Genomic DNA, 128,256 nt, shown 5'->3' with positions numbered 1-128,256 from the left:
ACCAATTTTCTGTTAGTCCATTCTCGAATTGCTATAAAGAAATACCTGAGACTAGGCAATTTCTAAGTAAAGAGGTTTAATTGGCTCACCATTCTGCAGGCTGTACAGGAAGTATAATGGCACCTGCTTCTGGGGAGGCCTCAGGAAGTTTCCAGTCATAGTGGAAGGCAGAGGGGGAGTAGGCATGTCATATGTCGAAAGCAGGAGCAAGAGAGTGAGGGGGAGGGGCTATACACTTTTAAACAACCAGATCTCATGAGAACTCACTATTGGGAGGATGGTACTAAGAGGGATGGTGCTAAATCATTCATGAGAACTCCACCCTCATGATCCAATCACCTCCCACCAGGCCCCACCTCCAACATTGGGGATTACATTTCAATATGAGATTTGGGCAGGGACACACATTTAAAGTATATCAATATCCAAAGGAAATAAAATCAATATGTTTAAGAGATATCTATGCTCCCATGTTTAATGCAGCGCTATTCACAATAGCCAAGATGTGGAAGCAATCTAAGTGTTCATCAAAGGACGAATGGAGAAAGGAAATGGGATATATATAATGGAATAGTATTCAGACTTTAAAAAGGAGGAAATCATGTTGTTTGCAACAAGGATGAACCTGGAGGACATTATGTTAAGTGAAGTAAGCCAGGCATAGAAACACAAATACTGTGTAATCTCACTTATATGTGGAATCCAAAAAAGTTGAACTCATAGAAGTAGAGCGTAGAATTGTGGTTACCAGGGCCTGGCAGGGGTGGTGGTGGTTGGAGAGATGTTGGTCAAAGGATATACAGTTTCAATTAGGAGGAATTAAAAAAAAGTGTGTGTCGAAATTTGAGTCAGTTCTGAGTGAGACTAGAATGTCCATAAGAAACTGGATGTGACGGAGGCTCAATAATTTAGCAAAATTTTGACAAAGAGACAGGGGTGATAAGGTGAATTATATGCCAACAAACTTCTCTCTTGCACCAAGCACTGCCTATGATATTCAGAGCCCATATGGGATGTGGTTAGAGTTCTATGAGTTTCATGTACAAGTGTGTATTTTATTTATATATATATATGTGTGTGTGTGTGTGTGTGTATATGTGTGTATATACATACACACACCAAGGTATGTATGTACAGTATTTAAACAAGTCACATGTGACCTAGAGGTTTTGCTGTTATTCATACAACATGAACTGCTCAAGAAGAAAGTGGATTAGCAAAGAGCTCCATCTCTTCTTTTGTGAGGGATATAGGAGGATGCATAACAAGGACAAGGCACAGAGAAAGCCATGCCCTGCGAGGAGACAGTATAAGACTGTCCACAACAAAGTCTCAATGCCTCAAAAGTGAGGCAAAAGTGCACTTTGGAATAATCAATCAGTTCTGACACTCTGCCACCCCTTGGCCTCCTTTAGCCCTGATGTAGGAAAACACAGGGCCAGGATGACTGCCAGATGGATTAAGCATTGTATTGCTAGTGGTACTCTTATACCCCTTGGTAAGCATGCACCTCCAAAGGGTGCATGGGGGTGGGAGCATACTGGATGCTGGTGTAAGGGAAGTCCCAGTGAACAGTGTTCTGCATTGGGCCAGTAATAGCCTCTACTCCAGATGCCATCTTCTCATGAGTCATTCCAGTGGTTTCTCCTCTAAGAGCCTCTGCTCAATATGTTTCTCCCCTTGTTCAGAATATGCCATGATTCCAGGGGTCCCAGGAGAAGTAAGACTTTTTATTTCTTCCTGATTCCATCTTGGAAAGTTGTATGTTTCTAGGAATTTATCTATTTCTCCTATATCTGGGTCCACAACCCCCAGACCATGGACCAGTACTAGTCTGTGGCCTGTTAGGAACTGGGCTGCACAGCAGGAGGACAGCAGACATTACTGCCTGAGCTCCACTTCCTGTCCACTTCCTGTCAGATCAGTGGCAGCATTAAATTCTCAGGAGCACGAACCCTATTGTGAACTCTGCATGCAAGGGATCTAGGTTGCCTGCTCCTTATGAGAATCTGATGATCTGAGGTGGAACAGTTTCATCCTGAAACCATCCTCCCCTGTCCTCTCATCACCCTGGTCTGTGGAAAAACTGTCTTCCATGAAACCAGTCCCTGGTGCCAAAAAGGTTGGGGACCACTGTACTGTATTTTCTAATTTGTTGATGTATACTTGTTTATAATAGTCACTTATGATCATTTGTATTTCTTTGTCATTCAAGGTAATGTCTCCTATTTCATTTCTGATTTTCTTTGAGTCTTCTCTTATTTTTTTCTTAGTCTATATAAGGGATTGTTGATTTTGCTTATCTTTAACAAAAACACAACTGTTAGTTTTGTTGATTTTTCTCTATTGTTTTTCTGTTCTCTAATCGATTTCTTTTCCTGTTTTTGAGATGGAGTCTTGCTCTATCACTCAGGCTGGAGTGCAGTGGTGAGACTGGCTCACTGCAACCTCCGCCTCCTGGGTTCAAGCAATTCTGCCTCAGCCTCCTGAGTAGCTGGGATTACAGGCGCCCGCCACCACACCCAGCTAATTTTTGTATTTTTAGTAAATACAGAGTTTCACCGTGTTGGCCAGGCTGGTCTTGAACTCCTGACCTCAAGTGATCTGCCCACCTTGGCCTCCCAAAGTGTCGGGATTACAGGAGTGAGCCACCTTGCCCAGCCTATTCCATTTATTTCCATTCTAATCTTTATTATTTTTTTCATTCTGCTAGCTTTGCTTTTAGTTCTTTTTTTTTTTTTCTACTTTCTCGAGTTGTAAACTTAGGTTGTTTGAGATATTTCTTCTTTTTAAATGTAGACATTTATCCCTATAAACTTTTCTCTTAGGGCTGCTTTTGCTGCATCCCATAAATTTTGGTGTGTTGTATTTTTGTTTTCATTTGTCTCAAGGTATTTTTAAAATTCCTTTTTGATTTCCTCTTTCACCCAACTGGTGTTCAAGAGTGTATTGTTTAGTTACTACATGTTTGTGGATTTTCCTTATTTATTGCTGTTATTCTAGTTTGATTCCACATGGTCTGAGGAGATAATTGGTACGATTTCAATCTTCTTAAATTCTTAAGACTTGTTTTGTGACCCACCATGTGATCTGTCCTGGAGGATATTCCAAGTGTGTTTGAAAAGAATTTGTTGCATGGGCTAATTCTTCTTCTGCTGGGTGGAAAGTTATAGATATGTTTGTGGGGTCCATTAGGCTAGAGTGCACAAGTTGGGTTTTTTAAAAATTGATTTACTGCTTGAGTGCTCTATTCATTATTGAAATTGAGGCGTTAAAGTTTCCTCCTATGATAGCATTGCTGTCAATTTCTCCCTTTAGCTCTGTCAATATTTGTTTTATATATTTCAGTGCTCTGATGTTGGGTGCATATGTATTTACAATCTTTATATCTTCCTGTTGAATAGACCCTTTTACTATTATATAATGACCTTTTCTGTCTCTAATAACAGTTTCAACATAAAGTCTATTTTGTCTGATATAATTATAGCCACGCTGCTCTCTTTGGTTACCAGTTGCATGGAATAATTTCTTCCATCCCTTCACTTTTAGCCTATGTGTCTTTAAAATTTTTTTAAATATTTTTATATTGATACATAATGTTTATACATATTCATGGGGAACATGTGATATTTTCTTTTTTAAAAAATGTAAATAGAGACGGGGGTCTCATTTTGTTGCCCAGGCTGGTCTCAAACTCCTGGGCTCAAGTGATCCTCCCCGCTCAGCCTCCCAAAGTGTTGGGATTACAGGCATGAGCCACCGCATCCAGCCAGATGTGACATTTTCTTACATTCATAGAATGTGGGAAGATCAAGTCCGGGTATTTGGGGTATCCATCACCTCGAGTATTTATCATTTCTGTGTGTTGGGAACATTTCAAGTCCTCTCTTCTAGCTCTTTTGAAATATACATTGTTAATTGTGATCTCTCTACTCTGCTATTGAACATTAGAGCTTATTCCTTCTAACTGTGTTCTGTACGCAGTCTTTCTTCATCCCCTCACAAACACCCCTCCCAGCATCTAGTATATTGCTCTACTGTATACCTCCACGAGTGACTTTTTTTTTTACGTCTCCCAAATGTGAGTGAGAATATGTGATATGTGTCTTTCTGTGCCTGGCTTATTTCACTTAATGACCTCCAGTTCCGTCCATGTTGCTGCAAATAACATTATTTCATTCTTTTTTATGGTCAAATAGTATTCCATTGTGTATATATATCACATTTTATTTATTTATTTATTTATTTATTTATTTATTTATTTATGAGACAGAGTCTCCCTCTGTTACCCAGGCTGGAGTACAGTGGTGGCTCACTGCAACCTCTGCCCCCCAGGTTCAAGTGATTCTCCTGCCTCAGCCTCCTGAGTAGCTAGGATTACAGGCACCTGCCACTGTGCCCGGCTGAGTTTTGTAATTTTAGTAGAGATGGGGTTTCAACATATTGGTCAGGCTGGTCGTGAACTCCCGACCTTGTGATCCACCCGCCTCGGCCTCCCAAAGTGCTGGGATTACAGGTGTGAGCCGCTGCGCCCAGCTATCACATTTCATTTATCCATTCATCTATTGATGGATGCAGGGTGATTCCATATTTTGCTATTGTGAATAGGGCTGCAATAAACATGGGATTTAAGGTATCCCTTTAATATACTGATTCTTTTTTCCTTTGAATAGATACCCAGTAGTGGTATTGCTGGATCATATGGTAGTTTTTAGTTTTTTGAAAAACTTCCACATTCTTTTCCACAGGAGATGTACTAATTTAAACCTCCACCAAGAGTGTGTAAGAGTGGTGAAACCCTGTCTCTACTAAAAATACAAAAATTAGCCGGGCGTGGTGGTGTGCGCCTGTAGTCCTAGCTACTGGAGAGACTGATACAGGAGAATTGCTTGAAATGGGAGACAGAGGTTGCAGTGAGCTGAGATCGTGCCACTGAACTCCAGCATGGGCCACAGAGCGAGACTCCATCTCAAAAAAAAAAAAAAATTCCCTCTTCTCTGCATCCTCACCAGCATCTATTATTTTTCATCTCTTTAGTAATGGCCATTCTAACTGAGCTAAGATGATATCTCATTCTGGTTTTGATTTGCATTTTCCTGATGATTATTAATGTTGAGCTTTTTTTTTCTATTCCCATTGGCCATTTTTATGTCTTCTTTTGAGAAATGTCTGTTCATGTACTTTGCCTGCTTTTTAATAGGATTTTTTTGGTTGGGTTGTTTTGTTTTGTTTTACTGTTGTGTAAGTTCCTTTTTTATTCTGGATATCAGTCCCTTGTCAGATTAATAGTTTGCAAATATTTTCTCCCATTCAACAGGTTATCTCTTTACTCTGTTGTCTCCTTTGTGATGCACAAGCTTTTTACCATAATATAGTCCCATTTGTGTAGTTTTGTTTTTGTTGCCTATGCTTTTGAGTTCTAAGCCATAAAATTTTTGCCTAGACCAATGTCCTGAAGTATTTCCCTTGTTTTCTCTTCATAGTTTTATAGTTTGGGTCTGCCATTTAAGTTTTTAATCCATTTAACCCATTTTCAGTTGATTTTTGTATATGGTAGGAGACAGGGGTCCAATTTCATTCTTCTGCATGTGCATATCCAATATTCCTAGCACCATGTATTCAGGAGGGCATCCTTTCCCCTGTATATGTTCTTGGTGCCCTTGTTGCAAATCAGTTGGTAGTAAATGCACAGATTCATTTCTGGGTTCTCTATTCTGTACCACTGGTCTGTGTGTCTGGTTTTATACCAACACCATACTGTTTTGGTTATCATAGCCTTGTAATATATTTTGAAGTCAGGTAGTGTGATGCCTTCAGCTTTGTTGTTTTTGTTCAGGATTGCTTTCCTATTGGTTTTTGGCTACATCAGATCTAAGAGTTTTTTGTGGAGTCTTTAGTTTTTCCTAGAAATAAGAGCATATCATTGGTAAAGAGGGACAGTTTGACTTCCTCCTTTCCAATTTGGATGTGTTTTATTTACTTATCTTGCCTGATTAATCTGGCTAGGACTTCCAGTACTGTGCTGAATAGGAGTGGTAAAAGTGGGCATCCTTGTCTTGTTCCAATTCTTAGAGGAAAGCCTTTCGGCTTTTCCTCATTCAGTATATTAGCTGTCAGTTTGTCATATATGGCCCTTACTTTGTTGAGGTTTGTTCCTTCTATGCCTAATTTGATGAGAGTTTTTATCTTGAAAGGATGTTTATTTTCATCAAGTGCTTTAAAATCTATTGAGGTGATCATATGGCTTTTTTCCTTCATTCTGTTATGTGATGTATCACATTTATTGATTTGAATATGTTGAACTATCCTTGCATTCCTGGGATAAATTCCATTTGGTCATGGTGTATTACCTTTCTGATGTGCCGTTGGATTTGGCTAGTATTTTGTTGATAATTTTTGCATCTATGTTCATCAGGGATATTGGCCTCTAGTTTTTTGTAGTTGTTGCATCCTTGTCTGGTTTTGGCCTCAAGGTAATGCTGGCCTCTTAGAATGAGCTAGGGAGAATCCCTTCTCTTCAATTTTTGGGAATAGTTTGAGAATTGGTGTTAGTTCTTCAAAAGTTTGGTAGAATTTGCAGTGAAGCACCAAGTCCTGGACTTTTCTTTTTTGGGAGACTTTTAATTACTGATTCAATATATTTGAATCATTATTGGTCTTACTCATTATTGGTCTGTTTAGGTTTTGTATTTCTCCCTGATTTAATCTGGGTAAATTATATGTATCCAGGAATTTATCCATTTCCTCTAGGTTTTCCAGTTTGTTAGTGCATAGTTATTCATTGTAGTCTCTGATGATCTTTGGTATTTCTGTGGTATCAGTTGTAATACACTTCTGGTTTTGTTTATTTGGTTCTTTTATTTTTTCTTGGTTAGTCTAGCTAGTGGTTTTTTAATTCTATTTATCTTTTCCAAGAACCAACTTTTCATTTTGTTAATCCTTTGTATTTTTTGAGTCTCTATTTTGTTTAGTAATTCTCTGATCTTTATTATGTCTTTCTTTATACTAATTTGGGTGTGGTTTGTTCTTGCTTTGTAGTTCCTTAAGGTGCATGATTTGATAGTTTAAAATTTTCTACTTTTTTGATGTAAGCATTTATTTCTATAAACTTTCTTCTTAGCACTGCTTTTCCTGTATCCCACACATTTTGGTATGTTGTGTTTCTATTTTCATTTGTTTCAAGAAATTTACTTCCTCCTTTATTTCTTCCTTGACCCAGTGGTCATTGAGGAGCTTAATTTCCATGTACTTATACAGTTTCCAAAGTTCTGCTTCTTACTGATTTTTAGGGGTTTTTTTTCTATTGTGATCTCAGAAGATAGTTGATATGATTTCAATTTTTAAAAATGAAACTGTTCTTCCTGCCCCTTGTGTTGGTTATTCTAGGTGTTTTGCTCCACTGTGTTGCTGCAGCTTCTTAACTGGATTCCAGAGCTCTCCTACAGCTATTTTTATTCATGGATAGCTAATTGTCCACTCTTGTGGGAGGAAGGGCGGAAGAATCCCCTACTCTGATATCATGTGATATTACTACCCTTTCTTTGTTTCTTATGACAACATTTTTGAAGAAAAAAGTTGTTACTTTATATAATGTCTCTCAATTTTGTAGTTTGATGTATTCCCATAATGAGATTCAGGTCATGGATTTTTAGTGGAATACTGGAATTACTGCATAATTTATGTGTGGCAAAGGCCATAGTGCAAATTAAATGACATGATCTTTGAATAAGATCAAGACTCCTTTTGAAAGGCTGTTTGATCAGGGAACCTGCATTGCTCTACCACCTTATTTCATGGCTATGAGCATCAAATTTTAGGGAGTTGATTCTAACCTATAACAAATTTAGTGCCTTAGCTATGCACTGATACCTTTACCTCCAGTTTAACCACTACTTATTTGGTATTCCAAGAACTACCTGTTTGTCTTTTTTACAATTTTGAAATTTTCTTACAAAAGTAATACAATACTGGAAATTTTGGGCCCATGAAGTCCAAGAGGACTTTATTAACATTAAAACCTAGGGGTTTGCTGCAACTTGGCCTGGTTTTCTAGACTGTACAAAACACCACCTATCTTACGATTTATATTGAGAGACAAGTCTTGTGTTTCTGCATGGGCCAGGTCCTTTGAGTGGAGATATTTACAACCAAGTTAAAACTGTTTGTTTAAGAATGTGTGGCTGGGCACGGTGGCTAATGCCTGTAATCCCAGCACTTCGGAAGGCTGAGGCAGGTGAATCACCTGAGATTGGGAGCTGGAGACAGGCCTGACCAACATGGAGAAACCCTCTCTCTACTAAAAATACAAAATTAGTTGGGCATGGTGGCACCTGCCTGTAAATCCCAGCTACTCAGGAGGTTGAGGCAAATAACTTGAACCCAGGAGGCGGAGGTTGTAGTGAGCCGAGATCGTGCCATTACACTCCAGCCTGGGCAATAAGAGTGAAACTCAGTCTTTAAAAAAAAAAAAAAAAAAAAAAAAAAGAATGTGTGCCACCGGCCGGGTGCAGTGGCTTATGCCTGTAATCCCAGCACTTTGGGAGGCCAAGGCAGTCGGATCATGATGTCAGGAGTTCAAGACCAGCCTGGCCAACATGGTGAAACCCCATCTCTACTAAAAATACAAAAATTAGCTGGGTGTGGTAGCACGTGCCAGTTATCCCAGCTACTTAGGAGGCTGAGGCAGGAGAATTGCTTGAACCTGGGAGGCGGAGGTTGCAGTGAGCCGAGACTGCACCACTGCACTCCAGCCTGGGCGACAGAGCGAGACTGTTTCAAAAACAAACAAACAAAAAAACTATTTAAAAAAATGATTAATATTGCCAAACCAAAGGTCATGAAGCTATCCTTCTATGTAATTATTTGAAACTTTTTTTACCTTTTACATTCACAATTAGATTGTAGGGGTCCAAATGAGGCAGGAGGATAGGGTCTGGAGACAGGGAACCTAAGGCCAACCCCTGCTGACTTCTTGGAATTGGACTAAGAGGAAAACTCCACCTCTCCATGACCAAATAAGGAGGCCAAAGGCCCTCCTTCTCTGAACCTCCCCTCCCCTATGTCACAAATGGGAATGTCTGTGATTGGTTCATTCTGAATCCCTCATTTGCAGGGTGCCTCTGATTGGTCCTGGGCAGAATTCTTCATTCCTGTAGAGTATGACCTATTAGAGGCTTCTGAAGGATGTTTAGGCGTGTTACTATGCTCTTTTAGTTTAATAAAATCCCCAAGGAACATTATAATCTGGACTCTTGAGCCACTTGTTTGAGCCTTCTCTAACTCTGTGGAGTGTACTTTCACTTCAATAAATCTCTGCTTTTGTTGCTTTTTGTCTGTGCATTTTGTTCAGTTCTTTGTTCAACATGGCAATAACCTGAACAACCCAATTAAAAACTCTTCATCTGGTAACACAGATTTATTTTATCTACATGGAGTTGACAAGGCAACATTTAATAAAAGATCACTCATGCTCCAGTGCACCACAGGATTAACTTTGTAAGAAATCAAGTGAGTATATAAGTATGATTTTCTTTTTGGACTCTGTATTTTATTCCATTGATTTGTCCATTGGTAAGGCCATACCACACTGTATTAGTTACAACAGCTTTACCATCAGTCTGGATATTTGGCATTGTAAGTCTTCCAGCTTTGCTTTTTTCTTCAAATATTCTCTTAGCTATTTCTGAGCCTTTCATTTACTTATATATATTTCAGAATCAGTTTGTCAATTTCTAGCAGAACAAAACTGCTGGGATTCTGATTGGCACTGCGTTGTTTATAGATCAATTTGTGGAGAATTAATATTTTTACTCATAACCTTCCAATACATTAACATGCTGTATCCCAACATTTATTTGTCTTGATTTCTGTCAATATTTTGTAATTTTAACTATTTATATCCATATATATTTTAAATTTATTCTTGGCACTTAAGAATTTATTTGATAAATGTTATAATTTAAAATTGAATTTCCTATTTATTGCTGATATATTTGATTTTTTTTCAGACAGTGGGTCTTGCTGCATTGCCCAGGCTGGACTTGAACTCCTGGGCTCAAGCAATTCTCCTGCCTCCACCTCCTGAGTAGCTGGGACTGTGGATGCATGTCACCATGCCTGGCTTATATTTGATATTTTATATTGACCTATTTTTAACCACATTGCTAAATTCACTATTTAATTTTAATAGGTTTTGTGTAGACTTAGATTTTCCATATATGCAATCATGACATTTGTGAATAATGAAGAGTTTCATTTCTTTTCCAGTCCCATGCCTTAACTTTTTTTCTAACCTTATTGTGCTAGGTGGAACTTCAAGTACATTTATGTATATAACTATTAGTTTTATTGAGGTATCAATAAAACTACAATAAATTAGGTACAATTTGATAAGTTTTGACATACACACTTGAAAAACCATTACCACAGTAAAAACAAACAAACAAGCAAAAAAACTAAGTATGTCTATCACCTCCTACTTTTTTCTCTATAATCCGTCCCACTCGTCCCAAGCCCCAGATACCATTGGTATGCTTTGTCACTTAAGATTAGTTTGGAGTTTCTAAAACTTTATGTAAATAGAATAATACAGTATGTATTATTTGTTGTCTGGATTCTGTCACTCACCATAATTATTTTGAATTTCATGTTTTTGCATGTATCAGTAGTTCATTTTCATATTACTGAGTGGTGTTATATTGCATACAAATATTACAATTTGTTTATCCATTCACTTGCTGATGGATATTTGGGTTGTTTCCAGTTTTAGCTATTTCAAATAAAAATAATGAGAACATTTATTTACAAGTCTTCATATGGATGTATGCCTTATTTTTTCTTAAGTAAATACCTAGAAGTGGCTAAATCATCTGATAGGTGTGTATTTAGCATAAGAAATTGTCAAACTGTTTTCCAAAGTGGCTTACCATTTCACATTCCCACCAGCAGTGTGTAAGAGTTCCATTTCTTGACCAGGCACAGTGGCTCACGCCTGTAATCCCAACACTTAGGGAGGCCAAGGCAGGCAGATCATTTGAGGTCAGGAGTTCGAGACCAGCCTAGCCAATATAGTGAAACCCTGTCTCTACTAGAAATACAAAATTTAGCCGGGTGTGGTGGCAGGTGCCTGTGGTCCCAGCTACTCGGGAAGCTGAGGCAGGAGAATCACTTGAACCCGGGAGGCAGAGGCTGCAGTGAGCCGAGATCTCACCACTGCACTCCAGCCTGGGTGACAAAGCAAGACTCCATCTCAAAAAAAAAAAAAAAAAAAGTTCAGTTTCTCAGTCATGCTAGCCATATTTCAGGTACTTATTAGCCACATGTGGTGAGCAGCTACCATATTGGAGAACATAGAACATATCCATCATTGTGGAAAGTTCTATTGGACAGCACTGGACATCTCCTTCCTATGAACTCCCAAGGCCTGTGACCTGAATTTCTTTACTGTCTTTTACCTGTAGGAAATGAGGGAGATGCACAGGGCTTTATCCCGTTATTAAGGACTACCATCTCAGGTTCATTTTCTATCCCTTTCCCCACATTTCGGAAGTCATCTGGTTTGAATTCTTTGGTTCTCTCAAGCTGCAACCCAGGCCATGCACCTCATCTGCTCATCTGTCAGATTAAGAGGGACCCAGAGGATCCTATTCAAGGCCCACATTCTCCAAAGGAGTTAAACTTCTAAGAAGAAATTAAATGGATTCGATCTTATCTATTTATTGAAGAAACCAATCTTGGGTAAAGAAAAAAGGGATTGAGGTTTTGGGACAGAGGTGCTGGCGGGGGCGAAAGAAGCCCCAGCCCGACTGGTGTGGTGGAGGGAAGGGAGGGGTCACTTGTAAAACTCATGCTCCTGTTCGTCCTTCTTGATGACAGTCTTGTATGCTTTCTCGAAGTCCTTGGCCAGGACAATGTAGCGGTTTTCACGGACAGCCAACATTCCACTCTGTTGAAGGATGAGAGTTAAAATCTACTTCCTGTGGCAGGGCACAGTGGCTCACGCCTGTAATCCCGACACTTTGGGAGGCTGGGGTATACAGATCACTTGAGCCCAGGAGTTCGAGACCAGCCTGGGCAACATGGTGAAACCCTGTCTCTACAAAAAATACAAAAATTAGCCAGACGTGGTGGTGGGCGCCTGTAATCCCAGCTACTTGGGAGGCTGAGGTGGGAGGATCGCCTGTAATCCCAGCTACTTGGGAGGCTGAGGTGGGAGGATCACTGCAGTGAGTCATGATTGCCCCACTGCACTCCAGCCTGGGCGACAGAGTGAGTCCCTGTCTCAAAGTAAAATACAAAAAACACTACCCCTGTACTATCCACCCCTAGTGATGGTAGAGGAAGAGAGAAATGGCGCCCATGACCCAGGGCAGCCATGAGGGGACAGGACTGCAGCAGTGGTTCAGAGAAGAAGGGTCCTCACACACCCGCTGCCTGGATCCAGAGAGAAACCACCACTTACCTCCTGACAGATGGAGTTGATATCAGCTCCCGAAATCTTATCTGGCCGGGCCACATCTGCAGTGAGTTAAGGAAACTATTCCTTGTGTGATGGGGTAAATGCCTGGGGCTGGAAGTCATCTTTGGCCATCTCTGTCACCTCCCTTCCTCCCTGGACCTTGGTCCCACCTGCACAGTCTGGGCTGTGGTGATGGCAGAAGTGGAGCTGAAGATCTAATCCCCATTCCCAACTAGGGCCCCTCCCTGACTTCTGGAGCAGGATACAATCTTCCAAGTCAACCTCCTCAGAGAGGTTCATCTTGCTAGTGATAGTGGAGAAAATCAATCTCTTCTGGCGGCGGTCAGGAAGTGGAAATTCAATTTTACGGTCCAGCCGTCCTGGCCGTAGCAGGGCCGGATCCAGGGTGTCTGCTCTGTTTGTGGCCATGATTACCTGACATTGGGGGGCAGGCCAGCTCAGATCTCTGCACTCCTACCTCCTTCCTGTCATGATAACCGCCCCTTAGGTGCCAGCCCCCACCTTTCCCCAGTTCCTACACCACACCTCCCCTTGTCCATCCCAAACCCCAAACCTTGACATTGACATTCTGATCAAATCCATCCATCTGATTCAGCAGCTCCAGCAGGATCCTCTGAACCTCCCTGTCGGCTGAGGGTGCACAGCATGGTCAGTCCCAGGCATCCCATGTGACAAGCTTGTCCAAGAATCTGGGCCTTGTTTTGGCATCACTTACCCCCCGTCTGAGCATCGAATCTCTTGGTGGCGATGGCATCAATCTCGTCTATGAAGATGATGGCAGGTGCATTCTCCTTGGCCAGGCGGAACACATCCCGGACCATGCGGGGGCCCTCACCCAGATACTTCTGTACAAACTCCGAGCCCACGACCCGGATGAATGCAGCTGATGACAGGATGACAAGGGTTAGGTGGGAATGAGCCTCCTGAGGGGCCCATTCTGCTTTAACAGAAACTGCGAATTCCTTGAAGACATCCTTTTCCTTGGATACCCATACCTAGTAGTTGTGTCATTCTCTCATGCCCAAGGGTGGGTCCCACATCCAGCCCTGAGGAATAGCCATCTACTTGTACCCCACAGTGACCCAGTGGCCTAAATCATGAATTCTCCTCACAAACATGTCACTTTTTTTTTTTTTTTTGAGACACAGTCTTGCTCTGTCGCCCAGGCTGGAGTGCAGTAGCACAATCTCGGCTCACTGCAACTTCTGCCTTCAGGGTTCAAGTGATTCTCCTGCTTCAGCCTCCCGGGTAGCTGGAATTACAGGCGTGCACTGCCATGCCAAGCTAATTTTTGTATTTTTAGTAGAGACGAGGTTTCACCATGTTGGCCAAGCTGGTCTTGAACTCTTGACCTCAAGTGATCCACCCGCCTTGACCTCCCAAAGTTCTGGGATTACAGGCATGAGCCGCCATGCCTAGCCAGATGTGTCATTTTTTTGGCCCAACATTTAAAAATCAGGATATGAAATACTAAAAAAAGAAAGAAAAAAGACAGTCTAGATTTCTGGAGCACTTGCAAAATCAGCAAGAAAACAGACATGCTGCCCATACACTAAGACATTATACTGCCTCGCCAAGAGCTCTGAGTTCCTGTTTGCTATAAGGACCAGCTTTTTAATTTCCTGAAAAAGATCAGGGACCACGGGCATGTTCTGATATAACTGACAATTGGCAATGAGGTTGAAGACAGATTTGTTCTGGGCCCTCCCTTTGGACTTGGAGTACAGTGGTATGATCATAGCTTACTGCAGCCTCAATCTCCTGGGCTCAAGCAATCCTCCCTCTTCAGCCTCCCGAGTAGCTAGGACTATAGGCATGTACCCACACCTAGCTTTTTAAAAATTTTTGAGGAGATGGGGTCTTGCTATATTGCCCAGGCTGGTCTCAAACCCCTGGCCTCAAGCGATTCCCCTGGCTTAGCCTTCCAAAGTGCTGGGATTATAGGCATGAGCCACCCTATGCTTGACCCTGGCCTTGTTTCTTAAAGTTACGCTTGTTTCTTAAGGATCAGATGCTTTGTGTTGTACGAAGCATACCCCCAGGACTCTCCTTCCAGCCACCAGAGAAGGGAGACATGCAGTCCATAGATAGACTGAGTGGTTTTATGTCATAAACTAGGAACTGTTCAAAGCTTCAGCCCTGCCCTGTTCACTCCCTAAGATCCAGACTTTATACCTGGCTCAAGGGGTCCCTCTTTCTTGGTACTTGCATCAGCTGGGGGCTCATTCAGCATCCTAACCTCAAGATTTCTGACTTTTTCTGCTCTAAACACACCTTGACCACCTGACTTTGGCCACACATTTACTTGGCTGTTCTGCAAATGTTCAACCAGTTCTACATGAAACCCCCATCCCTGGAATTGCCTTATCTGACCCAGCCTGTCTGTCAGCCTTTCCTACTCAATCACTACAGTCCCCTTCCTACCCCGACCTTCCCTGTCCTCCCAATCTCTCAGCCCCCTGTGGGCTCTACTACTCCTTCCACCTACCCTGGAATGGGCTCCTGCTTCAGTTACTCACTCTTAGTAAGCTGTGCTGTCACCGGAACAAATAGATGAATTCCCCCAGAAAAACGAGAGGGAAAAAAGGCTCACACCTGTGATCCCAACACTTTGGGAAGCTGAGGCAGGAGGATGGCTTGAGCCCAGGAGTTCAAGACCAGCCTGGGCAACATAGCAAGACCCTGCCTCTACTGAAAATGAAGATACAATAAAGACACAAAAATTAGTTGGGCATGGTGGCACAGCTACTTAGGAGAGACCGAGATGGAGAGGATTGCTTGAGCCCAGGAGATTGAGGTTGCAGTGGGCTATGATCACACCACTGCACTCCAGCCTGGGTGACAGAACAAGAACCTGTCTTTTTTTTTTTTGGAAACGGAATCTCGCACTATTGCCCGGCCTGGAATGCAATGGTGTGATCTTGGCTCACTGCAACCTCGGCCTCCCGGGTTCAAGCGATTCTCCTGCCTCAGCCTCCCGAGTAGCTGGGATTACAGGCGCCCACCACCATGCCTGGCTAATTTTTTTGTATTTTTAGTAGAGATGGGGTTTCACTATGTTTGCCAGGCTGGTCTCGAACTCCTGACCTCGTGATCCGCCCACCTCGGCCTCCCGAAGTGCTGAGATTATAGACGTGAGCCACTGCGCCTGGCCAGACATAACCCTGTCTCTAGAAAACAAAACAAAACTCAACCCCAGTCAGCAGCTTTTCCCATTCCTACATCCGTTCTACACCTTCTCTCTTCCCTTCCTCTGCCAGTGACAAACCACCCCAATTCACTCAGAAAAATGACAGAACCTGAAGTGAGGGTCTCTAGTGGGAAAAGCTGGTAAAATTTGAAGGAGGTCTAAACTTTAGTTCATTGTATTGTGGCATTGTTAATTTCCTGGTTTTCCTAATTGTACTGTGGTTACATAAGATAATAACATTAGGGAATCTGGGTGAAGGGTACACAGGGCCACACTGGAAGAATTGTCTTGGGCCACACATAAAATACACTAACACTAATGATAGGTAATGAGCTTAAAAAAAAAATCACAGCCGGGTGCGGTGGCTTACGCCTGTAATCCCAGAATTTTGGGAGGCCAAGGTGGTTGGATCACCTGAGGCCAGGAGTTCAAGACCAGCCTGGGCAACATGGTGCAACCCCATTTCTACCAAAAGTACAAAAAAAATTAGCCAGGCATGGTGGCATGTACCTGTAATTCCAGCCACTCGGGAGGCTGAGGTAGGAGAATCGCTTGAATCCAGAAGGTGGAGGTTGCAGTGAACCAAGATAGCACCACTGCACTCCAGCCTGGGCTACAGAGTGAGACTCTTGTCTCAAAAAAAAAAAAAAAAATCACACAAAAACATCTCATAATGTTTTAAGAAAGTTTATGGGCTGGGCGCGGTGGCTCACACCTGTAATCCCAGCACTTTGGAAGGCCGAGGCGGGTGGATCATGAGGTCAGGAGATCTAGACCATCCTGGCTAACACCGTGAAACCCCGTCTCTACTAAAAAATACAAAAAATTAGCTAGGCATGGTGGCGGGCACCTGTAGTCCCAGCTACTCGGGAGGCTGAGGCAGGAGAATGGTGTGAACCTCGGAGGCAGAGCTTGCAGTGAGCCGAGATCGCGCCACTGCACTCCGGCCTGGACGACAGAGCAAGACTCCGTCTCAAAAAAAAAAAAAAACAAAAAAAAAAAAGAAACTTGACGAATCTGTGTTGGGCCACATTATCTGCCTGTTTTTCCAACTAAGACATCACCTCCATAAGGAGGTGTTCTGTTTACTGCCACGTCTCTATCCTTTTTTTTTTTTTTTTTAAGACGGAGTCTCACTCTGTCACCCAGGCTGGAGTGCAGTGGCGCCATCTCGGCTCACTACAAGCTCCGCCTTCCGAGTTCACGCCATTCTGCCTCAGCCTCCCAAGTAGCTAGGACTACAGGCGCCCGCCACCACACCTGGCTAATTTTTTTTTTTTTTTTGAGATGGAGTCTCGCCCTGTCACCCAGGCTAGAGTACAGTGGCGTGATCTGGGCTCACTGCAAGCTCCGCCTCCCGGGTTCACGCCATTCTCCTGCCTCAGCCTCCCAAGTAGCTGGGACTACAGGCACCCGCAACCACGCCTGGGGAATTTTTTCGTATTTTTAGTAGAGACGGGGTTTCACCGTGGTCTCGATCTCCTGACCTCGTGATCCTCCTGCCTCGGCCTCCCAAAGTGCTGGGATCACAGGCGTGAGCCACTGTGCCTGGCCCACGTCTCTAGCATCTACAACACATCCTGGCACATAGTAGGTGTTCAATAAACAGTCACTGAATGACTGAGTTCTAGGTGTCTGTTTCTTTTTTCCCAGTCAAGGCAAGGGACATCTCTGATTGTCATCTTTGCATTCCAGCACAAGGCTTGGTACAGAGTAAAAGTTCAATAAAGTGCCAAGCAAATGAGTAACAATGACAACAGCTAACATTTATTGCCCATTCCAGATGCTTTGTATCAATTTGCTCTTCTGAACACCCCCAGAAAAATAGGTACTATGATTGTTTCCATCTGACAGTTAAGGAAACTGAGTCACAGAGAGGTTAACTTACTCAGGATCACAAAAGAAGTTGGTGGGGGAGTAAGATTTCAAAGCCAGGCAGTCTAGCCCCGAAAACATACTGCTTAACTACTACCTCCTACTGCTCCCTGGCTCACATGTATTAAGATCTGAACATATGCTTAAGATTTTAGGGCTTTAAAAAAAAAAAAAAGAGTTACAGAGTGAGTGACTTTCAGACATTTTTGTCTGGCACCTACAATAAGAAATACATTTTTGGGGCCAGGCACATGGTTCATGCCTGTAATCCCAGCACTTTGGGAGGCAGAGGTGGGAGGATCCCTTGAGCCCAGGAGTTCAAGACCAGCCTGGGCAACAGAGACCCTATCTCTATGAAAAAATCTAAGAAAAAAATATATATACATTTTTGAAGAACCACAAGTATACATGAGTGTGCACATGTGTATGAAACAAGTGTCATGAAACAGACGAACTTGCACCATATATACTTGTACCATGGTATAAATACCATGTGGATGTTCTCTGGCGCTTTCTATTTCATGTTTCAAAATACTGGCTGCAACCCACAAATTGAAATTCATAATTACTAATACGTCACAACCCATTGTAGGAAAACACTGCATTACTTCATTAACTGCTCACGATCACTGGGTGAAATGAGTCTTTTACTACTAGGAAAGGCCCAAGGAGGTGAAGTCACTACAGCCAGTAACATGCACACGTGGGCTGTGACCCCAGAGTCTATGTTTCTAATCACTGTGCAGTGCCAGTGAGCGAGCAGGGAGCAAGGCGGAAAGGCCAGAAGATGAGAGTTCGGGGCAAGGGCAGAAGGGCTCACCTGTGGTGTGATGTGCCACCGCCTTTGCCAACATGGTTTTCCCGCAGCCAGGAGGGCCATACATGAGGACGCCTCTGGGGGGATCAATGCCGATCTGAAACCCAGAAGAAGGAAGAGAAGTGGGAGTCAGGGGTTCCACCTCCAACCCCAGACCCAATGGGGCCTCTCCCTTCCCTGCCACCTGTACCGCCTCACCTGCTTGTAGAGCTCGAAATGCGTGAGCGGGAGCTCCACGGCCTCCCGCACCTCCTGCTTCTGGATGTCCATGCCTCCAATGTCTGCGTACATCACATCTGGCTTCTGGTCTGGTGGGAGAGCAGAGCTGGGGCCCCTGGCCGGGTCCTCAAGGTCCCCATGGGGCCCTCCCAGCTGCAGGCTCCCCCGTTACCTGAGGTGAGCATCATGATGCTGCTGTCGGCTTCGGGGGGCAGCACATCCACCAGTGCATTGCTGTGCTTGTGGAGGGCCACCGAGGCGTTGGGCTTGAGCAGCTCCCGATCAATGGTGCTCAGGATGCGCACATAATAGTTGGAGCCTGCGAGAAGGGAGAGAGGAAAACAAGAAGTGTCAGCCTGGAAACTGCCCCTTCCCCACTTCCTTCCTCCTAATCTCCATGCTGCCAACATCTCTGGCTCAGATCCTGAGGGGTCCCCTCTCGGCCTCCAGCCTTCCCTCCTGCTGTCCGTCCCCAACATTCACACGAACTCCTTGTCTACCGCCCTGATTCTCTCTTGAGCTCCAGCCCTGGCTGTCCAGTAGGCCTCCCCCTGCATCTCATACTAGTGAGGCACACTTCTCTTTCCAGGCTCAGTCTCTCTTCTGACTGTCAGACCTGGATGCCCAGCAGCCTCCTGGACACCTTCCATGATGCTCTGGACTGCCCTCCCTGCCTTCCCACGAACCTACTCCTCTACCCGTGGTGCGATCTCAGGGAAAGCCACACTATCCCAACTCCTACAGGTCAAAGATAGAGGCCTCATCCTGGATACCACCCTCCCCTCACTTTCTCATAGCCCACCAGTCCAATTCTAGGCACAGTCGCACACCTTTCTCCAGAACCTTTACAAGAACATGGCTTCGTCCAGAGGAACAGAGCCCAGAAACGAAAAAACAGATAAGATGCCAGTGACAATGACTATCAAGAGGGCAAGGCCTGGACCTATATAAACAGCAGCAGCTACAATATACTCTGATAAGGACTCTGAGTCCCTATCAGGGACCAGTATTTTTTTTTTTTTTTTTAGACAGAGTGTTGCTCTGTCGCCCCAGGCTGTAGTACAGTGTCACGATCTCAGCTCACTGCAACCCCCACCTCCCGGGTTCAACAGATTCCTGTGCCTCAACCACCCAAGTAGCTGGGATGGCAAGTGTGTGCCACCACACCCGGCTAATTTTTATATTTTTACTAGCGATGGGGTTTCACCTTGTTGCCCAGCCTGGTCTCAAATTTCTGGCCTCAAGTGATCTGCCCACCTGAGTCTCCCAAAGTGCTGGGATTATACGTGAGGCACCATGCCTGGCCTCAGAGCCCAATCTCTTAACGCTCCTACTCATTGTTTCAAACTGCAGGCCCCAAGCCAGTAGTAGTTGTGATATCAGTTTGGAAGGTCATGACCAGAACTGTGTTTAAAGCAAAACAGACTAGAATAGGATAGAAAACATCAGCATATACCACACCTAGTAAGGCTAAATATTTCATGCTGAAACTTATGTTTTATACATCTGTCTAAAAAGTTAAGAGACAGAGACAGATATTCACAATGTAAAATATATTTCTGGCCGGGCACAGTGGGGCTCACGCCTGTAATCCCAGCACCTTCAGAGGGTGAGGCGGGTGGATCACCTGAGGTCAGGAGTTCAAGACCAGACTGGCCAACATGGTGAAACCCTGTCTCTACTAATAATACAAAGATTAGCCAGGCGTGGTGGTCCATGCCTGTAATCCCAGCTACTTGGGAGGCTGAGACAGGAGAATCGCGTGAACCTGGGAGGCAGAGGTTGCAGTGAGCCGAGATCGTGCCACTGCACTCCAGCCTGGATGACAAGAGCAAAACTCTGTCTCAAAAAAAAAAAAAAAAAAAAAAAAAAAATATATATATATATATATATATATATATGTATGTATGTATGTATGTATTTCTACCTTTTGATCAGTCAAAATACTCTGAAGAACACCGCACTGCCCTGCCTTGTTTGCTGCTGCCTAGCACATGGTAGGAAATAGTTGTGAAGTGGACAAATGAATGAATGAGGTGTCCTTAGCACACCTGTGGTAGAGCCCACAATGGCTGTATTCTGATCCACAGCCTCCAGAAATTGTCCGATGACCAGCGGGATGCTTTGGATTCGCTTCACCTCCTCCTGGGCATGGAGAAATTCCTTTTTCAGGTTCTTTTGCTCATCCTTGATGTATTCCTCCTGCACCTCCAGGAACTCCAGCTCTTGCTGCAGCTTCTGTGAGCAGAGAGGGACAGAAGGGGATGGCTCCAGCCCTTGCTGATCCAGAGAGTGGTGGAAAGTGGGGAGAGTATGAGATGCCAGGTCCTGTGCAAGTTCTGGGTTAGGGGTTGAATGTACCTTGTAGCGGCTGTACAGGTCCTCCAGGTCCTCAGGCTCAGGGCCCAGGAAGGACAGGCCGGTTTGGGGCCGGGACACGGACAGTGCTGGGATCTCATCCTAGACCAAAGGGGATAACTTACATTGGAAGAAGACGGTCCTCTCGTGAAAGCATTTCAACTTCACTAATGTTTGTTCCCCTCCACACTTCACCCTGAAGTCACTTAGCCCCTAACAGACCCCTGATATCATAAGACCCTCTAAATAGATCCTGGAAACCTTTTGGCCCCCTAAACAAGCTCTTTATGTCAACTTGCCCCTCAAACAGATCTTACGTTATCATATAGCACTCATAACATGTCCCCAGTGTCACACAACCCCCAACTAGGATCTAAATATCACATCAACTCCTTATCAGACCCAAATGCCAACCAATCCCCTTCAAGAGGTTCCTAATGTCACAAGGCTCTTCTAGATAGGCTGTTAAAGTGCCTGCGTCTTCAACGAGTCCCAACATTCCCCAGTTTCCCCTCAAAGATCCCTTATGTCACAGTCTCCTAACTCACCTTAGACCTAAACATCACTCAGCCAAGCCACAGATAATACTTAACCACCCGCCCCATTACCCCCATCAGCAAAGCCCTGAACATCAGTCAGCCCCGCAGCCTAGCCCCGGGGATCACTCGGCCGCATGGCGGAATCCTATACATCACTCACCGCCTGACCCAATCCCAACGCCGGGCCACCGACGTCACTAAGCACTACCGGCCAGGGTTCGAAATCAATCCGTCTCAAAGACCCACTAACGTCACTCAATCCCCCTGCCCCGCTTTCTGAGTCTTACCTGCTACCATCACTCGGCCACCCAGACAGGCCTTCGAACGGCACAAAGCTCTCCAAGGAGGCCTCTGAAATCACCCCAACCTGGGCTGAGGTCCTGGAAGCCATTCATCCCCCGCTCAGGTCTGGCTTCACCCTCTCCCCGCGAGCCTGGCCCGGACTAAAAAGCCCAAGTCCCCACTGTACCTGAGCCTTCTCCACCAAGATGCCTATCTCCTCCATAGTGACCAAGCCGGCCTCTGTGTAGCCTGGGATGATCTGTCACCGCTTCCGCTGACGACAACGGAAGTCCCTGGCTGAGGAGGCTTCTGGGAAGCGTAGTTTAAGTTACCGCTGAGAGGGGTTGGAAGGGCAGGATAGGATGAAGGGCTGGTCTGGGTTCCGCCCGCAACATAAGCTCAGGCGCTGTCAGTACCCGCAGGCGCGAGGGCGGGACCGGAGCTGTGCGCGTGCCCAGTATCACGCGACGGCGCCATCTCTCCCTGCAGTGCAGGGCTGGGGGTTCTCTCCGGGAGGTGGCGCAGCCCCGTTGCTCTTTCAATGGAGTAAGTTCGCCGAGCTCTGGCACGGACAGTCTGGCGGCCAACTGCTCTTCGCTTTCTAGTGTCTGGGCTGTTGGGTCCTTGAGCTGGGTTCCACAGAAGGGATCGTACGGGCAGGTAGGGTCTCCACGTGGGGCTGATCCCAAGATTGTGCGCCGCGCGGGCGTGGGAAGATCCGAGCTGCCCGTGAAGGTGACCCTTCATACCGGGCTTTACCCCGGGAGTGAGGAGCCCCGAGCCCGCAGTGAGCAACAAATCAAGTAGAACCCACGCGTCTGGGCTGGGAAAAGGAGGCAGCGAGTGCCCAGAAGTTGGGTTGCACAGGAGATCCATAGACCTTAATTGTGTATCCCAGGTTTCCGCCTTACAGATCTATGCCAGGTCCTGTGCTTAAGCTTTACAGGCATCATCGTAGCAGGTATTATGTTTCCTCATTTATAGAGAAGGAAATGAGGAAAAGCAAACCTACCTCAGAGCCACGAAGCCACCAGCCACAGTCACAACGTGCCGAAGGGACAAAGCATAGATTGGGACCCAGGTCTGTCTGTCCCCAAAGCCTGTACTCTTGGCCCCAGGGATACACTGCTACCCTTCACACCAGCTACAATTTTTGTTAAGTAAACCTTTTACTGAAGTTAAATAAAAAGAGCACAAATCATTACAGCTCGACGAAATCACACAAAGTGAACATGCCCATACAACCTGAATCCAGATCGCAAAACCAAACAGTAGAAGCCTCATGTGCTCCTTTTTCCCGCATCCCTTCTTCTCCCCCCCTCCACCCCCCGCCTCGAGACGGAGTCTCACTCTGTAGCCCAGGCTAATATTTGTATTTTTAGTAGAGACAGGGTTTCACCATGTTGGCCAGGCCGATCACAAACTCCCGACCTCAAGTGATCCTTGGCCTCCCAAAGTGCCGGGATTATAGGCGTGAGCCACCACACCCGGCCTCCCCGATCCCTTCTAAAGGTTATCACTCATCTGTTTTTTTTTTTTTTTTTTTTTAAGAGATAGAGTCTCTGTCGCCCAGGCTGGAGTGCAGTGGCACGATCATAGCTCACTAGAGTCTCCAACTCCTGGCCTCAAGCTATCCTCTCTCCTAAGCCTCTGAAAGCACTGGGATTACAGGCATGACCCACCCCATGTAGCCTTTAAAAATATATCTTTTGAAACAGGTTCTTGCTCTTGTTGCCCAGGCTGGAGTGCAGTGGTGAGATCACTACTCACTCCAGGTTCAACCTCCCAGACTCAAGCGATCCTATACCTCAGCCTCCCAAGCACCTGGGACTACAGGCGTGTGCCACCACGCCTCGCTAATTTTAAAATGTTTTTTGTAGAGATAGGGTTTCGCTATGTTGCCCAGGCTGGTCATGAACTCCTGGACTCAGATGATCCTCCCACTTCAGCCTTCCAAAGTGCTGGGATTACAGACATGAGCCACTGTGCCTGGCTGGACTCACCCTGACTTGTAACAGCTGGGTTACTTTTGTTTGTTTTGAATTCTCTTTCTCTCTAGACCAGTACTCTGTGTACTGTGTTTGGCTTCTTTTAGTTAATGTTATTTTTGTGAGATTCATGCATACCATGTGTAGAAATAGTTCTTTCATTTTCATTCTGGATGGTTTCCATTTTATGACTATGCCCTATACCTCAGACTGGATATTTTCCAGTTTAGGGCTGTTATGGTGCTATTGTTACCGGGGGTCCTTGTTCTTAGAGCTCCCAAGATGGTCGTGGGCCGCTTCCAAGATGGCGGCAAGTCTCTTGTCCTCTGACCTGGGGTTCTTGGCCTCAGGGATTCCAAGGAATGGAATCTTGGGCCATGCGGTGAGTGTTATAGCTCTATTCAGCTTGATTAGGAGGAACCCCGGGCACTTAGCCCGCGCAAGAAAAATGGCGAGCCTCTAGCCCAACTGGGAGCGGCAATGGGTGCCGCCTCGCTGGATCAGAAGTGCAGTGGACACCCGGATCCGGAGGGGTGGAAGTCAGCGGCAGGTCTGCCACGGCTGCCATGGCAGCAGACAGCAGCCGTGGACAGTGAGCGAAAGCTCAGCTCGAGCCGTAACAATCACGGACCAGAAGAGTGTGCAGTTGCAAAATTTAAGAGTGAAAACAGAGCTCCCACAAAATAGGCGGAGACTCAAAGGGGATTGCCGTTGCGGGTTCCAGTGCCTGGGTTATATCCCAATCGTTGTCCCTCCCCTTGTGCTCTCAGGCGTTAGATGATTGGCGGCTATTTCTTTACCTTCTGTTTTTGCCTAATTCGCATTTTAGTGAGCTCTCTTTACTACCTGATTTACTACCTGATTGGTCGGGTTGTTTAAAGGTGGATGCGGTCACCTTCCCAGTTGGCTTAGGGATTCTTAGTCGGCCTAGGGAATCCAGCTAGTCCTGTCTCTCACGATGAATATTCTAGTACATTTCTTTGGGCAAACTTATGTATTCATTTCTTCTGAAAATAGATCCCCCCCCACCAAAGAAAAACAAAAACAAAATAGACCCAAGTGTGGAATTGCTGGTCATAGGGCAGGTATGTGTTTAGCTTTAGTAGACACTGTCAGACTATATTAACTTACACTCCCACCATTTGTATGTATACTTTTGATATTTTGTGTGTTTGAACATTGTTTTCTATTTGGTGGATGGATCATGGGTTGTCACGCTAGACACCACTTGTGCATTTACTTTTGGCCAGGAAAATTCCAAACCATGATCTCATAACAGCCCTCAGAGGTAGGTTTGCTTTTCCTCATTTTACAAATGAAACTGAGGTGCAGACGGGGAAAGCCACTTCCCTTAAATTACAAAGAGAATTGGTGGCTCCTGCTCAGTGGAGATCACTGAGTAGGGAGGATCACTCTGCTGGGAGAACCCAGAGATTCATTAGATCTGGCTCCTGCCTTTCTTAAGGTCCTAGTGTCTGTGTTTCCACAAAAAAAAGGAAAACGACAATGACAATAAATCTTTTTTTTCCTCTGCATGAGCAACTCTTAATTCTGTAAGTTTTTTTGTTTGTTTGTTTGTTTGTTTGTTTTTTGAGACAGAGCCTTGCTCTGGCGCCCAGGCTGGAGTGCAGTGGCACAGTCTTGGCTCCCTGCAACCTCTGCCTCCCAGGTTCAAGTGATTCTCATGCCTCAGTGTCTGGAGCAGCTGGGACTACAGGCGTGGGCCACCACACCTGGGTAATTTTTTGTATTTTTAGTAGAGACGGAGTTTCGCCATGCTGGCCAGGCTAGTCTCAAACTCCTAACCTCAAGTGATCTACCCTCCCAAGCCTCCCAAAGTGATGGGATTACAGGCGTGAGCCACCGTGCCTAACTTGGGCAACTCTTAATTCTGTATCCCAGGTTCCTACCTTACACCCAAAAGGCAACCTGGATTTTTACTTGAGACTTAGAATCTGTTACTTAAAATGGAATCCATCATCTTGCCCCTGGCCTCCTGTCCTCCCTGTTTCCAGGCTTCAGACTGAAACTCATCTGAGAGCTTTGCCTTTATTCCCCTAAGCCCAAATAATTGCCAGGTTCTCTCTGGCCCCTTTCGTAATGACAAATCCGTGTATCCCTTTGGAATTTTTATGGATAATAATCATAAATAACTATTTCCTGAACACTGACTATTGTCAACTAAAACAAAAATCAGGCCAAGTGCTCATTCCTGCTCCCATAATCTCAGCACTTTGGGAGGTGCAGGCAGGAGGGCTCCTTGAGCCCAGGAGCTCAAGACCACCCTCGGCAACATAGTGAGACCAAAAAGTGTTTAAAAATTAACCCAGCATGGTCGTGCGCCCGTAGTTCCAGCTACTCAGGAAGCTCAGGTGGAGAATCACTTGAGCCCAAGAGGTCAAGGCTGCAGTGAGCCAAGATTGTGCCACTGCACTCCAGCATGGGCGACAGAGTGAGACCCTATCTCAAAAAAAAAAAAAAAAAAAGGAAAGAGAAAAACGTACTTTTAGATAATTAAAGTTAGTTTTATTCAGAAGTCTTACTGAGGATCACAACCTGGGAGAGTCTTTCAGAGTAACCACTGGACTGCTCCGAAGGGTTTCAGCCTGCAGTTTTTGTACAGGTGGCTGCAGCTCATGTGCTCAGAAGTTACATTAGATGTTCTCAGAAGTTACATGAGAGCAAAATCTCATCAAGGTTTGGGTGTGACAGATAATCATTAATCCTGTTCAATATTTTCATACGCACAGGCAGAGGCAAGGGCTAGGATCAATGAACTTTTCTTTTCTTTTTTTTTGAGACTGAGTCTCCCTCTGTCACCCAGGCTGGAGGGCAATACGCAATCTCGGCTCACTGCAACCTCCGCCTCCTGGGTTCCAGTGATTATCCTGCCTCAGCCTCCCAAGTAGCTGGGATTACAGGTGTCTGACACAACGCCCGGCTAATTTTTGAACTTATCTTTCCCAAAATACAGTGATTTGGGCCAGGTGCGGTGGCTCACTCTTGTAATCCCAGCATTTTAGGAGGCCTAGGTGAGTGGATCACCTGCAGTCAGGAGTTCGAGACCAGTCTGGCCAGCATGGTAAAACACTGTCTGTACTAAAAAATACAAAAAATTAGCCAGGCGTGGTGGCTTGTGCCTGTAATCCCAGCTACTCGGGAGGCTGAGGCAGAAGAATCGCTGGAACCTGGGAGGCGGAGGTTACAGTGAGCCAAGATGGCGCCATTGCACTCCAGCCTGGAGACAGAGCGAGACTCCTGTCTCAAAAAAAAAAAAAAAATCTCTTTTCTTAGAAATTGGAAAAAAAAAAAAAGGCCAGGTGTAATGGCTCACGTCTGTAATCCCAGTACTTTGGGAGGCTGAGGCAGGTGGTTCACTTGAGGTCTGGAGTTCGAGACCAGCCCGGCCAACATGGTGAAACCCCGTCTCTATTAAAAATACAAAAATTGGCCGGGCGCGGTGGCTCACGCCTGTAATCCCAGCACTTTGGGAGGCTGAAGCGGGCGGATCACGAGGTCAGGAGATCGAGACCGTCCTGGCTAACACAGTGAAACCCCGTCTCTACCAAAGATACAAAAAAGTAGCCGGGCCAGGTGGCGGGCGCCTGTAGTCCCAGTTACTCGGGAGGCTGAGGCAGGAGAATGGCGTGAACCCTGGGGGGCGGAGCCTGCAGTGAGCCGGGATCGCGCCATTGCACTCCAGCCTGGGCGACAGCAAGACTCTGTCTCAAAAAAAAAAAAAAAAAAAAAAATACAAAAATTAGCCTGACATGGTGGCATGTACCACTGTGGATTCTAAGTCCAATTTATCAATATTTTCTTTTATGAGTCATGCTGTTGGTGTTGTATTTTTAAAAACCTTAGCCCGGTGAAAACTCACAAAGTTTTTTTTTTTTTTTTTTTTTGAGACAGAGTCTCGCTTTGTCACCCAGGCTGGAGTGCAGTGGCGCGATCTCGGCTCACTGCAAGCACCGCCTCCCGAGTTCACGCCATTCTCCTGCCTCAGCCTCTCCGAGTAGTTGGGACTACAGGCGCCCGCCACCATGCCCAGCTAATTTTTTTTTTTGTATTTTTAGTAGAGATGGGGTTTCACCGTGGTCTCGATCTCCTGACCTCGTGATCCGCCCGCCTCGGCCTCCCAAAGTGCTGGGATTACAAGCGTGAGCCACCGCGCCCGGCCTCACAAAGTTTTTTTAAATGTTTCTTCAGAAGTTTGTTAGTTCAATTGGCTGGGTGTGGTGGCTCACATCTGTATTCCCAGCACATTGAGGGGGGGGAAAAAGAAGTTCTATAGCTTGATATTTCACATTTAGATCTATGTTCCATTTCGAGTTTGTTGTTGTTTTTGAGACAGAGTCTCATTTGACCGCCCAGGCTGGAGTGCAGTGATGTGATCTCGGCCCACTGCACCTCTGCCTCCAAGGTTCAAGCAATTCTCCTGCCTCAGCCTCTGGAGTAGCTGGGATTACAGGTGCCTGCCACCACACTCGGCTAATTTTTGTATTTTTAGTAGAGATGGAGTTTCACCATGTTGGCCAGGCTGGTCTCGAACACCTGACTTCAGGTGATCCACCTACCTGCCTCGGCTTCCCAAAGTGCTGGGATTATAGGTATGAACCACTGCGCCCGGCCGAAGTTTCATCTTTTTGCATGTGAATACCCTGTCACTCCAGTACCATTTACTGAAAATATTATCTTTTCCCACTGAAATGCCCTGCAGCTTTGTCAAAAATCAGTTGACTATGCATGTGTACATCTATCTGTGGACTCTTGATTCTGTTCTGTTGATCTAATTTTCTTTCTTTTTTCTTTTTTTTTTTTTTAAGATGGAGTCTCACTCTGTCGTCAGGCTGGAGTGCAGTGGCGCAATCTCGGCTCACTGCAACCTCTGCCTCCCAGGTTCGATTCTCCTGTCTCAGCCTCCCGAGTAGCTGAGACTACAGGCACGCGCCACCACACCTGGCTAATTTTGGTATTTTTAATAGAGATGGGGTTTCACCATGCTGGCTAGGCCTGTTGGCTAGGATGATCTTGATCTCCTGACCTCGTGATCCCTGCACCTGAGCCTCCCAAAGTGCTGGGATTACAGGTGTGAGCCAGTGCACCTGGCCCTGTTAATCTAATTTTCTATCTGGACACCAATACCACATTATCTTTATTACCATAGCTTTATAATAAGTCTTAAAGTTAGGTAGTGGAAATCCTCCAATTTTATTCTTTTTCAAAGTTATTTTGACTATTCTAGGTACTTAACATTTCCATAAGAATTTTGGAATCAGCTTTACAATGTTTTCCAAAAAAAAAAAAAAAAAAAAGCCTGACAGGATTATAGTTAGGAATACATTAGACTTACAGATTAATTTGGGGAAATTGATACTTTAACAGCATTAAATCTTATAATCTGTGAACCTGGTATATCTCCCAATTTACTTAGTCATTCCTTAACTTCTACCAGCAATGTTTTTTAGTTTTCAATGTATAGGTCTTGTACATCTTTTGTCAGGTTATCCCAATGTATTTCATATTTTATGATATTATAAATGTTAAAAATTTTTAAATTTCTGATTTTTGTTTCCTTATGCTTAAAAATATGATTGACTTTTGCACATTATTCTGTGATCTTGTAAAAATCATTTATTAGTTTTAGGAGTTTCTGTAGATTTCCTGGACTTTTTTTTGTGACAACTATGTCATTAGTGAATAAAGACAGTTTTATTTTTCTTCCTTTTCAATCGACATTACTTTTGTTTCCTCTACCTACCTATTACATCGTCCAGGACTTTCAGTACAATATCGACTAGGAGTGGTGAATGCAAACATTCTTTTCTTTGTTCTCAATCTTTGGTGGAAAGCATTTAGACTTTTAACATTGTGTCTTTCAAAATGCCCTTTTAGCAGATTAAGGAAGTTTCTTTCTATTCTTAGTTTGCTGAGTTGGTTGTTTTTTTTTTAAACCCTGAATGGATGTTCACTTTTTTTTTTTTGAAATGAACCCTTGCTCTGTCACCTAGGATGGAGTACAGTGGTGCAATCTTGGCTCACTGCAACCTTCGCCTCCTGGGTTCAAGCAATTCTCCTGCCTCAGCCTTCTGAGTAGCTGGGATTACAGGCGCCTCCTACCACACCCGGCTAGTTTTGTATTTTTAGTAGAGACAGGGTTACACAATGTTAGCCAGGCTGGTCTCAAACTCCTGACCTCAGGTGATCTGCCTGCCTCAGCCTCCGAAAGTGCTGGGATTACAGGTGTGTGCCACCATGCCCTGCCAGATGTTCACTTTTGTCAAGAAAATTTTGAACAGACCTTGTATTCCCAGGATAAGCCCTGCTTGGCCATGATGAATTGTCCTTTTTATATTGCTAGATTCAATTTGCTAATATGAGGGATACTGATTTATAGTGTTCTTTCATTGTAATGTCTTTGGCTTCTGGTAGCAAGGTAATGCTAGCCTCATAAAACAAATTGGAAAGTATTTCTCCTCTTATATTTTCTGAAAGAGAATTTTTTAGAATTCATGTTATTTCTTTCAATAATACTTGATAACATTCTCCAATAAAACTGTGCCTGGAGATTTTCGGGGGAAGATATTTAACTATAAATTTAATTTCTTTAATAGTTGTAAGACCTCTTTATCTTGTTCATCTTTGGTGATTTGTGGTAGTTTGTATCTTTCAAGGAACTGATCTGTTACATGTAAGTTGTAAAATTTATAGATACTGTAGTGATATCTCTTCTATCATTCCTAATATAGGTAATTTTTGTCTTCTCTGTTTTTTTCTTGGTTAATCTGCTTAGAGGTTTATTAGTTGTATTGACCTTTCATAAGGACAATTTTTTATTTCATTTATTTTTCCTTTTTTTGTTGTTTTTAATTTCATTGATTTCTGCTCTTCATTTTTTTTTTCCTTCAGTGCTTTGGATTTCATTTACTTTTCTTTCTTTACAATGTTAATGTGGAGGGTTAGATTTGAGATTTTCTTTCATGACATATATGTTTGCTAATATAAATTTACCCCCTAAAAACTGCCTTAATTGCTTACATACATTTTGTTATATTTTATTTTCATTAAGTGAAAAATATTTTCTATTTCTTCTTAATATTTCTTCGTTGACTCATGGATTATTTAGAAGTGAGTGATTAATTTCCAAATATTTGGGGATCTCCTAGACATCTTTCTGTTATTGGTTTCTACTTTAATTCTATTATGGTCAGAGAAGAGTAGCATTGTTTTGTTGCATTTTTGCAAATCTCTTTAATGGCCAGCTTGATGGAAAACAACTGGATCTTAATGCCTGCTTTTTTTTCTGCTTTTTTTTTTTTTTTGAGACAGTCTCACTCTGTCCCCCAGGCTGGAGTGCAATGGCACAATCTTGGCTTGCTGCAACCTCTGCTTCTCGGGTTCAAGTGATTCTCCTGCCTCAGCCTCCCGAGTAGCTGCAATTACCGGCGCAAGCCACTGCGCCCGGCTAGTGTTTTGTATTTTTAGTGGAGAAGGAGTTTCGCCATCTTGGCCGGGCTGGTCTTGAACTCCTGACTTCAGGTAGTCCTCCTGCCTCAGCCTCCCGAAGTGCTGGGATTACAGGCGTGAGCCACTGCGCCTGGCCAGTGTCTGCTTTTGCATTCAACGTGCTGTGATAGTTTGTTTCGGTTAATATATACCAAAAAAAATGTAGCCACACATATATAAGTAGTAGTAATATGGAGGTATATTTAATCTGCCACCATGAGCTTGACAGCTTCCCAAACACTTATTGCCTTTCAGATTGGAATAATGTGGATATCTATGACTATAATTTTTCAGTATTTTATAACAAATGTTTCAACATTTGGAAAGCTGTATAACTCACTGCACCAATATTTTCCAAATTCCTGTTGCATGATGCTATAAAACTATGAATGGGTAAAAGATCCATGCAAAGTGCAATATAGACCAAAGGATTTTACTGTAATAGCATGGAAATAATTCACTGATATGGTTTCAGATGCCGTATTGCAACTAACCTTTAAGATACTTCCACTTGTAGAGTTTTGGTGTAATATTAAAACAAGAAGATTCCATTAATCTGATGACTATTAGCTAAATTGATTTGGGGCAAGGGCCAGTAGTCTTACTTACCATTGTTTTTGCACTATCAGTGCAAATATTAAGAGTGAAAAATTTGAATAACATCTTAGTATTATTATAAAAATAATTTTGACCTCAGGGACCCTCTGAAGGGATCAGGGACATGCAGGCGTCTGCAGTCCCACTTTGAAAACTTCTCTACTAAGGAAAAAGAGAAAAGTCCAGTGTTTTCCTGCAGGAATTAGAAAGGTAGAGCATTGATCCCGCCAGGAGGTTAGAGCCAAGGTGAGACCTGAAGGACAAGTAGTAATTAGCTAAGAAAGGTGAGGAGAGCCAGGCGCAGTGGCTCATGCCTGTAATACCAGCATTTTGGGAGGCTGAGGTGAGCGGATTACAAGACCATTCTGGCCAGCATGGTAAAACCCCCGTCTCTACTAAAAATTCAAAAAATTAGCTGGGCATGCTGGCGTGCCCCTGTAATCCCAGCTTCGCAGGAGGCTGAAGCAGAAGAATTGCTTGAACCCAGGAGGCAGAGGTTGCAGTGAGCTGAGATTGTGCCACTGCACTCCAGCCTGGGCGACAGAGTGAGACTCCGACTCAAAAAAAAAAAAAAAAAAAAAGAAAGGGGAGGAGAAAGACATTCCAGACTTTAAAAAAGCAACGCAAGTGGGAGTATGTGTGGGAGACATGTAGGGTGAGAACAGGAGTTTTGGGTTGAGATAGGAGAGGAAGGCTTGAATTACAGAAGTCTTGAATGTCAGCTAAGGAGCTTACAATTTATCCTGAGGGCAAGGGACAACCCCTGAAGGGTTTTAAGTTTCAGGGAGTGGTAGGTTGGGGGAATGACTTGACAAGGTTTGTGTTTGTTTAGGATGATCGTGCTTACTGTAGTGTAGATAGGGACTCAAAAGGATAAGACTCAGCAAAAAACCTAGAAAGCTGTTGGAATAATCCAGTTGAGAGGTGATTGCCAGAATCACTGGTAAAATGGTTGTGGATTTAGAAATAATTAGATTGTTTTGAGAGATATAAAGAACATATAAGCAGTGAGATTAAGAGAGTAATTAGAGCCGGGTGCAGTGGCTCACGTCTGTAATCCCAGCACTTTGGGAGGCCGAGGCAGGCAGATCACCTGAGGTAGGGAGTTTGAGACCAGCCTGACCAACATGGAGAAATCCCGTCTCTACTAAAAATACAAAATTAGCTGGGCATGGTGGTGAATGCCTGTAATCCTAGCTACTCTGGAGGCTGAGGCAGGAGAATCACTTGAACTCAGGAGGCAGAGGTTGTGGCGAGCCAAGATCGTGCCATTACACTCCAGCCTGTGCAACAAGAGCGAAACTCTGTCTCAAAAAAAAAAAAAAAAAAAAAAATTAGAAAGAGGTTGTGAAAGGAAAAAAGAGGAACCCAGGATGACACTCCTAGCTTGGACTGCTGGATGATGGCATAGTGTTTGACTAGAATCTAGACATAGGAGGAGGGGCATATTGGAAGGAGAGCAATGAGGTTGAGTTAAGGTACCTGTGGGACATTTGAGTGGAAATTTTCCATAGTCAAATGGGTACATGAGACTGGAGGTGACATACTTTCTGATTCCATTTGTGTGACATTCTTGAAAACACAAGATTAAAGGAACAGAGAAGAGGTCACTGGTTTCCAGGGGTTGGCCGGGAGGGTTACTACAAAAGGATAGCATGAGAGACGTTTTGGGGTGATGAAACTGTGTCTTGATTGTGGAGGTGGTTACACAAATCTATACATATCAATTTTACTGTTTTTTTTTTTTTTTTGAGACAGGATGTCACTCTGTCGCCCAGACTGGCGTGCAGTGGCACAATCTCAGCTCACTGCAACCTCCACCTCCCAGGCTCAAGTGATCCTCCCACCTCAGCCTCCCGAGTAGCTGGAACTACAGGTGCATACCACCATGCCTAGCTGATTTTTTGTAGAGATGGGGTTTCACCATGCTGCCTAGGCTGTTCTTGAACTCTTGGACTCAAGTAATTCTCCTGCCTCAGGCTCCCAAAGTGCTGGGATTACAGGCGTGAGCCACCACACCTGGCCTATTTTGCTTTTTTTTTTTTTTAAAGAAGATAAACATGTGAATACTGTTTGCTTTTCTATTATTCACAAAGGTAAACATGAAAATATATATACATAGAAGGGTAATGGTTTCGGATAGGAGACTCACATAATAAAAATGTCCATTCTCTCAAAAAGTTAGTTTAAAAATGTAATGCAATCCTTCCAAAAATATCAGGTTTTTATCTAGAATTAGAGAAATTATTCTAAAACTTATTTGGAAGAATGAGAAAAACAACAGCTAAGAAAACTCTGAAAAAGACCAGAGTAGGGAGGCACCACTGACCTGACTACATATATATATATATCGCCAGGCTGGAGTGCAGTGGCACAATCTCGGCTCACTGCAACCTCTGCCTCCCGGGTTCAAGTGATTCTCCTGCCTTACTTAGCCTCATGAGTTTTTCAGAACTTTCTTAGCTGTTCTTGTTTTTTGTAATTCCAAGTAGCTGGAATTACAGACATGTGCCACCACACCCAGCTAATTTTTGTATTTTTAGTAGAGACGGGGTTTCACCATGTTGGCCAGGCTGGTCTTGAACTCCTGACTTCATGATCCACCCGCCTTAGCCTCCCAAAGTGCTGGGATTACAGGCATGAGCCACTGCGCCTGGCCGACCTGACTAGATATAAAAACAGAAAACCTCTAATGAAAACAGTGTAGTATTAGCACATGAATGGGCAGGCCAAAGGAACAGAATAAAGAATCCAGAGCAGACCCAAATGCATATAGATATTTAGTATATGATAAAGGTTGCATCTCAAATCATTGAAGACAAGAAGGACTTTTTAATAAGTGATGCTGTACTAAGCTGACAACTCTATGGAAGAATATAAAATTAAACCCATTCCTCAAACCACACAGCAGGACAAATGTAAAAGGGTCAGAGATCTAAATTTTAAAACATGAAACCGTGTAACTATTAAATGTGAATGAATTTATTCATTTATGTTTTAAGTTGAGATCTGTCTCAACTGGCTCTGCCATCCAGGCTGGAGTGTAGTGGCATGATCTCGGCTCACTGCAACCTCTGCCCCTTTGGTTCAAGCAATTCTCCTACCTCAGCCTCCTGAATAGCTGGGACTGCAGGCACACGCCACACCACGCCTGGCTAATTTTTGTAATTCTTTGGTAGAGATAGGACTTCCCCATTTTACCCAGGCTCTTCTCGAACTCCTGGGCTCAAGTGATCCTCCTGCCTTGACTTCCCAAAGTGCTGGGATTACAGGCATGAGCCACTGTGCCCAGCCGATGAATTTCTTTATAACCTGGCAGCGGTCAAATTTTTTTTGCTACCTGATTCAAATTACAGAGGCAATAAAAGAAAGGACTGATACATTTGACTACATAATAATTAAAATTTTAGTCATGACAAAAACACAATGAACAAGGTAGGAAAACAAAAGAACAGAATTCATAGAAAATGCAAACCCTTAAATGAACAAATGATTTATCTCATTTATAATACTACGAATGCAAAATAAAACTGTACTGAGATACCATTTCTCACCTATGAGATTGCTAACATACTCTGTTGCTGAGGTTGTGGGAAAATTGGTACTCTTACATTGCTAGTGGGAATGAAAAATAGTACATGCCTGCCGGGCACGGTGGCTCATTGCTCATGCCTGTAATCCCAGCGCTTTGGGAGGTTGAGGCGGGCGGATCACCTGAGATCGGGAGTTCGAAACCATCCTGACCAACATGGAGAAACTCCGTCTCTACTAAAAATGCAAAATTAGCCGGGTGTGATGGCACATGCCTGTAGTCTCAGCTACTCGGGAGGCTGAGGCAGGAGAATCACTTGAACCCAGGAGGCAGAGGTTGTGGTGAGCCGAGATCATGCCATTGTACTCCAGCCTGGGCAACAAGAGTGAAACTCTGTCTCAAAAAAAAAAAAAAAAAAAAAAAAAAAAGTCAAGTAAAAAAAGTAAAATAAAGAACAGTGTAAGCTGGGCGCAGTGGCTCACGCCTGTGATGTCAATACTTTGGGAGGCTGAGGTGGGAGGATCACCTGAGGTCAGGAGTTCAAGACCAGCCTGGCCAACATGGTGAAACCCGTCTCTACTAAAAAATACAAAAGTTAGCCGGGCATGGTGGCGCACACCTGTAATCCCAGGTACTTGAGTGGCTGAAGCAGGAGAATCGCTTGAACCTGGGAGGTGGAGGTTACAGTGAGCTGAGATCACGACACTGCACTCCAGCCTGGGTGGCCGAGTGAGACTCCGTCTCAAAAAAACAAAACAAAAAGAAGAAAACACAGTGTGTATGATATGCTATAATATGCTACCTTTTGCAAAAGAAGGAAAGGGAAATGCACAGACATGCACACTTGTATATGTATATCTTTGCATATATTTTCAAAAAGCAATGATCGAAAGTTGAATGAAAACCTCATAAAAATGGTTACTCACAGGAGAAGGGAGGAAATATGGAGAGGACAGGGATGGCAGCTAAAGTTCTGTGAAGATAACTTATTGTCAAGTTTTGGCTCTGGAACTGTGCAAATGTTTTACAAAATTAAAAATATTAAACAAAGGCAGTTCCTCCCCTAGTGCTCAAATTATGGTCTCTAAATTCAATTTGGGGCCAGGCACGTGGCCCACACTTATAATCCCAGCACTTTGAGAGTCCAAGGCAGGAGAATCACTTGAGCCCAGGAGTTCGAGAGCAGCCTGGGTAATGTAGGGAGACCTCGTCTCTACAGACAGTTTAAAAATTAGCTGGGTGTAGTGATGCACATCTGTAGTCCCAGCTAATTGGGAGGCCGAGGCGGGAGGATTGCTTGAGCCCAGGAGGTCAAGGCTGCAATGAGCCATGATCATGCCACTGTACTCCAGCCTGGGCAATAGAGCAGGACTTTGTCTCAAAATAAATAAATAAATACAATTTGGTAATCATAGGAATTGTGGCTCTTTTAGAAATGGATGATTGCGGTTCTGGGTAGGAAATACACCATAAACCAAGACAGCTCCCATTGGTCTAAGGTTTGACCACTTCAAATGTTAAAAATCCATGCATTCATAAGGATTTTACATACACTCACACACACATGGATGCACACACACACACACACACACACGTTTTGGTTACCTTTAGAGAGAACTTACTAAAACTGAAAATTGAAGCATTTAAGTTGCTTTTTCTGTATTAACTACAATTTAGGGTAACCAGAGAATTAATGAGGGGATACTTCTTTGTATAATTGCATTGTAGTTAATAAATGAAGAGAAAATAATACATTAAAAATCCCCATTTTGCAAAGCGCTGGTGAAATAATGGAACTAGACAGGTTTCCAGATTTAGCCAATAAATGGCATGGGACATATTTATACTAAAAATTAATAGTTACCTGAAATTCAAATTAAACTGGAGGTCTTGTTTCTTAGTTAGCAACTCTATATCAAGGTAATGATCAACAGTGGATATTAATATCATTGAGACAGATGCAGAAAAATCAGTTGATAAAGTTAAATATCGATTTATGATTAAACAATTAAAAGTAGAAGGAAACTTCTTTAATACAATAATGTATACTTTCAAAAATGCTACGGTAAGCATCATACTTAATGGCAAAATATTGAAAACAGGCTGGGTCTGGTGGCTGATGCATGTAATCCCAGCACTTTGGGAGGCTGAGGGAGGTGGATCACTGGAGCCCAGGAGTTCGAGACCAGCCTAAGCAAAAACCCTATCTTTACAAAAAAATACAAAAATCAGCTGGGCGTGGTGGCATGTGCCTGTAGTCCCTACTACTTGGGAGGCTAAGATGGAAGGATCGCTTGAGCCCAGGAGGCAAAGGTTGCAGTGAGCTTAGATTGTGCCACTGAACTCCAGCCTGCGTGACAGAGCGAGACTCCCTCTCAAACAACAACAAAAACCAATTGAAAGTATTTTCTTTGTGATCAGAAGCAAGACTAGGATGCCCCTATCATATCTTTTATTCAATTATCTATTGGAAAGCCTAAAGAACAGTTATAAAGATGAGAATGGAAGGAATTAAACTAATTCATAAGCAATATGATTGTATGTGTAGAGAACCCAAAAGAACCTACAAATACATTATTCAAATAATAAATCATTTTATTTATTGACTCCTGGTTTTGTGACAGGCAAGCTGGCTGACTTCCTGTTTTGATGTGGTCCAGACAAAAAGAAGAAAAGCCCCTTACTCAAGCTGTAGCTTACCTAATCTCCAGCCAATCAGCATCAAAGGCCCAAGAAGCTATTAACCACAAGTTCCTGCTTTAGGGGGCTAGGGACTTCCCCAGGGACCTACAAGTACAGCTAGGCTTGTTTCAACTTTTCCTTATTTTAATGCTAAAAATCATGCCCAGAGGTGATTTAAAATGCTAATATTACATACAATGTATGAAATAGCGTGTTGAACCACTGTGCAGGCGCCAAAGAAATCCCTCCTAAACATTCGATAACAGGCACGTCACAGCAGCTAGGCCCCTATAAGACAGATCAACCTGCTCCCTTTGGGGTGCAGCCCACCCTTTTCCTTTTGCAGTGCTGACCTTTCTTGTGCACAGGCTAAAATAAACATTCTCTTTTTCTTTCTTTCTTTTTTTTTTTTTTTTTGAGATGGAGTCTTGTTCTGTCGCCCAGGCTGGAGTGCAATGGCATAATCTCGGCTCACTGCAACCTCTGCCATCCAGGTTCAAGCAATTCTCCTGCCTCAGCCTCCCAAGTAGCTGGGATTACAGGCGTGCACCACCACACCCAGCTGTTTTTTTGTATTTTTAGTAGAAATGGGTTTTCACCATGTTGCCCAGGCTGGTCTTGAACTCCTGGGCTCAAGCAATCCACCTGCCTCAGCCTCCCAAATTGCTGGGATTACAGGGGTGAGCCACCACGCCCAGCAATCTCACTTGATTTCTATCCTGGGAGATTACAAGAACCGAGGATGATTGTAACATCTCCTGGTACCCCCGATGGGACCCTCATTCTAGGTCCCCACAGGAGTTAGCAAGACTTCCTGGAGGACAGAGGCAACTGACCAGGTGGTAACAAAGGTGGCCACTCTGGACCATTGCTTTGGTGTTGGTGCTTTGGAGAGTCAAGTCTGGACCCTAGGTGAGTCTGCTCTTCTTCTTCTTCTCTCTCTCTCTCTCTCTCGCTCACCAGATGCCCAGTAAATAACATGACCAGGATTATATCTGGCCATCTCCTCTGCGTATTTCTTACCCTTTCCAAGATTTGAACCTTTCACCAGGAGTACAATGAGTTAGGACTACTAGAACATCTTGTCAAGCCAAAGGAAAGGTTAGACTAAACTTAATACATTAATCACTAAACCTATCTGGATTGTTCAAGAACCGGCCAAACCAATCCTTGCCTTGACTTATGTCTGACATTGATAAGGGCCGCTTTCTTTCTTTTGTCTCGCCTTCTCTCCCTCATTTTTGGAAATTTGGGTGGGAAGTTGGGGTGATTCCAGTTAGCCCTTCTGGGAAACTTGCGTGGGCAGTTGGAGTGATTCTGGGTGGCTCTTCTGAGATTGGTCTAGGGAACTGTCCCAGACATGTGTGGGCTAGGTACCAGCCGGCAATCTGGAATTCTCTTTTGTTTCAAATACTGAAACCACTCAGTATTTTCCCTGACCGTATTCTTCTTTGTGGAGCCTGGACGTTTATAATCTGTTTTGTCAGTTGTCTAAATGGAAATGTGTTCTCGTTTCTGGTCCTTGTTGCATGGGTGAAGCCACCCTCCAGGATTCTTGGAAGGAAGCCCTACTCATTAGGCCAAATGAAATTTTTCCTCTGTTTGTCTAGCACATCATCTCGTTTCTTGTTAGAGTCCATGTTAATAAATGTGGGTGTAGAGTAAGTTCTACTTGGAGCTGATGTAAAATCTACTACTTGCTAGACTTTGTGGGTTGAAGCTGGCAAATCCAAGAGCTAAAGGCTCTCAAGCCCCCTCGTTCTGCTCTCCTCCCTCTGTCCTCTTTGGCTGGCTTAGTTCTTGCCAGGGATTTGAAGGTCTGGGATGAGTTAGACCAGGATGTGTGCTGCAATTGTGAAGATTGTCAGAGTCAGAGGCTGCATCCCTCACCAGACCTCTTGATGACAGGACACCAGCTCTACCATGGGAAACACTACAGACGTTCCAAAAGATTCCCCCGCCTTGGATGCATCCTCTGTAATTGGGATCAGTTTAAATGAGAGATTACAAAGAAAAAGAAGCTTGTGTTCCTCTATGATATTGCTTGGCCTCAGTATCCCCTGGGGTACCAAGAGAAATGACCTGAGAATGGGATCCTTCAGTTACAACACCATTTTCCAATTGGATATATACTGTAAAAAATTCTAATAAATAGCTTGAGATTCCATACATGCAGGCCTTCAGGAAATTATATCAGGATCTCAAACTCTAGGACTCCTGCCAGGTTTATATGGCACCTCTCAAGCAACAGCTGAGAGATGAGCCAAGTCCTGTCTCAGATTTTAACCCCTAGGGCTCAATTCTCTCACTACCTTTCTAAGGGCAGGGTGGGAAGCAGGCCCCTCTGCTACTGTGGATCCTTTCTCCTTCTGTCTGGAGCCTCCTCCATACCATGCTGGGTCAGGAAGGCTCTCCCCTTCTACTCCTCAACAACCCTCAGTGCTGTCCCCAGTGTGGCTCCAACTGGGCTGCAAGTCAGCACCCTCCTTCACTTCCCCACCATACCAGGGCTGCTTTCCCCCTGGGAGGTAATGGATGGAACTAGAGGGACAGTTCAGGTACATGGAACCTTACCAATGTCAGACATAAGTCAAGGCAAGGATTGGTTTGGCCAGTTCTTGAACAATCCAGATAGGTTTAGTGATGAATTTATTAAGTTTAGTCTAACCTTTCCTTTGACTTGACAAGATGTTCTTGTAGTCCTAACTCATTGTTGTACTCCTGGTGAAAAAACTCGAATCTTGGAAAGGGTAAGAAATATGCAAAGGAGATGGCCAGATATAATCCTGGCCATGTCATTTACTGGGTATCTGGTGAGGCAGTCCCAGAGCAGAACGCACAATGGATTTATACAGATGACAGGGACTGGTTAAGGATCAATCACTTCCTTAATTGTATATCAGAGGGTGTCAGACAAAATCAGTAAAGTATAATAAAGTAAAATAATTGCTCAGGAAGTGGATGAAAATCCAGCTGGATACCTTAATAGGCTCTCTGAGGCTTTCAGAAAGTATAGTAACATAGACCCAAAGACCAATGAAGGCCTAACACTTCTGGCCATGCATTTTATAACCCATGCTGTGGCAGACATCTGGGAAAAGCTTCAAAAGCTGGAAGCTGACCCTTAGACCCCTCAAGCAACATTGGTAGCAGAGGTCTTCAACATTTTTAACAATTGGGACCAGGCAGAGAAGGTGTAGAAAAATGAGAGAATAAAAAGGAAGACACACATTTTGGCTGCTGTAATCACAGGCCCACCTTGAGGTGACCTTAGGTAACAGAGAAACCTGAATGGCGGGGTGGGGGAATTAAACCCCACCCAATGTCCGTGGAAATGGGATGCAACCAGTGTGCTTACTGTAAGAAGAGGCACTGGAGAAAGGACTGTCCATTCTTTTCTAGGAAGCCAGGATGGAGTGGACCTTCCCAGCCCACTCCTCTTGTTGCTGGCCTCTCAGATAAGAAGGCCACCCCCTCTGAATGAGGTGTTCTCAAATGCTTATCTGCCTCCAGTCCTGAAGAGTTCCATCACCATCACCACTGTGGAGCCTTGGGTCACCCTCCATATGACAGGTAGGAAAACTGAATTCCTTATGGACACCAGAGCCCCCTACTCTGTCCTGACCCATCCTGTTGGATCTCTGTTCAGTGCCAGTTGTACAGTGACAGAAACAGATGGTCAACCCAAGGTAAGACAATTTACCTTTCCTTTGACTTGTAAAATTGGATCTAAGGCTATCACTCATTCCTTCCTATATGTCCCTGAGTGTCCCCTTCCTTTAATGGTTCATGACTTATTATCTAAGTTGGGAGCCTCAGTTTCCCTCCAGGGGAATGCCATACAAGTCTCAGTGCCCCCTGAGAAAGGAATCCATTTACTGGCCCTTTTGTCTCCCCAAGATCAGAAGCTACCCCCAGTCCTAGAAAATATATTGATTTGAGTGGAAAAGTCTGTGTGGGATACCAATATTTCAGGACAGGTCATCAATGAGGAGAATATTAAAATAAAGCTTAAGCCAGGCCTACCCTACCCATGCAAGCCAAAATACCATTTGAGGCCAGAAGCCCTACAAGGGATATGGCCCCTCCTGGAAACATTGATACAGAACAGACTAATTCAGCCCTGCAGTCCCCTTGTAATACTCCAGTCCTGCCTGTGAAGAAACCAAATGGGGAATACCACTTTGTTCCACACTTTAGAGTAGTGAATGACTCAGTTGTTCCCACGCATCCTTCAGTCCCTAATTCATACACACTCTGCTCTCAAATCCCTGGGTGCACACAGTTTTACACTGTGCTGGATCTAAAGGATGTTGTCTTTAATATATGCTGCATCCTGACTACACCCTACATTTTTGCCTTTGAATGGAAGGATCCAGAGACTCAGGAAACTCCCCAAAGTACTTGGACAGTGCTGCCCCAGGGGTTTCCAGATAGCCTCCACCTCTCTGGGCAAGCCCTGGAAGTCCTAATTCAGAAGCTAGGGCCTGTCCAAAGGCCAGTGACTTATTTTTTAAACCAACTGGACCCAGTAGCCCAGGGGTGGCCTGGCTATCTTAGGGTGGTGGCAGCCACCAGCCTCCTGGTCAGGGAGATCTCCAGACTCATGCTAGGCCAATCCCTTGAGGTTTATACTCCTTACCAGGTCCAGAATGTGTTGGAAATCAAAGGGAGCCACTGGCTAACTCAGGGAAGGTTAACTCAAAATCAGGCCCCACTGTTAGACACCCCAGACTTGACCTTAAAGATATGTGAGTCCTTGAATCCTGCCACCCTCCTTCCCTTGCCCACCTTGGGGACACTGGAACACACCTATGTGGAAACTTTAGAGCAGATCTATTCTAGTTGGATAGATTTACGGGAGACCCCTTGAGAGAATCCAGATGAAGAATGGTTTACAGATGGGAGTTGTTTTGTAGAAAATGGAGCCTGCAGGCCAGGCATGGTGGCACGCCACCACACCCAGCTAATTTTTTGTATTTTAGCAGAGACAGGTTTCACCATGTTGTCCAGGCTGGTCTCAAAGTCCTGGGCTCGTGATGTGCCTGTAATCCCAGCTACTCAGGAGGCTGAGACAGGAGAATCGCTTGAACCTGGGAGGCGGAGGTTGCAGTGAGCCAAGATCACGCCGTTGCGGTGAGCCAAGATCACGCCATTGCACTCCAGCCTGGGTGACAGAGCGAGACTCCATCTAAAAAAAAAATAAAAAATAAAAAATAAATAAATTAATTAAATTAAATAAAATGGAGCCCGGAAGGCAAAACATGCTATTGTCAACCTATGCTGGACCAGAGAGGCAAAATTACTTCCCCCAAGCACTTCAGCTCAGGAAGCAGAGCTCCAAGCCTTAGTTAAGGGCTCTTCAGCTTGAAGAAGGGAAGAGACTTAATATATATACTGATTCTAAGTATAGATTCCTAATGCTCCATACTCATGCAGCTGTCTGGAAAGAGGAGAACGCTAACTGCCAGGAGTACCCCGACAAAACACAATGAAGCGATTTTATTTCTCCTTGAGGCAGTTCATCTCTATATTAGTCCGTTCTTACACTGCTATAAAGAGATACCTGAGACTGGGTAATTTATAAACAAAGGAAGTTTAATTGACTCACAGTTTTGCATGGCTGGGAGGCTTCAGGAAACTTACAAACATGGCGGAAGGTGAAGGGGAAGCAAGGCACACCTTGCATGGCAGCAGGAGAGTGGGTGAAGGAAGCCACACACTTTTCAGCTATCAGATCTCATGAGAACTCATGTACTATTGTGAAAACAGCACTGGGGAAACTGCCCCCATGATCCAATCACCTCCCACCAAGTACTTCCCTTGACATGAGGAGATTACAATTCGAGATGAGATTTGGGTGGGGACACAGAGCCAAACCATATTAAGCTCCCTGCCCAAATAGCTGTTATGTCCTGTAAAGGGCAACAAAAAGACAATTCTTTAATCAGCCAAGTAAACAACCAGGCACTCCAGCCTGGGTGACAGAGTGAGACTCAGTCTCAAAAAATAAAAATAAAAAAGCCACAGTGGACCCTGTAACTCAAGCATGTGAAGTTTGTCTTAAAAATAATTCCTGAGCTCATCCACTGGCTCTGCCCCAGTGCAGCATAAGGGGACCTATCCTGGAGAAGATTGGCAAATTACACAGATACCCCTAAAGGGGAATTCAAATATATTCTGATTTTTATAGACACTTTCACAGGCTGGGTGGAAGCTTTCCCCACACAAACAGAAAAAAAAAGTTTGTGAATGACAATTGAAGTTTGTAAATGACTGCTTAAAGGCCGGGTGCAGTGGCTCACACCTGTAATCCCAGCAGTTTGGGAGGCTGAAGCGGGCGGATCACTTGAGGTCAGGAGTTCGAGACCAGCCTGACCAACATGGTGAAACCCCATCTCTACTAAAAATACAAAAATTAAGGCCAGGTGCGGTGGCTCACACCTGTAATCCCTGCACTTTGGGAGGCCGAGACGGGCGGATCACAATCAGGAGATCGAGACCATCCTGGTTAACATGGTGAAAACCCGTCTCTACTAAAAGTACAAAAAATTAGCCGCGCGTGGTGGCAGGCGCCTGTAGTCCCAGCTACTTGGGAGGCTGAGGCAGGAGAATGGCATGAACCCGAGAGGCGGAGCTTGCAGGGAGCTGAGATCACACCACTGCATTCCAGCCTGGGTGACAGAGCGAGGCTCCACCTCAAAAAAAAAAAAAAAAAAAAAAAATTAGCTGGGCGTGGTGGCACGGGGCACCTGTAATCCCAGCTACTAGGAAGGCTGAAGCAGGAGAATCACCTGAACCCTGGAGATGGAGGTTGCAGTGAACTGTGATCGTGCCACTGCATTCCAACCTGGGCAACAAGAACGAGACTCTGTCAAAAAAAAATTAAAAACCAAACCACACCAAACCAGACAAACAAAAAGTAAATGGCTGCTTAAACAAGGAATTCCTAGGTTTGGGCTTCCAGCCTCTCTACAAAGTGACAACAGGCTGTCTTTTATCATCTAGGTCACCAAAGGGCTGTTTAGCAGTCTTAGCATCCAATACAAACTTCACTCTGCCTGGCATCCTCAATCTTCCGGGAAAGTTAAGAGAATGAATCAAACCCTTAAAAAGAACCTTGGCTACACTATGCCAAGAAGCCCAGAAATCATGGATTAATTGCCTCCCTATTGCCTTACTAAGATCTACCCCAAAGGGGAACTTAAAGCTCAGCCCTTTTTAAATGACCTATTGGAGCAGTCCTTTCTCAAGACAAACTTTCTAATAGATGAAGACTTAAATCAGGCTTTAAAATACATTATCAACTTGGGAAAATTTAGCAGACAATATAATAATAAAATATTACCCCAGCTGGGTAAGATGGTTTTCGATCATCTCCCTGTTGGCTCAGGTGCACAGGTCATACTCAAGACATGGTGAGGGCCTGGCATGAATCATGCTCCCACTGTACCCTCTTCTTTTTTTTTTTTTTTTTTTTAGACGGAGTCTCATTCTGTCGCCCAGACTGGAGGGCAGTGACAGGATCTCGGCTCACTGCAACCTCCACCTCCTGGGTTCAAGGGATTCTCCTGCCTCAGCCTCTCAAGTAGCTGGGACTACAGGTGCATGCTACCACGCCTGGCTAATTTTTTGTATTTTAGAGATGGGGGTTTCACTGTGTTAGCCAGGATGGTCTCAATCTCCTGACCTCGTGATCCGCCTGCCTCGGCCTCCCAAAGTGCTGGGATTACAGGCGTGAGCCACCGCGCCCGGCCACTGTACCCTCTTCTATCTCACTGTAACCTCTTCCTTTTAGTCTGGGTGCAGGGTACCTGGAGTCACAATAGCCCTAGGCATATAGTGGACCAGACGAGGCAGGCCCTGGAAAGGCTAAAAACCTCCCTCAATTCTCTTGCTAATGTGATGTTGGCCTTACCCTCCATAACTTGGTTCCTTCCTTTCTTAAGCCCTTATTATCTATCTTTCATCTTTTAATCTTTAAACCATGCTTCTTTAACCTGCTGGTAAAATTTGTGTCTTTCGGACTGCAATAGTTTCGTGTCAAGTTAATCGTCATGCAAGACTTCTAGATTACTTATTAGCTGAACAGGGAGATGTTTGTACAGTCACCAAACCTCCTGCTGCACTTGAATAAATACTACTGGGCAAGTAGAGGTTAACACCCAGGCAATTTACAATCAGGAAATTCATTACACTCTTTTGGTAAAGGAAGTCAACTTAGTGTAGAATGCTGTCAGATCAACCTTACCCTTGTAAGGCTTGTAACTTGGTTCCTCCCTTTCTTAAGCCCTTATTGGCCACCTTTCTTCTGTTAATATTTAAAGTTTTTAATCTTTAAATTTTTAATTTTTAAACCATGCTTGTTTAACCTGCTGGTAAAATTCATGTCTTTCAGACTGTAACGCTTGCATGCCAAGTTAATGGTCTTGCCAGGCTTCCAGCCTGTTTCAGAGACCACTAGCCCAGAGCCGTATCAGCCCCTTCAGCAAGCCACAAGAAATTTCCACTCCTCCCGGAAACAGATGTAGGGACTATGTCCATGCTTAGCAGGAAGTAGTTCCAGAAGAGACCTTTGCCCCTTAAGAATAAGGAGAATGAAATCTCTTGGCTGGGAATGAGACAGCTGGCTGGCTTCCTATTTTGAGGTAGTTTAGTGAAAAAGAACAAAAGCCCCTTACTCAAGCTGTAGCTTATCTGCAGCAGGATAATTAAGGAATCAGAAAGACTGTGGGGTTGGCCAGGCGCGGTGGCTCACGCTTGTAATCCCAGCACTTTGGGAGGCCAAGGTGGGCGGATCACGAGGCCAGGAGATCAAGACCACGGTGAAACCCCATCTCTACTAAAAATACAAAAAATTAGCCGGGCGTGGTGGCGGGCGCCTGTAGTCCCAGTTACTCGAAGAGGCTGAGGCAGGAGAATAGTGTGAACCCGGAAGGCGCAGCTTGCAGTGAACCGAGATCACGCCACTGCACTCCAGCCTGGGCGACACAGCAAGACTCCGTCTCAAGAAAAAAAAAAAAAAGACTGTGGGGTTGAGGAGGAATTATTTAATTATTCAGGTGCACTGACCCAGTCAGATTAACATCCAAAGGACTGAACCCTGAACAAAGAGTCAAGCTACCTTTTAAGCATTTCGTGGGGCCGGGGGAGATCTGTGCAGGGGGAAGCATATCACAGAAGTGAGCAACAAAGACAGTTATTCAATTGAGACATGCATTATATCATTTCTTTTCAAGGAACAGCATGTTTTACGACTTGAGATTATCTGTCTAGTGATCTTGCAGTTGCACAGCTAGAGAAACAGAGTCTTCACAATGCCTGGGAAAGGGAGAGATAAAGCTCACTAGCCACAGAAAAACAGGCAGTTAATTTTAAAGGACTCCAGCTCTTTCTCTTCCTCAGGGGGAATTGGGTTTTCTTACATACAACTAAGCTTTGCTTACACATTCTTTATTTCTTTTAATTCCTGTTCTATACCTAATCTCCAGCCAGTCAGCATCAGAGGCCCAAGAAGCTATTAACCTCAAGTTCCTGCTTTAGGGGGTTAGGGACTTCCCCAGGGAGCCACAGGAACAGCTTAAGTTTCAACTTATAGTGTTATTTTCCTTATTTCAACGCTAAAAATCATGCTCAGAGGTAGAGATTTAAAATGCCAATGTTACATGCAATGTATGAAAAAGCATGTTGAACCATTGTGCAGGTGCCCAGAAATCCCTTGTTAACACATGATGACAGGTACATCACGGCATCTGGACCCCTACAAGACAGATCCACTTGCCCCCTGTGGGGAGCAGCCTACCCTTTTCCTTTCACGGTGCTGACCTCCGTTGTGCACAAACTGAAATAAACTTTCTTTTTTTCTCTTTAATACTGTGTCTGGTAATCTCACTTGATTTCTATCTTAGGAGACTACAAGAAGCCAGAGTGATGGTAACATCTCTGTCAAGATGACATAGATTTATTTTTCCTGGCTCCTCTCTGCTAAAAACCCTGGAATAATGTAACAGACATTCTTAAGAGGACTCTGAAAAGATAAAAAGAAGGAAAACTGACAAGGGGCCTTAGAACTCGAGAAACATCTCAGTGGCCCAGCATCTCTCAATTTCTCACCCAATGACAGGAGGTGGTCTAGATCCAGCGTCTTCCCCAGCCCCCTATCCAGCAGCAGAAAGCACCCAGGTAGGTGCTTTCCCCACCCTGGTGGATGGCAGAGATGAAGGAAGAGCCCTGCTGGCACCACACAGCCCAGGGAAGTACTCTCCATCCTTTTGTGCCAGTGTCTGCTACTCCTAACCTAGCAGCACAAACAGGCCCCAAGAAAATGCTTTTAACCTCCATTTAACTCCTAACAGGAATTGGGTGTGAGCTCAACCAGCACCAGGCAAATGAAATAGACAAGAATAATAATGCAAGGGCTCTGAAAACTAAATTGTCATTGGAATCACAACACAAAAAAGTAGGCCAGGACCTGCATGCTAACCTAAAAAGAGTGACTGCTAAAATGGAAGAGTTAAATAGGATCCAGGATCTCCTCTCATAATATCAGAAATGTCCAGGATATAATTTAAAAAATCACACATAATATGAACAATCAGAAAAATCACAACTTGAATGAGAAAAGCCAATCAACAATCTAACACTGAGATGAATCAGATTTTGGAATTATCTGACAAAGATCTAAAGTAGCCATCGTAAAAATGTTTCACCAGGCAAGTAGAAATTCCTTGCAAAGATGGGAAAGAAAAGAAAATCTCACCAAATAAATGGAAAATATGTTCTTGAAGAACCAAATGAAAATGATAAAACTGAAAAATACAATAACTAAAATAAAAACTCACTGGAAAGGCTCAAGAGCAGAGTAACTATGACAAAGGAAATAAGAAGTGAACTTGAAGATAGAACGATAAAAATTACCCAATCCAAAAAAACAGAGAAACAATCAACTTTAAAAAAGAGAAACAGAAAATGACTAACAGGGGCTCAGAGAACCTGCAGGACAATTATAAAATAGCTAACATTCGTATTATCAGATTAACAGAAGGAGAAAAGAAAGTGGGGCTGAAAAATATTTGAAGAATAATGACCAAACCTTCCCAAATTTGGCAAAAGACATAAACCTACAGATGCAAGAAGCTAAACAGAATAAATCTGAGGGATTCCATGCCAAAACACAGTATAACTAACTTATGAAAACAAAGGCAAACAAACAATGAAACTATCTTGGAAGCAGCTAGAGAGGAATTATAAATTGTCTATAGGGAACACTGATCAAATGACAAAAAAATTCTTATCAAAAACCATGGAGAAGAAAGCCTGGAGCAATACTCTTCAAGTGCTGAAAGAAAATAACTATCTGCTGAGAATCTTTTTTTTTTTTTTAAGACAGTCTCCCTCTGTCCTCCAGGCTGGAGTGCAGTGGTATGCTCTTGGCTCACTGCAACCTCCACCTCCCAGTGATTCTCCTGCCTCAGCCTCCCAAGTAGCTGTGACTACAGGCACCTGCCACCACGCCCGGCTAATTTTTGTACTTTTATTAGAGACAGGGTTTCACCATGTTGGCCAGGCTGGTCTGGAACTCCTGACCTTGTGATCTGCCCACGTCAGCCCCCCAAAGTGCTAGGATTACAGGCATGAGCCACTGTGCCCAGCCAAGAATCTTATATCCAGCAAAACTATCTACAGGGTATGAAGAAGAAATAAAAAGCTTTTAGACGAAGGAAGACTACAAGACTTTGCCATCAGCAGAATTATTTTTAGAGAATGATTAAAGGAAGTTCTCCAAACTCCAAATGATTATGGGAAAAGGCTCAGAACTTTAGAAAGGAAGGAAGAATAGAAGAATGGACAAAAATAGTGATAAATATAGCAGATTACCCTTCTCATGAGTTTTTAAAAATCGTAGTTGGTTGAAGAAAAAATTATAGTATTATCTGTAATTCCTATATAGTCTATAGGAAGAGACAATACTTAAAATAGTTATATGTATATACACACACACATATGTATAAGTGGGAGGGTAAAAGGATCTATATGGATGTAAAGTTTCAACACTTCAATCAAAGTGGTAAAAGATTCATAAGTTGGACTATAATCAGTTACATATGTATATTGTAGTACTAGAGCAAGTGCTAAGAAAATTCTACAAATTATGTATTCAAAAATAATATAAATCAAAATGGAATGCTAAAAAATGCTCATGTAACTCACAGGAATGCAAGAAAAATAAGAACGAGAAATGGAACAAATGGAAGATGAATATTAAAATGTTAAACTTAAGTCCAAACATATCAATAACTACTTTAAATGTAAATAGTCTATCTGCTTACATGAAATAAAAGGCCAGAGACTGGTAGAGTGGATTTAAAAAATGATCCAACTAGATACTGTCTCCAAAAAACTTTACTCCATATATAACAACATAAGTAGGTTGAAAATAAAAGAATAGAAAAAGATATTAATTTTATTAATTTATATTATTATAAATATAAATTTTAGGCTGGGCACAGTGGCTCACCCCTGTAATCCCAGCACTTTGGGAGGCCAAGGCAGGTAGATCACTTGAGGTCAGGAGTTCAAGACCAGCATGGTCAACATGGTGAAACTCTGTATCTACTAAAAATACAAAAATTAGCCAGGCGTGATCACAAGTGCCTGTAATCCCAGCTACTTGGGAAGCTGAAGTAGGAGAATTGCGTGAACCTGGGAGGCAGAGGCTGCAGTGAGCCGAGATCATGCCCTTGCACTCCAGCTTGGGCAACAGAGCAAGACTCTGTCTAAAAAATATATATATATATATATATATATATAATTTTAAATATAAATTTTTAAAAGGAAGGAAGTAGTATATGAATACGAAAATACTTTCCTTCAGAGCGAAAAACATTGCTAAAAACAAAGGATCATTCTGCCAAGACATTGCAATCCTAAGGTATATGTACGAAACAACAGAGATTCAAGTACATGAAGCAAAAACTGATAGAGCTGAAAGGTGAAACAGAAAAGTCCACAAATATAGTTGGAGAATTAAAAACCTCACTCTCACCAAATTGATAGAACTACCAGGGATAAAATATGTGAGAATATCAAAGAACTGAATAACAGCATCAGTCAACAGGATCTAATTGATATTTATAGAATGCTCTATTCAACAATAGACAAATCCACAAATACATTTGGGAAATTCAAAGCCTTGCTTTTGTTAGCAACAACAACAACAAAGTACTTTTGTTTCGTTGATTTTCTCATGTTCAGTTTTATTAATTTCTGCTCTTTATTATTTCTTTTCTTCTGCTTTGTGTTTGTTTTGGTCTTTTACTACTTTCTTGTGTAAGAAGAGCTTAGAATATTGGTTTGAGAACTTTCCTCTTTCCTAATGTAAATATTTAATGCCATAAATTTCCCTTTAGCTATATCCCACATATTTTGAAATATCTTCTTCCCACATATTTTGAAATATCTTCTTTTCATTTTCATTTAATTCTATGTATTTTCGTTACTTCCTCTTTGGCCCATGGATTATTTAGAAGTGAGTTGCTCAATATCCTTGTGAGTGGAGATTTTCCTGTTTTTCTGTTATTCATTTCAAGCTGATTCCATTATGATCAGAGAACATCTCCTATAGAATTTCAATTATAGGCAGAGAGGAAGTGTGAATGTCGAATGTTACAGGGAAGGAACTAGAGGCAAGTGGCAAATAATGGGTCATTGGAGAGTTTAGCAAAACGTTCAGTGCCTATGGAAGTCGGATTGTGGGATCCAGAGCATAAAGGAATTAAGTTAGAAATTGCCCGCAAGCCTGAATTTAGCTGGAGAGAGTAAATTCTCTCCCACTGTGCTCCGGTCTATAAAGCCAAGACTAGTCAGAGGGGCCCAGGGGTCTGGGATGGTGTAGCCAGTGCACATGCTGCAGGGAGACAGAGGCAGATAAGCAGGGAGAGGCCGAAAGGCTCAGATACACAAATACCCTTGTTTGGGCTCAGAGCAGGGCTGCCAGTGGAGGGATGGATGTGATTTCTCTGACCATAAGGAAGTGTCCCCAGAGTTTATTTCCTGGGTCACCAAAGGGTTTCCTGAGAGTTGATATAATACAGGGTAAGGCACAGGGGTGTGTACACACACACACACACGCACACACACACACACCACTTGGGTCTTAAGAGGAGTGAGAAAGAAGACCCAAGGGGATTGTCACATACAGAGTATTAATTTGTGAGATCTCCCACCACAACCACCCCATTTCTGAGGACTCTGGCTGTGGAGAGCGATGATGAATTTTGAAGGCAGGAAGCTTCTTTCTGTGATCAACCAGGGGAAACCCCAAGGCTTAGAGAGAATTGAGGGCCAGAAACACCCATGAAACTCACCCTGATTCTTTCCCTTCACCTCCCATTTGTCTCTGAGTACCTCAAACTACAAGAGGGGTATCGCACACGAGGATTTGATTTTCTTTTTTCTTTTTCTCCCCAGGCCAGAGTGCAGTGGCATGATCACGGCTCGCTGCGGCCTCAGACTCCTAGGATCAAGCAATCCTCCCACCTTAGCCTCCTGAATGGTGGAGACTACAGGTGCACACCACCACACTCAGTTTATTTTTGTATTTTTTGTAGAGAAAGGGTCTCACTATGTTGCCCAGGCTGGTCTTGACCTTGTGGCCTCAAGTGATCCTCCTGCCTCAGCCTCCCAAGTAGCTGGGACTACAAGTGTGCACCATGGTGCCTGGCTAATTTTTGTATTTTTTTGTAGATACAGGGTCTCACTATGTTGGTCTTGAACCAGGCTGGTCTCAAACTCGTGGCCTTAAGCAATCCTCCTGCCTCAGCCTCCCAAAATACTGGAATTATAAGCTGAGCCACTGCGCCTGGCCTCAGAGAATTTTCACATCTTGGTTTGCAATTGCTGTTTCCTCCTAGGAATCCTGACGTCTCCTGCTCCCAGTCCTTATCTCTCTCAGGGACCCAGCAGCCCCTTCCACCAACTTTTAGACCCCTCAGGGACCCAGGCATCCTTTTCCCAAAGCTTCCACTTCCTGTGGGTCTCCTGCCCCTGCTTGTTTCTTGTTATCTCTGGCTTTTAGCCAGTCTCCTGTTTACTCACTTCATTTTCCTGGTTGACTTTATGTCCAGTCAACTCTGAGCCTTTATCTTTCCCTCTGGGAATGTGCCTTGGGTGGGCGTGGGGATTGGTCAGAGCTCCAGGGAGAGAGAAGCCCCCGCATCCACTTTGGCCTCCCAGAGGCCCAGGCTCCTGTGATAAGACGGGAGGAGCCCCAGCGAAGCAGCTGCTAGGGTGTTGGTCCAAGAGGGCACCCAGGCTTTGCAGCTGCTGGTCCCAGGGGAGACGCCCTCAGCAAACAATGAGATCCCAGGTCAGGGAGAAGGCAGGCAGGGCCTGGGTCAGGCCAGCCCCTCAGAGGAGCTGACTCCAGCTGAGAAAGCCCAACTTTCAGCTCATTCTTCTGCTCCTTGTGTGCAACCTAGACCTCTACCTCCCATCTCCGGCAAATTCTGGGGTGATGGAGAGGCACAGAGTCCCCTAAACCTGTTCAGCTAGCCCTTGCTAAGAGCAAACCCTCCCTACACACACAAAAAACTCCAGAACCAACAGGTCCTGGCTCTTCCTCAGTCCCCACAGGCTGGGAAGTCCCTGGCCACCTATATCCTGTTTCCAGCACCACTGAGGGGCAGGTGTCTGGGATCAGAAGTAGAATCCGGGTGTCTGTGTGGAACCAGGAAACAGAGCCCATCGTCCCTTCTTCACACACCGCTTCAGTCCCAATGCCCACCTGCATCCTGGCCTGCGCCCACACCAGAAGAGTCTGCCCCCAGCTCTACAGTCGTTGAGAATTTCTTTACATCTCTGGGACGTAAAGATGCCCAGAGAGGCTGGTTTTGGTGTTCCCGTTTTGCAGATGAGAAACCGCAGAGGCCCCGCTGGGCTGCGGTGGAGGTCTTGTGTCCCACTCCATAGCCTCAGACTCCTGCCCATCCCAGACACCTGCCTCTAGTGGTGTCTGGAAGCAGGATGTGGGTGGCTAGGGACTCCCCAGCCTGTGGGGACTGAGGAGGAACCAGGACCCGGATATGGGTCCCTCATTGTTGTTCCTGGCAGGAGCCAAAGGAAGGAATCTAGCCACTAAACCAGCAAATATGACCACATGCCACCTCCCGCCCTTGCTGCCCACACCCCCACTCCACCCCACCTCCACCTAGGGATCCAGGCGCTCAGCTGCCTGCTCCCCAGCTGTCTCCCTCAGGGACCCCACCTTTCCAGGACCAAACTTTCCAGAAGGCTTCCAGGGAGTGGCCACCAGCTGTCCTCACTCCCTTCTTGGAACCCAGGCATCCAGAATCACCGTCCCTCCTTCCCAGACCTTCACAGTTTCCCGTTTCATCTGGCCCTGAGTACCGCAGCCTCCTCCAGGAAGTTGGCATCATCTGCCTGGCACGTGGCCCAGGGTGTGGCCTGAGGGGCCCAGAAACTCCACTATATAGCGCTGCCACAGGGCTGGCCCTGCAGCTCCAGGGACCTGCAGGTGAGAAGGGCTGGGGTCCCCTTTGGAAGTGGGACGGCAGGTCCCCTACTCTTGCCCCTGGCTGTAGGCCTTCTCATCCTACCCCTAGACCCACAAGACAGCCAACTCTCCACCCGTCCCTGGCTTCTGCCCTCCCCACCCCACCTCCAGACCAACTGGACAGCCAGCCTCCCCTATACACACACACTGGTCCTTGGATCCATACCCCCCTGGCCCAATCTGCCTGACTTCTTTCCCTACCTCAGCCTTCATGGTCCCAGGTGGCCCTTGTCATGAGAGTGGGCCCTTCTGCCCAGGACAGTCTTCAGCAGAGGTGGTGGATCAGCCTTCTATGATCCTTTCTCTTTTCCTACTGCAGCCATGGGTGCCCTGTGGAGCTGGTGGATACTCTGGGCTGGAGCAACCCTCCTGTGGGGTAAGTCAGACCAAGACCCTCTCCATGTCCTTGTTCCAATCTGGGGAGCTCTGCGTGGGTCCACGCCTTCCATGTGTGCCTCCTCCACATGTCACCCCAGGCTAGCTGAGACAGGAGGGAGGCCCTTAGGCTCTGCAGAGGGATGTGGTAGAATTCACCAATTCTCACCCTTTTCTGGATGGGAGCACAGGTAAAAACCTTAGTCCCCAAACTCAAGTGTGCAAGAACTTTCTTGATTTTCTGCAACTCAACTAAGGTTTTGACTCTGAGCCTCATTCGGCTGAGTTGATGGAAAATTTCACGAAAGTCATTCTTGGAGGGTGTTGTCCCCAGTTCTCCCAGGGATGTGTCCAGAACTAAAATTTTAGATAAAGCCAAAGTACTGGGGTGAGGATGGGATATGAGGGCCCTCTCATCACCAGTCAGCATCCATCTAGGTTACTTTTGAAATGTCCATTGTCCCTGATCCCCTGGCCCCCTGGGATATCCTTCAAGGCCCCCTTTATATGGAAGGTGGTCATTCCATAGCCCCCACACTCTCTTCAAGATTCCTTAGACCTCTCTCTCTTTCCTCAGCTCCAGGGACGCTCTTCCTAGTTGGGGGTGGTCAGAAGCCCCCACTGCCATCTGTTTCTAGGAGACAATTCATCCACCCTTCCATAATCCTCTTCTCTTTATCTCCTTTTCACAAACCCCCAAGTCCCATTATTATTATTATTATTATTATTTGAGATGGAGTTTCACTCTTGTTGCCTGGACTGGAGTGCAATGGTGCAATCTCAGCTAATTGCAACCTCCACCTCCCGGGTTCAAGCGATTCTCCTGCCTCAGCCTCCCTAGTAGCTGGGATTACAGGTGCCCCATGCCACCATGTCTGGCTAATTTTGTATTTTTAGTAGAGATGGAATTTCACCATGTCAGTCAGTCTGCTTACGAACTCCTGACCTCAAGTGATCCACCCTCGTTGACCTCCCAAAGTGCTGGGATTACAGGCGAGAGCCACCGCGCCTGGCCCCCACAAGTCCTATTAAGACAAAAACCAGTGGGTCACGTCTGTAATCCCAGCACTTCGGGAGGCTGATGCAGGAGGATCACTTGAGCCCAGGAGTTCAAGACCAGCTTGGGCAACAAAGTGAGACCCTGCCTCTAGAAAAAAATAAAAAAATAAGCCAGGCACATAGTGCGTGCCTGTGGTCCCAGCTATACCAGAAGCTGAGACAGGAGGATGCCTTGAGCCCAGGAGGTTGAGGCTGCAGTGTGTTGTGTTTAAGCCACTGCACTCCAGTTTGTAAAAAGATGGAAATCATACACTGGCAGCAGAATATATCCACCTTGAGCCCCAAAGTGCTTAAAACAATTGTGGGTTGGAGATTTCACATGAAAATTCAGATAGCCAGTTTCTCTTTAAAAGCAGAAAGAACGGCCAGGTGTGGTGGCTCACGCCTGTAATCCCAGCACTTTGGGAGACCGAGGCAGGTGGATCACCTGAGGTCAGGAATTTGAGACCAGCCTGGCCAACATGGTGAAACCCTGTCTCTACTAAAAATACAGAAATTAGCTGGGCATGGAAACCGGGAGGTGGAGGTTGCAGTGACCCAAGATCGCGCCACTGCACTCTAGCCTGGGTGACAGAGTGAGACTCCATCTCAAAAGAAAAAAAAGAAAAAATACAAAAGTTAGCTGTGTGTGGTGGTACACACCTGTAGTCCCAGTACGCGGGAGGCTGAGGCAGTAGAATCACTCGAACCTGAGAGGCGGAGGTTGTGGTGAGCTGAGATTGCGCCACTGCACTCCAGCCTGGGTGACAGAGCGAGACTCCGTCTCAAAAGAAAAAAAAGAAAAGAAAAACAGGAAGGTCTTACAATTTAAAAAAGCTCACATTCTTTCATTATAACAGGTGAAAGCTAGTACCAACAATCCACTTTATTTATTTTTTTTTTTTTTGAGACGGAGTCTCGCTCTGTCGCCCAGGCTGGAGTGCAGTGGCGCGATCTCGGCTCACTGCAAGCTCCGCCTCCTGGGTTCACGCCATTCTCCTGCCTCAGCCTCTCCAAGTAGCTGGGACTACAGGCGCCCGCCACCACGCCCGGCTAATTTTTTGTATTTTTAGTAGAGACAGGGTTTCACCGTGGTCTCGATCTCCTGACCTCGTGATCCGCCCGCCTCGGCCTCCCAAAGTGCTGGGATTACAAGCGTGAGCCACCGCGCCTGGCCACACTTTATTTTTTTTTACTAGTTTATATATTTTTAAATTTTTTTATTTTTATGGGTACATAGCAGTTGTCTGCATTTATGGGGTACCTGTGATATTTTGATACAGGCATACAGTGTGTAATGATAAAATCAGGGTAACTAGTGCATCCCTCACTTCAAGCATTTGTCATTTCTTTGTGTTAGGAACATTCCAATTCCACTGTCAGTTATTTTAAAATATGCCATAAATTATTGTCAACAATAGTCATCCTGTTCTGCTACGAAATACTAGATTTTATCCATTTTATCTAACTGTTTAACTGTATTTTTGTACCCATTAACCATATCTACTTATCCCCCCGTCCCCACTATCTTTTCCAGCCTCTGGTAATCATCATAACCATCATTTTACTCTCTAATTCTATGAGTTCATCAGTTAAAAATTTTAAACTCCCATATATGAGTGAGAACATGTGAAATTTGTCTTTCTGTACTGGCTTATTTCACTTAACATCATGTCCTCCAGTTCCATCCATGTTGTTGCGAATGACAGGATCTCATTCCTTTTTTTTGTGACCGAGTCTCACTCTGTTGCCCAGGCTGGAGTACAGTGACGCGATCTTGGCTCACTGCAACCTCCGCCTCCCAGGTTCAAGCGATTCTCGTGCCTCAGCCTCCCGAGTAGCTGGGATTACAGGTACATGCCACCACTCCTGGCTAATTTTTGTATTTTTAGTAGAGACGGTGTTTCACCATGTTGGCCAGGCTGCTCTCGAATTCCTGACCTCAAGTGATCCACCTGCCTTGGCCTCCCAAAGTGCTGGGATTATAGGTGTGAGCCACTGTGCCGGGCGATCTCATTCTTTTTTTATGGTGGATAATTCTCCATTGTTTGTACATACCAAATTTCCTTTATCCACTCATCTGTTGATGGACACTTAGGGTGATTCCGTATCTTGGCTATTAGGAATAGTGCTGCAATAAACATGGGAGAGCAGATGTCTCTTGCATATACTGACTTCCTGTCTTGGAAGGAAAGGAATTGCTGGATCATACAGTAGTTCTAGTTTTAGTTTTCTGAGAAACCTTCATACTATTATCGATAGTGATTGTACTGATTTACAGTCCTACCAACAGCGTAAAAGGGTTCCCTTTTCTCCACATGCTCACCAGCATTCATTATTGCCTTTCTTTAGGATGAAAGCCATTTTAACTCGAGTGAGATGATATCTCATTGTGGTTTTAATTTGCATTTTTCTGATGATTAGTGATGTTGAGCATTTTTTTATATACCTGCTGGCCATGTGTATGTCTTCTTTGAGAAATGTCTATTCAGATCTTTTGCCCACTTTAAAATCAGATTAATCTGGGCGTGGTGGCTCATGCCTCTAATCCCAGCACTTTGGGAGGCAGAGGCAGGCAGATCACTTGAGGTCAGGAGTTCGAGACCAACCTGGCCAGCATGGTGAAACCCTGTCTCTATTAAAAATACAAAAATTAGCCGGGCATGGTGGCGCATGCCTGTAATCCCAGCTACTTGGAAGGCTGAGGCAAGAGAATCACTTGAACCCAGGAGGCAGAGGTTGCAGTGAGGTGAGATCGTGCCACTGCAGTCCAGCCTGGGTGACAGAGCAAGACTCTATCTCAAACACACACACACACACACACACACACACAAACACACACAGATCAGATTATTTGATTTTTTTCCTATTGAGTTGTTTGAGCTCCTTTTTTATTCTAGTTATTAATCCCTTGTCAGTACCATCTAGAAATGCTACTGATTTTTGTATGTTGATTTTGTATCCTGCAAATTTAGTGAATTTGTTTATCAGTTCTAATAGCTTTTTGATGGAGTCTTTGGGCTTTTTTTAAAATATAAGATTATATCATCTGCAAACAAGGATAATTTGACTTTTTTTTTTTTTTCCAATTTGGATACCTTTATTTCTTTCTCTTGTCTAATTGCTTTAGCTAGATGGGTTGTAAATATTTTCTCCCATTCTGTCAGTTGTGTCTTCACTTTGTGGATTGTTTCTGTTAGGTAACATGGGGTACCTTAAAATGGCGCCATACCTTAAGATGGGGCCGGTTCCAGGTTCTTCTCCCCTCCTTGACCGGGCACTGTCTGAACCCGCCAAAGAAGGGCCAATCAGAAAGAAGCATCTCCCGCCTTCCCTTGGGCCCGCCCCTAGCCCAATCCACGTAGGCCCAAGGGATATAAAACCCAGCACACCAGCAGCCCTCTCTCTCTTCTCTTCCTTCTCCTTGCGTGGTGCCGCTCGATACCTCCAATAAAGATCTCTTGACGGCGACCGGTGTAGTTTGGTCTCCGCCCAGCCCCTTTCAGTTTCCTTTGCTGAGCAGAAGCTTTTTAGGTTGATGTGATCCCATTTGTCCATTTTTCTTTGGTTGCCTGTGCCTTTGATGTATTACTTAATAAATTTTTGCCCAGACCAATGAACTGGAGAGTTTCCTAAATGTCTTCTTATAGTAGTTTCATAGTCTGAGGTCTTAGATTTAAGTCTTTAATCCATTCTGATTTGATTTTTGTATATGGTGAGAGATAGGGGTCTAGTTTCACTCTTCTGCACATGGATATCCAGTTTTCCCAGCACCATTTATCTTCAGTAAATGCAGTGTATGTTCTTGGGATCTTTGTCAAAAATGAATTCACTGCAGGTGGCTTTGTTTCTGGGTTCTATATTCTGTTCCACTGGTCCATGTGTTTGTTTTTATGCAAGTACCACACTGTTTTGGTTACTATAGTTTTGCAGTATAATGTGAAGTCAGGTAATGTGATTCCTCCAGTTTTGTTCTTTATGCTCAGGATGGCGTTGGCTATTCTGGGTATTTTGTGTTTCCACATAAATTTTGGGATTAGTCTTCTATTTCTGTGAAGAATGTCACTGGCATTTTTATAGAGATTGCACTGAATCGGTAGATTGCTTTGGCTAGTATGGACATTTTAACAATATTGTGTCTTCCAATCCATGAACATGGAATATCTTTCCATTTTTTTTTGGTGTGTATCCTCTTCCATTTGTTTCATTACTGCTTTATAGTTTTCATTGTAGAGATCTTTCATTTATTTGGTTTATTCCTAGGTGTTTTATTTTATTTGTGGCTATTGTAAATGGGATTACTTTCCTTTTTTTTTTCAGATTGTTTGCTGTTATCATATAGAAATGCTACGATTTTTGTATGCTGATTTTGTATCCTGCAAGTTTAGTGAATTTGTTTATCAGTTCTAACAACTTCTTGATGAAGTCTTTAGGAGTCTTTAGGTTTTCTTTTTTTTTTTTTTTGAGATGGAGTTTTGCTCTTGTTGCCCAGGCTGGAGTGCAATGGTGCCATCTTGGCTCCCTACCTTCTCCACCTCCCAGGTTCAAGCAATTCTCCTGCTTCAACCTCCCGAGTAGCTGGGATTACAGGTGTCTGCCACCATGCCAGTCTAATTTTTTTTTTTTTGTATTTTTAATAGGGACAGTTTTCACCATGTTGGCCAGGATGGTCTCAATCTCTTGACCTCTTGATCTGCCCACCTCGGCCTCCCAAAGTGCTGGGATTACAGGCTTGAGCCACTGCACCCAGCCAAAGTTGTTTTTTTTTTTGAGACAGAGTCTTGCTCTGTCATCCAGGCTGGAGTGCGGTGGCATGATCTTGGCTCACTGCAACCTCCACCTCCTGGGTTCAAGCGGTTCTCTTGCCCCAGCCTCCCGAGTAGCTGGGACCACAGGTGCGTGCAACTACACCCAGCTAATTTTTGTATTTTTTTTTTAGTAGAGATTGGGTTTCACCATGTTGGCCAGGCTGGTTTTGAACTCCTGACCTCAGGTGATCCACCCACCTTGGCCTCCTAAAGTGCTGGGATTATAGGCGTGAGCTACCAAGCCCAGCTGTCTTTAGGTTTTTCTAAATATAAGATTTTATCATCTGCAAACAAAGATAATTTGACCTCTCTTTTTCCATTTTGGATGCCCTTTATTTTTTTCTATTGTCTAAGTGGTTTAGCTAGGACTAATAATAATATGTTGAAGAATAGTGGTGAAAGTGGACATCCTTGCTGTGTTCTAGATCTTAGAGCAAAGGCTTTCAGTTTTTCCCCATTCAGTATGATACCAGCTGTGGGTCTGTTGTACATGGCTTTCATCATGTTGGGGTGTGTTCCTTCCGTATCTACTTTCTTGAGAGTTTTTACCATGAAAGCATGTTAAATTTTATCAAATGCTTTTCTGACATCAATTGAAGTGATCATATAGTTTTTGTCCTTTATTCTGTTGATAAGATGTATCACACTGATTGATTTCCATAAGCAACAACCCACTTTAGATGGTGTAGGAATGCTTCAGTTCCACAGTCGCCCCCTCCAGGACTGTTTCACACATTTATATTTCTTGCCTGGCCCCATCAGCATTTGAGTTTGAGAGCCCTGTCTAAGGTGTTTAGATTTTTGAAAAACAAAATCCAGGAAGGCTTGTAGACGAAAGCTGCATGAATCAGAAAAAAGCAAAGAGAAGGGTGGTGGGGAAAAGCCCAAGTTAATACTTCAACATGTTTCTGGGTGTAGAGCAAAAGTGGGGAGGATTGGATAAGTGGACCCACAACTGTATTTTCCCAAACAGGATTGACCCAGGAGGCTTCAGTGGACCTCAAGAACACTGGCAGGGAGGAATTCCTCACAGCCTTCCTGCAGAACTATCAGCTGGCCTACAGCAAGGCCTACCCCTGCCTCTTTATCTCCAGTCTGTCAGAGAGCCCCGCTTCAGTCTCCATCCTCAGCCAGGCAGACAACACCTCAAAGAATGTCACAGTGAGGCCCGGGGAGTCGGTCATGGTCAACATCAGTGCCAAGGCTGAGATGATAGGCAGCAAGATCTTCCAGCATGCGGTGGTGATCCATTCTGACCACGCCATCTCTGTGCAGGCACTAAATGCCAAGCCTGACACAGCGGAGCTGACACTGCTGCGACCCATCCAGGCCCTAGGCACCGAGTACTTTGTGCTCACACCCCCCGGCACCTCAGCCAGGAATGTCAAGGAGTTTGCCGTGGTGGCTGGTGCCTCAGGTGCCTCGGTCAGTGTCACGCTGAAGGGGTCAGTGACATTCAATGGCAACTTCTATCCAGCAGGCAGTGTCCTAAGAGTGACTCTACAGCCCTACAATGTGGCCCAGCTACAGAGCTCAATGGATCTCTCGGGGTCAAAGGTCACAGCTAGTAGCCCCGTGGCTGTGCTCTCTGGCCACAGCTGTGCCCAGAAACATACGACCTGCAACCATGTGGTCGAGCAGCTGCTACCCACATCTGCCTGGGGCACCCACTATGTAGTGCCCACGCTGGCCTCTCAGGCTCGCTATGATTTGGCCTTCGTTGTGGCCAGCCAGGCCACAAAGCTGACCTACAACCATGGGGGTATCACTGGCTCCCGTGGGCTCCAGGCAGGTGATGTGGTAGAGTTTGAGGTCCGGCCATCCCGGCCACTCTACCTGTCTGCAAATGTGGGCATCCAGGTCCTGCTGTTTGGCACAGGTGCCATAAGGAATGAAGTGACTTATGACCCCTACCTGGTCCTGATCCCAGATGTGGCAGCCTACTGCCCTGCCTATGTGGTCAAGAGTGTACCAGGCTCTGAGGGCGTGGCCCTGGCGGTGGCACAGACGAAGGCTATCAGCGGGCTGACCATAGATGGGCATGCAGTGGGGGCCAAGCTCACCTGGGAGGCTGTGCCAGGCAGTGAGTTCTCATATGCTGAAGTGGAGCTCGGCACAGCTGACACGATCCACACGGCCGAGGCCACCACCAACTTCGGGCTGCTCACCTTCGGGCTGGCCAAGGCTATAGGCTACGCAACAGCAGCTGATTGTGGCCGGAGTGAGTAATGGAAAATGTCCCCTGGTCCTGTCCACCTGGTGACCGCTTTTCTACCCACCTACTCCTCTGTGGCTTTCGGGATCCTAGTTGTCCTCCCCTCACTTCCCTTCTCTGCGACATCCTTCCTCAAGTCTTCTCAGCCCCTCCCATCCTCCCAGAAACAATATTCTAAATATTTAGCAACCAGGGAGAGCTGGGGCACTACCAGTCAGAAGAGACAGCAGCCAGAGCACTGTGACAGGGTCCTGAAGCCCCCATGATGCTGGCATCAGCCCCTGTCTGTTGGTTTGTTCTGGAAAGGGCCCTAGGGGAGAGCCAGGGTGCTGAGAAGGAGGGATCTTTGGGGTTGCGGGGGACAGTCAGGTCAGCAGCTTCTTACCAACCAGTTTGGAAATATTTTGATATTTTAGCAACTGACATAGCCACACCAGTTGCTAAGCCACTCTCCACACCTCATGTAGGAATGTTGATACCCAAACTTAGGAGGTCTAAATGTATGATAATAAGATGACTACGTGTTGGGGAGGGGGAGTATCTTGCAATCTTTCTAGGTGTTTAACGTGTTTTTGACACAGTTAATGTATACGACCTGGCAGTTTGTGTGACCTCAGGCTCAGCCCATGAGATGCTGTCAGTGTAGTGCAGGGTCCCAGGGTTCAAATCCCAGCTCTACTGTGTGATTTTGGATAAGTGACTTCATCTCTCTGGGCTTCAGTTTCCACATCTGTAAAATGGGGATAACTGCTTCTCCCTCAAAACTTTTTTTGTCTTAGAGACAGGGTGTCACTCTGTCACTCGGGCTGGAGTGCAGTGGTGTGATCACAGCTCACTGTAGCCTCGAACTCTTGGACTAAAGCAATCCTCCCTCAGCCTCCCAAGTAGCTGAGACTGTAGGTATGCACCACCACACCCAGCTAATTTTTAATTTATATTTTGTAGAGATAGGGTCTTGCCATGTTGCCCAGGCTGGTCTCAAACTCCTGAGCTCAAGCGATCCTCCTGCCTCAGCCTCTCAAAGGGCTGGAATTACAGGCCCGAGCCACCACACCCAGCTGCAAAAACTTTTGAAGACTGGGAGGCAGATGGAGGAAAGGCTGTTTCTTCCCATGTAGTCCCTGCCACGCTAAGACTGTGGCGTTCCTGGTCCCTTACCCTCCAAGGCATGGAAGCCACCCAACTTTAAGGAGCCACTTTGGGCTTGAGAAATAGAATGAGAGATCAGTGGGTGATTAATTATAATGGGTAACACTCCATTTAACACCTAGGTTCAGTTCTAAAGCTTTCTCGAGTTTTAGCTTATTTAATCCTAACACCCCTCACCAAGATCCCTACGAAGGAGGTATTATTATCACCCCCCATGTTACAAATGAGGAAACTGAGGCAGAGGGAGTTTAAGACCACTTGCCCAGTGTCTCAGAGCCAGTTGGTTGAGCCAGGATTCCTACCTAGGCGGCCTGAGTCCGTAGTCCTTTTCATCCTGCTAAAGCCTGTCTTCCATTTTCTGTCCTTAAAAAAAATCCCTTAGCTCTTTTTGACCCTGGAGGGAAGGTAGGGAAGAGGGGAAAAAGGGGAAAGAAAAACACAAATTAACATTTTAATGACTGTTTCTGCCTTTTCTTATTTACTATCTTCCCTTCTTCTAGGCTGCCCTGTGTTAAACTGGAGAATCAGAAAACCTGGGGCTTTCAGAGAGGCCTGAGCAACTCTCTCCCTGTGGGGTTCCAGACCTTGGTTTCTCCACCTTTAAAATGGGCAAAAATGGGCAAAAATGGGCATTTGTGAGCGAATTGCTCAAGCTTCCCAGGCAAGGTGGGCTCCAGGATGCCTCCCTCTGAGGCCTGAGGCAGTTTCTTCCTTCTTCCTTCTTCTTCCCCACTCCTCCTCCTCCCCCCTCCCTCCTCTTCTTCCTCCTTCTCCTCCTCCTCTTCTTCTTCTTCTTCTTCTTCTTCTTCTTCTTCTTCTTCTTTTCTTCTTTTTCTTCTTCTTTTTCTTCTTTTCTTCTTCCTCTTCCTCTTCTTCTTTCTTCTTCTTTTTCTTTTCTTCTTTCTTCTTCCTTTTATTGTGAAATAGTCTCGCTTTGTCATGCAGGCTGGAGTGCAGTGGTGCCATCTCAGCTCACTGCAACCTTCCCCTCCTGGGTTCGAGCGATTCTCCTGCCTCAGCCTCCCGAGTAGCTGGGATTACAGGCATGCGCCACCACACTCTGCTAATTTTTGTATTTTTAATGGAGACGGGGTTTCACTATGTTGGGCAGGCTGGTCTCGAACTCCTGACCTCAAGTGATCTGCCCGCCTCGGCCTCCCAAAGTGCCGGGATTACAACCCCGTGGACACTTCTGTTTCTCTCTTTTCACCGTTCCCTTCCCTCCCCAGCTGTACTGTCCCCAGTGGAGCCCTCCTGCGAAGGCGTGCAGTGCGCAGCCGGGCAGCGCTGCCAGGTGGTAGGCGGGAAGGCCGAGTGTGTGGCGGAGTCCACCGCGGTCTGCCGCGCCCAGGGCGACCCCCATTACACCACCTTCGACGGCCGTCGCTATGACATGATGGGCACATGTTCGTACACGATGGCGGAGCTGTGCAGCGAGGACGAAACCCTGCCCGCCTTCAGCGTGGAGGCCAAGAACGAGCACCGGGGCAGCCGCCGCGTCTCCTACGTGGGTCTCGTCACTGTGCGCGCCTACAGCCACTCCGTGTCGCTGACCCGCGGGGAAGTTGGCTTCGTCCTGGTGAGTACCTGGAGGCTTCGGGGCGTTAACATCCATGAGCTGCGGGTCCGAAGGCGGAGGCAAAGCCCAATGGCCGAACTCAAACCGGGGTGCAGAGAGGTGGGCCATGGGGTTGGAGGGTGGGGAGGCAGATTTGAAAATCAGTAGCAGGATCTTAGAACCCTGCCCTCCAGCCATCCCACGTCTAGAAATTTAAAGGATATTCAGAGACAGAGACTGGGGGGGAGGGGAAATGCCAACATGGTTTATAATAGCATAAAACAAAAACAAACAAACAAACAGTTATCCAGCAATGGGGGATTTACGTTGACCAAATAACTAAATTTAATGAGCACCTGCTATGCACCAGATATGTTTCTTAGCACTTTTCTCATCTTAATGAATTTAACGCTCACAAACTCTGTGCAGGAGGCATTATTATTATGAACATGTTCAGATTGGGAAACTGAGGTTGAGATAGGCTAGTGACTTCCCCAGGGCTCAGAGCTAGTAAGAGGTGGAGCTAAGGGCACAGGCATGCTGGCTCTGGAGTCCCTGTTCTTAATCCCTCAGCTGTCCTGACTCTGGTAAATGCATTTCTACTCAGTTCATACGAATAACAGCAGTCTAGAGCAATTACTTCCTTTTTTCTCACCATGTTGTTATGAAAAAGTTAAAATGTCCAAAGTTGAAATTCTTATACAGTGAATGCTCATATGCCAATCGCCTAGATTTTTCTTTCTTTTTTCTTTCTTTCTTTCTTTCTTTCTTTCTTTCTTTTTTTTTTTTTTGAGACAGAGTCTCACTCTGTCACCCAGAATGGAGTGTGCAGCCGCAGGATCAGGTTCAAGCGATTCTCCTGCCTCAGCCTCCTGAGTAGCTGGGATGACAGGCATGTGCCACCATGTCTGGCTGATTTTTGTATTTTTGTAGAGAGAGGTTTCACTATGTTGGCCAGGCTGGTCTGGAACTCCTGGCCTCAACTGATCAGCCTGCCTCAGCCTCCCAAAGTGCTGAGATTACAGGTGCCAATCATCTAGATTCTAAACACTGTACTCTTCTTGATTGATCACACACTGATCCATCGGTTCATCACTCTGTCCATTCCACAATCTCTCTTATTTTTTATGCACTTCAAAGTTCCAAACATGAGTACATATCACCCAGAAGACTTCACCACGTCATTAACTAGAATACAATATTTTCACACTTCTTTTGGCTGATTTTGGAGGTGAAATTTATATATAACAAAAATCATAAATCTTAACTGTATAATTCACCTTTGGCAAATGTGTAACCAAATTGCCCATTAAGATACAGAATTTTTTTTTACCTGGGAAAATTCCTTCATGTGCCTTACCAAACAGTCCTGGAAATGATCACAGTTCTGATTTTTTTTTCTTCCAGCATAGATTAGTTTTGCCTGTTCAATAACTTCAGGACCGGGCCCAGTGGCTCATGCCTATAATCCCAGCACTTTGGGAGGCCTAGGCAGGTGGATCACTTGAGGTCGGGAGTTAGAGACCAGCCTGGCCAACATGGCGAAACCCCATCTCTAGTAAGAGTACAAAAATTAGCTGGGCGTGGTGGTGCATGCCTGTAATTCCAGCTACTCGGGAGGCTAAGGCAGGAGAATCGCTTGAATCTAGGAGGCGGAGGTTGTAGTGAGCCAAGATTGCACCACTGCACTCCAGCCTGGGTGACAGAGTGAGACTCTGTCTCAAAAAAAAAAAAAAAAAAAATATATATATATATATATATAGAGAGAGAGAGAGAGAGAGGAGTATATACTTTTGTACATATATACATATATACACACACATATATACATATATATGTATATATATATGTTGTGTTCTCTACTTTGTGCTTTTTGCACTTAACAGTACATTCTGGAACAGTTTCTCTATCAATGCAGAGGGAGCCTCTATTTTTTTTTAACATCTGCACAATTCTTTATATGGATATGAACACCATAGTTCATTCAACCAGTCCCCTATGGATGGACACATTGTTCACTATTACAAACAATACTGCAATGAATATTTTTTTGACTTTTTTTTTTTTTTTGAGACAAGGTCTTGCCCTGTTGCCCAGGCTGAAGTGCAGTGGTGTGATTATAGCTCACTTCAACCTCAAACTCCTGGGCTCAAGCAATCCTCCAGCCTTGGCCTTCCAAGTAGCTGGGACTACAGTCTCATGCCACTATACTGGGCTAAGTATTTTTATTTTTAGTAGCGATAAGGTCTCGCTATGTTGCCCAGGCTAGTCTCGAACTCCTGGTCTCAAGTGATCCTCCCACCTTGGCCTCCCAAAGTTCTGGGATTAGAGGCGTCAGCCCCTGTATCTGACCTGCAATAAATATTCTTGTACCTCCCTGATTTTGTGAGCGTGCAGGTAGATCTCTGCGATTAATAATCAGTTGGTGAAAGTAGGTGTTCTTCAGCCCTGGAGGGGTTGAGCGCAAATTCAGGCAGACTTCATATCCCTTGAAATTATATACAGAATTTTATACCTCTCTCTGAAAAACTACTTTTTATTATATATTTTTTTGAGACAAGAGTCTCGCTCTGTTGCCCAGGCTGGAGTGCAGTGGCATGATCTCGGCTCAGTGCAACCTCCGCCTCCTGGGTTCAAGCGATTCTCCTGCCTCAGCCTCCCAAGTAGCTGGGACTACAGGCACACGCCACCACACCCAGCTAATTTTTTGTATTTTTAGTAGAGCTGGGGTTTCATTGTGTTAGCCAGGATGGTCTTGATCTCCTGACCTTGTGATCCGCCCACGTCGGCCTCCCAAAGTGTTGGGATTAAAGGCATGAGCCACCGCACCCGGCCTTACTTTTTTTTTTGTCAGGTCCTCACAGAGGTCAGTGACTTGACAAAGGTGTAGAGCTACTGTCAGAATCGTAGTAGGATACTCACAAGACATTGTTAGGAGAGGAGTTAATGAAATAGTGACTTCAGCATGGTCTTTTCTTTCTAAGTGTAAATATATCTAAAGGTAGGAAAAAACTCAACAGGATTTATACATTTGTATGTGTGTGCCTACAGGGTGATTTTTTCTCATTTTTGCTCATGTGCATTTTCTGTTTTCTGTAATGAACTAATATTATTTGTGTCATTTAAAAATGGAGATTGGCCAGGCATGGTAGCTTACACCTGTGATCCCAGTACTTTGGGAGGCTGAGGCTGGAAGATTACTTGAGCCCAGAAATTTGAGACCAGCCCGGGCAACATAGGGAGACCCTATCTCTACCAAAAAAAAAAAAAAAATAGCTGGTGTGGTGGCGCCTGCCTATGGTCCCAGCTACTTGGGAGGCTGAGGCAGGAAGATGGCTTGAGCCCAGGAGGTTGAGGCTGCAGTGAGCTATGATGCTGCTACGACACTGCAGACTGGGCGACAGAGCAAAACTGTCTCCAAAAAATACGTAAATAAAAAAATAGAAAAATTAAAATGGAGATCACTGGACTTAGGGGAGAGACAGATTTGAGCAGCCATCCTGGACTGAGAGCTCTGAGCATGGGGCCATGGCCTGTCTCCATCACTGCAGCGTCTAAAGCACCAGCTGGCACAGGGCAGGCCACGCAGTGGGACTCACAGAAGCTTTGCTGGGAGCCGGAATGAGTGAATGCTCTGTCTTCCTTCTGGGCCATTGCTCATGCTGTCCTCTCTCCTGTTGCTCCTTTTTTCATATTCCATCCTCTTGGCTAAGACTTTCTCCACTTCGAGTCTCAGCTCTGGCACAGCTCAGAGAATGTGTAAGGAAAGAGTAAGAAAGAGATGCCCAGGCTGGGTGTGGTGGGCTCACACCTATAATCCCAGCACTTTGGGAGGCCGAGGTGGGAGGCTTGCTTGAGCCAGGAGCTCCAGACCAGCCTGAACAACATAGTGAGACCCCATCTCTAATTTAAAAAATTTTTTTTATTAATTAAAAAAAAAAGAAGCTGGGCACGGTGGCTCATGCCTGTAATCCCAGCACTTTGGGAGGCTGAACAGGGGTGGGCAGATCATTTGAGATCAGGAGTTCAAGACCAGTCTGGCCAACATGGCGAAACCCTATCTCTACTAAAAATACAAAAATTAGCTGGGCGTGGTGGCACGTGCCTTTCATCCCAGGTGGGAGAATCACTTGAACCTGGGAGGCAGAGGTTGCAGTGAACCGAGATCGTGCCACTGCAGCCCAGCCTTGGTGACAGAGCAAGATTCTATCTCAAAAAAAAAAAAAAAATGATGCCCCCGGGCACAGAGAGACATAGTTCTTATCTCCTGGTTCTTAGTCAGACTTCAGGCTTCTATAACACCAGAGCCTGGGAGGCTTATAAACAACACAACCTTGTCTCTCTGTTCTGGAGGCTGGAAGTCCAAGATGAGGTTACCAGCACTGCCAGGTTCAGCTGAGGGTGCTCTTCCAGGTTGCAGATGGCCTACTTCTCCTTGTATCCTCACACAGTGGAAAGCAGACCCGAGAGCTCTCTGAGGCCTCTGTCGTAAGGGCACTAATCCCATTCATGAGGGTGCCACCCTCAGGACCTAATCACCTCCCAAAGGCCTCCCCCCACTCTTAATACCATCATGTTGGGTGTTAAGATTTCAACATGTGGGCTTTGCAGGAGACACAGATATTGAGTCCATAACACCAAGCCAGATGGACTGGCCAGGATCTCTGTCCACTTAGGACATTTGAATGGGAATATCCTACTCCCTCCCGATTTTCCTGGCTCTCTCTCTCTTACTGGTCCTTCAAGGCTCAGCACAACTATTCTTTCCTCTGGGAAGCCTTCCCTGACCAGCAAGGTTAGATCTGGCCATTTTTCTAGGTTTTCACAGCCTCCTATCTCCCCACTATCCCAGCTCTGAGCCCTCAGCCTGTACCTCCCCTATCCCATCCTTGACCCCTCCTCCTGGGCCTTTCTGATCCTGGCCTTGACTTTTCTGCCTGTGCTTCTCGCATCTCTGCCCTGACCCCTCTGAGCTCTCACTGTCTGGTGATGTGTCTGTTTCTCCCAGTGGACTGGGAGCCACATGAGGGTAGGGCCTGGGGCTGTCTCCACCACCTTCGTATTCCCAGGATCTCCCAGCCCAAGGCCAGGCACAGAATGAGTGCCCAGTGAATGTTTATTAAATGCAGCAGTGACTCATTTCACTTGGTGAGTGCCTGGGATTCTACCAGGCCCTGTTCTATGCACTGGGGATAAAGCAGTGATCAAAGCAGACCCAAACCCTTGTCTTTGTGGAGCTGCCATTCTGATAGAGTAAGACAGATGATAAACATGGTCAATTTGTGAATTATATTTCAGAAGGCCAGATGCTATAGAAAAAAAAGGAAAGCAGGGAAGGAGGATATGGAGTAGGGAGAGGCTGCCTTTTTTTTTTTTTTTAAGACAGAGTCTCACTCTGGCACCATCTTGGCTCACTGCAGCCTCCACCTCCTGGGTTAAAGCAATTCTCCTGCCCCAGCCACCTGAGTAGCTGGGATTACAGGCGTGCCTCACCACACCCAGCTAATTTTTATATGTTTAGTAGAGACAGGGTTTCACCATGTTGACCAGGCTGGTCTCGAACTCCTGACATCAAGTGATCCACCCAACTCCGCCTTCCAAAGTACTGGGATTACAGGCGTGAGCCACTGCGCCCGGCCCAACGCTGCCATTTAAAAAGGGGTATAGGCTGGGTCCCATGAGTCATGCCTGTAATTCCAGCACTTTGGAAGGCTGAGGCAGGAGGATTGCTTGAGGCCAAGAGTTGAGATCAGCCTGGGCAACATAGCAAGACTTTATCTCTATAAAACAAAACAAAACAAAACAAACAAACCATAAAATAAAATCATAAAATAGGGCGGTCAGGGAAGGCTTGAGTCAGTGACATTTGAGCAAATACTCTTTTTCTATATTCTCCAATTTAAAACTTTTAATTAAAAAGTAGACTTTAATGTCGAAAATGCAAACTTGGGGAGGGCAGAAAGACCACACACAAGGCTGTCACTTCACACTTGGAGGGTCACACAGCAGCCGGGCAGAGGCGCTACTCACTTCCCAGACGGTAGGGCGGCTGGGCAGAGGCCCTCCTCACTTCCCAGATGGTGGGACGGCCAGGCAGAGGCGCTCCTCACTTCCCAGATGGTGCAGTGACCAGGCAGAGGGGCACCTCGCTGAGCAAATATTTTATAGGAGGTACGGGAGTGAGTCACATGCGCGTCTGCAGAAAGAACATTTCAGGCCACAGGTACTGCAAGGGGCAAGGTCTCTGATGGTGGCAGTAGCAGAAATAATGAGTCCCAATGCAGCCAGAGCAGGGGAGCAGGTGGGAGGCCCAGAGATGAGGGCTGGAGGCCAGATGGCACAGGGGCCTGACCACCTCTCTTCACCCGCTCTGCAGGTTGACAACCAGCGCTCGCGCCTGCCAGTCTCCCTGAGTGAGGGTCGCCTGCGTGTGTACCAGAGCGGACCACGGGCCGTGGTGGAGCTGGTCTTTGGGCTGGTGGTCACTTATGACTGGGACTGCCAGCTGGCACTCAGCCTGCCCGCACGCTTCCAAGACCAGGTGTGCGGGCTGTGTGGCAACTATAATGGTGACCCAGCAGACGATTTCCTCATGCCTGACGGGGCTCTGGCTCCTGACGCCGTGGAGTTCGCAAGTAGCTGGAAGCTGGATGATGGGGACTACCTGTGTGAGGACGGCTGCCAGAACAACTGTCCCGCCTGCACCCCGGGCCAGGCCCAACACTATGAGGGCGACCGACTCTGTGGCTTGCTGACCAAGCTCGATGGCCCCTTCGCTGTCTGCCATGACACCCTGGACCCCAGGCCCTTCCTGGAGCAGTGTGTATATGACCTGTGTGTGGTCGGTGGGGAACGGCTCAGCCTGTGCCGTGGCCTCAGCGCCTATGCCCAGGCCTGTCTGGAGCTTGGCATCTCGGTTGGGGACTGGAGATCACCAGCCAACTGCCGTGAGTGATGCCCTGGGTGGGGGCTGGGAGCATACAGTGAGGGGCAGGAGATCCCTAGCATCTGCTCAATATCTGAGAAGTTATTGTGGTTCAGCCTGGTGCTGGGCAATGCCAGGGGCCTAGTGATGGCCAAGACAGCCAGCTCTGTCCACAAAGAGCCTAAGGTTGGAGAGACGTTTCACTAGACATTGACAGTCTAGAAGGGTCCAGGCAGGATGGGGAGGCCCACTCGGAGGGGTTGGGGCCAGGATGGGAGAGAGACAGGCAGATGAGTCAGGGCTGGGATTGCGGGGAACACAGGCAGAGGGGTCGGGGCCAGGATGGAGGAAGTCAGTGGGGCTATGGGAAATCAGAGGAGGTTTCCGGCCCCGCCTGGGGAGCAGGGGTGGTCAGGGAGGGTTTTCTAGAAAAAGGGATGTCCAATTTGAAACCCATAAGAGGGGCTGGAAGTTGCCAAGAGAAAGAGGAGGAAGTGAGTTGCAGGCCCAGAGAACAGCATGCTCAAAGGCTTGGCAGAACGGGAATTCTTGTCTGCAGAATCCCAACACAGAGACGTGACATCTCTTGCTTTGCCTATAGCCCTCCCATGACTCCCGTTGCCCTCTAGATAAAGTCCAGGCTCTTTAGCCAGGTGTCCGTCTGCTTAATCATTCACTCATTCATTCCACAAGCATTCCTTGAACCCCTGCCTGCCCCCTGTGCATGCTAATGATATTGAAGACACAGTGAGGACCAGCATAAATCTGTTCCTGCCCTTGTGAGTGAGGCTCCTAGAGACATGTCCCAGAGGCAGAAAGGACAGGTGGGAGGGAGGAAGTGGCATCCAGGCCCAGGCCCAGAGGGAGGGGAGTAAGTACGGGGCAGACATAGAGGCCACTAGGTGTTTGTCTTGGCCAGTGCTGTGTCCCCACTGCCCAGTAAGCACCCCCCCCCAACCCCATGCCTGGCACAAAATAGGAATCAGAGAGTTCATTTATTCTCCCATTCATTTCTGCAGTATTTCCTGAGTACCTGCTGTGCACCAGGCCCTGTCCTTGGTGCTGGGGACTCAGCAGTGATTGAGACAGATCAGGTCCCCACTCCCGTAGAACTTATCTCTTAGCAGGAGGGGAGGGACACAGACAGTGAGCAGATGAACTAGGAAGTATCTTCAGAGAGGCAAAGAAACCACTTCATTCAATGACAGTGACTGTGAGGCTCGTGAAGAGGGTGATCAGGGAAGGCCTTTCTGGGCAGGTAACATTGGAGCTGAGACCAGGGTCAGGCAATGGAGTCAGCTAAGTACTAACTAACAGTGATGTCCACAGAATGTTTCCCCATAGATCAACTCATTTAATCCCCACAACAACCCTGTGAGGTCTCGACTACATTACCCCATCTTACTGATGGGGAAACTGAGGCACGGGGAGATTGGAGTCGGTGGCCGAGAAGAAGAGATCTGGGATTTGAACCCAGGCCACCTGGGCCCCAGTGGGCTTTCTGCGGAAAGGGAAGGCAGAGGGAACAGCCAATGCAAAGGCCCTGAGGTAGGAGCGTGAGGACCCAGGAGGAGGAGGCAGCTGGGGCTGGGGCACAGTGAGCCCGAGGGAGAGGGAGAAGAGGTGAGGGCTGAGAGGTGAGAGGAACAGATGGTACAGGGCCTCCTGGGGCATGGGGAGGACTCTGGCATTTACCCTGAGTGAGAGGAAGCCACAGGAGTGCTCTGAGATGGGGAGGGACCTGATCTGACCCAGACGTTCCCAGATTCCTCGGGCTGGTGTGAGGAACAGGCTGTGGGGGCAGGAGGGAGCCCAGGCAGGAGGCTGCTGCAGTGGATAGGACCAGAGGCAGATTCTGTAACTGGGTGGATTTTTGTGTGTGTGTGAGACAAAGTCTTGCTCTGCGCCCAGGCTGGAGTGCAGTGGTGCCCTCTCCGCTCACTGCAACCTCTGCCTTCCGGGTTCAAGCAGTTCTCCTGCCTCAGCCTCCTGAGTAGCTCGGATTACAGGCCTGCACCACCACTCCGGGCCAATCTGGGTAGATTTTGAATATGGAGCTCACAGGACTTGCTGACAGATTGGTTGTCCAGTGAGCGTTAGGGGGTTGGCGGGGTGGAGATTAACTGCATCGCTGGGGTGTGGCGCAGGAGCACCCAGAAGGATGGCAGTGCCATTATCTGAGATGGCGAGCTCTGAGAGAGAAGCAGGGTTTGGGGAGGGAATTCCTGGGCGTTGTCCCCGACAGGGCGCCCTTTGACAGCTCCTGCTATGCGGGCCTGATCCACCCTCTCTGATCTCCCCGCAGCCCTGTCCTGCCCAGCCAACAGCCGCTATGAGCTCTGCGGCCCTGCTTGCCCGGCCTCCTGCAACGGGGCTGCGGCGCCGTCCAACTGCTCCGGGCGCCCCTGCGTGGAGGGCTGCGTGTGCCTCCCAGGCTTCGTGGCCAGCGGCGGCGCCTGCGTGCCGGCCTCGTCGTGCGGCTGCACCTTCCAGGGTCTCCAGCTCGCTCCGGGCCAGGAGGTGTGGGCGGACGAGTTGTGCCAAACCCGCTGCACCTGCAACGGCGCCACCCATCAGGTGACCTGCCGCGACACGCAGGGCTGCCCGGCGGGTGAGCGCTGCAGCGTCCAGAACGGCCTCCTAGGCTGCTACCCCGATCGCTTCGGGACCTGCCAGGGGTCCGGGGACCCACACTATGTGAGCTTGGACGGCCGGCGCTTCGACTTCATGGGCACCTGCACGTACCTGCTGGTCGGCTCATGCGGCCAGAACGCAGCGCTGCCCGCCTTCCGGGTGCTGGTGGAAAACGAGCATCGGGGCAGCCAGACTGTGAGCTACACGCGCGCCGTGCGGGTGGAGGCCCGCGGGGTGAAGGTGGCCGTGCGCCGGGAGTACCCCGGGCAAGTTCTGGTGAGCGATGTGGCGCCCAGGGCTGGGTGACGGGGCAGGAAATACCCTCTGAAGACTTGGAATTCTGGGTGGGCCTGGGGGTGGGGGAGGCCTGTTAGAAGATTTTATTTTTTTCGTTTTCCTTTTTCCTTTTTGTGGAGAACGGAGTCGCACTAAGTTGCCCAGGCCGGTCTCCAGCTCCTGGGCTCAAGTGACCCTCCCGCCTCAGCTTCCCGAAGTGCTAGGAAGTGAGCTATGATCGTGCCACTCCACTCTGGCCTGGGTGACAGAGTGAGACCCGCGTCTCTATTTTAAAAAGGAAGCTAGTGGCTGGGCGCCGTGGCTCATGCCTGTAATCCCAGCATTTTGGGAGGCCGAGGTGGGTAGATCATCTGAGGTTTGAGACCATCCTGGCCAACATGGTGAAACCCCCTCTCTACTAAAAATAGAAAAAAAAATTAGCCAGGTGCAGTGGCTCACACCTGTAATCCCAGCTACTAGGGAGGCTGAGGGAGAATCGCTTGAACCCAGGAGGCAGAGGTTGTAGTGAGCCAAGACTGCGCCGCTGCACTCCAGCCTGGGCAACAGAGTGAGACCCTGTCAAAAAAAAAAAAAAAAGGAAGCTAGTATGGTTGCAGCAGCTTGAGTGAGAGGGACAGTGAGAAGAGGTGAGGCGAGGGAGGTAGTGGGGAGATGGACAGATCATGTAGGTTTTGAAGGCCGTGGGTGAGGCATTTGGATTTAAGCTGGTGCTTTAGGAATGAAGACGGGTGAATGGTGAGCCAGGCAGAGGGAACAGCAAGCGCAAAGGCCTTGAGGTGGGACTGAGCGTACTATGTCCAAGAGAATAGCAAGGAGGTCAGGGTAGCTGGAGGTGAGTGAATTGAAGGGTGGGCCACAGAGCTGTGAATACCCTGACCAGGTGGCCCTCTTGCATCTCCACCCAGGTGGATGACGTCCTTCAGTACCTGCCCTTCCAAGCAGCAGATGGGCAGGTGCAGGTGTTCCGCCAGGGCAGGGACGCCGTCGTGCGCACGGACTTTGGCCTGACCGTCACCTATGACTGGAATGCACGAGTGACTGCCAAGGTGCCCAGCAGCTATGCTGAGGCCCTGTGTGGACTCTGTGGGAACTTCAATGGGGACCCAGCTGACGACCTGGCTCTGCGGGGCGGGGGTCAAGCTGCCAATGCACTGGCCTTTGGGAACAGCTGGCAAGAAGAGACGAGGCCCGGCTGTGGAGCAACTGAACCGGGTGACTGTCCCAAGCTGGACTCCCTGGTGGCCCAGCAGCTGCAGAGCAAGAATGAGTGTGGAATCCTTGCCGACCCCAAGGGGCCCTTCCGGGAGTGCCACAGCAAGCTGGACCCCCAGGGTGCCATGCGCGACTGTGTCTATGACCGCTGCCTGCTGCCAGGCCAGTCTGGGCCACTGTGTGACGCACTGGCCACCTACGCTGCTGCATGCCAGGCTGCTGGAGCCACAGTGCACCCCTGGAGGAGTAAAGAACTTTGCCGTGAGTACCGGAAGTGGCAACTGGGGGACTCAGCCTTATATATATATATTCCGTTAATGTATACATATCATTAATTCATTTAATCCTTATAATAGCCCTATGAGGTAGGGATTGTGGTTATACCCATTTATCAGATGAAGAAATTGAGGTTCAGAAAGGTTCAGTTACACACCTGGGATCATGACAGCTAGAAAATCACAGATGGTGGGCATGCAGTTGGTATTTTTTTTTTTTAGATGGAGTCTTGCTCTGTCACCAGGCTGGAGTGCAGTGGTGCGATCTCGGCTCACTGCAACCTCTGACTCTCCGGTTCAAGCTGTTCTCCTGCCTCAGCCTCCAGAGTAGCTGGGATTACAGGCATGTGCCACCACGCCCAGCTAAGTTTTGTATTTTTAGTAGAGATGGGGTTTCACCACGTTGGCCAAGATGGTCTCGATTTCCTGACCACGTGATCCGCCCACCTCAGCCTCCCAAAGTGCTGGATTACAGGCATGAGCCACCGTGCCCAGCGGCAGTTGGTATTTGTAAAATGACTGAGTACACCTGGTGGCCCAGGGTCTGATTCCCACGTAAGAGCTGTCATTGAGATATGAGCAACAGTATTGTCATTAGGAGTCTCATCCCCTCTCTGGTTCTTTTTGGTCCCCATCGATCCTACCTCACTTATTTACATCTGCCTGACCCCTTGGGCAGTCAGTTTGAGAGCCTTGTTTCAGAGGTGGGTGCATGAATGGTTTTCCAACACCTTTGCTTGCCTATGAAAGAAGTTTGAAGAGCCATGCATCCTCTCACCTGATTTTTTTTTAAGATGGGGTCTTGCTCTGTTGCCTAGGCTGGAGTGCAATGGTGCAATCATAGCTTACTGCAGCCTGAAACTCCTGGGCTCAAGTGATTCTCCTGCCTCAGCCTCCTGAGTAGCTGAAACGGCAGGCTTGCACCACCATCCCCAGCTAATTTTTAAAATATTTTTTTAGAGACAGAGTTTTGATATTTTGTCCAGGCTGGTCTTGAGCTCCTGGGCTCAAGCAATCCTCCTGCCTCGGCCTCTCAAAATACTAGGATTACAGGTGGAGCCATCATACCAGTTTCCTCTCACCTGATTTTTAATTTTAAAAATTTATTATTGAAATATAATACAGATATTTAAAAATATGTACCTATCATAAGCTAACAGCTTGATCAGTTTTCACCAAGAGAACAAATCTGTGTGAACTGTCCCAAATTCAAGAAAAAAAAAAAAATCCAGGTTCCCAACCCCAAGAGGTAACCACTATTCTGACTTCTAAAGTTTTTGAATTTTGGAATTAATAGAAGCATTCATGTCTAGTTTTTCACCTGAAATAATCATAAAACGTATAATTTCTAACAAATGGCAACTTCTGACTTTTAAGAACCTTTCTTTTTTTTTTTGAGATGGAGTCTCACTCTGTCACCCAGGCTGGAGTGCAGTGGCACAATCTCAGCTCACTGCAACCTCCTCCTCCTGGGTTCAAATTCTGCCTCAGCCTCCCAAGTAGCTGGGACTACAGACGCCCGCCACCATGCTTGGCTAATTTTTTTGGTATTTTTAGTAGAGACGGGGTTTCACCATGTTGGCCAGGCTGGTTTCGAACTCCTGACCTCAAGTGATCCACCCAGCTCGGTCTCCCAAAGTGTTAGAATTACAGGCGTGAGCCACTGCACATGGCCTTAGGAACCTTTTTATTAGGGAAAATTTTAAACATACCCAAAGTAAACTAGGATAGTGAGCCAGCATATATTCATCATTTAGTTTCCACAATTATCAACATAATATTGATATTTCAAAATGAAACTATTACTTGACTTATGCTCCTCTTTTAAATGTATTCAACAGATACATAGCACATAGTGGTACACATCATTGTCCACTGAAAAATACAGGATAAATACATCATTCCTTTTTCTCCTTCAACTTACATTCATTCATTCAACAAATATTCAAAACATTCAAAAATACCTTCTGTATTCCAGGCAGTATTCTAAACACTCCAGACACAATGGGGGAGAGAATAAGAAAACAAATCCTTGCCTTTCTGAACTGATTTTCTAATGGTTTTTAGTTCTAGAATTTAACCTAATGTAACACACTTGAATGCATGGAAGTCTTTTGTTAAAATCACTGTATCACTTGGCTTTTGCTGCATAACCAACAACCCAAGGCTTAGTGGCTGAGTGCATTAAAACAAGAGTTTATTTTCATTCATTTATTTATTTATTGACATGGAGTCTCACTCTGTTGCCCAGGCTGGAGTGCAATGGCGTGATCTCGGCTCATTGCAACCTCCGCCTCCTGGGTTCAAGTGATTCTTCTGTCTCAGCTTCCCAAGTAGCTGGAATTACAGGCATGTGCCACTATGCCCAGCTAATTTTTTGTATTTTTAGAAGAGATGGGGGTTTCACCATGTTAGCCAGGCTGGTCTCGAACTCCTGACTTCAGGTGATCTGCCCGCCTCAGCCTCCCAAAGTGCTGGGATTACAGGCGTGAGCCACCACTCCCGGCCAAGTATTTATTCTTTCTCTTGATTCTGGGGGCTGCTGAGCTGTTCTCCCAGCCTGGGCCAGCTTGGTTGATCTCTGCAGTCTGTTGGAGGCTCAGCCGAGGCCGGGTAATCTAGGGTGATTTTACACACCTGGCAGTTGTCAAGCTGGTTGGTTTGGGGGGCCCTCAGCTGGGACTTCTTGTCTCTGCTCCACTTGGCCTCATCTTCCAGCAGGTGAGCCGAGGCTTCTTCCCAAGGTGCTCTCAAGATTCCTAAGAGCACACAAGCCCCAGTGTGCAAGCACTTTCCAAGGCTGTACTTGGTATCATGGTTGCCAATGTCCCATTGGCCAAAGCAAGCGCCATGGTCATGCCCAGAGTCAAGACGTGACCATTGGCAGCCTGTGTCACGGTCCCCATCACACTTCTCTGCCACAAACATACACATATATGACTAAGATTTCAGAATTTTTATAATCCTAGCTACTCAGGATGCTGAGGTGGGAGGATCCCTAGAGGCTAGGAGTTAGAGACCAGGCTGGGCAACATAGTAAGAGCCTGTTTCTGAAAAACAGTGCAGGCTGGGTGCTGTGGCTCACACCTGTAATCCCAGCACTTTGGGAGGCCGAGGTGGGCAGATCATCTGAGGCCAGGAGTTTGAGACCAGCCTGGCCAACATGGTGAAACCCCGTCACTACTAAAAATACTAAAAATTAGCTGGGTGTGGTGGCAGGTGCCTGTAATCCCAGCTACTCGGGAGGCTGAGGCAGAAGAATCGCTTGAACCCAGGAGGCAGAGGTTGCAGCGAGCCGAGATCAAGCTACTGCACTCCAGCCTGGGCAACAGAGCGAGACTCTGTCTCAAAAAATAAAATAAAATAAATAAAATAAAATAAAATAAAATAAAAAAGTGCAGGCTCCACCCATCCCAAATCTTAACATGTGGCGTGTTGCCCTGGGGTGTGAAACCTCCCAGGACAAAACAGCCTTCTTATAAAAGATATAAGAAGTTTTAGAAATTCCTGAAACTCTAAGACTCTAAGTGGTTTTTTTAATGGAGTAAGATATCACTGCAAGTATTGTTTGTGCACAATTGATAAAAATATTAAACAGAAGTAAATTGTAATGGCCATTGTAATGGCATCGCTCAGCGAGCTTACCCCCACCCAGTATTTCACATATATTGTTAGAATGAGACATCATCATCAATCTATCAGCATCAATTCTAATCCTTTTATTTTTGTAGATATGATATTTATTTATTTTTGAGATAAGGTATTATCCTGTCACCAAGGCTGGAGTCCAGTGGTGTGATCACAACTTCCTGTAGCCTCAATCTTTGGGCTCAAGTAGTCCTCCTATGTCAGCCTCCTGAGTAGCTGGGACTACAGGTGCACACTACCATGCCTGGCTAATTTTTTATTTTTTGTAGACACAAGATCTCACTATGTTGTCCAGGCTGGTCTCAAACTCCTGGGCTCAAGCCATCCTCCTGCCTTGGCCTCCAAAAGTGCTGAGATTACAGACTTGAGCCACAGCTCCTGGCTTACATGATATTAATAAGTGGGTGGGAGTGGACGGAGTGCAGGTGGAGTAACATCACTCCATGCTCTGAACCCCTTCTGAGTCATAGGGAAGGCACACAGTGAGACACCACAAATTTATTTTTTATTATCTGTGAGCAGCCAATTCTATTAGGCCCTCCTTTTGATTTATTACTGAATAATCATTCAGCATTCATTGTGTTCATAGCGATAGCAATATTTGAAATTGTCCGTTTATGTCCTCAGAGGTTTCACACCCCAGGGCAGTGTGCCATGTGTTAAGATTCAGGATGGGGCCGGCTGTGGTCGCTCATGCCTGTAATCCCAGCACTTTGGGAGGCTGAGACGGGCAGATCACTTGAGATGAGGAGTTCGAGACCAGCCTGGCCAATATGGCAAAACCCTGTCTCCACAAAAAATACAAAAGTTAGCTAGGCCTGGTGGTGAGCGCCTATAATCCCAGCTACTTGGGAGGCTGAGGCAGAAGAATCTTTGCTTAAACCTGGGAGGCAGAGATTGCAGTGAGCCGAGATCACACCACTGCACTCCAGACTTGCCCACAGATAGAGACTCTGTCTCACAAAAAAAAAAAAAGATTCAGGATGGGTGGGGGACTGCACTGTTCTCTTCTGTAAAGTGGAGGAAGCATGCTTGTGAAGGGGACAGGTGGACAATGGGAAGTGGGAATGCTCCTCTAACAGAGCATTCTTGGGCTGTCCTTTTAGGGAGGACACGTATAATTCCAGCTAGCAGTTGTGTGACACGCATCCCACTGGGCAGGTCCTGTTCTAAGGGTTTCTCATTGAATCCTCACAACCACCCCGTGAGGCGGAATTGCTCTTATTCCTATTTTACAAGACGAGGAAACTGAACCACAGGGATGTTAAGGAACTAGCCTGAGGTCACACTGCCGGTGGGGTGATTGGAACAGGCTGGCTTCTGATTTTGTGCTGTTAATTATCAGACTCTGTGGCCTCTGTGGAAATTGAGAATCTCTTGTTTCCTTAAAACTACTCTTTTCTTTGTACCCCCTGGAAGTTCTAGAAGACTGGATCATGAGGTCTTAGATATGCAGATGGAGGCCTGACCCAGCTTGAACAATTATTGGTATTTTGCCATTCTTAGTTCCTCTACCTCTCACTCCACCCCCTCTTTTTTGGTAGAATATTTTAGATCAAATTCTAGGCAGATGAGTTCTCCTCTAACTACTTCAGTAAACGTCTGCTATTCAGCAACAAAAAAGGACTTTTAAGGCACAGGACTTTGCTTTTCATGCCTGTAATCCCAGCACTTTGGGAGGCCTAGGTGGAAGGATCGCTGGAGGCCAGGAGTTCAAGACCAGCCTGGGCAACATAGCAAAACCCAGTCTCTACAAAAATAAAAATAAAGAATAAGCCAGGCATGGTGACTAGTGCCTATCATTTCAGCTACTCAGGAGGCTAAGGTGGGAGAATATCTTCAGCCCAGGAGGTGGAGGTGGCAGTGAGCCGAGACTGTGCCACTGCACTCCAGTGAGGCCCTGTCTCTAAAAAAAAAAAAAGGAAGAAAGAAAGAAAGAAATATGGGGCCGGGCGCGGTGGCTCACGCCTGTAATCCCAGCACTTTGGGAGGCCGAGGCGGGCGGATCACGAGGTCAGGAGATCGAGACCATGGCGAAACCCCGTCTCTACTAAAAATACAAAAAATTAGCCAGGCGCAGTGGCGGGCGCCTGTAGTCCCAGCTACTCCGGAGGCTGAGGCAGGAGAATGGCGTGAACCCGGGAGACAGAGCTTGCAGTGAGCCGAGATCGCGCCACTGCACTCCAGCCTGGGTGACAGAGCAAGACTCCGTCTCAAAAAAAAAAAAAAAAATAAAAAAAAATAAAAAAAAATAAAAAAAAAAGAAATATGAGGGCATGTGGTAATTATCAGTAACAAAAATATTCCCTAACACCATGTAAAGCCCAATCTGGGTTCAAATTTTCCCAATTGTCTAAAAAAAAAAAAAAAAAGGTTTTTTTCTATTTTGTTTGGCTCAGAACCAAACCAAATACACATACTCCACTGGATTGATCTACCTCTTTGCTTTTACGCTGTCAGAATTTCCTTCCTTTGTTCCTCCCAACATAGTGTTATGAAAATTGTCAAATATACAAAAAAGTTGAAAGAATTTTACAGTGAAGACCCATAAACCTACCACCTGGACTCTACACTCTAATTCTTTTTCTTTTCTTTTTTCTTTCTTTCTTTCTTTTTTTTCTTTTTTGAGATGGAGTCTCACTCTGTCGCCTAATCTGGAGTGCAGTGGCGCGATCTCAGCTCACTGCAACCTCCGCCTCCCGGGTTCAGGCCATTCTCCCACCTCAGCCTCCCACGTAGCTGGGATTACAGATGTGTGCCATCATGCCCAGCTAATTTTTGTATTTTTAGTAGAAACGGGTTTTACCATGTTGGCCAGGCTGATCTCGAACTCCTGACCTCAAGTGATCCTCCCACCTCGGCTTCCAAAAATGCTGGGGTTACAGGTGTGAGCCACCGCGCCCGGCCTCTACACTCTAATTCTAATTCACTCATTTGCCTTATCACATAGCTATCCCTCCATCCAGCTCTTCCTTTTGTTTATGTCACTTATTTACTGGGAAAGATAGGTTATTTATCCTGCAGAATTTCATACTTTCAGGATCTGGCTAGTTGCTATTTTGGAGTGTTATTGAACTTGTCCCTATGTCCCCATGATTCTCCTGTAAGCTGGATGTTAGCTTCAGAACAGCACCACCCAGCAGAACTTCAATGATGACAGCTCCATATTTGAGCTGTTCGAATACATACCGGGTCGCCACAGGTCACATATGGCTGCTGAGCACTTGCAATGAGGCTGTTGTGACTGAGGAGCTAAATCTTCAATTTTGTTTCATTTTAATTAACTTACATCTAAATGGTCACAAGTGGCTAGTGGCTACTGTATTTGACAGCACAGATAGAGATTTAATGTGGTTTAGTTTTAGTCACTTAGATTTGCTATTTATGGAGTGACTGGAGTTTGGGGAGGGGAGCAGGGAGGTTTTTTTTTTTCTTTATAACACTGGCTAAATATTTTAATTTAATTACTGCTGTAGAAGGAAGAAGCTAAAAGTATTGCATTCACAAATACTGCACAGATTATACAAACACACACAAATATATGCATATGCATGTTTAAAATATATGCCACATATCAACACCATGTATCCAACTTGAATAAGGTCATTAAAGACATAATAGAAGGCCGGGTGTGGTGGCTCATTCCTGTAATCCCAGCACTTCGGGAGGCTGAGGCAGGTGGAATGCTTGAGCCCAGGAGGTTGAGGCCAGTCTGGGCAACATAGCGTGACCGCATCTCTATAAAAAATTTGAAAAGTTAGCCAGGCATGATGGTGCATGCCTATAGTCCCAGCTACTCAGGAGGCTGAAGTGGGAGGATTGCTTGAGCCCAGGAGGTCAAAGCTGCAGTGAGCCGTGATAGTAAGCACCACTGTGCTCCAGCCTGAATAACAGAGCAACCCCTATCTCAAAAAAAAAAAAAAAAGCATAATAGATAACTCCAAACCACAGTTAAATTGGGAAAGAATCTTAATTATCAGGATCAGATTAACTGCGATGTAATGTGTTCCCCAAGCTCCCTGCAATGGGACCGCTTGTGTATGAGTGTCTTAGAGCATCTGTGTGTGCATACGAATGTGTTGGGGGACCGCTTGTGTGTGAGTGTGTTTGAGCATGTGTGTGCCTACGAATGTGTTGGGGGACTGCTTGTGTGTGAGTGTCTCGAACTCCTGACCTGGGAGCAGGAATTCTTGATCTTGATGTCTCCTCTCCCTGCAGCACTGAGCTGCCCACCCCACAGCCACTATGAGGCGTGTTCCTACGGCTGCCCGCTGTCCTGTGGAGACCTCCCAGTGCCCGGGGGCTGTGGCTCAGAATGCCATGAGGGCTGTGTGTGCGATGAGGGCTTTGCGCTCAGTGGTGAGTCCTGCCTGCCCCTGGCCTCCTGTGGCTGCATACACCAGGGCACCTACCACCCACCAGGCCAGACCTTCTACCCTGGCCCCGGGTGTGATTCCCTTTGCCACTGCCAGGAGGGCGGCCTGGTGTCCTGTGAGTCCTCCAGCTGTGGCCCGCACGAGGCCTGCCAGCCATCCGGTGGCAGCTTGGGCTGCGTGGCTGTGGGCTCTACCACCTGCCAGGCGTCGGGAGATCCTCACTACACCACCTTTGATGGCCGCCGCTTCGACTTCATGGGCACCTGCGTGTATGTGCTGGCTCAGACCTGCGGCACCCGGCCTGGCCTGCATCCGTTTGCCGTCCTGCAGGAGAACGTGGCCTGGGGTAATGGGCGAGTCAGTGTGACCAGGGTGATCACGGTCCAGGTGGCAAACTTCACCCTGCGGCTGGAGCAGAGACAGTGGAAGGTCACGGTGAGAGCAGATGGGGAGCAGGGGGCGAGGGGCCTGTGGGTGGGTGGGACACAGGCAGCGCTCAGCCCAGGAGTTGGGGGCACAGAGATGAGAGTGCATGTGCGAGGCCTGGGGTCCCTGAGGACAGAAGATGCCAATCAGAACCCAGAGTGGGAAGCCATTGAGGGAGGTGTCATCAGGGACTTGGGGGCTGCTCCCCCTACTCTGTCCCTCAGTCTCCACCCTCTCTTCACCTCCACGCATTGACTTTTCTTTTTTTCTTTTTCCTTTTTTTCTTTTCTTTTTTTTTTGAGATGGAGTATCGCTCTGTCACCCAGGCTGCAATGCAGTGGTGCAATCTGCGCTCACTACAACCTCCGCCTCCTGGGTTCAATGGATTCTCCTGCCTCAGCCTCCCAAGTAGCTGGGATTACAGGCGCCCACCACAACACCTGGCTAATTTTTGTATTTAGTAGAGACAGGGTTTCGCCATGTTGGCCAGGCTGGTCTTGAACGCCTGACCTTGTGATCCACCCGCCTCTGCCTCCCAAAGCGCCAGAATTACAGGCGTGAGCCACTGCGCCTGGCCGCATTGACTTTTCTCTCCAAATCTCTCCCACTCTCTCTTCCCTCCCACTCCATCCTCTCCTCACCTCAATCCTGGATTCTGCCCTACCCACCTCCCTAGTCTGCCACGCATTGGCAGGACGCGGTGCCATCAGAGGTTGGGAAAGATCAAGTCTGGAGAAGCTTCATAGACAGAGGACAATCTGTGGGTGACACTATCACCCCCTTAACTACAACAACAGCAGCTATAGTTACTATACAGCTGACTGCACACCTTTCGGCTGCCAGGCACTTCATGTCCATGGTGTCTGTATCCTTGCAACAGGAGCTGCAGGCACTATGACTTTATTTTTCAGAGTGGGATGGCCCATCACTCGCCCATAGTCCCCCAGCAAAGGTGGAGCTTGAACCCCATGCTGCTCTGCAGAGCTTTTCTTACCGAGAAGATTTAGTCTCATGTGGAGATTGGCATCTCAGTTACAGTGGAGGGGTTCCCCGGAGATCCCACTGAAACACAGACACGCAGCTGTTTTTCTAGTAGCAGTATTGGCGAAGGTGCTGATCAATTACTGACTTAATCTGGTGAACTGGACAGGCGTGACTTTTTTTTTTTGAGACAGAGTCTCACTTTGTCACCCAGGCTAGAGTGCAGTGGCGTGATCTCGACTCACTGCATCCTCTGTCTCCCGGATTCAACTGATTCTCCTGCCTCAGCTACAAGCACCCGCCACCATGTCCAGTTACTTGATTGTATTTTTAGTAGAGACGGGGGTTTCACCATGTTGGCCAGGATGGTCTCAATCTCCTGATCTCGGGATCCACCCGCTTTGGCCTCCCAAAGTGCTGGGATTACAGGCGTGACCCACTACACCTGGCCAATTTTTTTTTGTATAGAGAGGGGTCTTGCTATGTTGCCCAGGCTGGTCTCAAACTCCTGGGCTCAAGAGACCCTTCCACCTTGGCCTCCCAAAGTGCTGGAATTACAGTTGTGAACCACTGCTCCTGACCAATTTTTTTTTATTTTTTTACTTTGTCAGGATCTCCATATGTTGCTCAGGCTGACCTTGAACTCCTGGGCTCAAGTGATCTTCCCACCTTAGCCTCTCAAAGTGCTGGGATTATAGATATAAGCCACTGTGCCCAGCCCAGGGGTGGATTTAAGAGGCTTTGTTGGTGCCTAGTAAACCTTAAACTGAAACCACTGGTCCTCAGCTCATAGGTTTGATTTCATTTCTCCAAGAATTTAGCCTAACTTTCCACCCACTGATGTTTTAAAGCAAAAACCTGTGGTGCCCATTTACTCTTCAAAAGAAAAGCCTCCACTCATAGCTGCTAGTAACAGCAAATGCTCCTGAAGCATGCATGCTATGCCAGCCACGTTTCTCAGCACTTTACAGATACTAATTTATCTGATCCTGACAACAGTTCCGTGGGGCAAATGCCTTATTCCCACCTGATAGATGAGGAAACAGAAACAGGGAGAGGTGACTCACTTGCCCAAGGTCACAAAGAGGGTAAGGGGGAAACTGAACTTGGGCAAATGGCTCTGGGGGCGATCATTGCTTATTAATGACTGCAGCAAGTGGTACATAAAGGATAGCTGGAGGCTTCTTATGTCATCGAGACCTGTATCCGTTTCCCGTGGCTGCCATAACAAATTACCACGAGCTTGGTGGCTTAAAACAATAGAAATGTACGTTCCACAGTCCTGGGTGCCAGAGTTCAACATCAAGGTGTCGGCAGGGCTGCATCCCTTCCAAAGACACTGGTTGGGGCATCTTCCTTTCCCTTTCCAGCTCTGCAGACTCTAGGTTCTCTGGGCTTGTGACAATACCATTCTAATCCTGCCTTCATCTTCATCTGGCCTTTTCTGTGTGTCTCTGGGTCTTTTCCTTTCTGGCTCTTATAAGGACACTAGTCATTGGATTTAGGGCCCAGTTTAATCCAGGATAATCTCATGTTGAGATTATTACCCTGATTACATCTGCAAAGAACTTTATTCCAAGTAAGCTCACGTTATGGGATTCTGGGTGAATATGTCTTTTGGGGACCACCATTCAATCCACTATCAGGCCCTATTATTACATCCATTTCATAAATAGGAAACTAAGGGCCTAAGAGGCGAGGTCACAAAGGTCAGCATCAGGCGTGGGCTTGAACTAGGGTCCAACCCCCACTCAAAGTTTACTTTCTGAAGCGTGGCCTGCCTCTTTCGCCTCCCAGGTGAACGGTGTGGACATGAAACTGCCCGTGGTGCTGGCCAACGGCCAGATCCGTGCGTCCCAGCATGGTTCAGATGCTGTGATTGAGACCGACTTCGGCCTGCGTGTGGCCTACGACCTTGTGTACTATGTGCGGGTCACCGTCCCTGGAAACTACTACCAGCTGCTGTGTGGCCTGTGTGGGAACTACAACGGCGACCCCAAGGATGACTTCCAGAAACCCAACGGCTCGCAGGCAGGCAACGCCAATGAGTTCGGCAACTCCTGGGAGGAGGTGGTGCCCGGCTCTCCCTGCCTGCCGCTGACCCCCTGTCCGCCAGGGAGCGAGGGCTGCAACCCCAGCGGCGAGTGTCCTCCCGAGCTGGAGAAGAAGTATCAGAAGGAGGAGTTCTGTGGGCTCCTCTCCAGCCCCACAGGGCCACTGGCCTCCTGCCACAAGCTGGTGGATCCCCAGGGTCCCTTGGAAGATTGTGTTTTTGATCTCTGCCTGGGTGGCGGGAACCTGAGCATTCTCTGCAGCAACATCCATGCCTATGTGAGTGCTTGCCAGGCGGCTGGAGGCCACGTGGAGCCCTGGAGGACTGAAACTTTCTGTCGTGAGTGAGGGAGAGCCAGAGGGAAAGGGAGGGGAGAGCTTGAGGCACAGAAGGGGTAGACCCTGGGCCTTGCAGCCCCTCCCTCCCCATGGGCTCTGATCGGCACCCCTTCCTTGCAGCCATGAAGTGTCCTCCGAACAGTCACTACGAGCTCTGTGCGGACACCTGCTCCCTGGGCTGCTCGGCTCTCAGTGCCCCTCCACAGTGCCAGGATGGGTGTGCTGAGGGCTGCCAGTGTGACTCTGGCTTCCTCTATAATGGCCAAGCCTGTGTGCCCATCCAGCAATGCGGCTGCTACCACAATGGCGTCTACTATGAGGTAGGAACCTAGTCATCTGGGGCAGAATATGGGGCCTCACCCCTCCCACTGCCCATCAGCCCCACAGCCTGTCTACTTGGCCTCTTATTTATTTCTTTTAGAGTCAGGATCTCACTCTGTCACCCAGGCTGGAGGGCAAGGGTAGCATCATAGCTCACTGCAGCCCCGAATTCCTTGGCTTAAGCAATCCTTCCACATCACCTGCCAAGTATCTGGGACTACAGGCATGCACCACCATGCCCAGCGAATTTTTAATTTTCTTGCGGAGACATAGAGATGGGGGCGTCTCACTATGTAGCTCAGGCTGGTCTTGAACTCCAGGCCTCAAGCCATCCTCCCACCTTGGCCTCCCCAAGTGCTGGGATTAATGGCATGAACCACCATGCCTGGGCCACTCAGCCTTTCTCTTTCTCTGTGTTTTTTTTTTTTTTTTTTTTTTTTTGAGACAGAATCTTGCTCTGTGCCCAGGCTGGAGTACAACCTCTGCTGCCTGGGTTCAAGCTCACTGCAACCTCAGCCTCCCAGGTTCAAGTAATTCTCCTGCCTCAGCCTCCCAAGAAGCTAGGACTATAGGCATGTGCCACCACACACAGTTAATTTTTGTAGTTTTGGTAGAGATGGAGTTTTGCCATATTGGCCAGGCTGCTCTCGAACTCCTGACTTCAAGTGATCCTCCTGCCTTGGCCTCCCAAACTGCGGGGATTACAGGCGTGAGCCACTGCAGCTAGTCCACTCAGTCTCTTGAATGTCTCTTGTATCCACTCCTTTCCCCGTCCCCATGGCCCTCCCTTGGTCCGGCTGGTCCTCTCCTACCTGACTCTCTCCCAGCTCCTACCTCTGCTCCCTCTGGTCCACCCTCCACGTGGCAGTGGTAAAGATTTTTCTAAATATGACCAAGGGCTCTGAAGCTTTAAACCCTCCCCTGACTCCCCAGGTCAAGTGTGGGTTTGCCTTCCGGGTCTGGACGAAGGGAGCCTTTCTGACCACGAAGACAAGATTTTTGTCTGTTATACCAGCTGCTAACACCCTCTCTTTCCCTCTCCCACTCTCTCCCCATTGGTCCTTTTTCTTTGACTGGAGCATGTATTTGTCTAATGTCCGTCTCCCTTGAGGGACTGTGAGCTCTCCTAGGGGTGGAACCCTCTCTCTTTTGTTCTCCTCACATGAATAATATTAATAATAATAGAAAATGTGTAGCTAGTGCTTACTATGTATCTGGTTCCATTTTAAGTGCTATGTGTGCATATTTTTATATATACATTACATACCTAAAATCTTTGTATTCTGAAAATTTTCAAACATGCAAAAATTAAGAGAATAGTGAAATGACTGTCCATGTACTTACCCATCACTTAGCTTCAAAAATAAGCCACATTCTCCCGATATTGTTTCATGTCTACCCCACTTATCTCTCCTATCTGAATGATTTAAGGGAAACCCTTTTCCTTTCATCTGCACTTTACATGTGTTATTAACTCAGTTATACTTCCATAGGCAGGTGCTACTATTATCTGCAATTTGCAAATCAGGAAACTGAGCCAGCAAGAGGTGAAGTAACTTGCCCAGAGTCACACAGTTTGGAAACAGCAGAAACGGGCTTCAAGCCCAGGCAATCTGCCCTTAGTTACTATGTCACTCCTACAGCAGACATTGACCGGATATTTTGGAATGAACGAGTTAATGAATAAAAGTGAATGAACAAATGTACAAATGAATAATGGCCCCAAAGCCATGCTGTGCCTCAGCTTCACAGACAAGGGGCCATCCTGCTGAGAGATGCCACTTCTCTGTGATGTCTGCCAAACACCTCTGTGCCCAGAACACGAGAGATGTGAGAGTCTGCTCCCACCCATGGTGTCCCTGATGGCCGTGCCCTCTCTCCCCACAGCCGGAGCAGACAGTCCTCATTGACAACTGTCGGCAGCAGTGCACGTGCCATGCAGGTAAAGGTGTGGTGTGCCAGGAACACAGCTGCAAGCCGGGGCAGGTGTGCCAGCCCTCCGGAGGCATCCTGAGCTGCGTCACCAAAGGTGCTGAGCTGGGGTTGGGTCAGGGGCTGATGCAACTAGGGATGGAGGATGGGGACTCTGGGGCTGAGGGTGGTGTGACTGGGGTGTCCATGGCGGGAGGTGCACAGGACTAAAGATTGAGGTTGCAGACCTAGGGACCCCGGGCTGGGTTTCATAGGGCCAGGGTTATCTACTGTGGGAGTCAGGGACCCTTAAGGGGAATCCAGGCTGTGCGGACCCTCAGAGGTAGGTTTCTCAGGGTGGATGTCAGAGGCCCTCAGTATAAGGCAGGGACAGGCGCGCCTTTGCTCTAAAGGGCTACCTGGTAAATGTTTAAGCTCCCAGGCTGTACATTCTCCTTCCAACTACTCACTCTGCCATTGTGGCATGAAAGCAGCCATAGACTATGTAAGTGAAGAGGTGAGGCTCCTGTAAGACTTTAGAATGGAGCAACAGCCTAGGGGGCCATCGTGAGCTGACAACTGGTGTGTGGGATTAGGCTTGGGGTTCAGACACTAGCAGCACAGGGCAGGGGAGAGACTGGGATCCCAGGGGCAGGGACAGAGAGCAGAGTTCTGAGTCTCAGGCACAGAGACCCCACCAAGGCAGGACGTTGGATATGGGGACCCATCTCAAGTGGAAGATCAGGATTTCTAGGGGTATAGCCTTAGATGTGGGAATCCCCAGACTAAATGTGGGACGCAGAGCCACCCCCAGGGCTCATTTCTTAGGGTGAAGAGCAGAGAACCCTCCTCCCCACAAGAATAAGAGAATGGCAGCTCCAGCACGAAGGGGTGGGGGCTAAGACTCTCAGGTCTGATGAGCAGAATAATGGGGACTCCCAGGAATGGGGGGTATATCGCTGAGCATCCAGCTGAGAGACAGAAAGCACATGGCCATTTGAATGAGGGAAGTTTAATTAAAGAATCATTTACTTATTAATAGGAGATTAAATATTAAGGGTAAAGAGGGCCTGGTGCCGTGGCTCACACACCCAGCACTTTGGGAGGATTGCTTGAGGTCAGGAGTTTGAGACCAGCCTGGGCAACATAGCGAGACCCCTGTCTCCACAAAAAATTTAAAATTAGCCAGGCCTGGTGATGCACACCTGCGGTCCCAGCTATTCAGGAGGCTGAGGTAGGAGGATCACTTGACCCCAGGAGTTCGAGGCTGCAGTGAGCTATGATTGCACCACTGCCCTCCAGCCTGGGCAAGACAGCAAGACCTTGTCTCTTTACAAATAAATAAATAAATAGAAATAAGAAATGGTAAAGAGAACACTAAAGAATACCACCAAAGCAGACATACGAAGTAGCCCCCACTCTAGGGCTAAGGTAGAGGCCTCATGGAAGGGAGAAATTGGCCCCTCCTCTTCAAGAAGGGGAGAATCAGCCCCAAGGCTGAGTCCAGTCTCACTGCAGCTGTAGCCCACTGGGTGAGTTTCTGCAGGCTGGAGTTGGCAAGAAGGAAACCCCTCACTGGGAAGCCAGCTGGGGCCAGTGGAACTCGCTGAGTGTGGCCCCACACCCTGGCCAGAGCTGGAAGGGCCAAACTGGCTGGAAGCCAGACCAGGAGCCCCTCCCTCCTGCAGTGACTCTCCAGCACCTGGTATTCACAAAGCTTAACTCTGTGGGTGTATCTGAAGCTGAGAGGCGGTACATTGATAACAGGCACAGGAGGAAGGAGACGTTTGAAGACTGGCCTCTCACACACAGGAGTTCCACAAGCTGGGGTCACAGATGTAGTAACTGTACGAACAGGGTCTTGGACACAGAAGCCCTCCAGGACAGGGCCTCAGCAGTGAGAAACCCTCAAGGCTACTGTCCTTAATACAGCAACCCTCAGGGATGGTGTCTTGCACTGAGGGAGACCCAGGCCATGAGACTTAGCTAGTTAGGGTCTCAAACGTTTCAAATCATGCTGAGACCCTGGCACTGGGCTCTTGCCAGAAGATCACCCAGGGCCCTAGTCTTGGGCACAGAGGCCTCTAGGACTTGGAGAAATTGGAGGCCAATTTCTATCAAATGTGGAGACATCCAGGGGACTGAGGTCTCAGGCATGGGGGACCCTGAGGCCAAGATCTTTTTTTTTCTTTTTTGAGATAAGGTCTCACTCTGTGGCCCAGGCTGGAGTGTAGTGATGCAATCATAGCTAACTGCAGCCTCCATCTCCTGGGCTCAAACAATTCTCCCACCTCAGCCTCCCGAGTACTGGGGGGACTACAGGCACACACCACCATGCCTGGCTCATTTATTAAGTTTTTTGTAGAAATGAAGTCTTGCTATGTTGCCCAGGCTGGTCTCAAACTCCAGGGCTCAAGTGATCCTCCCACCTCAGCCTCTTAAAGTGCTGGGGTTATAGGCCTGAGCCACCACACCTGGCCTGGGGCCCAGGTCTTGAACACAGAGAACTCTGGGTCTGGGATCTCAGACATGAATAATCTCAGGACTGGCATCGCAGACACAAGGACCCCTGGGGCACAGATCTCAACTGGGGTTAAGTGCACCTTCTCTCTAAAGGGCTAGATGGTAACTGTTTAAGCTTGCAGGCTATACCTTCTGGATCACAACTACTCCCTCTGCCATTGTAGTGTGAAAGCAGCCGTAGACTATGTAAGTGAAGACGATAAGGTTCCTATAAAGCTTTAGAATATAAGAACAGGCTGAACTCTCAAGCGAGGGCACCATGGAAACTGTAACTTAAAAACAGAAATCTGCAGGACCAGCGTCTCAAACATGGGGACCTCAGAGCCTGGGTCTCAGGTGCAGGGGCTCCAGGACCTCAGTCTCACACAACAAATGGCAGGGCCTCAGTCTCAGAGGCAGGGGGACTCTAGGGCCTGAGTCTTGGCTGTAGGGACCTCTGGGACCCGGGTGTCAGATATGGGAACTTTGACACCTGAGACATAGACACAGTCCACCAGGATGCCTCAGTGTCAGATGTGCAGGACTCCCAAGGGCTGGTCGTGGAAATAGCAGGCTGGGCGTAGTGGCTCATGCCTGTAATCCCAGCATTCTGGGAAGCCGAGGTGGGCAGATCACTTGAGGTCAGGAGCTCGAGACCAGCCTGGCCAACATGGTGAAACCCTGTCTCTACTAAAAATACAAAAATCAGCCAAGCATGCTGGTGGGCACCTGTAATCCTAGTTACTCAGTAGGCTGAGTCAGGACAATTGCTTGAGCCCGGGAGGCAGAGGTTGCAGTGAGCCAAGATTGCACCATTGCTCTCCAGCCTGGGTGATAGAGAAAGACTCCATCTCAAAAAACCAACAAAACAAAAGAAAATAAAAAAGCAAACTATAGGACCTGGGTCCTAGACATGAGGACTCTGGAATCTGGTCTTGCCTGCGGTAACCCTCAGATCCCTGACACAGACTGGGGTAGATGTGGAGGGAGCAGCCATCCTTTACAAGGGGCAGCCCCTCAAGGTCCTCCTCCCTCTTCTGTCCCCAGACCCCTGCCACGGCGTGACATGCCGGCCACAGGAGACGTGCAAGGAGCAGGGTGGCCAGGGCATGTGCCTGCCCAACTATGAGGCCACGTGCTGGCTGTGGGGCGACCCACACTACCACTCCTTCGATGGCCGGAAGTTTGACTTCCAGGGCACCTGTAACTATGTGCTGGCAACAACTGGCTGCCCGGAGGTCAGCACCCAGGGCCTGACCCCCTTCACCGTCACCACCAAGAACGAGAACCGGGGCAACCCTGCTGTGTCCTACGTGAGACTCGTCACTGTGGCTGCCCTCGGCACCAACATCTCCATCCACAAGGACGAGATCGGCAAAGTCCGGGTATGTGTGGCAGGATGGTCCCCTGAGGTCCCCGGGAGGGCGGGAGGGATCCTGACGACCACAGTTAGCAGCTCAAGGCTCTTTGTCTTCACCTGGGCCTGAAACAAACTGTCAACAAAAAGAATAATTACAGCAAAAATATCACCCTGTTACTGGGAATTAGATGAGCCTAGCCCCTTGCTAAGGGCTTTAACATAGGACCTCAGCATTTGCCTTTTGTATAGACCTGGGTTTGAATCCAGCCTCTCCTCCTTATGAGGTGTGTGATGCTGGGCAGTTCACTGGGTAGGCCTCAGTTTCCTCATCTGTGAAGTGGGCATCGTATCGGGGCCTGTCCCACAGCAAGGTGGTGCATGTCACATGCTGAGCTCAGAGTCTAGTCCAGGTGAACAGTCGTTTGAGTGTCTGTGAGGGAACAAGTGAGAGGCCCAGAGACCAGGACACGGAGAGAAATACAGGGAGATCGGGCTGGGCGTGGTGGCTCACGCCTGTAATCCCAGCACTCTGGGAGGCTGATGCAGGTGGATCACCTGAGGTCGGTAGTTGGAGACCAGCCTGGCCGATATGGTGAAACCCCCATCTCTACTAAAAATACAAAAATTAGCTGGGTGTGGTGGTGCTACTGTAATCCCAGCTACTCTGGAGGCTGAGGCAGGAGAATCACTTGAACCCGGAGGTGGAGGTTGCAAGAACCAAGATTTCGATACTGTACTCCAGCCTGGGTGACAGAGCGAGGATCTGTCTCAAAAAAAAAAAAAAAAAAAAAGGAAAGAAAAGAAAGAAAGAAAGAAAGAAATAAAGAAAGAAAGAAAGAAAAAGAAAGAGAAGGAGAAAGGAAGAAAGAAAGAGAAGGAGAAAGGAAGAAAGGGAGGGAGGGAGGGAGGGAGGGAGAGGGGGAGGGAGGGAGATATGTAGGGAGGTCAGAGGAGACAGATGGGCTATCCTTTCTGCCCAGGGAAATGGAGATAGAGCTTAATGGTAGCTCACAGAGAGAAAATGAGGGATGGAACAGAGTAGACACTGGATAAATGATGGTGACTGAGTAGAAGAGACACACAGAGAATGAAGGAGGGGGGAAGGGAGGAAGGGAAGAGGAGGGAGAGACAGACAGAGACACAGAGAGAGAGAGAGCGAGAAGACCAAGTGATATAGACTTAGGTGAAGACCGAGGGAGAGAGACACAGAGAGACAGAGAGACAGAGACAGGGGAGAGAGATAGAGATCAAGGGAGAAGATCTAGAAAAAGTAAAGTGAGGTTTCATTCCCCAAGACCTGGGCTAGAACAACTGTCCACACTGTGTCAGATGACAATCCAACTATCGGGAGAAGGCCTTGGCCTCTCCCAGGCCACGGCAGGATGAGAGAGAGGGAGGCAGAGGGCCAGAGCTGGGGCCGTAACACCTCCAGTGACCCGTTTGCCTTCCCTCCTTCCCCCAGGTGAACGGTGTGCTGACAGCCTTGCCTGTCTCCGTGGCCGACGGGCAGATTTCAGTCACCCAGGGTGCATCGAAGGCACTGCTGGTGGCTGACTTTGGACTGCAAGTCAGCTATGACTGGAACTGGCGGGTAGACGTGACACTGCCCAGCAGCTATCATGGCGCAGTGTGCGGGCTCTGCGGTAACATGGACCGCAACCCCAACAATGACCAGGTCTTCCCTAATGGCACACTGGCTCCCTCCATACCCATCTGGGGTGGCAGCTGGCGAGCTCCAGGCTGGGACCCACTGTGTTGGGACGAATGTCAGGGGTCCTGCCCAACGTGCCCTGAGGACCGGTTGGAGCAGTACGAGGGCACTGGCTTCTGTGGACCCCTGGCCCCTGGCACAGGGGGCCCCTTCACCACCTGCCATGCTCATGTGCCACCTGAGAGCTTCTTCAAGGGCTGTGTTCTGGACGTCTGCATGGGTGGTGGGGCCCATGACATTCTTTGCAAGGCGCTGGCTTCCTACGTGGCCGCCTGCCAGGCTGCTGGGGTTGTCATCGAAGACTGGCGGGCACAGGTCGGCTGTGGTGAGTGTTGGGGGAGCAGAGGCGGGGCTGGGGGCGGGGTCCCGTCTCTTTGGGGCTGCTTTGGTTTCACTCTGGTCCTTCTGGGTCTCTGTTTTCTTTTCTCTCTGTTTGTCTCTCTGTCTCTTGGTGCTGTTTTCTTTTCTCTCTGTTTGTCTCTCTGTCTCTTGGTGCTCGTCTGGGCCTCGCTTTGCTTGTCTCTATCTGTCTGTTTCTCATTCTCTATCTCCCTCAGTTGCTGCTTGGGTCTCCTGGTGTCTCGCTTTCTCCCATGTCTTTCTCTGTGTCCTCTCTCGCTGTCTTGTTCTCTGTCTCCCCCTTTCCCTGTCTGCTCCCTAGTGTCTCTCTCTGTCTCCTCCCACCCTGTCCTGGGACCCCACCCCTGACACCCTTCTCTCTGTTTGTCTCCTTCCTGCTCCTTCATCTGCCCACAGAGATCACCTGCCCAGAAAACAGCCACTATGAGGTCTGTGGCCCACCCTGCCCGGCCAGCTGTCCGTCCCCTGCACCCCTTACGACCCCAGCCGTATGCGAGGGCCCCTGTGTGGAGGGCTGCCAGTGCGACGCGGGTTTCGTGCTAAGCGCCGACCGCTGCGTTGCCCTAAACAACGGCTGCGGCTGCTGGGCCAATGGCACCTACCACGAGGCGGGCAGTGAGTTTTGGGCTGATGGCACCTGCTCCCAGAGGTGCCGCTGCGGGCCTGGGGGTGGCTCGCTGCTCTGCACACCTGCCAGCTGCGGGCTGGGTGAAGTGTGTGGCCTCCTGCCATCCGGCCAGCACGGCTGCCAGCCCGTCAGCACAGCTGAGTGCCAGGCGTGGGGTGACCCCCATTACGTCACTCTGGATGGGCACCGATTCGATTTCCAAGGCACCTGCGAGTACCTGCTGAGTGCACCCTGCCACGGACCACCCTTGGGGGCTGAGAACTTCACTGTCACTGTAGCCAATGAGCACCGGGGCAGCCAGGCTGTCAGCTATACCCGCAGTGTCACCCTGCAAATCTACAACCACAGCCTGACACTGAGTGCCCGCTGGCCCCGGCAGCTACAGGTGAGGAGGGCTGTGGGCCAGAAGGGAGCAGGTGCCAGCTCTGGGGTTGCCTGAGATGGTAAGGGCTTCACCATTCCCCTGGGCACCTTTCACAGCTTAGCTGGGGCATGATGGAAGGGTCAGAGTATAGGCCTAGGAGCCTGATGGCTTGGCACAGCGGCTTCTTCCTCTCTGAGCCTAGTGTGTTCCTCTGTAAACTGGTCTAAGAAAGGTACCTGTTTTAGAGAAGGATGAGGAGTCAGTGACATGAACCTATAGAGGCTCTTTGTTTTTCTTTTCTTTTTTTCTTTCTTTCTCTTTTTCTTAGCCTGACTGTTGCCCAGGCTGGAGTGCAGTGACAGGATTAGGGCTCACTACAGCCTGGAACTCCTGGGCTGAATGGATCCTCCCGCCTTGGCCTCCGCCTCTCGAGTGGCCGGGACTGAAGGCGCGCGCCACCACGCTGGCTAATTTTTCATTTTTTTTGTAGAGATGGGGGTCTCACTATGTTGCCCAGGCTGGTCTGAACTTCTGGCCTCGTGATCCTCCCATCTCGTCCTCCCAAAGTACTGTGATTGCAGGCTGTGCCACCAGGCCCGGCCTACAGATGCTCATTATTATTTTCCGAGGGGAGGTGACATGCTCAGGGTCCCACAGCTAGTAGGTGGTGGGGCCAGGATTCAAACCCGTGTTCTCTCCACTCACCGCGCCCCACCCCCCGCCGGCAGGTCGACGGCGTGTTCGTGGCGCTGCCCTTCCAGCTGGACTCTCTCCTGCACGCACACCTGAGCGGCACCGACGTGGTGGTGACCACAACCTCAGGGCTCTCGCTGGCTTTCGATGGGGACAGCTTCGTGCGCCTGCGCGTGCCGGCGGCGTACGCGGGCGCCCTCTGTGGCTTATGCGGAAACTACAACCAGGACCCCGCAGACGACCTGAAGGCTGTGGGCGGGAAGCCCGCCGGATGGCAGGTGGGCGGCGCCCAGGGCTGCGGAGAATGTGTGTCTGGGCCATGCCCGTCGCCGTGCACCCCAGAGCAGCAGGAGTCCTTCGGCGGCCCGGACGCCTGCGGCGTGATCTCCGCCACCGACGGCCCGCTGGCGCCCTGCCACGGCCTTGTGCCGCCCGCGCAGTACTTCCAGGGCTGCTTGCTGGACGCCTGTCAAGTTCAGGGCCATCCTGGAGGCCTCTGTCCTGCAGTGGCCGCCTACGTGGCAGCCTGTCAGGCCGCTGGGGCCCAGCTCGGCGAGTGGAGGCGGCCGGACTTCTGTCGTGAGTACTGCTCCATGCATGGTCCACATAGTAGGGTCTCTCCCTGTCCTTCCCAGGACTGTAGGACAGCAGCCCCTTCCTCCTCCATGGGGCTCAGGGGCCACCTTCCTTCCTCTGAGCTCGGTATGTCCTGTCAGGAAACACCTTGGCACTCACACACTGAAATGCCCCAAGTCAGGTACTGCAGTGAGAGAGAGTTAGAAACACCTAGTCAGAGTGTGGGCGCGGTGGCTCACGCCTGTAATCCCAGGCTTTTGGGAGGCTGAGGTGGGCGGATCACCTGAGGTCAGGAAGTTGAGACTAGCCTGGCCAGCATGGTGAAACCCCACCTCTACTAAAACTACAAAAATTATCCGGGCGTGGTGGCGAGCACCTGTAATCTCAGCTAATCAGGAGGCTGAGGCAGGAGAATCACTTGAACCTGGGAGGCAGATGTTGCAGCGAGCTGAGATCGTACCACTGCCCTTCAGCCTGGGCGACAGAGACTCCATCTCAAAAACAAAAAACAAACAAACAACAAACAACAGAAAAAAAAAAAAAAAAGAAAGAAAGAAAAAGGAAAAAAAGAAAGAAAAGAAAAACCTAGTCAGAAACCTGGGCCCAGGACAGTCTTGGGGATTGGTGATCCATGCTCTCAGGTATCCAAGGCATGTAGATTGAGATGGCTGACCCTGCCTCAGTCACACAGCAAGGTTCCCCTGGTTACGAAGACCTAGTGAGTGTCAGCTGGTCAGAGGGCCCAGTTCTGTTGCACACACTGAAATACACCTAGTCACATAGAATTAGTCGCATACCATCAGTGGTATCTGCTTAGATTTTATGCTAACTGGTCAGATACACTCAGAAAGAATCAAGATCCTGACATAGCCCTGGGCAGATCCACACAGATGCATAGTTAGACAGTCCTAGGTGGTTCCCTTGAGGCAGGTCTCCTGGTCGCAGGTATCCTGCCAACTTTACCCAGGCACACCCTTAGACAGACCATGTCAGAAGGACTCTGGGAGATGCTCCAGGTCAGACACCCACAGCTGGGTGCCCTCAGGCAGAGTCATACCCTAAGATACATGTGGCCCCATACTCCAGTCACATTCACACCCTGAGATACCCATAGTCAGTTCTGATCTTGCATACCCTGAATAGATATAAGTGATCCATTTCACCCAGGTAAGCCTGGCTTACATAGTGAGACCCCACCTCTACAAAAAATAATAATAAATCAGCCAGACGTGATGGCTGACTCCTGTAGTCCCAGCTAATCAGGAGGCTGAGGCCGGAGGATCACTTGGGGTGGAGGTGGAGGCTGCAGCGAGCTGTGATTGCACCTCTGCACTCCAGACTGGGTGAGATAGATTGAGAGCCTGTCTCAAAAAAAAAAAATATATATCAGCCGAGCAGAGTCATTTGATCTTTAGAAATATTTGGTCAGAGAGACCTGGGCATGTCCCCTCCCATTCCAGGTCCCACCCTGAGTCCTCCAGTTAGATGTCCTGGATCACATGTGCATATCCAGAGACACCCAAGTTGGCCTGAGCAGTTTTCCCACTCAGGGCCTCCCCAGACCCCGACTCAAACACCTACCTGGCTCATGCCCACCTTGTCCCCACAGCCTTGCAGTGCCCTGCCCACAGCCACTATCAGCTCTGCGGTGACTCCTGCCCCGTGAGCTGCCCGAGCCTCTCGGCACCCGAGGGCTGTGAGTCGGCCTGCCGTGAAGGCTGTGTCTGCGATGCTGGCTTCGTGCTCAGTGGTGACACCTGTGTACCTGTGGGCCAGTGTGGCTGCCTCCACGATGACCGCTACTACCCGCTGGACCAGACCTTCTACCCTGGCCCTGGGTGTGATTCCCTTTGCCACTGCTGGGAAGGCGGCGAGGTGTCCTGTGAGCCCTCCAGCTGCGGCCCGCATGAGACCTGCCGGCCATCCGGTGGCAGCTTGGGCTGCGTGGCTGTGGGCTCTACCACCTGCCAGGCGTCGGGAGATCCTCACTACACCACCTTCGATGGCCGCCGCTTCGACTTCATGGGCACCTGCGTGTATGTGCTGGCTCAGACCTGTGGCACCCGGCCTGGCCTGCATCGGTTTGCCGTCCTGCAGGAGAACGTGGCCTGGGGTAATGGGCGAGTCAGTGTGACCAGGGTGATCACGGTCCAGGTGGCAAACTTCACCCTGCGGCTGGAGCAGAGACAGTGGAAGGTCACGGTGAGAGCAGATGGGGAGCAGGGGGCGAGGGGCTTGTGGGTGGGTGAGGCACAGGCAGCGCTCAGCCCAGGAGTTGGGGGCACAGAGATGAGAGTGCATGTGCGAGGCCTGGGGTCCCTGAGGACAGAAGATGCCAATCAGAACCCAGAGTGGGAAGCCATTGAGGGAGGTGTCATCAGGGACTTGGGGGCTGCTCCCCCTACTCTGTCCCTCAGTCTCCACCCTCTCTTCACCTCCACGCATTGACTTTTCTCTCCAAATTTCTCCCACCCTCTCCTCCCTCCCACTCCATCCTCTCCCCACCTCAATCCTGGATTCCGCCCTACTCACCTCCCTAGTCTGCCACTCATTGGCAGGACGTGGCGCCATCAGAGGTTGAGAAAGTCCAAGTCTGGAGAAGCTTCATGGACAAAGGACAATCTGTGGGTGACACTATCACCCCCTTAACAACAACAGCAGCAGCTATAGTTTCTATACAGCTGACTGCAGACCTTTCGGCTGCCAGGCACTTCATGTCCATGGTGTCTCTATGCTTCCAACAGGAGCTGCAGGCACTATGACTTGCTTTATTTTTCAGAGTGGGATGGCCCATCACTGGCCCATAGTCCCCCAGCAAAGGTGGAGCTTGAATCCCATGCTGCTCTGCAGAGCTTTTCTTACTGAGAAGATTTGGTCTCATGTGGAGATTGGCATCTCAGTTACAGTGGAGGGGTTTCCCCCGAGATCCCACTGAAACACAGACACGCAGCTGTTTTTCTAGTAGCTGTATTGGCGAAGGTGCTGATCAATTACTGACTTAATCTGGTGAACTGGACAGGCGTGACTTTTTTTTTTTTTGACACAGAGTCTCGCTTTGTCACCCAGGCTAGAGTGCAGTGGCGCGATCTCGGCTCACTGCAACCTCTGCCTCCCGGGTTCAAGTGATTCTCCTGCCTCAGCCTCCAGAGTAGCTGAGATTACAGGTGTGCAACACTACATCCAGCAAATGTTTGTATTTTTAGTGGAGACGGGATTTCGCCATGTTGGCCAGGCTGGTCTCAAACTCCTGAGCTCAATGATCTGCCGGCCTCAGCCTCCCAAAGTGCTGGGAATAGAGGCATGAGCCACTGTGCCCGGCTGACATGCAGGACTTAATTAAATATATTCCCTAATGTTTCCCAAGCTCCTAGAATAGCCCCTGACATACAGCGCCTAAATACATAGGAGTTGTTGATGTTCTTGTTAGTTGCTTCTTACTGAATCCCCCAGCTTCCCTACAAATGTGGGAGCTCTTATTACCCCCCAGTTTACAGCTGAGGAAACTGAGGCAAGAGTAAGTCAGTTGCCCTTACCCACCGCCCAGCCCTGCTTGGGAAGTGTGGCAGTTGACCATCTCTTTAGGAGACTCAGCCAGGAGCATGTCTTTCTCTTGCCTTCTCCTCTGATTCTTCACATTTCCAGAGGAATCCAGTGTGCACTGTCTGTGATAAGGAAGGGTGAGAAAGCATGTTAATCAGGGGTTGATGTATGTATTTATTTTTTAGAGACAGGGTCTTGCTCTGTCACCGAGGCTGGAGTGCCGTGCTGTGATCCCAGCTCACTACAGCCTCGAACTCCTGCTCTGAAGCAATCCTACCTCTTCAGCCTCCTGAGTGGCTAGGACTACAGGCATGCACCACCATGCCCAGTTAATTTGTTTTCTTTTTTATTTTGTAGAGACAGGATCTCAATATATTACTTAGGATGACCTTGAACTCCTGGGCTCAAGTGATCTTCCCACCTTGGCCTCTCAAAGTGCTGGGATTATAGACATGAGCCACTGTGCCCCGTCCAGGGGTCGATTTACGAGGCTTTGTTGGTGCCTAGTAAACCTTAAACTGAAACCACTGGTCCTCAGCTCATAGGTTTAAGTTCATTTCCCTAAGAATTTAGCCTAACTTTCCACTCGCTGATGCTTTAGAGCAAAAACCTGTGGTGTCTGTTTACTCTTCAAAAGAAAAACCTCCACTCATAGCTGCTAATAACAGCAAATGCTCCTAAAGCATGCATGCTATGCCAGCCACGTTTCTCAGCACTTTACAAATATTAATTTTTCTGATCCTGACAACAGTTCCGTGGGGCAAACAGCTTATTCCCGCCTGATAGATGAGGAAACAGAAACAGGGAGAGGTGACTCACTTGCCCAAGGTCACAAAGAGGGTAAGGGGGAAACTGTTTGAACTCGGGCAAGTGGCTCTGGGGGCGATCATTGCTTATTAATGACTGCATCAAGTGGTACATAAAGGATAGCTGGAGACTTCTTACATCATCGAGACCTGTATTCGTTTCCCGTGGCTGCCATAACAAATTACCACGAGCTTTGTGACTTAAAACAATAGAAATGTACGTTCCACAGTCCTGGGTGCGAGTTCAACATCAAGGTGTCGGCAGGGCTGCACCCCCTCCAAAGACACTGGTTGGGGCATCTTCCTTTCCCTTTCCAGCTCTGGAGGCTCCAGATTCCCGGGCTTGTGACAATACCATTCTAATCCTGCCTTCATCTTCATCTGGCCTTTTCTGTGTGTCTCTGGGTCTTTTCCTTTCTGGCTCTTATAAGGACACTAGTCATTGGATTTAGGGCCCAGTTTAATCCAGGATAATCTCATGTTGAGATTATTACCCTGATTACATCTGCAAAGAACTTTATTCCAAGTAAGCTCACGTTATGGGATTCTGGGTGAATATGTCTTTTGGGGACCACCATTCAATCCACTATCAGGCCCTATTATTACATCCATTTCATAAATAGGAAACTAAGGGCCTAAGAGGCGAGGTCACAAAGGTCAGCATCAGGCGTGGGCTTGAACTAGGGTCCAACCCCCACTCGAAGTTTACTTTCTGAAGCGTGGCCTGCCTCTTTCGCCTCCCAGGTGAACGGTGTGGACATGAAACTGCCCGTGGTGCTGGCCAACGGCCAGATCCGTGCGTCCCAGCATGGTTCAGATGCTGTGATTGAGACCGACTTCGGCCTGCGTGTGGCCTACGACCTTGTGTACTATGTGCGGGTCACCGTCCCTGGAAACTACTACCAGCTGCTGTGTGGCCTGTGTGGGAACTACAACGGCGACCCCAAGGATGACTTCCAGAAACCCAACGGCTCGCAGGCAGGCAACGCCAATGAGTTCGGCAACTCCTGGGAGGAGGTGGTGCCCGGCTCTCCCTGCCTGCCGCCGACCCCCTGCCCGCCAGGGAGCGAGGGCTGCAACCCCAGCGGCGAGTGTCCTCCCGAGCTGGAGAAGAAGTATCAGAAGGAGGAGTTCTGTGGGCTCCTCTCCAGCCCCACAGGGCCACTGGCCTCCTGCCACAAGCTGGTGGATCCCCAGGGTCCCTTGGAAGATTGTGTCTTTGATCTCTGCCTGGGTGGCGGGAACCTGAGCATTCTCTGCAGCAACATCCATGCCTATGTGAGTGCTTGCCAGGCGGCTGGAGGCCACGTGGAGCCCTGGAGGACTGAAACTTTCTGTCGTGAGTGAGGGAGAGCCAGAGGGAAAGGGAGGGGAGAGCTTGAGGCACAGAAGGGGTAGACCCTGGGCCTTGCAGCCCCTCCCTCCCCATGGGCTCTGATCGGCACCCCCTCCTTGCAGCCATGAAGTGCCCTCCGAACAGTCACTACGAGCTCTGTGCGGACACCTGCTCCCTGGGCTGCTCGGCTCTCAGTGCCCCTCTGCAGTGCCCAGATGGGTGTGCTGAGGGCTGCCAGTGTGACTCTGGCTTCCTCTACAACGGCCAAGCCTGTGTGCCCATCCAGCAATGCGGCTGCTACCACAATGGCGTCTACTATGAGGTAGGAACCTATTCATTTGGGGCAGAATATGGGGCCTCACCCCTCCCACTGCTCATCAGCCCCACAGCCTACTTGGCCTCTTATTTATTTCTTTTAGAGTCAGGGTCTCACTCTTGTCACCCAGGCTGGAGTGCAGTGGTACGATCATAGTTCACCACAGCCCAGAATTCCTTGGCTCAAGCAATCCTTCCCCTCACCTGCCAAGTACCTGGGACTATAGGCATGCACCACCAGGCCCAGCGAATGTTTAATTTTCTTGTGGAGACATAGAGATGGGGGCGTCTCACTGAGCCTGTTGCTCAGGCTGGTCGTGGACTCCAGGCCTCAAGCCATCCTCCCACCTTGGCCACCCAAAGTGCTGGGATTAATGGCATGAACCACCATGCCCGACCCACTGAGCCTCTTTTTTTTTTTTAAGACATAGTCTTGCTCTGTTGCCCAGGCTGGAGCGCAACCTCCGCCTCTCAGATTCAAGCTCACGGCAACCTCAGCCTCCCAGGTTGAAGGAATTCTCTTGTCTCAGCCTCCCAAGTAGCTAGGAGTACAGGCGGGTGCCACCACGCCTGGCTAACTTTTTGTGTTTTGGTAGAGATGGAGTTTTGCCATATTAGCCAGGCTGCTCTCGAACTCCTGACTTCAAGTGATCCTCCTGCCTTGGCCTCCCAAAGTGCGAGCATTACAGGCATGAGCCACTGCAGCTAGTCCACTCAGTCTCTTGAATGTCTCTTGTACCCACTCCTTTCCCCGTCCCCATGGCCCTCCCTTGGCCCAGCTGGTCCTCTCCCACCTGGGTCCCTCCCAGCTCCTACCTCTGCTCCCTCTGGTCCACCCTCCACGTGGCAGTGGTAAAGATCTTTCTAAATATGACCAAGGGCTCTGAAGCTTTAAACCCTCCCCTGACTCCCCAGGTCAAGTTGTGGCTTTGCCTTCCAGGTCTGGACGAAGGGAGCCTTTTTGACCACAAAGACAAGATTTTCGTCTGTTATACCAGCTGCTAACACCCTCTGCTTCCTTCTCCCACTCTTTCCCTGTTGGTCCTTTTTCTTTGACTGGAGCATGTATTTGTCTAATGTCCATCTCCCTTGAGGGACTGTGAGCTCTCCTAGGGGTGGCACCCTCTCTCTGTTGTTCTCCTCACATGAATAATATTAATAATAATAGAAAATGTGTAGATAGTGCTTACTATGTATCTGGTACTGTTTTAAGTGCTATGTGTGCATATTTTTATGCATTACATATCTAAAAACTTTTTCTTCCGAAAACTTTCAAACATGCAAACATTAAGAGAATAGTGGAATGACTGTCCACATTCTTACCCATCACTTAGCTTCAGAAATAAGCCACATTCTCCCAATCTTGTTTGATGTCTACCCCACGTATCTCTCCTATCTGAATGTTTTAAAGGAAACCCTTTTCTGTTTTTTTTTTTTTTCTTTTTCTGGAGATGGAGTCTCGCTCTGTCACTCAGGCTGGAGTGCAGTGGCGCGGTTTTGGCTCACTGCAAGCTCCGCCTCCCGAGTCCATGGCATTCTTCTGTCTCAGCCTCCCGAGTAGCTGGGACTACAGGCGCCCGCCACCACGCCCAGCTAATTTTTTGTATTTTTAGTAGAGACAGGGTTTCACCATGTTAGCCAGGATGGTCTCAATCTCCTGACCTCGTGATCCACCTGCCTCAGCTTCCCAAAGTGCTGGGATTACAAGCGTGAGGCACCGTGCCCAGCCTACCCTTTTCATTTTATCTGAATTTTACATGTCTGAATATAACTTGGTTATTATCTGAATATAACTCGGTTATACTTCCAAAGGCAGGCGCTACTATCATCTGCAATTTGCAGGTCATGAAACTGAGCCATAAAGAGGTGAAGTAACTTGCCCAGTCACACAGTTTGGAAACAGCAGAAACAGGCTTCAAGCCCAGGCGATCTGCTCTTAGTTACTATGTCACACCATTTCTCCTACAGCAGACGTTGAGCGGGTATTTTGGAATGAATGAGTAAGTGAATAAGAGTGAATGAACAAATGAATAACGGCCCCAAAGCCATGCTGTGCCTCAGCTTCACAGACAAGGGGCCATCCTGCTGAGAGATGCCACTTGTCTGTGATGTCTGCCAGACCCCTCTGTGCCCAGAACGCCAGAGATGTGAGAGTCAGCTCCCACCCATGATGTCCCTGATGGCCGTGCCCTCTCTCCCCACAGCCGGAGCAGACAGTCCTCATTGACAACTGTCGGCAGCAGTGCACGTGCCATGCGGGTAAAGGTGTGGTGTGCCAGGAACACAGCTGCAAGCCAGGGCAGGTGTGCCAGCCCTCCGGAGGCATCCTGAGCTGCGTCACCAAAGGTGCTGGGCTGGGCTGGGACTGGGGCTGATGGGATTAGGGATGGAGGACGGGGACTCGGGCTGAGGGTAGTGTGACTGGGGTGTCCATGGCGGGAGGTGCACAGTACTAAAGATTGAGGTCGCAGACCTGGGACCCCTAGGCCAGGTTTCACAGGGCCAAGGCCACCTACTGTGAGACTTAGGGACCCTTAGGGAAAATCCAGGCTGTGGGGACCCTCAGAGGTTTCTCAGGGTGGATGTCAGAGGCCCTTGCTATAAGGCAGGGACAGGCACACCTTTGCTCTAATGGGCTACGTGGTAAATGTTTAAGCTCGCAGGGTGCATGGTCTCCTTCCAACTACTCACTCTGCCATTGTGGCATGAAAGCAGCTGTAGACTATGTAAGTGAAGAGGTGAGGCTCCTGTGAGACTTCAGAATACAACAGCAGCAGCCTAGGGGGCCATCGTGAGCTGAACACTGATGTGTGGGATTAGGTGTGGGGTTCAGACACTAGCACCAAAGGGCAGGGGAGAGACTGGGATCCCAGGGGCAGGGACAGAGAGCAGAGTTCTGAGTCTCAGGCACAGAGACCCCACCAAGGCAGGACATTGGATATGGGGACCCATCTCAAGTGGAAGATCAGGATTTCTAGGGGTATAGTCTCCGATGTGGGAACCCCCCCAGACTAAATGTGGGACACAGAGCCACCCCCAGGGCTCATTTCTTAGGGTGAAGAGCAGAGAACCCTCCTCCCCGCAAGGATAAGAGAATGGGACCTCCAGCACCAAGGGGTAGAGGTTGAGACCCTATGGGCTGATGAGCAGGATAACAGGGACTCCCAGGAATGGGGGGTATATCGCTCAGCATCCAGTCGAGAGACAGAAAGCACACAGCCCTTTGAATGAGGAAAGTTTAATTAAACAATCATTTACTTATTAATAGGAGATTAACTATTAAAGGGTAAAGATGGCCTGGTGCCGTGGCTCACACACCCAGCACTTTGGGAGGATTGCTTGAGGTCAGGAGTTCGAGACCAGCCTGGGCAACATAGCGAGACCCCTGTCTCCACAAAAAATTTAAAATTTGCCAGGCCTGGTAATGCACACCTGCGGTCCCAGCTATTCAGGAGGCTGAGTTGGGAGGATCACTTGAGCCCAGTAGTTCGAGGCTGCAGTGAGCTATGATTGCACCACTGTCCTCCAGCCTGGGCAAGACAGCAAGACCTTGTCTCTTTACAAACAAACAAACCAATAAATAAATAGAAATAAGAAACAATAAAGTGAACACTAAAGAATACCACCAAAGCACACACAGGAAGTAGCCCCAACTCTAGGGCTAAGGTAGAGGCCTCAAGGAAGGGAGAAATGGGCCCCTCCTCTTCAAGGAGGGGAGAATCAGCCCCAAGGCTGAGTCCAGTCTCACTGTAGCTGTAGCCCACTGGGTGGCACAAAGGTTTCTGCAGGCTGGAGTTGGCAAGAAGGAAACTGCTCCCTGAGAAGCCAGCTGGGGCCAGTGGAACTCGCTGAGTGTGGCCCCACACCCTGGCCAGAGCTGGAAGGGCCAAACTGGCTGGAAGCCAGACCCGGAGCCCCTCCCTCCTGCAGTAACTCTCCGGCGCCCTCTGTTGACAAAGCTTAACTCCGTGGGTGTATTTGAAGCTGACAGGCCATACATAGATAATGGACACAGGAGGAAGGAGACATTTGAAGACTTGCCTCTCCCACACAGCGGTTCCACAAGCTGGGGTCATAGATATAGTAACCGTAGGAACAGGGTCTCTGACACAGAAGCCCTCCAAGACAGGGCCTCAGCAGTGAGACACCCTCAAGGCTACTGTCTTGAATGTAGCAAGCTTCCGGGATGGAGTCTTGCACTGAGGGAGACCCAGGCCATGAGACTTAGCTAGTTAGGGTCTCAAACGTTTCAAATCATGCTGAGACCCTGGCACTGGACTCTTGCCAGAAGATCACCCAGGGCCCTAGTCTTGGGCACAGAGGCCCCCAGGACCTAGAGAAATTGGAGACCAATTTCTATCAAATATGAAGACGTCCAGGGGACTGAGGTCTCAGGCATGTGGGTCCCTGAGGCCTAGATCTTTTTTTTTTTTTTTTTTTTTTTTTTTTGAGATAAGGTCTCACTCTGTGGCCCAGGCTGGAGTGTAGTGTAGCTTACTGTAGCCTTGATTTCCTGGGCTCAAACAATCCTCCCGCCTCAGCCTCCCGAGTGGCGGGGAACTACAGGCACACACCACCATGCCTGGCTCATTTATTAATTTTTCTGTAGAAATGGGGTCTTGCTATGTTGCCCAGGCTGGTCTCAAACTCCAGGGCTCAAGCGATCCTCACACCTCAGCCTCTTAAAGTGCTGGGGTTATAGGCCTGAGCCACCACACCTGGCCTGGGGCCCAGGTCTTGAACACAGAGAACTCTGGGGCTGGGATCTCAGACATGAATAATCTCAGGGCTGGCATTGCAGACACAAGGACCCCGGGGCACAGATCTCAACTTGAGTCAAGTGCATCTTTTCTCTAAAGGGCTAGATGGTAACTGTTTAAGCTTGCAGGCTATACCTTCTGGATCACAACTACTCCCTCTGCCATTGTAGTGTGAAAGCAGCCGTAGACTATGTAAGTGAAGAGGGTGAGGTTCCTATAAAGCTTAAAATACAAGAACAGGCTGAACTCTCAAGCAAGGGCACCATGGAAACTGCACCTTAAACACGGACCCAGAGCCTTGGTCCTTGCCTTGGTCTTAGGTGCATGGACTCCACGACCTCAGTCTCACACAGCAAATGGCAGGGCCTCAGTCTCAGAGGTAGCGGGACTCTAGGTACTGGGTCTTGGCTGTAGGGGCCTCTGGGGCCCAGGTCTCAGGTATGGGACCTTTCACAGCCGAACTTAGACACAGTCCACCATGGGGCCTCAGTGTCAGACGTGTGGGACTCCCAGGGGCCGGTCTTGAAAGTAGCAGGCTGGGCATGGTGGCTCACGCCTGTAATTCCAACACTCTGGGAGGCCAAGGTTGACTGATCACTTGATGTCAGGAGTACGAGACCAGCCTGGCCAACATGGTGAAACCCTGTCTCTACTAAAAATACAAAAATCAGCCAAGCATGCTGGTGGGCGCCTGTAATCCCAGCCACTCAGGAGGCTGAGTTAGGAGAATCGCTTGAGGCCAGGAGGCAGAGGTTGCAGTGAGGCGAGATTGCACCATTGCTCTCCAGCCTGGGTGACAGAGAGACTCCATCTCAAAAAACCAACAAAACAAAAGAAAATAAAAAAGCAAACTATAGGAAGTGGGTCCTAGACATGAGGACTCTGGAATCTGGTCTTGCCTGCGGTAACCCTCAGATCCCTGGCACAGACTGAGGTAGATGTGGAGGGAGCAGCCATCCTTTACAAGGGGCAGCCCCTCAAGGTCCTCCTCCCTCTTCTGTCCCCAGACCCCTGCCACGGCGTGACATGCCGGCCACAGGAGACGTGCAAGGAGCAGGGTGGCCAGGGCGTGTGCCTGCCCAACTATGAGGCCACGTGCTGGCTGTGGGGCGACCCACACTACCACTCCTTCGATGGCCGGAAGTTTGACTTCCAGGGCACCTGTAACTATGTGCTGGCAACAACTGGCTGCCCGGAGGTCAGCACCCAGGGCCTGACCCCCTTCACCGTCACCACCAAGAACGAGAACCGGGGCAACCCTGCTGTGTCCTACGTGAGACTCGTCACTGTGGCTGCCCTCGGCACCAACATCTCCATCCACAAGGACGAGATCGGCAAAGTCCGGGTATGTGTGGCAGGATGGTCCCCTGAGGTCCCCGGGAGGGCGGGAGGGATCCTGACGACCACAGTTAGCAGCTCAAGGCTCTTTGTCTTCACCTGGGCCTGAAACAAACTGTCAACAAAAAGAATAATTACAGCAAAAATATCACCCTGTTACTGGGAATTAGATGAGCCTAGCCCCTTGCTAAGGGCTTTAACATAGGACCTCAGCATTTGCCTTTTGTATAGACCTGGGTTTGAATCCAGCCTCTCCTCCTTATGAGGTGTGTGATGCTGGGCAGTTCACTGGGTAGGCCTCAGTTTCCTCATCTGTGAAGTGGGCATCGTATCAGGGCCTGTCCCACAGCAAGGTGGTGCATGTCACATGCTGAGCTCAGAGTCTAGTCCAGGTGAACAGTCGTTTGAGTGTCTGTGAGGGAACAAGTGAGAGGCCCAGAGACCAGGACACGGAGAGAAATACAGGGAGATCGGGCTGGGCGTGGTGGCTCACGCCTGTAATCCCAGCACTCTGGGAGGCTGATGCAGGTGGATCACCTGAGGTCGGTAGTTGGAGACCAGCCTGGCCGATATGGTGAAACCCCCATCTCTACTAAAAATACAAAAATTAGCTGGGTGTGGTGGTGCTACTGTAATCCCAGCTACTCTGGAGGCTGAGGCAGGAGAATCACTTGAACCCGGAGGTGGAGGTTGCAAGAACCAAGATTTCGACACTGTACTCCAGCCTGGGTGACAGAGCGAGGATCTGTCTCAAAAAAAAAAAGGAAAGAAAAGAGAAAGAAAGAAAGAAAGAGAAAGGAAAGAAGGAGAAAAAGAGAAGGAGAAAGGAAGAAAGGGAGGGAGGGAGGGAGGGAGATATGTAGGGAGGTCAGAGGAGACAGATGGGCTATCCTTTCTGCCCAGGGAAATGGAGATAGAGCTTAATGGTAGCTCACAGAGAGAAAATGAGGGATGGAACAGAGTAGACACTGGATAAATGATGGTGACTGAGTAGAAGAGACACACAGAGAATGAAGGAGGGGGGAAGGGAGGAAGGGAAGAGGAGGGAGAGACAGACAGAGACACAGAGAGAGAGAGAGCGAGAAGACCAAGTGATATAGACTTAGGTGAAGACCGAGGGAGAGAGACACAGAGAGACAGAGAGACAGAGACAGGGGAGAGAGATAGAGATCAAGGGAGAAGATCTAGAAAAAGTAAAGTGAGGTTTCATTCCCCAAGACCTGGGCTAGAACAACTGTCCACACTGTGTCAGATGACAATCCAACTATCGGGAGAAGGCCTTGGCCTCTCCCAGGCCACGGTAGGATGAGAGAGAGGGAGGCAGAGGGCCAGAGCTGGGGCCGTAACACCTCCAGTGACCCGTTTGCCTTCCCTCCTTCCCCCAGGTGAACGGTGTGCTGACAGCCTTGCCTGTCTCCGTGGCCGACGGGCAGATTTCAGTCACCCAGGGTGCATCGAAGGCACTGCTGGTGGCTGACTTTGGACTGCAAGTCAGCTATGACTGGAACTGGCGGGTAGACGTGACACTGCCCAGCAGCTATCATGGCGCAGTGTGCGGGCTCTGTGGTAACATGGACCGCAACCCCAACAATGACCAGGTCTTCCCTAATGGCACACTGGCTCCCTCCATACCCATCTGGGGTGGCAGCTGGCGAGCTCCAGGCTGGGACCCACTGTGTTGGGACGAATGTCAGGGGTCCTGCCCAACGTGCCCTGAGGACCGGTTGGAGCAGTACGAGGGTGCTGGCTTCTGTGGACCCCTGGCCCCTGGCACAGGGGGCCCCTTCACCACCTGCCATGCTCATGTGCCACCTGAGAGCTTCTTCAAGGGCTGTGTTCTGGACGTCTGCATGGGTGGTGGGGCCCATGACATTCTTTGCAAGGCGCTGGCTTCCTACGTGGCCGCCTGCCAGGCTGCTGGGGTTGTCATCGAAGACTGGCGGGCACAGGTCGGCTGTGGTGAGTGTTGGGGGAGCAGAGGCGGGGCTGGGGGCGGGGTCCCGTCTCTTTGGGGCTGCTTTGGTTTCACTCTGGTCCTTCTGGGTCTCTGTTTTCTTTTCTCTCTGTTTGTCTCTCTGTCTCTTGGTGCTCATCCCTGGGCCTCGCTTTGCTTGTCTCTATCTGTCTGTTTCTCATTCTCTATCTCCCTCAGTTGCTGCTTGGGTCTCCTGGTGTCTCGCTTTCTCCCATGTCTTTCTCTGTGTCCTCTCTCTGTGTCTTGTTCTCTGTCTCCCCCTTTCCCTGTCTGCTCCCTAGTGTCTGTCTCTGTCTCCTCCCACCCTGTCCTGGGACCCCACCCCTGACACCCTTCTCTCTGTTTGTCTCCTTCCTGCTCCTTCATCTGCCCACAGAGATCACCTGCCCAGAAAACAGCCACTATGAGGTCTGTGGCCCACCCTGCCCGGCCAGCTGTCCGTCCCCTGCACCGCTTACGACCCCAGCCGTATGCGAGGGCCCCTGTGTGGAGGGCTGCCAGTGCGACGCGGGTTTCGTGCTAAGCGCTGACCGCTGCGTTCCCCTAAACAACGGCTGCGGCTGCTGGGCCAATGGCACCTACCACGAGGCGGGCAGTGAGTTTTGGGCTGATGGCACCTGCTCCCAGAGGTGCCGCTGCGGGCCTGGGGGTGGCTCGCTGGTCTGCACACCTGCCAGCTGCGGGCTGGGTGAAGTGTGTGGCCTCCTGCCATCCGGCCAGCACGGCTGCCAGCCCGTCAGCACAGCTGAGTGCCAGGCATGGGGTGACCCCCATTACGTCACTCTGGATGGGCACCGATTCGATTTCCAAGGCACCTGCGAGTACCTGCTGAGTGCACCCTGCCACGGACCACCCTTGGGGGCTGAGAACTTCACTGTCACTGTAGCCAATGAGCACCGGGGCAGCCAGGCTGTCAGCTATACCCGCAGTGTCACCCTGCAAATCTACAACCACAGCCTGACACTGAGTGCCCGCTGGCCCCGGCAGCTACAGGTGAGGAGGGCTGTGGGCCAGAAGGGAGCAGGTGCCAGCTCTGGGGTTGCCTGAGATGGTAAGGGCTTCACCATTCCCCTGGGCACCTTTCACAGCTTAGCTGGGGCATGATGGAAGGGTCAGAGTATAGGCCTAGGAGCCTGATGGCTTGGCACAGCGGCTTCTTCCTCTCTGAGCCTAGTGTGTTCGTCTGTAAACTGGTCTAAGAAAAGTACCTGTTTTAGAGAAGGATGAGGAGTCAGTGACATGAGCCTATAGAGGCTCTTTGTTTTTCTTTTCTTTTTTTCTTTCTTTCTCTTTTTTCTTAGCCTGACTGTTGCCCAGGCTGGAGTGCAGTGACAGGATTAGGGCTCACTACAGCCTGGAACTCCTGGGCTGAATGGATCCTCCCGCCTTGGCCTCCGCCTCTCGAGTGACCAGGACTGAAGGCGCGCGCCACCACGCTGGCTAATTTTTCATTTTTTTTGTAGAGATGGGGGTCTCACTATGTTGCCCAGGCTGGTCTGAACTTCTGGCCTCGTGATCCTCCCATCTTGTCCTCCCAAAGTACTGTGATTGCAGGCTGTGCCACCAGGCCCGGCCTACAGATGCTCATTATTATTTTCCGAGGGGAGGTGACATGCTCAGGGTCCCACAGCTAGTGGGTGGTGGGGCCAGGATTCAAACCCGTGTTCTCTCCACTCACCGCGCCCCACCCCCCGCCGCCATCCCCCGCCCGCAGGTCGACGGCGTGTTCGTGGCGCTGCCCTTCCAGCTGGACTCTCTCCTGCACGCACACCTGAGCGGCACCGACGTGGTGGTGACCACAACCTCAGGGCTCTCGCTGGCTTTCGATGGGGACAGCTTCGTGCGCCTGCGCGTGCCGGCGGCGTACGCGGGCGCCCTCTGTGGCTTATGCGGAAACTACAACCAGGACCCCGCAGACGACCTGAAGGCTGTGGGCGGGAAGCCCGCCGGATGGCAGGTGGGCGGCGCCCAGGGCTGCGGAGAATGTGTGTCCGGGCCATGCCCGTCGCCGTGCACCCCAGAGCAGCAGGAGTCCTTCGGCGGCCCGGACGCCTGCGGCGTGATCTCCGCCACCGACGGCCCGCTGGCGCCCTGCCACGGCCTTGTGCCGCCCGCGCAGTACTTCCAGGGCTGCTTGCTGGACGCCTGTCAAGTTCAGGGCCATCCTGGAGGCCTCTGTCCTGCAGTGGCCGCCTACGTGGCAGCCTGTCAGGCCGCTGGGGCCCAGCTCGGCGAGTGGAGGCGGCCGGACTTCTGTCGTGAGTACTGCTCCATGCATGGTCCACATAGTAGGGTCTCTCCCTGTCCTTCCCAGGACTGTAGGACAGCAGCCCCTTCCTCCTCCATGGGGCTCAGGGGCCACCTTCCTTCCTCTGAGCTCGGTATGTCCTGTCAGGAAACACCTTGGCACTCACACACTGAAATGCCCCAAGTCAGGTACTGCAGTGAGAGAGAGTTAGAAACACCTAGTCAGAGTGTGGGCGCGGTGGCTCACGTCTGTAATCCCAGCACTTTGGGAGGCCGAGGCGGGCGGATCACCTGAGGTCAGGAAGTTGAGACTAGCCCGGTCAACATGGTGATACCCCTGTCCCTACTAAAACTACAAAAATTATCTGGGCGTGGTGGTGGTCACCTGTAATCCGAGCTAATCAGGAGGCTGAGGCACTTGAACCCAAGAGGCAGAGATTGCAGTGAGCCATGATGTTGACACTGCATTCCAGCCTGGGCAACAGAGTGAGACACCATCTCAAAAAAAAAAAAAAAAAAAGAAAGAAAAAAGAAAAGAAACACCTAGTCAGAAACCTGGGGTCCAGGACACTCTTGGGGACTGGTGATCCATGCTCTCAGGTATCCAAGGCATGTAGATTGAGATGGCTGACCCTGCCTCAGTCACATAGCAAGGTTCCCCTGGTTAGGAAGACCTAGTGAGTTACAGCTGGTCAGAGGCTCTTGGTCTGTTACACACACTGAAATACACCTAGTCACACAGAATAAGTCACATACCTTCAGTGGTATCTGCTCAGATTTTATACTGAGACTAACTGGTTAGGTACACTCAGATAGAATCAGGACCCTGACATAGCCCCGGGCAGATCCACACAGATGCATAGTTAGATAGTCCTAAGCGGTTCCCTTGAGGCAGGTCTTCTGGTCACAGGTATCCTGCCAACTTCACCCAGGCACACCCTTAGACAGCCCATGTCAGAAGGACTCTGGGAGATGCTCCAGGTCAGACACCCACAGCTGGGTGTCCTCAGGCAGAGTCATACCTGAGATACATGTGGCCCCATACCGCAGTCACATTCACACCCTGAGATAACCATCGTCCGTTCTGATCTTGAATATCCCAAACAGATATAAGTGATCCATTTCACCCAGGTAAGCCTGGCTTACATAGTGAGACCCCATCTCTACAGAATACTACTAATAAATTAGCCGGATGTGGTGGCTCATGCCTGTAGTCCCAGATACTCGGGAGGCTGAGGCAGGATGATCGCTTGAGCCCAGGAGATGGAGGCTGCAGTAAGCGCGCCTCTGCACTCCAGCCTGCGTGAGATAGAGTGAGAGCCTGTCTCAAAAATAATAATAATAATAAAATAAATAAATAAATAAAAATCAGGCAAGCGGAGTCATTTGATCTTTAGAAATATTTGGTCAGGCTAACACATAACCTGGTCAGAGAGACCAGGGCATGTCCCCTCCAATTCCAGGTCCCATGCTGAGTCCCCCAGTTAGATGTCCTGGATCACATGTGCATACCCAGAGACACTCAAGTTGGCCTGAGCAGTTTTCCCACTCAGGGCCTCCCCAGACCCCGACTCAAACACCTACCTGGCTCATGCCCACCTTGTCCCCACAGCCTTGAAGTGCCCTGCCCACAGCCACTACGAGCTCTGCGGTGACTCCTGCCCCGTGAGCTGCCCGAGCCTCTCAGCACCCGAGGGCTGTGAGTCGGCCTGCCGTGAAGGCTGTGTCTGCGATGCTGGCTTCGTGCTCAGTGGTGACACCTGCGTACCCGTGGGCCAGTGTGGCTGCCTCCATGATGGCCGCTACTACCCACTGGGCGAGGTCTTCTACCCGGGCCCTGAGTGTGAGCGGCGCTGTGAGTGTGGGCCAGGTGGCCATGTCACCTGCCAGGAGGGCGCAGCCTGTGGGCCCCATGAGGAGTGCCGGTTAGAGGATGGTGTCCAGGCCTGTCATGCCACAGGCTGTGGCCGCTGCCTGGCCAATGGGGGCATCCACTACATCACCCTGGACGGCCGTGTCTATGACCTGCATGGCACCTGCTCCTATGTCTTGGCCCAAGTCTGCCACCCACAGCCTGGGGACGAGGACTTTTCCATCGTGCTTGAGAAGAATGCAACTGGAGATCTCCAACGCCTCCTGGTTACTGTGGCTGGCCAGGTTGTGAGCCTAGCTCGGGGACAGCAGGTGAGTCCATGTGAGCCTGCCCTGGGGGTCTGAAGGCAACACAGCCCCATCTAGGGAGTTCTGAGGGAGATACGACCCCACCCTGTAGGTATGAGAGGGACATTCCTCCAACCTGGGAACTCTGAGCCCTACCCTGGAAGGTCTGGTGAATGGTCCCACCCTGGGAGATTTTTGTTTTGTTTTGTGACAAGGTCTTGTTCTGTCACCCAGGCTGGAGTGTATTGGCGTGATCACAGCTCACTGCAGGCTCAACCTGCTGGGCTCAAGCAATCCTCCCACCTCAGTCTCCCATGCCTAGCTAATTTTTTATTTTTGGTAGAGATGAGGTCTTGCTGTGATGGCCAGGCTGGTCTCCAACTCCTGGGCTCAAGTGATCCACCTGCCTGGGCCTCCCAAAGTGCTGGGATTACAGGTGTGAGTCACCACACCAGGCCTGGGGCCCAAGAAGTTTAAGGGAAACATGACCTGACGTTAATGGGACTGAGGGAGATGCAGCTCTGCCCTGGGAGTGGGACAGGACAGCCTTGCCTGTGGTTCTGTGAGTTCCTGACCTACCTGACCCTTCCACCCAGGTCACTGTGGACGGCGAGGCTGTGGCCCTGCCTGTGGCTGTGGGCCACGTGCGGGTGACCGCCGAGGGCCGAAACATGGTTCTGCAGACAACCAAGGGGCTGCGGCTTCTCTTTGATGGCAATGCCCACCTCCTCATGTCCATCCCCAGCCCCTTCCGTGGACGGCTCTGTGGCCTCTGTGGGAACTTCAATGGCAACTGGAGTGACGACTTTGTCCTGCCCAATGGCTCGGCAGCGTCCAGTGTGGAGATCTTCGGGGCTGCATGGCGGGCGCCCGGCTCCTCCAAGGGCTGTGGCGAGGGCTGCGGGCCCCAAGGCTGCCCGGTGTGCTTGGCAGAGGAGACTGCACCCTATGAGAGCAACGAGGCCTGCGGGCAGCTCCGGAACCCCCAGGGCCCCTTCGCGACCTGCCAGGCCGTGCTGAGTCCCTCTGAGTACTTCCGCCAATGTGTATATGACCTGTGCGCGCAAAAGGGCGACAAAGCCTTCCTGTGCCACAGCCTGGCAGCCTACACGGCGGCCTGTCAGGCAGCCGGCGTGGCCGTGAAGCCCTGGAGGACAGACAGCTTCTGCCGTGAGTGTCCAGGGGTCCCTCAGAGGACTCTAGACCAGGTGTAGGGGCCCCTCCTGGCCCACTCCTTCTATTTGCATGTCGGAGTGGTTTCTCCCTATAAAAGCGCTCCCTCCCCACCCCCTCCCACCCCACGCCCACACAACTCTTTCTCCCATTGCATAGTCCACTGGCTTTCCTGCTACCTCTCTGACTGTTCCTTCTCAGCCTCCTGCGTGGGCCCACTCTTCTCAAAACTCAAATTCACTTCTTCCTTAGTGCTCTATCCTGGACTCTTCCTGCACTGACCTGAAAGGAGAGTTGGATGGGTTGGGAGATCTATGGCTCACACAGACCCTCCTTCTACCCCCTGACAAGACCATATCCTGTCAGATCCCCCCAAGACAAGGCTGTAAGCTATTAGACACCCCCCTAAACTAGGACTGTACCGCTCATTCAAATCCCCAGGGGACGGACATCACCTGAGTCTCTCAGGAAAACGCAATGGCCCCTCCGGCCCCAGGTCAGAGCCAGGTCTCCCCTGGGCAGGACCTATACCCAGGGCCGTCGTCCACACCCGCGGCCTTAGATTTCTTCTCATTGTTGACCATGGGCCTGGTCTGTCTGTCTCAAGCCCTGAACTCTCTCCTGACTGTCAGCCCAGTGATCCTGATTTCTGACTTCTGGCCTTCAGAACTGTGGGAGAATTAATTTCTCCTGTTTAAGCTACAAAGTCTGTGGTAATTGTTAGGGTGTCCAGGACACCTTCCCCTGGTGTCCTTACAGTCCCTCTTACCTGCTGTGTTCCCAAATAAAATCAGCATTTCACCCCCAGCCTGATGCTCCTTCCCCAAACCTGGTGGGCATTGCAGAACAGCCACACCATCCACCAATTGCTTAGCCAGAGACCAGGGACTTACCACAGATATTTCCCTTGGGTCCATACAGCCCCTGTCCCAACTCTGACCCATCTGCCTGTGCCCCCCTATCCCAGCCCTCACCCCTTTGCCTGTGCCCCCCACACCCTGGCCCTGACCGCTCTGCCTGTGCCCCCCACCCGGCCCTGACCCCTCTGCCTGTGCCCCCTACCCTGACCCTCAACCCTCTGTGTGTGGCCTCCCCATCCCGGCCCTGACCCCTCTGCCTTTGCCCCCCCACCCCAGCCCCGACCCCTTTGCTTGGGCCCCTGACCCCATCCCTCTGTCTGTGCCCTCCCCATCCCAGCCCTGACCCTTCTGTCTGTAGCCCCCTACCCTGGCCCTGACCCCTCTGCCTGTGCCTCCCCATGCCTGCCCTGACCTCTCTGCCTGTGCCCCCCTATCCCTGCCCTGACCTCTCTGCCTGTACCCGCCCTCCCTACCCTGACCCCTCTGCCTGTGCCCCCTGACCTCGGCCTTGATCCCTCTGCCTATGCCTCCCCACCCTGGCCCTGACCTCTCTGCCTGTGCCTCCCCATCCCTGCCCTGACCCCTCTGTCTACACTCCCTGATGCAGCATGTTCACTTTGGGCTATTCCTATCTGTCCCACTGGAAGTGAGCTCTGTAGGACTGGGGTTGAGGCTTTTCTCAATATTTGTGTCCTCAGCACCGCCTAAAACAGGGCTGGGTGTGCAGTAGGCCCCACTGGTTATCCAGGACCCTTTGGAGGTGTGACTCGGCCCTGCCTCCTCTCTCTGCAGCGCTCCAGTGCCCCACCCACAGCCACTACTCCATCTGCACTCGCACCTGCCAGGGCTCCTGTGCAGCTCTCTCCGGCCTCACGGGCTGCACTACCCGCTGTTTTGAGGGCTGTGAGTGCGACGACCGCTTCCTGCTTTCCCAGGGTGTCTGCATTCCTGTCCAAGATTGTGGCTGCACCCATAATGGCCGATACTTGCCGGTGAGTAGGGGCTTGGGGTGGGCAGAGAGGGTAGAAGAGCTTGAGAGAGACCCAGAGCTTCTGTGCTGACCTCTTCAAGGCTGGGGACAGAGGACGTACCACCATATCCCAGCTGTGTGACTTGATGCAGGCAACCTCCCCCTATTAGTTTCCTGCAGCTTCTGTAACCAATTACCGCAGACATGGCAGCTTAAACAGGAGAAATTCATTCTCCCACAGTTCTGAAGTCCAAAAGTCAGAAATCAGGAATACTAGGCTGACATCAAGGTGTTGGCAAGGTGGCATTCCCTCCAGAGAAATCTAGGGGAGGCCATGCCCAGTGGCTCATACTTGCAGTCCCAGCCCTTTGGGAGGCCAAGGCGGGAGGATCACTTGAGCCCAGGAATTCAAAACCAGCTTGGGCAACATAATGAGACCCCATCTCTACAGTTTTTTTTTTTAATTAGCTGGGCATGGTGGTGCACACCCATAGTCCCAGCTACTTAAGAGGCTGAGGTGGGACAATGGCGTGAGCCCAGGAGTTGGAGGCTGCAGTGAGCTATGATCACGCTGCTGCACTCCAGCCTGGGTGACAGAGCAAGACCTTACCTCTAAAGAAAAAAGGAAAAGAGCCAGGCACGGTGGCTCACACCTGTAATCCCAGCACTTTGGGAGGCTGAGGCAGGCGGATCACGACGTCAGACGTTCAAGACCAGCCTGACCAACATGGTGAAATCCTGTCTCTACTAAAAATACAGAAATTAGCTAGGTGTGGTGGTGCATGCCTGTAATCCCAGCTACTCGGGAGGCTGAGGCAGGAGAATCACTTGAATTTGGGAGGTGGAGGTGGCAGTGAGCCGAGATCGTGCCACTGCACTCCAGCCTGGGTGACAGACCGAGACTCCATGTCAAGAAAAAAAAAAAAAAAAAGAAAAAAGAAATCTAGGGGAAAATCTGTTCATTGCCTCTTCCAGTTGCTGGTTGCTGCAGGTTTTCTTTGGTTGTGGCCACATCACGCCAACCTCTGCCTCCTCTTTTGAGTGTGTCATAACATCTCCCTCTGCTTCCCTCTTATAAGGATACACGTGATTGCATTTAAGGCTCACTCAGATAATCCAGGAGAAATTTTCCATCTTAAGATCCTTAATTCAATCACATCTGCAAACACACTTTTCCCATATAAGGTGACATTTACTCATTACAGGGATTAGGACCTGATATCTTGGGGCGGGGGCATCATTTGGCCCCTCCTTGAACCTCATTTTCTTCACCTGTAAAATGGGGCTAATAACCATCTTTGTACCATAGGTGTCTGAGGATCAGGCCCGATTATACAGGAAAGATAACCACTGAGCACTGGGCCTTGCCCTGAATGTTCATCACACTCAGTAAAAAGAAAGAGCAGTTTACAGCGAGGCACGGTGGCTCACACCTGTAATCCCAGCACTTTAGGAGGCCAAGGCCGGTGGATCAAAAGGTCAGGAGTTCGAGACCAGCCTGGCCAATATGGTGAAACCCTGTCTCTACTAAAAATACAAAAATTAGCTGGGCGTGGTGGCGGACGCCTGTGAGTCCTAGCTACATGGGAGGCTGAGGCAGGAGAATCCCTTGAACCTGGGAGGTGGAAGTTGCAGTGAGCCGAGATTGTGCCACTGTACTCTAGCATGAGCAACAGACCGAGACTCCATGTCAAAAAGAAAAAAAAATAGCAGTTTACAACAGTGCAAATAGATAGCCCAGCTAATAATTGTTTAATAATATGAATTAAATTGAAGAATTGATTTATTCTTGTTAATAATTTTTTTTGAGCTCTTACTACGCACCATGCTTGTTATGGGTGTTATTATTTATTTATTTATTGAGATAGGATTGCACCCTCTGTCTCTCAGGCGGGAGTACAGTGGCATGATCACAGCTTACTACAGCCTCAAACTCCTGGGCTCAAGCAATCTTTCTGCCTCAGCTTCCTGAGTAGCTGGGACCACAGGCTCACACTGCCATCCCTGGCTAACTATTTAATTTTTTTGTAGAAATGGGATCTCGCTATGTTGTCCAGGCTGGTCTCAGATTCCTGGGCTCAAGCAATCCTCTTGCCTTGGCCTCCTAAAGTGCTGGGATTACAGGGATGAGCCACCTCTCCCGGCCATGTTCTGGATGTTAATTCATTTGATAATCACAACAATCCTATGCAATAGATACTATGACTATTTTCCCCATTTTACAGATGAAGAAATTGTGACATAGAGAAGTCAGCCCAAGGCTAGCCATTAACATGCAGCACTAACTTGCATTGCTTGCAAATGGAACCAAATTTTGCTCTTTCCCTGAGGTCTCACTGCCTACTGGAAGACATCCTTGATCCCTAGGCTGGGTTAGGTGCCTCCTCTGAACCCCTCAGCTCCCTATGCTTCCCCATCTCTGCCCTGACCCCTCTGCCTATGCCAGAAGTCTTGGATTTGTGAGTCTGGCCTTCATGGGAGAGGTCTGGCCTACAGATGTGGAAATCATCATTGTAGAGATGGCATTTATTTTGTTAATTACATTTCTTCGTTTCTTACATGTATCAGTTAGCTTTTGCTGGGTTACAGATCACTCCAAAATGTTGCGGCTTAAAACAATTATTCATTTAGTTTGCAATTTTGTGACTGCAGTTTAGGCTGGACTTGGCTGGGCGGTTCTTCTGCTATCCTCTGGGCTTACTCATGTATAATATCTGTAGTCGCCTGGTGGGTCAGCTGAAGGCTGCCTGGTCTAGGGTGGCCTGAGCTGGAAGAGTTATCTATGTTCCATGGGGTCACTTATCTTCTAGGGAACTAGCCCGGGCTTGTTCTCTTGGTGGCTGGGCAGGATTCTGTGTATGTGAGAGAGAGAGAAGGAAAGAGAAGCTGTAAGGTCTCTTGAGGTCTAGGCTTAAACCTGTTACAACATTGCTTCTTCTGTGTTTCATTGACCTAAATATAGTCTTACGGCCAACCCAGATTCATAGGGAGGGGGAAATAAACTCTATTTCTTTTTTTTTTTTTGAGACGGAGTCTCGCTCTATCGCCCAGGCTGGAGTGCAGTGGCGCAATCTCGGCTCACTGCAAGCTCCGCCTCCCGGGTTCACGCCATTCTCCTGCCTCAGCCTCTCCGAGTAGCTGAGACTACAGGTGCCCGCCACCACGCCCAGCTAATTTTTTGTATTTTTTAGTAGAGACAGGGTTTCACCATGGTCTCGATCTCCTGAGCTCATGATCCGCCCACCTCGGCCTCCCAAAGTGCTGGGATTACAAGCGTGAGCCACCGTGCCCGGCCTAAACTCTATTTCTTAATGGGAGTCTGTAAAGTCACTCTGCATGGATACAGAGGGTTCAAGGAGTGTGGCCATTTTTGCGATCCATCCCACCACCATAACCTGGCCCCTTTCTGTGCACAGGTAAACTCCTCCCTGCTGACCTCAGACTGCAGCGAGCGCTGTTCCTGTTCCTCAAGCTCCAGCCTGACATGCCAGGCAGCTGGCTGCCCACCAGGCCGTGTATGTGAGGTCAAGTCTGAAGCCCGGAACTGCTGGGCCACCCGTGGTCTCTGTGTCCTGTCTGTGGGTGCCAACCTCACCACCTTTGATGGGGCCCGTGGTGCCACCACCTCTCCTGGTGTCTATGAGCTCTCTTCCCGCTGCCCAGGACTACAGAATACCATCCCCTGGTACCGTGTAGTTGCTGAAGTCCAGATCTGCCGTGGCAAAACTGAGGCTGCAGGCCAGGTCCACATCTTCTTCCAGGATGGGATGGTGACGTTGACTCCAAACAAGGGTGTGTGGGTAAGTTTGTGAGTAGGGGGTAGGGAATGTCTCCCCTGGGCTTTTGCTCTTCTGATTACAGTGTCCCCACATTCCTGGCCTCCTTCTGTCTTGTGATCTGTTTTCTTTATCCAGATCTCTGCGGTTTAGTCTCTGGATTTGTATTTATCTCAATATTTCAAACTTGGTCCCTCTGTTCTGGCTGAGTTCTAGAGGAGCAAAAACATACTCAAGTAACTTAATAGTTTTGACATTAGTATGAGTCGAGACTCCATGGGTTACAAGTGACTTAAAGCCAAATTCAAACTGCCTTAAGCAAAATTGAATTTATTAGTCCATGTAGCTAGAAAATCCCAGGATAGAGCCTCAGAAATGGCTGGATCTAGGCGCCCTGGCAGTATCATCAGAAATTTGTACTTCCATCTTTGAGACTTGCTGTTTGCCAAATCAGCTTTATTCTCGAACAGGCTTTCCACTTACAGGGGTAAAGACGACCCCCGCCCAGCTGTCCAGGCCTACACCCCACCAGCTTATCTACCTTAACAGAAAATGGTTCAATAAAAGACCCAGGATTATATCTCACTGGGCCAGTTTGGGTCACATGCCCATCCCTGGAGCCAATCACTTGACTTTAGGGAGGAAGTTCTGTGATTGGTCAAGGCTGGGGGTGGGGGTCACATAATGTGTCAGGGTTTCCCATAACCACCCCCAGGTTCAGTGATTCACTAGGACTCACAGGACTCAGCATATAGTTGTACTCAGGGCTAAGATGTATCATAGGGAAAAGATACGAAGTGAAACTGACACAGGGAAAAGGTGCATCACACAAAGTCCAGGGGAAATCGGGTGCAAGCTTCCAAGAGTCCTTTCTAGGTAGAGTCACACAGGATGTGCTTAATTCCTCCAGCAACAAAGTTGTGATGAAACATGAAATGTCATCTGCCAGGGAAGTTCATTAGAGTCTCAGTGCCTGGGGTTTTGGTATCCACCTACCAAAATTCCAGACTCCTAGAAGGAAACTCCCAGAAGACGCTCAGCATCTTTGTTCATCACTGGACTATAAGCCACAGGTAGGCAGGAATCCTGTCCATCTTGGTCACCAGTTTGTTCCCAGTACCCAGATCAGGGCGTGGCACCTAGAGGGTACTCAGTAAAAGGTTGGTTTTGTGAATAAACTCAGCCCTGCTCCTTTTGTGCCAGGCCATGTGCTGGGTAACAGAGATGACTCGGACTCAGTCGTTATACTTGGAAAGCTTGCACCCTACTGAGACTTTCCGTCCACTAGTCTTCATCTGTCCTTCACTACACCCATCCTCCCTTTCCCCCTCCTTCCTTCCAGCATCTATTCTACCCCGCTTTCTCTTTTTCCTATTTCCTTCCTTCTAGTCTTCTTCCCTTCCTTCTTTCTTCCATCCACCCACCCATCTGTCCATCCATCCATCCACCCACCAATCCATCCGTCCATCCATCCACCCACCCATCTGTCTTTTCAGATCTATGTACCTATCTCTCCAATCATCTAGCAGAGGAAAACTCAGATACAAAAGCATTTAGAGGGCTGGGCATGGTGGCTCATGTCTGTAATCCCAGCTCTTTGGGAGGCCGAGGCAGACAGATCACTTGAAGTCAGGAGTTAGAGACCAACCTGGCCAACATGGCAAAACCCTGTCACTACTAAAAATACAAAAATTAGCCGAGCATGGTGGCACATGCTTGTAGTCCCAGCTAAGGCAGGAGAATCGCTTGAACCCGGGAGGCAGAGGTTGCAGTGAACTGAGATCGCGCTATTGCACTCCAGCCTGGGCGACAGAGCAAGACTCTATCTCAAAAAAAAAAAACAAAACAAAAACCAAAAAACAAAACAACAACAACAAAAAAAAAAAAAAAAGAAGGATTTACAACAACAACAAAAAAGAGACAGAAGTCTTTTAAGGAAGTTTCTCTAGGGAATCTAACTTTAGAAGGGTTAATTCACCAACTAACATAGACAACAGTTACGTAAAGGAAAAAACTCACAAAATTACTGGATCTGCAGCCTATGATGAAGAAAAAGTAATTTTCTCACATGATTATTATATTTGCTAAAGTCATTACTTATCTTCAGACATCAGCATTGCAAAAATAAAGGATAACGTTGTTTTGGTTAGGGAACCAATAACTTACAGGATGTGCTCAAAGTTTGTTTTATTTTGCAAACCAGAACCAGGCTGAGGTAGGCAGATCACCTGAATCCAGGAGTTCAAGACCAGCCTAGACAACATAGTGAGACCCCATCTTTACAAAAAAGTACAAAAATTAGCCGGGTGTGGTGGCACACACCTGTAGTCCTGTAGTCTCAGCTACTCAGAAGGCTGAGGTGGGAGGATTGATTGAGTTTAGGAGGTCAGGGCTGCAGTGAGCTGTGATTGCACCACTGCACTCCAGCTGGGATGACAAAGCAAAACCCTATCTTAAAAAAAAAAAAAAAAAAGGAAAGAAAAAACTAGAACCATAAGGGTGACCCTGGGGTTTGATTGTCTGTCTGTTTGTTTGCCTATCTGTCTGGTATAAAGTGCTTCCCCCACCGACTTTGGGGTGTTGTGTAGATCCCGAGGTCCATCTCTCCATCCCTCCACTCTCCATCCTTTTATCCATCTATCCAAATCTCCAGCTATCTTCTCATGTATCCATTGCTCCAAATAGTGCAAACGTCCAGGTCTTCATCTCTTTCAGCACCTGCCTCTTTGATTTAGCTCCATGAACTTATCTTGTTTGGGGTCTCCATCCTCCATCCTGGTAACACCCAGCTATTCTATGGCTGTGGCCTCACCTCTGTGTTTGCTGGGCATCCCCCACCAGGTGAATGGTCTCCAAGTGGATCTCCCAGCTGAGAAGTTAGCATCTGTGTCTGTGAGTCGTACACCTGATGGCTCCCTGCTGGTCCGCCAGAAGGCAGGGGTCCAGGTGTGGCTTGGAGCCAATGGGAAGGTGGCTGTGATTGTCAGCGATGACCATGCTGGGAAACTGTGTGGGGCCTGTGGAAACTTTGACGGGGACCAGACCAATGATTGGCATGACTCCCAGGAGAAGCCAGCGATGGAGAAATGGAGAGCGCAGGACTTCTCCCCATGGTGAGGGATGTAGTATGGAAACCAGGCTTCTTGGGGCAAAGGCACCTGGATCCTCATGGGATGAGGGCAGTCAGGGTGGGTGTTTAGTCTGCAAGTGGAGGTGCTAAATGTCTGTCTCTTGCAGTTATGGCTGATCAGTCATCCACCAGGAATGAAGACTTCCTGAAGAAGACCTGATCCCTCTGGAGGTTGCAGTGGCTGAAGGATGCATCATGTGCTCCTACCCTGCTCTATCGCTTTTCTGGGTCACAGAGGCCACATGTGACAGCGTTGAATAAATATCTTAAGCTAAGCTGCATGTCATTGTGTCTGTCTCATGGCTTCTCATCCCTGACTTTCCTCCTGCACAGCAGGTATTAGGTGCCTGGGGAATTTGGCACGTGATGAGTATTTATTGGGGGCTGGGAGGATGGATGGATGATTGCATGGGTAGATGAAGAGATGGATGGGTGAATTGAGAAAATGGTTTGTGGGGAACTAGGAAGATGAGGCAATAGGTGATTAGAAGAGTGGATGG

At 48.4% G+C, this 128,256-nt stretch overlaps 2 protein-coding genes across 2 annotated transcripts; one reads left to right on the top strand and one right to left on the bottom strand.

The window, feature by feature from the left end:
* Positions 1–11,695: 11,695 nt before the first annotated feature.
* Positions 11,696–22,179, bottom strand: PSMC4 (proteasome 26S subunit, ATPase 4). Its single transcript, XM_003270365.4, has 11 exons — positions 21,946–22,179; positions 20,941–21,039; positions 20,631–20,817; positions 18,752–18,898; positions 18,559–18,668; positions 18,364–18,457; positions 13,194–13,361; positions 13,032–13,108; positions 12,724–12,892; positions 12,461–12,516; positions 11,696–11,944 (listed from the first exon to the last, which is right to left on the bottom strand). The coding sequence occupies exons 1-11, from the start codon at positions 21,979–21,981 to the stop codon at positions 11,831–11,833; spliced, it is 1,257 nt and encodes a 418-aa protein (XP_003270413.1). The 5' UTR covers positions 21,982–22,179; the 3' UTR covers positions 11,696–11,830.
* A 31,990-nt stretch (positions 22,180–54,169) lies between these two features.
* FCGBP (Fc fragment of IgG binding protein) lies at positions 54,170–128,037 on the top strand. Its single transcript, XM_030796665.1, has 29 exons — positions 54,170–54,597; positions 54,956–55,012; positions 61,831–63,078; positions 65,451–65,800; positions 72,156–72,726; positions 75,010–75,614; positions 76,541–77,108; positions 84,989–85,581; positions 88,351–88,945; positions 89,065–89,264; positions 91,153–91,294; positions 94,726–95,063; positions 96,501–97,074; positions 97,506–98,122; positions 98,830–99,373; positions 100,980–101,572; positions 104,461–105,055; positions 105,175–105,374; positions 107,572–107,713; positions 111,135–111,472; positions 112,851–113,424; positions 113,817–114,433; positions 115,155–115,698; positions 117,300–117,871; positions 118,444–119,017; positions 120,673–120,872; positions 124,267–124,650; positions 127,468–127,739; positions 127,864–128,037. The coding sequence occupies exons 2-29, from the start codon at positions 54,958–54,960 to the stop codon at positions 127,871–127,873; spliced, it is 12,615 nt and encodes a 4,204-aa protein (XP_030652525.1). The 5' UTR covers positions 54,170–54,597; positions 54,956–54,957; the 3' UTR covers positions 127,874–128,037.
* The last annotated feature ends 219 nt before the right edge of the window (positions 128,038–128,256 follow it).

The sequence above is a fragment of the Nomascus leucogenys genome, chromosome 17 (genome assembly GCF_006542625.1).
Source record: "Nomascus leucogenys isolate Asia chromosome 17, Asia_NLE_v1, whole genome shotgun sequence".
Taxonomy (NCBI): Eukaryota; Metazoa; Chordata; class Mammalia; order Primates; family Hylobatidae; genus Nomascus; species Nomascus leucogenys.
The sequence above is the reverse complement of the archived record's forward strand: the minus strand, read 5'-3'. Positions and strand labels throughout refer to the sequence as shown.

Excerpts from the sequence above, each read along its gene's own strand:
- FCGBP (XM_030796665.1), top strand. The coding sequence starts at position 54,958 with ATGGGTGCCCTGTGGAGCTGGTGGATACTCTGGGCTGGAGCAACCCTC. Across the intron at positions 105,056-105,174 it reads GAGGACTGAAACTTTCTGTC|CCATGAAGTGCCCTCCGAAC; the intron begins GTGAGTGAGGGA and ends CCCTCCTTGCAG. Across the intron at positions 105,375-107,571 it reads ACAATGGCGTCTACTATGAG|CCGGAGCAGACAGTCCTCAT; the intron begins GTAGGAACCTAT and ends CTCTCCCCACAG.
- PSMC4 (XM_003270365.4), bottom strand. The coding sequence starts at position 21,981 with ATGGAGGAGATAGGCATCTTGGTGGAGAAGGCTCAG. Across the intron at positions 13,109-13,193 it reads ATTCGATGCTCAGACGGGGG|CCGACAGGGAGGTTCAGAGG; the intron begins GTAAGTGATGCC and ends GTGCACCCTCAG. Across the intron at positions 12,893-13,031 it reads ATCAGAATGTCAATGTCAAG|GTAATCATGGCCACAAACAG; the intron begins GTTTGGGGTTTG and ends CCCCAATGTCAG.